This window comes from Panthera pardus, unplaced genomic scaffold, assembly GCF_024362965.1.
Source record: "Panthera pardus isolate Hobbes unplaced genomic scaffold, ASM2436296v1 HiC_scaffold_22, whole genome shotgun sequence".
Taxonomy (NCBI): domain Eukaryota; kingdom Metazoa; phylum Chordata; class Mammalia; order Carnivora; family Felidae; genus Panthera; species Panthera pardus.
This window is the reverse complement of record NW_026526788.1, coordinates 7,149,394-7,293,572: the sequence shown is the minus strand read 5'-3', so window position 1 is coordinate 7,293,572 and position 144,179 is coordinate 7,149,394. Positions and strand designations below refer to the sequence as shown.

The 144,179-nt window shown below is 41.6% G+C and overlaps 2 protein-coding genes and 1 long non-coding RNA gene across 14 annotated transcripts; 2 read left to right on the top strand and 1 right to left on the bottom strand.

The window, feature by feature from the left end:
- The first annotated feature begins 52,637 nt into the window (after positions 1-52,637).
- Positions 52,638-102,018, top strand: HEATR1 (HEAT repeat containing 1). The gene is made up of 45 exons (XM_019418905.2): positions 52,638-52,753; positions 53,049-53,222; positions 53,742-53,958; positions 55,747-55,888; positions 57,618-57,719; positions 58,153-58,293; positions 59,327-59,538; positions 59,693-59,826; positions 61,415-61,517; positions 62,433-62,543; positions 62,855-62,972; positions 64,024-64,131; positions 66,753-66,848; positions 67,276-67,364; positions 68,433-68,644; positions 69,291-69,412; positions 70,189-70,380; positions 71,861-72,044; positions 72,170-72,306; positions 73,028-73,220; positions 77,806-77,975; positions 78,369-78,527; positions 80,475-80,717; positions 80,994-81,125; positions 82,108-82,211; positions 82,381-82,524; positions 83,151-83,269; positions 83,367-83,488; positions 85,207-85,335; positions 86,764-86,994; positions 87,750-87,876; positions 89,642-89,802; positions 93,196-93,242; positions 93,359-93,482; positions 94,087-94,227; positions 94,722-95,008; positions 95,729-95,879; positions 96,719-96,877; positions 97,036-97,170; positions 97,314-97,418; positions 97,508-97,676; positions 98,181-98,335; positions 99,269-99,427; positions 100,828-100,936; positions 101,732-102,018. Exons 2-45 carry the CDS (start codon positions 53,081-53,083, stop codon positions 101,818-101,820), a joined length of 6,426 nt encoding a protein of 2,141 aa, XP_019274450.2. The 5' UTR covers positions 52,638-52,753; positions 53,049-53,080; the 3' UTR covers positions 101,821-102,018.
- A 1,894-nt stretch (positions 102,019-103,912) lies between these two features.
- Positions 103,913-139,699, bottom strand: LGALS8 (galectin 8). 12 transcript variants are annotated; one of them, XM_053910221.1, is made up of 13 exons: positions 139,670-139,699; positions 135,213-135,355; positions 134,405-134,664; positions 122,105-122,238; positions 113,738-113,826; positions 112,848-113,058; positions 111,363-111,482; positions 110,667-110,723; positions 109,680-109,706; positions 109,429-109,551; positions 108,919-109,007; positions 108,006-108,171; positions 103,913-105,177 (listed from the first exon to the last, which is right to left on the bottom strand). In XM_053910221.1, the coding sequence occupies exons 4-13, from the start codon at positions 122,147-122,149 to the stop codon at positions 105,028-105,030; spliced, it is 1,077 nt and encodes a 358-aa protein (XP_053766196.1). In that variant the 5' UTR covers positions 122,150-122,238; positions 134,405-134,664; positions 135,213-135,355; positions 139,670-139,699; the 3' UTR covers positions 103,913-105,027. The 12 variants fall into 12 exon arrangements, with proteins under 12 accessions (XP_053766196.1, XP_019274453.1, XP_019274454.1 ...); XM_019418908.2 differs by lacking the exon at positions 139,670-139,699 and adding an exon at positions 124,899-125,169 and having other exon boundaries at positions 135,213-135,459; XM_019418909.2 differs by lacking the exon at positions 139,670-139,699 and adding an exon at positions 124,899-125,169 and having other exon boundaries at positions 122,105-122,233; positions 135,213-135,459.
- Positions 113,058-115,341, top strand: LOC128779101 (uncharacterized). Its single transcript, XR_008425041.1, has 2 exons — positions 113,058-114,225; positions 114,531-115,341. It is a non-coding gene; the product is annotated as an uncharacterized LOC128779101 (long non-coding RNA).
- Positions 139,700-144,179: the final 4,480 nt, after the last annotated feature.

The following is a 144,179-nucleotide window of genomic DNA, read 5'->3' as shown; positions in this document are numbered from 1 at the left end:
GCATTTATCACACTTGGGACCAGTTGCATTAGGCTCTCAAAACTTTATCGTCGTCAGCGAGATGAATTGAGTTTTCCAGTGCATGGTCTTGAAGAGCCCCTATGCACAGAAAGCTGATGGCAGCTAGCACTTCCATTGTGGGCAACATTGTTTAATTTTTATATTGTTTCTTTCACTGTAAAGGTAAATGGTGTTGTTGCCCCTGTGATCACTTTCAAAGGCACTGTATTTGGATGCTAGAAAAGTTGATGTTTGTAAGATTAAAAAAAAAAAAATTCAGGGGCACCTGGGTGGCTCAGTCGGTTGGGCATCCGACTTGGGCTCAGGTCATGATCTCACAGTTTGTGAGTTTGGGCCCCGCGTGGGGCTCTGTGCTGACAGCTAGAAGCCTGGAGCCTGCTTCGGATTCTGTGTCTCCTTCTCTCTCTGCCCCTCTGCCACTTGTGCTCTGTCTCTCTCAAAGGTAAATAAATGTAAAAAAAATTTTTTTAATAAAATAAAATCTCAGACTAGTAGGACTTGAATACACCTTTAGAGATCAACAATCAACAATACAATCCCCAAATTTTTGTGGCCAAAGGGTTTAGGTGACTTTATTTATTTACGTAAATTGTTTTAATTTTTCAATTTCAGTATAATTAATGCACAGTGTTATTCTAGATCCAGGCATACACTATCGTGATTCCACAATTCTACACATTAGCGCTCATCACGATAAGTGTAGTCTTTTATTTTTAAGACCAGAGAGAGAGCATGAGCACGGGAGGGGTGGAGAGAGGGAGAGAGAGAATCCTGCCCAGGCTCCTCGACACCAGCTCAGAGCCTGACGTCGGGCTCGATCCCACCAACCAAGAGATCCTGACATGAGCCGAAACCAAGAGTCGGATGCCTGACCTGAACCGTGTAGTTTTAATTGCCTTCACCAATTTCACCCACCTACCTCCCCTCTGGTAACCAGGTTTTAGGTGACTTTGAAACTAAGATCATGTAGCTGGTCTTCTGATACAAATTAAATGTTCTTTTCAGTACCTCACTCTGTTGCCTAAATTTCAGATCTTTTATGCGAAAGCAGTGATTCTCAACCATATTTTCATTCCCCTCACCTAGAATCTTTTTTAGCCTTTTTTGTCCCCCAATGACATTGAAATACCAGAGATAATCTGTGTATCTGTTTATTATATGTGTGTCTCTGCTTTCTACATAAAAAGAGTACACTTCTTTCCACCTCTTCTCTGAAAATGCATGTGTTAAAGTGATACAGAGTGAGGCAATGGTGTGATTCTGAGAAACACTACCACCAAAAAACAAACAAAGAGCTATTTTATGTCAGGACACTTTCAGCTGCAAATAATAGAAAATTCGACTAGAAGTTGCTTAAACAATAAGGAAAATGTATATTCCACATAACAAGAAACGTGCAGGTAGGAGTTTCAAGCTTAGTTAATCCTTTATTCTACTGTAAGCTTACATACTTTAAAATTTTTTTTAAGTTTATTTATTTTGAGAGAGACAGAGAGAGTGAACGGGGGAGGGGCAGAGAGAGAGAGAGGGAGAGAGAGAATCCCGACCGAGCAGGCTCCACGCTGTCAGCACAGAGCCCGACCCTGAGGTCAGACTCATGAACTGTGAGATCATGACCTGAGCCAAAAGGAAGAGTTGGACGCTTAACCGACAGAGCCACCCAGGCACCCCTATGCACTCTTTAATTAACAGACTTATTTTTGAGCAGTTCTAGGTTTACAGAAACATTGAGATGAAAGCACAGAGAGTTCCCATCAACTCCCTCACCTAAGCCCCTAACAGTTACCCTGGTTATTTGTTTTGATCACTTTATTTTATTTTTTCAGCATGGTAAGTGTACTCTTTAATCCCCATCCCTGTTTCCCCCACCGCCCCACCCTAACCCCTCCAGTAACCATCAGTCTGTTCTCTGTAGTTGAGAGAACTTGTCTCTTTTTCTCTTTTTTTTCCCTTTGCTCCCATGTTTTGTTTCTTAAAATCCACATATAAGTGAAATCATATGGTACTTGTCTTTCTCTGACTTATTTCACTTAGAATTATACGCTCTAGCTCCATCCATGTTGCTGCATGGATTTCATTCTTTTTTATGACTGAGTAATATTCCATTGTATATATATATATCATATCTTCTTTATCCATTCAATCAGTGGACACTTGGGCTGATTCCATAAGTTGGCTTTTATAAATAATTCTGCAATAAACATAGGAGTGCGTGTATCCTTTTGAATTAGTGTCTTTGTATTTTGGGGGTAAATATCCAGTAATGCGATTACTGGATCATAGTGTAGTTCTATTTTTAAGTTTTTGAGGAAACTCCAGACCGTTTTCCACAGTGGCTGCACCAGTTTGCATTCCTACCGACAGTGCGTGAGGGCTCCTTTTTCTCCACATCCTTGCCAATACTTGTTTCTTGTGTTGTTGATTTTAGCCATTCTGACAGATGTGAGGTGATATCTCATTGTGGTTTTGATTTGTATTTCCCTGACGATCGGTGACGTTGAGCATCTTTTCATGTGTCTGTTGGCCATCTGGATGTCTTCTTTGGAGAAATGTCCATCCATGTCCTCTGTAATTTTGTAATTGGATTTTGTAATTGGATTATTTGTGTTCTGGATATTGAGTTGCATCATTCTTTATATATTTTGGGTACTAACCCTTTATCAGATATGTCATTTGCAAATATCTTCTCCCAATCACCCCTTTTATTAACATCTTGCATTGGTGTGGTTCATTTGCTATAATTGGTGCCCCAATGTTAAGACATTATTATTGACTAAAATCCATAATTTACATTAGGGTTCACACTTGGCGGTGTATATTCTATCAGTTTTGACAGATGTATAATGATATGTAGTCATCATTACAGTGTCATACCGAATAGTTTCACTGTCCTAAAAATGCCCTGTGCTCCACCAATTCATCCCTCTCTCTCCACAATCCCCTGTCGAACACTGACCTTTTTATTGTCCTAATAGTTTTGCCTTTTCCAGAATGTCATATAGCCAGAGTCATACGGTATACAGACTTTTCAGATTGGCTCCTTTCACTAAGCAATATGCATTTAAGATTTCTCTCCACATCACAGCACCTGGGTGGCTCAGTTTAAGCGTCTGACTCTTGATCTCCACTTAGGTCTTGATCTCAGGGTCGTGAGTTGAATTTCCATGTTGGGCTCCACACTGGGCGTCGAGCCTACTTAAACAACAAAAAAAAAGGTTTCTCTACGTCTTTTCATAACTTGATAGTGCATTTTTTTATTATTTTTTTAATGTTTATCTATCTTAGAGAGAGAGAGAGAGAGAGGCAGAGCATGAGCCAGGGAGGGGCAGAGAGAGACACACACACACACAGAATCCGAAGCAGGCTCCAGGCTTTGAGCTGTCAGCACAGAGCCTGATGCAGGGCTCGAACTCATGAACCGTGAGATCATGACCTGAGCTGAAGTTGGACGCTTAACCGACTGAGACACCCGGGAGCCCCAGTGCATTTCTTTTTTTGTAATGTTTATTTATTTATTGTGAGAGAGGGAACATGAGTGGGGAAGGGGCAAAGGGAGAGAGAGAGAGAGAAAATCCCAAGCAGGCTCAGAGCAGAGCTCAACACAGGCTCAATCCCATGAACTGCAAAATCATGACCTGAACTGAAATCAAGAGTCAGACGCTTAACTGACTGAGCCACCCAAGCTCCCCAGAGAGCTCCTTTCTTTTTAGCACCAAATAATATTCCTTCCGTTGCCTGGATGTCGGCCATTTGTTTCTCCATTCACCAACCAAAGGACATCTGGTTTACCTCCAAGTTTTGGCAAATACAAATAAAACTGCTGTAGACATTCATACGCAAGTTTTCGTGTATACATAAACTTTCAAATCATTTGAGTAAATACCAAACACTGTTGTGGGATCATATAGTAAGAACGCGTTTAGTTTTGTAAGACATTCCTCAATTGTAAGGAGAGTTCGTGTTGTTCCATATCCTCATTAGCACTTGGTGTTGTCAGTGCTTTGGGTTTTAGCCATGCTAAGGGATACGCTGAAGGATACGCAGTGGTATCTCATTGGTATTTTAATTTGCAATTCCCTAACGTCCTGTGATGTAAAACATCTTTCCGCATGCTTATTTGCTACATGCGTCTCTTCTTTCTTCAAGCATCTGTTCAGATATTTTGCTCATTTTTAATTGGGTTGTTTCTTATCATTGAGTTGTAAGAGTTCTTTGTATATTTTGGATAACAGTCTTTGGTCAGACGTGTCTTTTGTAAATATTTTCTCCCAGTCTGTGGCTTGTCTTTTCATTATCTTTATATAGTATCTTTCACAGGGTAGAAATTCTTTTGATTTGAATGAAGTCCTGTTTATTATTTTTTTTTTCTTTTCACAGATTGTACTTTTTGGTGTCATACCTAAAAACTTATCACTTGGGGCGCCTGGGTGGCTCAGTCGGTTAGGCGGCCGACTTCGGCTCAGGTCATGGTCTCGCGGTTCGTGAGTTCAAGCCCCGCGTCGGGCTCTGTGCTGACGGCTCAGAGCCTGGAGCCTGTTTCGGATTCTGTGTCTCCCTCTCTCTGACCCTCCCCGTTCATGCTCTGTCTCTCTCTGTATCAAAAATAAATAAACGTTAAAAAAATAATAATAAAAAAAATAATAAAAACTTATCACCGAACCCAAGGTCACCTAGACTTTCTCTTGTTATCTTGAAGCAGTTTCACACTTTTGCGTTTTACATGTAGGTCTATGACACAATCTGGGTATTATTATTAGCATTACTCTCCGCAAATGCCTGTTTTAATTACTGCACTGTTGACTGTTCTCTATTTTACATTATAAATGGCACTCTGAGAATTCGATTTTCCTCTTTCTATTCCGCAGGTTCTCCTGATTTCCTTCCATGGGTATTTTTCCTACAGGAATCCTTTTAAAACATCCGTAGTGTTTGGACCCGTGCAGTGACTTCTTTACCATGAGCACATTATGCAATTTGTAAGATTCCACACTTACAACTGCGGAATAAGTCAGGCCCTAAAAGAAACTAACTTAGTATGTGTCCAGCTCAATACGTAGTACCCAACCCCAGTGAAGGTGCACAGCTAAAAAGCTGTGAAGATTCAGCAAGGTCCCTCAGATGGAACATTCAGAGAAAGCATGGTGCTCTAAGGGAGCTTCAGCTGGTACCATGCTATTAATGAAGCTGCCCTTGCCCTTTGCAGCCTAACACACATGGTGACAGGTGGGGAAACTACAAATAGCCTTGGCCTAAGAATGGAAAAAATGATAAGCTGGGGCCAAGGCTTTGAAAGTGACTTAATGACAGGAATGCAAGGGGCAGGCCTGACTATACAGAAGAGTGTGTTATAGGTCTCCCAAAGAACCTTCGATTGCGGAGGACTTTGGCCACAATCCACCCTCAGGCTGGCTGCTTAGACAAGGGTAGTAACCTACGAGCCTCAGTTCTGTGACGGTGCTGAGATCCGTGAGTCCATACGCTGTGTCTCAGGAATACCAGCTTCTTAAAAACATCAGTCTTTGTCGTTATACCAGACTGAACCACTTTGAACTGAACATTTCCTGGGCCGATCACACACTGTGCTGGTTCTTGCTGGGTTTTGATGCTATGAGAGGGTGGAAAGCAGCTTAACTCACCTGTCAGCTGGATCACATTACCTGAAGGCCAAGTAAAAGGCCACGGATGGGGGATTTAAGAGCTCTGGGTTTTAATCCCAGCTCCACTTGTCGACTCATTGAACACTTTTGGCATTTTGATTTCCTCATCGTTAAAATTGGGATATGAGCTGTCTTTACTGGGAAGGTGACTATGAGTAATTAGTGAAATAGACCACTTGGTGCTCTGTAAATTATTCCACGGAGGAACACGTGAACTCTAGGCCTCAGTCTGCTTCACCCTGCCCTTACTGCCCTCAAACTGTGAGATAGTTAGGCCACATGACCCCTAAGACAGGTTCCGTTCCAAAATTGGCCATTTCGGCCACTGCCACCCAAAACGTGGCGGTGGTTTTCAAACTTGTGCGAGAGACAGAATCAGCTGCAGGGTCTGCTCAAACACAGATTGGGGTCCAAGATTGGGCATTTCTAACACGTTCCCAGGTGTTGGTGATGCTGGTCCCCAAGGGACCTCACACAGCTGAGAACCACTAGCTGGTGGTAGCTGAGAAAACCCTGGAGGAAGGAGAGTTGGTGGATAAAGCTTACCGGTAATCTGGCCGTTTCAAGGGCATCTGTGCAGACCCACAGGCCACCCTTCCCTCCGAAGGGTCTCGTGCTTGGTTAGCGCCCTGCTGTCACCAACCACTTGAATTTCTTCGTTTTTGAACAAGAGACCCTGCATTTCCATTTTACATTAGGTCCCCTAAATTATGTAGCCGGTCCTGTTCATAGTTTGGGTTTTACAAATAAACTGTGGATGAAAGAGCAAGGCTCATTTTGGAAAGCCACCTTAAAAACTACTAAGAACTTTAAGCTGGTTCTACACCCAGTGAAACGGGCTTATTTAGAAATTATTCTTTTAGTTACAGGCATTTTGCCGGTCTGCTAATCCACCAGGAGAGTCCAGCAGGTAAGCCGTCAGGCTTGTCCAGAACCGGGCAGGGTGAGAGGTCCTGTGTCATTCACCTTCTGTTAGGACTTCTCCCCATTCTTCTGCTCCCTCTCCTCTGCACACTCAGTGGGCTTTCCTCACTGCCCCAGGCAGGAATACTTTAATAGGCTCAAGCAGGAATGTCTGCATGTCAAAATAATACCTCCAGGGAGAAAGCAATATTACTAAGTATACATATTTTTTGAGAAGAGAGGACTTTGCCCTTTGAATCGTAGCACGCAGAGCGCTGCCTTCCCAGCCTGTCTCTGAGACCGGACGGCCACACGATCGTACCCATAAGAGGAGAGATCCTTTAGGAGCCTAACTTAAAAAAGTTCACCCAAGTGAGACCAACAACACAACTAAGCCAACCGTTAGCAGAGCAGAGTCAGAGCTAGGGAAGCAAAATGAAGACACCCACTTCTTTTTTTAGGATGGGATTTCCTACACTGACATACCTCTTGACTTGTTTTCCTTCGGTCAGAGCTGATAATAGTACACGGGTTTTATGTTGTCTCATCCTTGTGCACGTCGGCAGTGGAGGGCAGTATAAAGCCCAAAATCCATTTATTTTGCTTCCCCAGGACGCCTGGCATTTCCCTAATTAGAAACACACAACCTGGCCAAGTTTGGCCAAGAAGACAAAAAGAATGGGAGGCTGAAAGAGCCATGGCCTGAATTAAGATTGTATCAGACCGTCTGAGGAAGATTCTCGGTTTCAAAGCGGTAGCCAGGGGACTTGTGGACACGCACTGAGAATGGAGTGATACGGCCGGCCAATGTGGAGACACCAGTTTTAGTGAGGGGTTAGTGGAAGCATGAGATGTTGGCAGACTAGAAAGGAAGGAACTAGTTAGCTCTCGTCTAACATGGGCTCAAAAATGGACTCTCATCTAAGGCACTCAAAACAATACTGAGCAATTCAACCTTGTTTTCCTCTGAGGGACGTGTACCCAGGGCCCCACTGTTTGTATACAGGGAGACTTTTGATTTAGAAAAGAGATCTTGTTAGGACACTTTGCAGCCATAGACCAGGAAATGTCCCCCATGAGCACACCAACTCGTGGTGTCCTGAAGTAAATGACCCTCCTCGGTTCTGTGTTTGCACAACTTAGCCAGCCTTTAGATACAGGCCCCCTCTAAGGATCTGGGCTCTCGGAGATTTTGACAGATAAGTCTTTTAGCTACTCTCTCTTTGGGGGTGACATCTACAGATCATTGCCGAGAATTAATATTACCGCATATTGACCTTTGTATGGTTGTGGAATAAGGACTCAAAGGAACATAGAATCATTGTTAATCATTACTTCCTCCCGGGATGATTGTGGGATCCTACCCACTTCCTGTGGAGAACGAACAACCCCACCCAACTGACTTTCCCAAAGAGCAGCACCAAAGATATCACTTCCTCCCTTCAAAACTTTTCTGTGGTTTCCATTGTTTGCCTAATTAACCGCAACCTTTTACCCAGCCCTATAGCACTGGCATGATGCAGGGCTCGAACTCATGAACTGCAATAATGAGCCGAAGTCGGATGCTCAACCAACTGAGCCCCTCAGGTGCCCCACAACACACATTTTTTGGGAACTGCACCGTGTAGGCCTTGGTACCTACTGTTACATTTAATCCCCTTATCAAAACCAAGGCAATTTAACAAAAAGGAAAGATAATTTTATTTAACAGGTGCAATATAAAATTATAACAATATATACACAACAAAGGCAAACAGAAACCTATCTTAGCATATAGTTTCTTATTTTTATTTGATAAATTTTTATTCATTTTCGTTTTGGTCAACCCAAGTTTTTTTAAAATGTTTATTTATTTTCAGAGAGAGCACACGAGTGTGAGCCCATGCACACACAGAGGAGGGGCAGAGAGAGAGGAGGAAGAGAATCCCAAGCAGGCTCCAAGCTATCAGCACAGAGTCCAATGCAGGGCTCGAACTCATGACCTGAGCTGAAATCAAGAGTCAGACGCTTAACTGACTGAGCCACCCAGGCGCCCCTGGTCAACCCAAGTTCTTCAGTCGTTGTTTTTTTTAAGATTTTATTTTTAACCAATCTCCACACCCAGCGTGGGGCTCAAACCCACAACCCCAAGATCAAGAGTTGTATGCTCCACCAACCGAGCCAGTTGGGACCCCCACCAAGTTCTCAAATTTAAAGAAAATTATTTTAAAAAACCTAAAAAGTTAGACAATTCTGTCCATTAAATTATCATTTTCTTAAAGTTAAAAAATAGTCAGTACTCTTTGAGTGTTCCTGCAGAACACCTAAATTCAGCATGGGGAGCAACAGGGCTTTGGCAGGAGCATAGACTGAGAGCCACTTCAGGAGGTGGGCTCTACACGATATTTGTGGAGAATGTAAGACACTTTCCAAAAGAAGGTGACCAAAAATAGAAGCCAGAATCAAAATTCAATCAAACCAAGTCATAAGAGGATTAAAAATTTATATCAGTATGTCTGCACTTGGGTAAGATGTATCATCCAAGCCAACAAGATATTACTTTGGTTCCATCCAAGAGTTGGCTTTTATTCTACAGCACAGGGATAGTTGAATACACCAGTCACCTCTGAAGTTTTGTGCTTTTCAAAAGATGTCTAAGCATACGGGGCATTAACAGCATCACTTGTACCAAAGATATACAGACTCCAGAAAGGGAAATCTGGCCACGAGTTACAATTTTGACTCCTCCTGTCCTGTAACAGTTTTGTCTCCTCTGAGTCAGAACCTAATGCATTTCTTCCATTAAAGGTTCTTATGCTGCAGCAGGGGCACCTGGGTGGCTCAGTCGGTTGAGCGTCCGACTCCGGCGGGCCCAGGTCCTGATCTCATGGTTTGTGGGATCGAGCTCTGTGTCGGGCTCTGTGCTGACAGCTTGGAGCCTGCAGCCTGCATCAGATTCTGTGTCTCCCTCTCTCTCCCCCTCTCTGCTTGTGCTCTGTCTCTCTCTGTCTCTCAAAACGTGAATAAACGTTTAAAAAAAAAAAAAAAGGTTCTTATGCTGCAACAGCCTTGAAACTCAAAGATAAGCCTCTGTATACAGAAGACGGCCCAAAGGGAGACTTCTCACAAATTGTGCCTAATGCCTGTTCCCACAGGTGGACAGTGTATTTGAGAATGAGGACAGGGTGAGAAAAAACAGAGGACCTGGCTTGTGTATAGCTCCTGAGAGAATAAAAGCAAATGCTGTCTTCCGGTTCTCCCCGAGGAAAGGTTGAATATGTTAGGAAAGTTGCAAGCTGAATTTGTGTTGTCATTTGGGAGGCAGAGGAAAGTTAGCTGTGTTCACATCAAATTAAGGCAATGTCTGCTGTTTTCAAAAGAATTGAGACAAGAATAATCTAAACCCTCAAATCACATGAAGGTGGTGGATCCCATCTTCACTGGTTCTTAGGAACTAGAAAAAAGTTTTAACTTCTTACTCTCTTTGATAGCAACGAGAATTCATATCTGAAAACACGCCTTCCTTATGCAACTCATTATAATGATGTTTAAAGTATCAGGTAACCAGATTGCTGTCTCGTGGTGTCACCTGCTGATTTTAACCTGCTCTTACATTCAGACCCAGAGGGTTAGCAGAGGCTGCCGGAAGAATGTTGAGTCTGTTTTCCGTGTCATCCCTGTGCCAACCAGACTCTGCCCTTGTCTCTGTGAGCCGAGCCAAAAGGAGAAAAACAATATTTTGCATACAGCTTTTCAGGAGATGATTATCTCATCCTAACAGACTGCTGGAGTTGAAATGAAAATTGCAATTCTGTGTTTTTGTGTGAAAGAAACCACTAATGAATGGTTTTGTTGTTTTCATAAACAAACGTAAAAAAATCTGGCTGCAACATTGCAAAAGGAAGGGAGAGTGAAAAAAGGAGCCGTATAAAGTGCAGCATGAAGAATGTTCTTTACCATCATCACCATCCACAGTCATTTGTTCATAGGGTGGCCAGATTTTTTTTTATATAAATGGTTCTTTTTTTAAAGTTTATTATATTATTATTATATTTATACTATATATATTATTATATATTATATTATATATATTATATTATTCTTATTATAAGAGACAGCACGAGTGGGGGAGGAGCAAAGAGAGAAACAATCCCAAGCAGGCTCCGTGCTGCTGGCACAGAGCCTGATGTGGGGTTCAAACCCATGAGGCCGTGAGATCATGACCTGGGCCAAAACCAAGAGTCAGATGCTGAACTGACTGAGCCACCCAGGCTCCCCCTCTTAGCTAAAATTCTTAAATACAAACTCCTGGACCAGGTGGACCAAGGAAGTGACACATGTTAAGTCACATCTTAGGATGACTCCCCAAGGAGCTGCAGAGCAGGAAGAAACCAGAACACAGGCAGACTGTAGTACTTGAGCTTGGAGTGTTGTGCTATAGGGAGGAATTTGCATGGCAAACCTTTTTTAAATAACTTTTTAAAAAATTTACTTATTTATTTATTTTTGAGATAGAGAGAGAGGAAGAGAGAGAGAGTGGGGGCGAGGAGGGGCAGAGAGAGAGAGCAACACAGAATCCGAAGCAGGGTCCAGGCTCTGAGCTGTCAGCACAGAGCCCGACGCGGGGCTCGAACCCATGAACCGTGAGATCATGACCTGAGCCGAAGTCGGATGCTCAGCTGACTGAGCCACCCAGGCGCCTCACATGGCAAATCTTAAGGCAGAAAGGGCTGCATGACTCACTGGATAGGAGAAGAGAAGGGGAATGAGCCTGTGTTACTACAAGAATGGAGTAGTATTAACAAAAATAGGGAAGCTTAGGAGGGGAGTTACTTATTACGTTTCAGGGGTCTCTTTACCCCAGAACATGTAGATACACTGCATTTTTTTCATCACTGCCTAATATGTCACTGTATAGTTGTACCAAAAGTTTGTTAGCTTATTTCAATCTTTTTATCATTTTTTAGAACTGTTTGCTTTATTTTATTTCATTTTGTATTTATTCTCAAGTTAGTTCACATACAGCGTAGTCTTGGCTTCAGGAGTACAATCACAAGAAGTGATTCATCTTACATATAACACCCAGTGCTCATCCCAATAAGTGGCCTCCTTAATGCCCATCATCCATTTCCCCCTCTCCCCCGCTCCCCCCACCCCCATCAACCCTCAGTTTGTTCTCTGTATTTAAGAGTCTCTTATGGTTGGCCTCCCTCTCTGTTTTTACCTTATTTTTCCTTCCCTTCCCCTATGATCATGTTACGTTTCTCAATTCTACATATTTATGGAAAGAGCCCCAATGTCCGTCAATTGATGAATGAAAAAGAAGATGTGGTTTATATACATCGTGGAATACCACTCAGCGATGAAAAAGAATAATGTCTTGCCGTTTGCAACAACGTGGATGGAACTGGAGGGTATTAGGCTAAGCAAAATGAGTCAATCAGAGAAAGACAGATATCACATGATTCCACTCATATGTGGAATTTGAGAGGCTCAATTCAATCTTGATCTCACTCACCCTTCTGTCAACCTTTACACGTTCAACTATAAACGAAAATCTCATATTTGTGCATCCTTAACTTACAAATCAATACCAGGAAAACAGGTAATGCGGTAACTATATTCCTCTAGCGTGCTGTACATTTGGCATGAAAACATATCAAAAGGCGTCTACAAAGTTTGACTCGGTATATCAAAATTTTCCATTCAAAGAACAATTTATTGAGTGATTTCTAGGTGCAAATCACAAGTGACAGTGCTGCAGGCTTGACCCCAAGGAATTTAGAGTCCAACAGAGGAAATATACGTGCAACAAAATATAACACAGAAAAGACACAGGGGGCGGGGGGCGGGTGAGCACAACACTAGGACAACACCGAAGATGGAGGGATCAATTCCAAGTACAGAAAGTAGATTGTAAGTAACCTTGTAGATTAGGAACTGGTTTTTTTGTTGGTTTTTTTTTTTTTCCTCCAAACCTGAACTGTTCGTAGTAATTAAGTCCCTGGGGAGATGCGTGTTGGTTGACTCATCCTAAAAAGGGAACATAAACACCTAAAGTTTATGAAGCATGTCCTATGCGTTGACACAATGCAAAGTGTCTACTCCCATCTCCCATTTAATCAAATGATGGAAAGCAAATTGGAAAGAGAAAATACTCAGTTTGCTAAGTCACACGTTCATGTACATTTTATTTTATTTTTTAATGTTTTATTTTATTTTCGAGAAGAGACAGAGCGTGAGCAGGGGAGGGGCAGAGAGAGGGGGAGACACAGAATCCGAAGCAGGCTCCAGGCTCTGAGCTGTCAGCACAGAGCCCGACGCGGGGCTTGAACTCACGGACCGTGAGATCATGACCTGAGCCGAAGTCGGACGCTTAACCGACTGAGCCACCCAGGCGCCCCCTGGTACATTGTAATAGTACACTGAAAGGATATCTCTGTATAATGGCATTTTTACTAGTTCCGTGATATAGGAAAGCTATCATTAATTTTATACATGTAATTATATACATGATAACTAAATATTTTCTAATTAAACATAGATACCAAATCATCTAGCAAATTACATTTCTAATTACACACCGATCGAGACTATGTATTTATAGCATATTACCATATTTACTAATTATATTGAACATATAATTTTTCCACACATGAGATACATCACTTCCACTGCTACTGTTGCTTTCTCTTACCTTCTTATTCTCCTTCCCGTTCTTCTTACTCTTCTCCTCCCTCTCCTCCACCTCGTTTCCCTCCTCCTTCCTCTTCATTACTATTATTAACCATAATAAAAGGAGTATTCAAGTTCCGAGACTCCCTTCCTTATAGTCATCCTTCTAGATAAAATATTCCCTTAGGTTTGGGAATTAGCTTTTAGCCTGTGTCTCTTGTCAACCTAGAAGAAACCCTTTAATCTCCTTTCTTTGTCCAGTGTTTTTTTCTCTCTGTACTATTTCCTTTTTCCAATACCAAATTACATGTAAAAAACAGTTCTAACTCATGTCAAGATAAATCTCGGGTTTGAGTTTGGGAAGGCCTCGAAGGGCACTGAAAGCTGGTACCTGAGTGTTCGGAAATTCAGTGGATCCTTGCCATCCTTCTCTTACCACTCTTTTCTTTGTGTGGCTGGGGCATGGGGAGGAAATAAAGCCAGCATCCTAGGTCAGATTCCCAGGTACACTAGTCAGACCCATTAATTTCCATGCTTTTAATCCAGACCCGCCTTCCCAGGAGAAAGGAAGCAAGAGGGAAGGCTAAATGGATCAGCACCTGGCTGAAGGGAGGGGAAGCACCAGGGGTGGCTCTCTTCTCTCAGGTGTCTCACTGGAATTGGCAAAGATACAGTATTTAAAACAGTCTGCATAGACAGGCTATGCTTACCCTTCTGCTCCTCCTTGGCTTTGCTCATGCGGTGCACAAGAGTTCAACCTTCCCGAAAAGTCACGAGAGAGAGAGAGAGAGAGAGAGAGAATGAATCCTGGCTATTGAGGTAAAAAATCCTGCAACAGAATCAGACACCAACCAGAGTCACATGTCCCAGCAAAAGCAGCCGAGGGTCAGACCAAGAGAGGCTGATGTGAGAGACTGCCTCGAGCTTCTGGTCCCAGAAGTGTTGTTCTATGGGTAGGGTTGCGTGGGAAGGTCGCCATTCCCAGAGGGGCTGGGGTTTGGCTGGGGCGCGAGGAAGAGGGGGTTGGTGCCAGAGCCCTTCCCTCTGCTGTGCCCTACAGCCTGTCTCTGGACCCCAAACGGGGCCACTCTTGCCACAGGGTGGGGAGCCAGCTCCGCCAGCTTCTGCCCACCAGCTGCCCTGTCACCAACTCTCAAACAAAACACACACACTCCTTCCGCAGCACATATTTGCTTTTTGCGTGTTGTCGAATGTGCTGTCGCTGCTGTTGTCTTTAGGCACACATAGCCCTGAGAATATGTAGAGAAAAAAGTGAATAAAACATTTTTCTCCAGCAACCAACATCTGTGGCACGAAACTTCACCTGCAACATACGGGACTTTCTGAGCTGCTAGGGTAACTGTACCCATTAGCAATGCTTCCAGACACTGAGAACAGAAAGTCATGCTAACAAGAGCTTAAACAGATAGCAATTTATTTTCATAATGTGACAAAAATAATGGGGAGTCTGCACAACGATGCTGTCTAAGCCGGTTTCCCCACTCCACCATCCAAAAGGGCCACATGCTTGGCCTCTCACCGTTGCAATACGACTGCCTCAGCTCCAGGCATTCAAGGCAAGAGGGGGAGGAGGGGGTGACACCAGGGTAGTCGTCTCTCCCACCTCTACCTTTTGTCGGGAAGCAAAAGCTTTCTCAGCAGCAACTCCCACCCGCTTCCTTTTATGTCTCATTAGGGAGAACTAAGACACAAGAGCACTTCTGGTGACCAAGTAGGCCAGGAAAGCGAACATCTGCTTGTTTCCTCCAGTTTCCACAGTGGGAAGCAGACAAGGGGATGGGGTTTGGGAACAGCTATTGGGTCCCAGGGCTCCCCCGCAGGGGGGCCAAGGCACAAGTTACTGTGCAGAAATAGTGACCCATCAGGGCAGCTGAACGGAGCCTCAGGCGAGTGGTTTCTGGCCTCAAGCCCAACCTTGTTCACCTCCGTGGGCTCACAGGGTAGCAGGAGTTGCCACACTTTCTGGTCTCAAGACCACCCCCTTGTACTCTCTTAAAAATTGAGGAATCATAAAGAACTTTTCTTTATCTAGCTGGTATCTGTTAATATTTACCATATTAGAGATTGAACCTGAGAAATTATAAGAGTACTTCTTACTTTGTTTTAAAATCACAATAATAAGCCCGCTACACATGAATATCAGTTAAACACAAAGAACATATTTTTGTGAGACATAACTCTATTTCCAAAGAAATTGGTAGGTACAGGGGAGCCTGAGTGGCTCAGTCAGTGAAGCGTCCAATTTTGGCTCAGGTCATGGTCTCGAAGTTCATGAATTCGAGCCCTGTGTCAGGCTCGGTGCTGATAGCCTGGAGCTTGCTTCCGATTCTGTGTCTCCCTCTGTCTCTCCCTCTCCCTCATTCATGCTCTGTCTATCTCTCTCTCAAAAGTAAAGAAACATTTAAAAATATATAAGAAATTAGTGGGGACAGTGGCATTGTTTTGCATTTTTGTACATCTCTTTGTCGTATATCTTAATGGAAGGCAATTGGAATCTCCTATCTGGTCCTGTGATCTGTTTCATTTTCTCACACCACAAGGCTTCCAGAAAACTTCCACATACACTTGCAGAGATGCGTTTGCCAAAGGCAAATACCGACTAATATTATTATAAAACTAGTTTTGACCTCAAAGACCCCAGACAGGGTCTCAGGATCACTTCGAGAACCCTCGCGGTGCAGACTTGATCATTCATTGAGAAGCCCCGATTTCACCAACGAAGAGCATCTGCCACGGTCCCCATTTCCAATTTTGAGTTTTGCCTTTTATTCGTGGAACTAAATGGCCAACTCAGGCGTTAGTCTCAGAATTCAGGAATCGTCTTCTCCCCGGTTATGTGTGATTCTTCTTGTAGTTCTCACCAAACAGAAACCTACCAGCAGTTCTGGAAACACAGGCTAAAATTTTGGTTCCCCTTATGTGCATTTAGATTTCAAAGGTCATGGGGTCTTTTCAGTCAGGGCTCAAACAAATGAGGTCTGTGCTCGTTCTCTTCCGAGGAGTACCTGCAAGAAGGAAGGGTCCCTCCTGGGCTCACAGCACAGGAAAGAGGTGGCAATGAGTGGAAAGGTGGGCGCCGGAAGGATGAATCTACTTCTGCCTTCATCCTTTTGCTCCAGGCTTTCTTGATGTGTGTCTGTGCAGCTATCCCATTCTACGGGGATTATGGAAGGCACGGTTGATGACACCCAAATTCACACTCTAAATCTTCGACAGCTCCAAGAATTAAACCTAAGACTCTCCGTCAACTGTTGTCAACATTTAATTATATGCGGCTCATTCTCATTATAGTGTTCATCCTCGTTAGCCAGTCCCTTGTAACCCTGTGAGAGTTCACGGGGCGACACGTGGGACGCAGGCCCAGGACTTCGGATATCTTCTGTGTGATCTCCCCCAAGGGCTTTAGAGGTTAATGCTGAAATATCAGACCACTGTGGGCAAATAGCAAGGAGAGCTAGAGAGGCCCTCCGTCGGCCTCCCAGCCCTGTGGTGAAGAGGCTTCCTGGGTGTTTGTAGACAGGGATTTGGAACCCCCCCCCCCCCCGGGGAGCTTTCTCGAACTGCACTTGCTGCTTCCTACCCCACCCCCCCGGAGTCAGATCTCTCCCCACCCCCACCGTGGTTGGAAATCACTGATCCAGGCCGTTAGGAAAGAGCTTTATTAAATTTAAATTTAGCAGACGAGGTTGTGGCTAACCCTATCTCTGTTTCTGGAAAACAACTGTTTACTCTTCTAACACCCCAGAAACCTGGCAACCGGCTAGCGGAGGCCTGGCAGGCAGACTTCAGCTCGCAAAGCCTTTGTGCAGCTGCCGCGTAAGGGACCCCCACCCTGCCCACGCCCACCTGCCCAGCCTGGTGTTCGGGTCAGAAGGGGCACACGACCTAGGACTCCTCAGGACCCAAATGGGCAGCCGAGCCTACTTTTGATGATCCTGAGGATTATTAAGAAAGGAAATCCCACAGAGTCCACGTAGTGTTGGAAAAGTATTTTGTTCCACTGCCTTCTTTTTTTGTCCCTCCCATTCTATTTCTGTCGTTCCCTCTTTTACGCTGATGGGTCTGGAACTGAAGGGCAATAACGTGAAAGTGATTGTCCTCAAGAGACGTTCCTGGGTGGAAAATCGGATCACTTACAAGCCCTGCCGCCACTGATGGGACGACAGTCTGGGAGGCTCTGCAGGAAGATTCGCAGGATAGTTGGAGCTCTTGCCATTCAGAGTGGGGATTTTTATTCTATTGCCACTTACACTGGGGAAAATGGGATGTGGGTTATAGCTGCATGGGTACCGTGGCTGAATTGTTGCCAAACACCGAGAAGCCACCTTGCTCACCCCTTCTTTTTGAAACATTTGCTGCACGCAAAGCCCTGTGGGTAGACCCTCTTCTAAATCACACACACGCACAGTACGTGACACTTGGTAATAGAGGGGTACTGGAGTGGACAGGAGGGACAAAACAGTCATGATATCTCTAGTCACGCAGACATGCCATGCCGCGTGATCTCCGCAGCTAAAATGAGCTTCTAGAAGCTGGATGGAATGGAAAGTGATGACGTGGGTGCCTGGGTGATAGGGTAACCTCAGAGGATGTTCACAGCCAGTGCTACACAAGCCAAACGGACTGGGACGAGGTGCTCGTGACGGCATCACGGACAATGTCATGCAGTCACATGTCGTTCCAGCTTGAAGGGCCCAGTCTAGCGAGCCTCCTTGTTACGGAGGAAATAAAATAAAGCTTGCAAACTTCATCAGTATTTGATGTTGGAAAGGTGGCCTGGAGGAGAATAGAGTGTATGGGTTTAAAGGGTGAGTACGTGGGGCACCCGGGTGGCTCAGTCGGTTGAGCGTCCGACGCAGATCATGATCTCAGGGTCATGGGATCGAGCCTTGAGTCAGGCTCCACGCTGAGCGTGAAGCCTGCTTGGAATTCTCTCTCTTTCCCTCCACCCCTCTCCCCTGCTCATGCTCTCTCTCTCACACTCTAAAAAAAAAAAACATAAAATTTTGGGGCGCCTGGGTGGCTCAGTTGGTTGGGCATCCAACTTTGGCTCGGGTCATGATCTCGCGGTCTGTGAGTTCAAGCCCCATATCGGGCTCTGTGCTTGACAGCTCAGAACCTGGAGCCTGCTTCGGATTCTGTGTCTCCCTCTCTCTCTGCCCCTCCCTGGCTCACGCTCTGTCTCTCCCTCTCTCAAAACTAAATAAACATTTAAAAAAATGTTTTTAATATAAAATTTAAAAAGTAAATAAAGGGTGAGTATATTTTAGCAAAATGTGTCCAAACCCATCTCTTTTGTGATTGTCTTTAACATGCTTGTTCCGCAGACCATATACGAGTCAACAAATACCTATGGAGTCTCTACTATGGTCAAGGCATGTGCTAAAGTCAGACAAATATACAAAGATAAAACTGACATGGGACCTGCCCTGGAGAGGATTGCAAGCAAGCAGGAGAGGAAATATACATAAAGAGCTATTCTACATGTCCACGTTTAAATATAGATTTCTATAGCTGAATGTCTCCCCGTAGCAGCCACAGTACCTTCTATTCAGTAAGTTATGTAGAAATGAATAAATCATACATACGCGAGTAGGGTGATTTTTTTAAACTTTTTAAGTTCCTGTTAGTTAACATGCAGTGTAGTATCAGTTTCAGGTGTACCATCCAGAGATTCAACATTTCCAGACAACACCTGGCACCCATCTCAGGTGCGCTCCTTAATCCCCCTCCCATATTTCACCCATCCCCCCACCCACCTCCCCTCTGGTGCCATCAGTTTGTTCTCTGTAGTTAAGAGTCTGTTTCTTGATTTTTTCTGTGTCTCTTTTTTTCCCTTTTGCTTGTTTGTTTTGTTTCTTAAATTCCACATGTGAGTGAAGTCATATGGCATTCATCTTTTTCTGACTGACATATTTAGCTTAGCATAATACACTCTAGCTCCATCCACATCATTGCAAATGGCAAGATTTCATTCTTTTTTATGACTGAGTAATATTCCATTATATACATATATATACATGTATATGTACATATATACATATGTATATATGTATATATATGTACATATGTATATATGTATATATCCATTATATACATATATATACATATATATGTACATATATACATATGTATATATGTATATATATGTACATATGTATATATGTACATATATATGTATATATATGTACATATATACATATGTACATATATATACATTATATACATATATACCTATTATGTACATATACATATATACATATATATGTATATTCTTTATCTATTCATCAGTCAATGGATGCTCAGCCTGTTTCCATAAGGTGGCTATTATAGATAATGCTGCTATAGCATATGGTGATTTTTATGGAGGATGCACAGAAAATCCCAACCCCCTCCCCAGAATTCCAGAAGCCAGGGAAAGAGTCTAGAACCTTCTTTTTAATAGATATTAGTTGCTGGTATCACAAAATAGTGAAGTGTAGTGCTCAAAAAAAAAAAAATCAACAGACCCTATTTATAAGCTTATTTATAGCTCCTTATATAGTTGAGTGAATGATGTCTCAATGGCTGATTCTGTAAGGTAAGTACACATACCCTTGTCATTCTGCAGGAAATTCTACAGGGTTGGCAGAGCAGAAGAAGCTGGAACTCGTGGTTTGCCCATTCATGGTTCTCTGTAGCTAAATGGTTGGTTTTCCACACCATTCCCTGCAACCCAACCCAGGTCTGAGGAGAGCGGATATGCAAATACGGAAAATTCATTGAGTCAGAGATACATGGGGGGTTTTCCTGGCTGTTGATTCTGTCAATAAAGTGAGAACAAGACATGCGAATTTTACTGAGAACATGGTCAAGTATAAGGTTTCTCCAAGGCAGTAAGTACTTCAGTGTTTCAACTCTATGAAAAAATACTGGTGTTGCATAACCAAATCATTTTCATATTTTAAACCTCTTAAAATATCTACAAGCGTTATTTTTTATATTTATTTATTTTTGAGAGAGAGAGAGAGAGAGAGAGAGAGAGTAAGACAGAGCACGAGTGAGGAAGGTGCAGAAAAGAGGAGACAAGAATCTGAAGCAGGCTCCAAGCTCTGAGCTGTCAGCACAGAGCCTGATGTGGGGCTTGAACTCACAAACTGCCAGATCATGACCTGAGCCTAAGTTGGCACTTAACCGACTGAGCCACCCGGGCACCCCTACAAGTGTTATTTTTACATCATGCTCTTCATTTATAAGGTTTTAATAATTAAACTGACTCCATAAATTAAATTCAAGCAGTTACTTCTTTTTTTTAATGTTTATTTTGAGAGAAAGAGAGTGCCAACATGTGCACGTGTGAATGGGGCAGGGGCAGAGAGAGAGGGAGACAGAGAGTCCGGAGCAGTGTCCATCCTGTCGGAGCAGATCTGGATGCCGGGCTTGATTCTGAACCGTAAGATCATGACCTGAGCTGAAATCAAGAGCCAAGCGCTTAACTGACTAAGGAGTTACCTCGAATAATAACAAAATGAGATCGTGGTGGAGAAGGGGAGTGTGCAATCCAAAACCTCTATCGTGCTGTCTTAGGAAAACAATGCGTAGAAACAGAACTTTTCTAGAAGTTTGGTGAGATGTCTTGAAAACAAATTTGAAATATGTCCTCTAAACTTCTTAATACTTAAAAAAAAATGACTAGCAAACTTGTGGCCACTCTTTTGGTCACACCGTGTGGGAGCCGTTCTTCCCACTAACGGCCAATGCCACTCCTATGGGAGCCCATCAGCACTTGGCTCTGCACCTCAGAAGTCACTGTGATAGAAGCACGACATTAGGTTCTCTGCCTTCCTGTCTGCCAGGAGGCTCCCGTCATGCACTGCTGGTCCCTGCCTGCAGTGCATTGACCTATGCTGCTCATTTGTGCCTGCCCCTTCAAACTGAGTAATTCCAGAGATTCCCTTTCCCTTGCTCCATAATACTGGAGAGGTTTACATGCATGTGCGTGCATGCACTCGCACACACACACACACACACACACACACAAACACACACATACTTTGCTCTTTCTTGTTCTGTTCCTTTGCCATTGCAGGCTCATTGTGGCATAGGACTGTGTCTGAGCTCAGCCAGTCCTGTCTACCACATGACACCTCCTCCCCAACCTCCTCTCTTGGTTCTGGTAAGAATATCTGATGGAGGGGTGCCTGGGTGGCTTGGTCGGTTAAGCGTCCGACTTCAGCTCAGGTCATGATCTCACGGTCCGTGAGTTCGAGCCCCGCATCGGGCTCTGTGCTGACAGCTCAGAGCCTGGAGCCTGTTTCGGATTCTGTGTCTCCCTCTCTCTCTGCTCCTCCCCTGTTCATGCTCTGTCTCTCTCTGTCTCAAAAAAATAAATAAACGTTAAAAAAAATAAAAAAAAAAGAATATCTGATGGAAATAAGACCTTCGGTGGAGGATAGGGAGAGACAGAGACAGAAAGAGTTTCCCTCTCCTCCTCCCTGCAGCCCCTCTGCTTCTCCCACACCAATACTAGTCCCTGGTATTGAATATAGAGAGGGGAGAGGAAAAATGGAAAGACCCTCATCTGGTTCCTATGTCCAGCCATGCACCTCCCTCTCCTCCCCACTACCTCACTTCCCTACATATCCATGGTGAGAAGAATAAGGAAGATAGGGCAAGGATTGACCCTAAGAGAATGGGGCCCAGTCTGTCCCTCACTGCTCCTGACCCCTGGACCACACCACTACCTGCTTCTCCCTGCCCTACTGCTCCCATCCCTGCTCCGTGCCAACACCTCCTCCCATAGTCCTTTGCTCTTTAGGATCCACAGTACTTGTTCTCCACTTCTTCCCAGCCTCTAAGGCTCAGCAAAGTCTGCCCTAAGCCATGGGATTGCTCCGGGTGGTATAGACTCAAGAGGTTCTTAATCCAATTCTAGGATTGCAGCAGTGTAGACATAAAGTCTTGATGTCCAGAGTTAGAACCTTCTCACAGTGGGGTTTGCTCTATTTCCACAATGTCTGTAAGATCAAGTACAAATTCCATTATGACCTTGTGCCTTTTATAACCTAGCTCCCTTCTTCCCTAGCTGTATCTGGCCTCCCTCCTTCCTGCACCCATCTTTCATTCAAGGTACCACACCACTTCTGTCTTCACTCATGTTCTTTCTCTTGCACGGAATGGTTGCCCTTTGCCTCTTGCCTATTTGCTGCTCATTCTTCAAGGAGCAACTAAAATGTTCTCTGTTGGTCCCCACAACCTGCTTCTCCCTCTCCCTCCAGGCAGAATTATTGCTCCCTAACGGAATTTCCATTCTTCTGCACATTTCTACGCGAGCCTCTGTCACATTATATTAAAGTTTTTGTTTATGTTTTGTCCTCCTCCATGCGACATATGCATTCAAGGGGAAGTTTTTGGAAAACCAAAGAACATATATATTTTTTAATTTCTTCTTTTTTAAAAAAATTTTAATGCCTATTTATTTTTTGAGAGAGAGAGAGACAGAGCACAAATTGGGGAGGGGCAGAGAGAGATGGAGACACAGAATCCGAAGCAGGCTCCAGGCTCCGAGCTGTTGCACAGAGCCTGATGTGGGGCTCGAACCCATGAGCTGCAAGCTTAACTTCGGTTAAGCAGCCGAAGTCGGATGCTTAACTGACTGAGCCACCCAGGCGTCCCCCAAAGAACATACCTGAACCATCTTTAATGCCTACCTAACTACTGAATGGAAAACTGCTGTATTTGATGAGCAGAGTCAAATATATGACATATCATTTATCAGTTCTACAATGTAGGTGAATTATAGGTTACTCATTAAACAAAAACAATTTTACACCTACCACATGCTGGAAACTATTCTTGACGCCAGAGTTGCAGCCATAAAATTAACAGATGAGGTTCCTACAGTCATAGACATCACATGGTGGGAGATGGGCAAATAAACAAGTAAAGAGGTAAATAAATATAATAATTTCTGAGAGTCTTCAATTCTGGGAATGAAACACTACAGCGTGATGAGATAGCATAGCCAGGTAGCATACATTACACTGAGTGGTCAGGAAAGCCCGTTCTGAGGAAACATTAGTAACTTTTGCTCTAAGACTGAACGGTAGGAGGGTGATGGTAAACATCTGGGAACATTCCAGGCAGAGAACATTCCAGACAAGGAACAGCAATTACACAGCCCAAGGTAAGAATGAGCGTGTCGTCTTCAAGAAACTAAAAAGTGTTACTGGAGAAAAGTAAGAGATGGAGTGCCATAGACTGAATTATACCCCCCCCCCCAAATTCATATGTTGAGGCTCTGACTCTCATTGTGATGGTATTTAGAGACAGGGCCTTTGGGAGGTGATTAGGTTTATATGAAGTCGTGAAAGAGGGACCCTCATGATGGAGTCAGTGCCCTTATAAGAAGAGACATGCTAGAGCTTGTGTGTTTAATCTCTCTGTCATGTGAGGACACAGCAAGCAGGTGGCCATCTGCAAACAAGGAAGAGAGTCCTCACCAGAAACCGAGCCATGCTGGAACCTTGATCTTGGACCTCCAGCCTCTAATTTTGTGAGAAAGTACATGCCTGTCTTTCAGACCACCCAGCTTATGCTACTGGGTTATGGCAGCCTGAGTAATTACAGGAGTAATAGCAGAAAAAGTAATGAAAGCAGGCAGGGAAACAGATCTTTTGGGACTTCGTGCCTTGGGGTAAGAAATGTGAAAACATCATATCATTGTCTTCTGTGTGCTGGTTAGTGTCAGCATTTCAGTTGTCTCTTGCTGCACAAAGACCATCCCAGAACTTAGTGTCTTGGAACAACCACTACCATTTATTTCCTCATGATTTTGCAATTTGAGCAGGGCTTGGTGGGGACAACTGGACCCTATGAGATCTTGGTGAAGGTCGCACATGCAGCTGTGCTCAGCTGGGGTCTTACCTGGGGCTGGAACAACAAAGATGTCTTCCCTAATGTATGTCAGGGACCATACACCTCAGCCATGGCAGCTGGGATGGCTGGGGACCGGCTGGGCCTTTTGCTCTCCATGCGGTGACCCATGATTTAGTAGTCTCTCCTCAACTACTCTTTGACAACTTGATCCCAAGAGGGTGAAAGCAGAAACTATAATGCCTCTTCATAAGTCCTATGACCAGCAGTCCTAGAATGTCTCTTCCACTCTATCTGCCTATATTAAAAGGAAAGCAATTAGATTCTACTTCTTGATGGGAGGAGTGACATACATCATTGGGAGAAATTGTTGACACAAATCTTCAGGACTCATCTATCACAGTCCTCCTTCTGGCCACAACTATTCACTACCCCCCCGCCCCCCGATACTCTTCAAAGTCTCATCCAATTATGGTACAAGGCTTGAAGCCTACTATCTTGTGGTTTACTTCATATCTGGATGTAAAAGAAGCTCTTCAGGTATGACTCCTCTTGATCTAGATACCTGTGAATCATATAAGTTATCTACCGGGACACCGGGGCTCAGTCAGTTGACTCTCGATTTCAGTTCAGGTCATGATCTCACAGTTCATGAGATCAAGCCCTGTGTCGGGCTCTGTGCTGACAGCACGGAGCCTGCTTGGTATTCTTTCTCTCCCTCCCTCTCTGCTGCGCCCCCACTCTCTCTCTCTCTCTCAAAAATAAATAAATAAACTGATAGAAGTTATCTACCTCCCATACATCTACTATTGAATAGTGAGACAGAGTTAGTTGCTATGTCTGATACACAGCAATCTCTGGTCCATAGCAATTATGAAATCCAGCCAAGCACATATCATGATCTCCCTTGACTCCAGCGCAGGACTGAAAGGGCACAGGAAGATCTTCACTTACGGCCCCTTTCTGCAGTCTGGGATTGACTACCTGATCCAGTATTTCCCATTGCTCTTAGCTCCGCCCTCTGAGCTCTTGACTCTTCTCGGAGTCATCTTCCCTTTTCCATGGTAACAGAGCATGCTCACACTGGTGAGCTCACATTGGTTCCACTTTCAGCCCCTTTCCCACCCAAAGAAGACTGGGCTACAAAGTCTCTTTCCATCTTGAACTGTCTCTGTCACCTTTAGTCTAAACAGGTACAACTCTTTTAAACTCTTTGTGGGCTTTTATTTATCAACTTACAATCCATCACATTAAACAAAAACCACATTCGCAATTCTTTTCAAGACAACCTCTTCTCCATTTTGGGCTACCAGTCAGGGTGCTGTGGAGCAACGTTCTTAAGGTTCTCATAAGCCTCAGAGAAAGGATCTAGGAGGGCATCACCTTACAGTTTTATGAGACCTTAACAAAGTGTCTTACAGAGACTCTTGTCTTTATCTTTTTTTAAAATGTTTATTTATTTATTTTTGAGAGAGAGAGACAGAGCATGAGCAGGGAGAGGAGCAGAGAGAGAGGGAGATACAGAATCTGAAGCAGGCTCCAAGCTCTGAGCTGTCAGCACAGAGCCCGACCCGGGGCTCAAACCCATAAGATGTGAGATCACGACCTGAGACAAAGTCGGATGCTTAACCGACTGAGCCACCCAGGCACCCCGTGTTTATCTTGATCTGAAGGCCATGTGTAATTAGCGGTACACTGGATTTGATCTTTGTCTTAAGACTATTCTTCCTTTAAGAATCTTTTGCTCATCTAGACCTGCCAAAAATAAAAAATAGTTTTCATTTCCTAACTCATCAATTCCTGGATCACAACTCTATCTCCCAACTTTTACTTGAGACGGAACCATTCCTTCTTTAGCTCATCTCTCTCTTCCCTTTCTTTATCACAGACAGTTAAAATAAGTCAACTGGCACTTTCCACATTCAGCTGGAGAATCTCTTTGGCAAGCTTGACAAATACATTAGGTACATGTTTTAGCTGAGTACTTTCTGCTGCTCTGTAGCACGCATTGTCCTTTCTCCAGCTTCCAGGGTAGCTACTTCATTGTTCTTCCAGCCTCCCCCACAGGCTCCTCACCACCCCGGTGGTCTCCATCTGCCTGACCCCACAGCCAACAGCACACGTTAGGTTTTTTGTTACAGTAGCATCCCAAGTTCAGGTACCCATTTCTGTATCTGTTACCTATCAATAAATAACAAACCAGCCCCAAACCTAATGATTTAAAACATTTAGCTATTATTTCTCACAATTCTGTGGGTTGAATGAGCAATTCTTCCGCTTTCCAGGTTGTTGGCCAAATCTCATTCATGTGTCTGCATTCAGCCGGTGGCCTTGCTTTCCTGAAGAGGAGACTTCTTTTTCTTTTGTATGTCTGGGACATTGGGCTGACCATCAGCTGAGGCGCCTTGGTTCTCCTCCACCTGGCCTCCCTCTCTATGTGTCATTTCATCCCCCAGGGCCGCTCCATGTGGCCTCTCTTTCCAGCAGACTGCCTTGGGTATGGCTGCTGGGTTCCAAGAAAGCCAAGTGCAAACTAACAGGCACAACATCACTGCTTTTTTACTCTGTTGGTCAAACCAAGTGCCAGAACCAACACTGATGCAGGAGAAGCAAAACAGAAGGGAGGAGCATGCCCAGATGGAAGAAATTGTTAGTAGTCATGTTTATGGGAAAAATTCCCCTGTCAGTTTCAACCTACCCTCTGTATCCCTTCTATTCACTCCCCTGAGGCCTTGCAGAATCCTGAGCATCTCTGGTCAGGATTCAGGAACTCATCTGAGTCCCTTTAGATGCATGTTTGCATTCATGGGTTTGCATTCACAGGTTTCTGCATTGTTCCTAATACCCAAAGCTTGAACTCTGTCACGGGTACGGTAGTGAAATCTCTTTCTTGCTCCTGTTGAGAACAAAATGACTATTATTATTAACAGCTAATATGTATTAAACCCATTCTTGGTACCAAGCAAACCTTGAGAGCTTTGCATCATTTCTGATTTGCAAAGGAGAAAACTTGAGATTCAGAATGTTAGTTTGGCGGCCCAAAGTGGTAAATGGCAGAACAAGAGCTGGAGCCTAGGTTGTTTGGGTTAAAAGCTGTCGGCATAACTCCAAAGCTCTACTCCTCTCTTCCTGGGCTGTAGCACTGCAGAAGTCTATCAATTCCCCTCACCTGAATCACGTTCTAATTCCTCAACCCTGCGCAAAGTTGGGGCCCTGCTGCGTGCCCAGACCTTTCCTAATGTAGGCCCCGTGCCTTCTTCCTTTAAAAAAAAAATTAAATACAAGGGTGCCTGGGTGGCTCAGTCAGTTAAGCTTTCAACTTTAGCTCAGGTCACGATCTTAACAGTTTGTGAGTTCGAGCCCCACATCAAGTTCACTGCTGTTGGCTCAGAGCCTGCTTCAGATTCTCTGTCCTCCTCTCTCTCTGTGCCCCTCCCCACTCGTTCTCTCTTTCTCTCAAAATAAATAAATAACTTTAAAAAAATTAAATGCATATTCTATTGAACTATACCATACATACATAAAAGTATAATTAATGTATAGCTTGATGACTTTTTTTTTTTTACAAAATGTACTTACTACCCAAATCAAGAAGTAGAACATTACCATTACCCCAGAAACCCTCTCATCACACTTCCCCAAGCCCCAGTTACTATTTATGCTCTACAAAAATAACTATTAGTTTCTATATTACAGGTTAATTTTGACTATTTTTGAACTTTATGTAGCTAGAATTATACGTATTCTTTTTGTCTGGCTTCTTACTGCTTGACATCATGCATGAGAGAATCAGTCGTATAAATCAGTATGTAATGATGGTTTATTTATTTTCATTTCTTAATGGTGTTCCGTTGTGTGACAATTACACAATGTATGTGTTCCTTCATCTGTTGATAAACATCTGGATTGTTCCCAGATTAAGCTATTACAAATGATGTTGCTATGAACATTCTTGGACAAGCCTCTGGGGCATACGTATCTGTTGAGTTTATACCTGAGAGGTCCGCAATTATGAAACAATGAATTTGTAAAGCATCTGTACCAATTTTCACGTCCGCTGGCAGTGTAAGAGAATTTCAATTGTTCCACATCATTACCAACACCTGCTTCTGCTGGTCCTTTTCGTGTTAGCCCTTCTGGTGGTACGTAGAAAAATCTCACTGTGGCCTTAATTTGGCTGCTTATAATTAAGGCTGAGAACATATTCATATGTTTATTAGACATTCAGACGTTGCATTTTTTGAAGTGATTATTAAAGCCTTTTCCCCATTTCTCTATTAGGTTGTCTTTCTTTTCCATTTGAAACAGTTCCTTAAATGTTTAGTTTTTAAAACATTAAGCATTGTCAGACATACACACTGCAAATAGTTTCTCTATTCTTTGGCTTGCTTGTGCTCTGTCTTCGCTGTGTTTTTCAATAAAGTTGTTTTTTAAGTATCACTGCTCCTAGGTGACCAGTTGCTAAAGTCTACTTCCCAGTGGGGGTCACACAGTTTCCTCTGGTCCCTCTCTAATGCTACCTGCTGCCTGTGCCCTTGCCTTCAGGACAATGTCTCCTGTTGGCTGCATTGAACACCCTCAGAGTCCAGTGCACCTGTTCCTGTCTTTCCAGAGCCTGCGCCATCCCAGTGGACAGATCTGGTTCCAAGTTCTGGCACTTTCCAGTCTTCTCAGACTCCCTGAAGTTAACTAGCTGTGCCCAATCGTGTTCTGAAAAAAAAAGTTCAGGATGTCCACACAATTGGCTTATAAGTTAACTTTAGAACCCATGACGCTGTACATTGGGGAAGTCCTAGATATTCTATCTCCTACTGTCTTAGTCACCAAGGATCCAGTACCTCTTCCAGCCAAAGGGAACTAAAACATTAGTTTTAAACCATGCTTTGAGATCACCCAAGATACCTCTGCAATTTAGTGCCAGGCCACTAATCTATGAGAGAAATTATACTATGAGAAAATGAAACTCTTTTTTTTTTAAATTTTTTTTAACATTTATTATTAAGAGACAGAGAGAGATAGAGCACGAGCATGGGAGGGGCAGAGAGAGGGGGAGACACAGAATCTGAAGCAGTCTCTAGGCTCCGAGCTGTTAGCACAGAGCCCGACCAGGGGCTCGAACTCACAAACCGCGAGATCATGACCTGCGCTGAAGACAGACACTTAACTGGCTGAGCCACCCAGACGCCCCGAGAAAATGAAACTCTTAAGCCAAACTGAGAAATTCAACAAATAACTCTTGAGTGACTGATATGTGTCAATCACTGTTCCAAACATTACAAAAACAACAAATGAAAAATAAAAAAGACACCTATCCATGTATACATGGATTATGTTTTAGATGGAGAAACAGATAGCAAACAAGTCAAGTAAGACATTCAGTAGATTAGATAAATACTAAGGGAAGGGAGGGGGGAGTGTCATGACAGTGGTCAGTGGGTTGATAGTTTTAGACAGGACTTCTAGGTAGGGGCTCACCAAAAAGGCGACATTTGAGCCAAGACTGGAAAAAGAAAGAGAGCTGTGGTGATACCTGGAGGGGGAAGACTATTTATGACAAAGAAAATAGCAAATGCAAATCCCCTGAGGTGGAAGTGTGTCTTTTGTGTTGGAAAAACAATGAGTAGCAAAGAGGCAAGAATGGCTGGAGATGAGCAAGAAATAGGAGAAGAGGTCAAATAGGTACAAAGGGGGTAGGCTTTATAGGTCATTGACCTACAATATGACACAGGGCTATACTAATTTGGGATAGTGAAGCTTAGATGCCAAGTTCACTGTGTGTTTAGATAATGAACATGGTTGTAACTTGAGAGTTGTTAAGAACAGCATACTTCAGCCCTTAGGGAGAGGAAGGAACAGCCATGGGAAGGGCTAGGGGCCACACCACAGGACCAGGGGTTTTGCTGCTTGGGGGTGGGGAGCAATGAGATCCCGAGTCCATAGAGACAAGAAGATTCAGGGAAAGGCCAGGACACGGAGGGACATTAACAAACCCAAGACGCAGAGGTTCAGCCGAGCCTCTCTGGCTTCTAGCTGGGACCTAATAAATGAGGGAAAAAAAGGCTGAGATCGCACTGACAGATCTTACCAATAGAGAGTTCCTTGTTTAAGAGTTGACTTTACCCAATGTCTGCCTGCCTTGGGGTCCTTCTCTAGTACTTTAAGTGATTGTTTTTTTTATATTTTGTGAAGATTTTATAAGGTTAATCTCTAATAAAATTAGTCCAACCTAGCTATTAAGTACTAGAAATGAGACTTCCTTTATTATTATTTTAAAAATTCATGATGTCGTCTGTCATTCTTCAGTAAGTCCGTCTTACCAGACATGTTTTGTTAGTTCTGACTTAGGCTCCTCTTTTTGGCTGGTAGTTCTTCTTAAATAAGATGCATTTTTCTTTGTTGCCTCATTGGAACTCTGATTCGATGTTGAATTGCCCAAGTTGGGAGCAACCCTTCGTGGAATGAGAGCTGAGCTGTCGTAAGGGTTGTAGGATGTAGAAGCAGGCAGGCGAAGCATTGCAGATCACGTGGTGTTTCTGTTCTGTAAGTTTCCTAGGCTCAGGATCAGGGAAGACTCAGGACATCATTGAGCTTTGTATCAGTAATCATTGTTATGTGCCAATATTGCTGCAAACTCAGTGGTTCAAAACAACACACATTTATCAGCTCATACCTTCTGTGGGTCAGGAGTCCGGGCACAGCTAACCTGGATCATCTGCTTCAGCATCTTATAAACCTGCAATTAAGGTGTCAGCTGGCAGCCGGGTGGACACCCATCTAAGGCTCGACGGGGGAAGGATCCACACCCAAGTTCATGGGGTTGCAGACAATATTCAGTTCTTCGTGGGCTGTTGGACTGAGGGTCTTGGTCTATTTCTGGCTGTCAGCTGGAGGTTGCCCTCAGTTCCTTGCCATCCGGGTCTTCCCAAAAGTCACTTGCAACCTGACAGCCAGCCGGAAAGAGAGCCTTCTGTCAAGACCGATGTCACGATGATATGCAATGTGATCACACACAGTGTTTCACCTTTGCCAGGTTCCATTGGTTAGAAGCAAGTCCTAGGCTTTACCCATGCTCAAAAGGAGGGGATTTGGATAAGGGCACGAATGCTAGTACAGGGGCTGTGGGGCCACTTTCGAATCCATCTGCCGTTAAATTTCTTCATGATATTTTGGGGCCTGGAGGACTAAACACACTCACGCACTCAAAGCCAACCTATCACAGGAGGGTGCACAGATTTTGGCAGTATCTGTTCTACCCAGGAGCCTCTCCTTCATGGTCTTCACACATGAGTTTCCTGGTGTTATTAGCCTCCGTGCTCTTCCCCGGCACCCAGTGACAGCTAAATATCACACAGAGCAAAGGCTCTACTTCTCCTCCTGTTAATGCCACTGTCTGGTCCAAGCAAGGCATAGATAGGAAAATTACAAATGAGCCTCCCTCTTAGGTGGCACGTGCCCAGAATCCCTCTCTGTATTTGTTTTTTCCAACACGGAACATCTCCCACAGCTTAAATGTTTGGAAAGTACTTAAACACACTATGATACCCCTAAATTATAGTACCCCCCAGTTGCGTAGCTGTTAACAGAGATTTGAGCATGGAAAAATGTTCTGGGGGTGGGGTGGGGAGAACGGCTTAAAAAACAGGAGATATTCGGGGCGCCTGGGTGGCTCAGTCGGTTGGGCGGCCGACTTCGGCTCAGGTCACCATCTCGCGGTCAGTGAGTTCGAGCCCCGCGTCGGGCTCTGGGCTGATGGCTCAGAGCCTGGAGCCTGCTTCCGATTCTGTGTCTCCCTCTCTCTCTGCCCCTCCCCCGTTCATGCTCGGTCTCTCTCTGTCTCAAAAATAAATAAACGTTAAAAAAAAAACAAAAAAAACAGGAGATATTCCAAAAATGATTCTTTTTATTTTTTATTTTATTTTTTTAAGTTTATTTATTTATTTTGAGAGAGACAGAGACATCACAAGTGGGGAAGGAGCAGGGAGAGAGGGAGAAAGAATCCCAACCAGGCTCTGCACTGCCAGCACAGAGCCTGACTTGGGCTCAAACCCACGAAGCTGTGAGATCTTGACCCGAGCCAAAACCAAGAGTCAGACGCTTAACCGACTGAGCCACCCAGGCACCCCGATTTCTTTTAAATATATGCATGTATGTGTGTATAAGTGTGAGAAATGATTATCTCATTATCTCATAAGGATAATGGCGATTTTATATGCCTTCCTTTAACTTAGCCATATAAAAAAATATAATGAAATGTATTGCTTTTGTAATAAAGGGCCAAACTTTAGAAGTTTTCTGCTTTTTATATCTTGAGTATAATATGTCTGAGATGAAGGACCTGTCTTCTTTATCTCCGTATTTCTAGCCCCTAGCATAACTCCCTTGGACATATTAGGATCTTAAAGTTTTTAAACAAACACATGGATTTCAGAAGGTTTAAAACTAATATCAAGATACTCTATGGGGACATGCAAACAATACTAATTTATAAGCGTTATTACAAACAAAACAAAATCTCCCAAACTTTTGCTCTATTTCTTTTTTTTTTTAAGTTCATTTACTCATTTTGAAAGAAAGTGCACACACACAGGAGGGGAAGAGAGAGAGAGAGAGGGAGAGGGAGAGGGAGAGGGAGAGGGAGAGGGAGAGGGAGAGGGAGAGAGACAGAGAGAATCCCAAGCAGGTTCCTCACTGTCAGTGCAGAGCCCAATGCAGGGCTAGAACTCATGAACCATGAGATCATGACCTGAGCCGAAACCAAGGCACTGACTGAGCCACCCAGGCACTCCTTGCTCTATTTCTTGTAAGAAACCAACTCCATTCTGCCTTCCCCAATGCAGTCGATTATTCTAGGAGGTAAGGGTGGCAGGTGGCATAGTTACTGGTAAAGGATGGTTTAGACAAGTGATGGCATGGTTATTGGTAAAATTCTCAGATAATCAAGTATTTCCTGTTTCAATCTATAGTTTGAACTGTCTTCCCTGATATGACTTTGGAAAAGAGTACTAACAAGTAGCAAAATTGATGGAGTTGCTATTATACTTCCTGCTTGGGGCCAACACTATAGGAGCTGGAGATGAGCACTCAACTGATTTTGAACTTCAGGATGGGGGAGAAGGAAAAATAACGGACCAAATACATAACATTTGAGATAGTGAGAATTTACCGTAACTAACCCCTTGTTATTTTTTAACTTCACCCAAAATAAACTGTTGATAATTAAGAGTGAACAGGTAAGAGATTTTTCCTAAGGATACTAAATATGTTCAATATGTTCATTGTTATTTCAGTATTGCCCTTTAATGGTTACATTATGTTGAAGGCTAATGAGGAAAATATAATTTGAATCCTATCTTACAGAAGAGAATATTGGAGCACTGAAGGAGTCTAAAGAAATTATACAAGATGATTGGGAAAGTCAGTGGCCCACCCAACAAGAGAAATGAATAGTTTTGATCAACCTGTCTGTGTAAGTGTGGCTGAGCTATTTTTACCTCCCCTTCACCAGCTTCCTGGTCCCTCCCCCAAAATAAAACAACAGATAACTCGGTAGTTTGGTCTTTTCATTTTCCTTCCGTAGTTCCAACATTTTATGATGGGTAGCTCAGTTTCCCGTTTTTAGCCTACTCTTTGCCCAGCAGACGCATTCAGGTACACTCAGCTGGGCAACAAAGTCACCCACCAATATCAGGTTGGTAGCAAGAGTTTGCTGGTGTATTTCATCTCACTGGTTTTCCTTCATACTTGTAGCGTCAGCCTCAGTACTGGCTGGGTTCAGACAGCTGCTGCATTTTCCTCCATGTGTCATTCTAACAAAAACAAAAACAAAAGACCCCCAAAACCAGAGAGCCTGCGTGGGCTGGACACAGTGCTGATCCTCGCTGAAAGATGGAGTGACAGAAGGAAAAGTAAGCAGACAGCCCAGTTTCCGCCTCTCCTTTCCTGGGCTGGGGTGAGTGTTTTCCGTTCTGTCTTATTCTGTAGCATGCTTTCTTTCTCTACCTTCTCCCATCAAGTCCCTGCTTGGAGGTTCCCTGGAGTCGTACCTGTACCTTCGGTATCCAAAATCTGAGATCCTCCCAGGCAAATCGCTGCCAGCCGAATTCCCACCTTTCTCTCTTTTCTTGCTCGTTGGTTTCCTTTCTCTCTTTATTCTTCAAAATTTTTTTCTTCAAAAGGTCATTTTTTCTTCAAAAAGGTCAAACTTCGATTGAGCTTCTCCACCAGCAAGTATATTCACAAATTAATCTGAGGTTATGTTGTCCTCTTTGAGGAGTGCCTAAAACTGACTATTATGCCCAGGAGAAGACATTTTGTTACTTACTGTTTCAGGTTATAGTGGCTTCCAAATCTTCTTAAAAAAATTTTTTTTTTCTTTCTGGGACACCTGAGTGGCTCAGTCAGTTAAGCCTCCTATTCTGATTTTGGCTCAAGTCACCATCTCACGGTGGTGAGATCGAGCCCCACGACAAGCTCCACACTGAGTAGAGCCTGCTTGGAATTCTCTCCCCCTCACTCTCTCCCCCTACCCCTGCTCACATTCTCTCTCTCTCAAAATAAATAAATAAACATTAAAAAATTTTTTCCTGTTCAGGCGCCTGGATGGCTCGGTCGGTTAAGCGTCTGACTTTGGCTCAGGTCATGATCTCATGGTTCGTGGGTTTGAGTAGGTTCGGGCAGAGTTCGAGTTCCTCTGCTCGTGCTCTCTCTCTCTGTCTCTCAAAAACTGAATAAATGTTAAAAATTAAAAAAAAATTTTTTTCCGTTGTTAAAAGTAAACACTGTTTAGACAAAATAAGAAAACACAAGGAGATATAGAGAAGAAAATGGAAATCAGAGGCTCATAATCCAGAGCTAATGTTAATATTTATGTACATTTTTTTCAAGATCTTATTCTATGCATATGTGATTGCCTATCAAATATATATGTTTACCGAATAGCGACAATTTGAGAATATACATTTGTTGTACTTTTTACTTAGCAAAGTCACATTTTCTGACATAATTATTCTTTTTTAATTTTTAAAATTTTAAATTATTATTATTATAACATTTATTCATTTTTGAGAGAGTGTGAGTTGGGGAGGGGCAGAGAGAGAGACACACACACATAGAATCAGAAGCAGGCTCCAGGCTCTGACCTGTCAGCACAGAGCCTGACACGGGGCTGGAACTCACGAACCCTGAGATCATGACCTGAGCCGTGGTCTGTCACTCAAAGGACTGAGCTGTGCAGGCCCCCATCTTTTTTTTTTATTTTTTATTTACTTTTATTTTTTAGAGATAGAGAGAGAGAAGATGGGGGAGGGGCAGAGGGAGACAGAGAGAGAATCCCAAGCAGGATCCATGCTCAGCATGGAGCCCTAATTGAGGCTGGATGCCATGACCCTGGGATCATGACCCGGGGAGAGTCAAGAGTCAGTTGCTCAACCAAATGACCCAGGAGCCCCAATTAAATAGTCTTTTAAAAATATTATTGTTAAAGTCTACCCTGAATTACCTTCCATTGTTTCCCTTCATTTATGAATTGGGAAAAAGATCAACCCAATAATTATGGGCATTCCTAAAGTTTGGGAATAGTTTAGAAGGCTACCCTAAAGAAACCTAACACATACACATGGGGATATATGTACCAATGTGTTCGTTGCAAGATTTTTAGATGGTTAAAAATTGGGGTCAGTCTAATTACCCAACACAATAGGAATTGTTAAATAAATTAAGGTATCTCTGTATTATGAAATATAAGGTGATACTTGGAAAAAATGTCCATGATGTACTGTTTAGTGGAAAAATCAAGTTATAGGACAGTCTATAGAGTCGATCCCATTTTAATTTAAATATATATATATATATATATATATTTAAATGCTTATAGAGAAATTTGTAGAGTGAAATACACCACCTATATTTTAAATTTTTGAATTTCTAAAATTAAACATATGGGAAAAGTTAATATTGCTGTCAATTTAAAGTAAACAAGGGGCACCTGGGTGGCTCAGTCGGTTAAGCATCCAACTTCAGCTCAGGTCATGATCTCATGGTTCGTGGGCCTGAGCCCCACGTCGGGCTCTGTGCTGACAGCTTAGAGCCTGGAGACTGCTTCGGATTCTGTGCCTCCCTCTTTCTGTCCCTCCCCTGCTTCCACTCTGTCTCTCTCTCTGAAAAATAAATATTAAAAAAGAAATTTTTTAAAAATATTCTTTCCAATGGTAAATTTCCCTAATACTATTATAATTAGGAGATTTAGGAATTTCTTAAATTCCTTAATATTATTTTAAAAATGAATTTACCAGGGGCACCTGGGTGGCTCAGTTGGTTGAGCGTCCGACTTCGGCTCAGGTCGTGATCTCACGGTTTGTGAGTTCTAGCCCCACGTCGGGCTCTGTGCTGACAGCTCAGAGCCTGGAGCCTGCTTTGGATTCTGTGTCTCCTTCTCTCTCTGCCTCTCCCCTGTTCAGCTCATATTCTCTCTGTGTCTCTCTGTCTCTCAAAAATGAATAAATGTTAAAAAGATTTTTTAAAGAATGTTTTTTAGTACTACCAAAGTTGATATTTATGAATTACAGAAATATACTATCAATACATTTTGTTACAAATTTTTATTCTCCATTTTAAAAGGTAAAAGCCGAGGGGGTGCCTGGGTGCCTAAGTCGGTTAAACGTCCGAGTTCGGCTCAGGTCATGATCTCCCTGTTTGCGGGTTTGAACCCCGCATCGTGCTCTGTATGGACACCATAAAGCTTGCTTTGGATTCTGTGTCTCCCCCTCTCTCTGCCCCTCCATCCTCATGCTCACTTTCTGTCTCTCAATAATGAATACATGTTTAAATATATATATATATATATATATAAAATAAAATATGAAGTAGACAAAAATGTCAAATATTTTATTTAATGGAAGGAAGAACAGTGATGCTGCATCATGAAGAACAAATGAAGCTAAAAATACCAACTAGTTGAGAAAAACTGCAGAAGATATTCTCAGAACTGATGAGGAAACATGGTAGCAAATTCCTCTGTACTTTGCAGAAAGACTCGTGTGCTCTGTGGGAAAGGCTGGGTCTTCTGTTCAACCATGGAATAAAATCCCATAAATATATTATATACAATATATATTAGTGCTTATGGAGAAATGTGTGGTTATATATACCAAATTTCTAACAGCGTTTACACCGTGGAGTACACTTGAAAAGTGAGACAAAGTACATTTTTACTTTATATACTTAAATATTGCTTAGAAGTTTTACAATGACCATGCATTATTTTTACTTTCTTTTTTTTCCTTTCTTTCTTCTTCTTCTTCTTCTTCTTCTTCTTCTTCTTCTTCTTCTTCTTCTTCTTTTAGTGGAGGAAGAAAATCTGAGCCTCAGAGAAGTGAAGTAACTTTTTTCAAATCACTCAAATGGCTAGTAAAAAAGGACCAGAATCCAGGGATTTCTGATCCTGGTCGGGTGCTTTTTCTAACTAAAGAACGCTTTAGACACACTGTTACCAGAACATCTGGCTTCCTACGAATCCAGTCCCACCTCTCATTTCTTAGGGAAGTAAATAAAACATGATTTTCTGCTTCTCCCAGGAAGACAAGTTTCTGAGCCTCTTGGTCAACAACATATCCTCAAGATTTTTTTTTTCTATATTTACTATTGTAATCATCATAGAAATATTCATTTATAGTTATGATGCTTCCCTTATGTGACTAATTCTGGCCACTTCCCTAGCCACTAATCCGCTAAGACGGGATTGAAACTAACTGGGACTTTATTCCATGGTTGAACAGAAGACCCAGTCTTTCCCACAGAGCACACGAGTCTCTCTGCAAAGTACAGAGGAATTTGCTATCATGTTTCCTCATCAGTTCTTAGAATATCTTCTGCAGTTATGCTATACTATACTGTACTATATATACATACACTATATATAATATATTTTATAATACATTTTATATATAATATGTATTATAATACATATATATTTTTTATAGAAAAATGGGATCAAACTCTATATATTTCCTATGACTTGCTTTTTCCACTAAACAGTATATCATGGACACTCTTTCCAACTGAAGCGTTATATCGCATGGTACAGAGATATCCTAATTTATTTAACAATTCCCATTATGATGGACTTTTAGTCCAAGGCTTTTAGGATAGCTTTCTAAAAATGGAATTACTGAGGTATAAATATTTCAAATTTGTGTAGGTAGTACCAAACTGCCCTCCAAAAGCACAGCTCTTGCTGTTTCCCCCAATGGACTATAACAAGGCTCCGCCTACACACCTTTATCAACATGGACTGTCATTATCTCTTTATGTTCTGCCAATCCGGTCAGTGAACACGGAATCTTATTGAAACTTCTTCAATCTACAACATAAAGAGTTGGAATCCATGACCTCTAAGGACACTTGGGTTTTAAAATGCTACATGTGGAAAACACAATTGCTTTGCCTCAAGACGTGCATGTGAGGCATCGTAATGGATTTTTCTGGGCCCATCTGCAAAACTATAATACACAATCCTGAGAGTTTCTGCTGAGAATTCCAGAGGAGGTGGAATTCCAGTTAAAGTTAGGGGACCCATCATCAATTTCACCTGAAGGGAAGGAAGACCAATGTTGCTATTTTCAGCAATTTTAACTGAAAGGAAAAAACCATAGTAACACACACGCGCGCGCACACACACACACACACACACACACACACAGAACAAAAGGCTAAAAATATATAAAACTTTCTTCAGTATTGCATGTAACAAAGGAAGGACAAAAGCTCCGTATTTAAAATATAGCATTTGGCAGGGACTCTAACTATTGATAATAACTCTACTGATGAAACGATCTTGGTTAATTTCTTCTTTCTGACTAAATCTATCTAAATATGTAGACACTATAGTAATTCTAACACAACTTTCAGTTAGCCCAAGGCGGGGCGGGGGCGGCAGGGGTGGGGGTGCAGATTATGACAGAACAGTGGAAAATCTACCAGGGGAAGGTTAGTTTGATTGAGGTGACCTTTTGGCTTTAGCAATCCAGTTGTTCCATTAAGAGTTATAGTGTCTTTTCTGTAGCAATTTGGAAACCATGTCTTAGATTTAAGACCCTAGTGAGTTGCCCCCAAGCTCCAAATGTAGGGAAAGGGTAATGTCTTAATTACCATTAGTTTTTGTTTGTTTGTTTGCTGATTTCCTTTCTGGTAGTTCTTTTTGTTTTATAAAATCCTTGTACAGTTTGAAATCTTTCAGCTTTTAAAAGTCCGATCAGTTGTACTCCAAGAACGGAGGAAATAATTTCTGAATGGTACTTGTAGGGACATTTATTAAAATGTTAACATAACCCCAGGACTGAACTATTGCTGTCACCTCCTGCTGGGCTCCGTAGCCAGCCTTCACCCCTTTGACCTGACCTCCTTTGGAGGCCAGAGTCGCCAAATGACCTCAGTCTCTGGATCCCACCTCCTATCTTGCCTTTTCCTTCTAGCATGCCCCACGTTTCACTTAGACTGGCAGTTCCCCAAACACGCCGCTTCACTTCGTACCTGTGTTTTTTTCACGGGCGGCCCCTGCCCGGAATGACTGGTCCCCCAGCTGTCATCCCCTTGTTTGTTTCTATTTGACCTTTCAAGCCACAGCTCAATTGTCACCTTCTCTGAGAAAAGGAACGCCCCAGGGAAAGCTGACCCCTTGTGCCCTCAGTCCCTGGTCTCGTGCCTGTTAAGCAGAATGGCAGAGGTTATTTTAAAAGGCTGCCTTCTGTACAAGACTCTGCTAATGCTTCCTTCTGGCTAAATACAGGCCCTGTGAATCGGTCATCTTCCCGGCATTTATCAAAGTATGGGACATACTGTAGAGATGTATTGATGTTAATTGAATTGACTTGACTCGAATGACATAGTGACGAATCTGATCTTACTTGGGAACTCATTTTATTGGTGATCTTGGCATAAGTTCCAACAAAGCATTGTCAAATAAGCTATGCTTGCAAATTAGGCGAACTACTAATGATTCACGTCTCTGGCGCAGTGATCTCAAGGTCTTTATTATTGGAAGGAGGTACGAGAAAGAGTTATTTCTGTTATTTTCACAGTCTTCTTTGTGCTTCCTGTACAATAGCCATGGCTCCCTAAAGATTCTGAGATCTTCTGAAATGTTTGAAAGCACATTCAGTGAAAAACAGACTAACAACATGTGCGAAGTACAATAGGACTCACTTTGCTAGAGTTCATTCAATTAATTTTTTAAAGGTACACGGTCATCTTTCTGACCTTCATAATGGAGCTTTTCGTTTGGAGCTTTTCGTGGAATACATTTCCCCTTTCCCTTTTGGACAATGCAAAATAGTAACTGCCTTATATATAAATATGTCACCCTTTAATCTAAGACCTTAAAATTCTTCAATGTCTACAGTCACACTTGTAGCTTAAAATTGTTATAATCACATTGACTTTTACAGAAGATCCTCTGAGATGCATACTGAAAAATTTCCCAATGTCTTTATAAGTATATTAAACAGAGCGAATTCATTTCATTACTCCTTCTGTTATAGAAACCTGACTCCTCGAACTGAATGTCTTCTTCAAAGTATGTTCTTTGTTCTTAGGCTAAAGAAGAGCCTTACGTGACCCCGAACGTGCATTGGTGTTTAAATAGTTATTAATATATTATCTCTAATAAGCTATGCAGAGTTATTTATGGAGAAAAAATGGTGACTATATTTGTTAAAGTTTAAATATCAGAGGGTGATTTAAAATGGAAAATATCATGTAAAAATGATTGGTATGCATAGATAAATTAGAAAAAGATCTTTGATTATTTTTGTTTAAAACTATCAAAGGTTAGTTTTTAAAAGTTTATGTTAGGGGCACCTGGGTGGCTCGGTCGGTTAAGCGTCCGACTTTGGCTCAGGTCATGATCTCACGGTCCGTGGGTTCGAGCCCCGCGTCGGGCTCTGTGCTGACAGCTCAGAGCCTGGAGCCTGTTTCAGATTCTGTGTCTCCGTCTCTCTGTGACCCTCCCCCGTTCATGCTCTGTCTCTCTCTGTCTCAAAAATAAATAAACGTTAAAAAAAAATTTAAAAAAAAGTTTATGTTAAAAAATCTATACTTGTATTATCTGAATTTACATTTAATTATATAAAACTGCACTTTCAAAAATCCACCATCCCACACAATAAAGTGATTACAGTCTGTTTACAGCTGTGGAATGTTGGGTTGTTAACAGGCATCCAGAAACGGAATTAGTAAGTCAATGGATATGAACATATTTTGAGCTCCTGATGCATATTTCCTATTACTTCTGAAAGGGTGACACCACTTTATAGTATCATTGGGTAATGCATGAAAATATGAATTAAAATCTGCCTTTTCCAGGAATAAACAACGTTACTTGTTAAAAATTTTGCTAATTTAGTAGGTATGAGGTGCATTATTCTAATCCATTTTTTTGCTTTCTAACAAAGTTGAGTATTTTCCCATAAATTTAACAGTTGGATTTTATATGTGTGAATCAGTTGGTTATATTTTTTGGCTGTTTATCTATTAAAACTTTAGTGTTTTATTCATTATTATGAGATATGTGTTGTGTACATATATTATCCTTTTATCTTCTATATTTGTTATTTTTCACTCTGTTGCTTGTCTTTTAAGTTTGTTTATGCATTATTTAAAAAAGCATCAGGGGCACCTGGGTGGCTCTGTTGGTTATGTGCCTGACTCTTGATTTCAGCTCAGGTCATGATCTCACAGTCCATGAGCTTGAGCCCCACGTTGGGCTCCACACTGACAGTGTGGAGCCTGCTTGGGATTCTCTCTCTCTCTCTGTCCCTCTATTGATCTCTCTCTCTCCCAAAATAAATACACTTTAAAAATAAATAAATAAATAAATAAGCATCAGATACTTGAATGTGTAGTATAGATGTCATTATATCTGATGACCTTTTTCTCAAGAATTGTTTTCTGAAGCATCTGGACATTCTCTCTCACATCATTCCCCAAGTTAGTAAGTATGCAATTTCATTTTTTTGGTTTCTTCCACTATTTATGTTTTTACGTAGTTTTTTTTTCAGCATTCTGATTATGATAAGACTTGGTGTCATTTTCTCCGTTTCTTGTGTATTATTAAGCTTCCCGAGTCTATGGATTTATCATTTTTTCATCAAATTTGGAAAATGTCCAGCCATGATCTCTTCAAATACCTTTTTTCCGTCTGCCCCTGCCTTTGAGGTTTCCAGTTACAAATGCATTCATCCGCTTAAAGTTGTCTCATAGTTTACTAATGTTTTGTTCATTTAAAAAAAAAAAAAAATCTCTTCCCTATGGGTGCTTCATTTTTGATTATTTCTATTGCTATGCTTTCAAGTTCATTAATCTTCTCTTCTGTGACATCTCTTTTACCATTACTCCCATGCAGTGTATTTTTTATCTTACACATCACAGTTTTCTTCTCTAGTAGCTCAGTATGGGTCTTCTTAAAAACACCCTATGTCTCTATTAACTTTTCGGACATGTGGAATATAGTTAACAACAATTATTTACTGTCTTTTGCCCGCTAATTCCAATGTCTGTGTTAGTTCTGGGTCTGTTTCAATTGATATTTCTTCATTATGTGCTGTATTTTCTTCTTTTTTGTGTGTGCCTCATGATTTTTTTTTTTTTTTTTGTATTGAATAAGAGATATTGCGAAATTTACCTTGCTGGGTGCTGGATATTTTTGTGTTCCTTTAGACGTTCTTGAGTTTTGCTCTGGAATGTAGCTTGATCACTTGGAAACAGTTCTATCTTCCACGACTTGATGTCGAGGTATGTTAGGTGGCACTGAAACAGGGCTTACGTATAGTCAATTGCTTCAATTACCCCACTTCTGAGGCAAGACCCTTCTATGAACCTACCCAGTCATGAGGCCTTCATGTCACTGGTAGGGCTCTATTCCTGGCCCTGTGTGAACGTGGGCACTGTTCCCTCTATTCCCTGCAGATGGTTCTTTCTTCAGCTTCAGCAAGCCCTGACCAGCGCTCGAGGGGGACCCTCTCCAGATCTCCACCACTCGCTGTCTTCGAGGGTTTCTCGTCTTCAGTATTCTGCCCTACAAACTTTAGCTACCTTGTTCTCTCTGGACTCTTAGCTCCGTATCTTCAACTCAGAGAAGCCACTCTTCCCTGCCTGGGTTTCCTCTCCTTGGGCTGTGGCCAGGAGACTCTCCCAAGGCAACCATGGGGCTCCCTTCTTTTATTTCATTTCTCTCTGGGATCGCTGATAACTTAGTTGTCAGATGTACAGTGTCTTAAAGACTGTTACTTCATATATTTTGTCCATATTTTGGTTGTTTCCAGTGAGAGTGTTAATATGGTCCTTGATTATTCCATTCTGTTACAAACTATAATTTCTTTCAGTATTTTGGAATCTATTCTTGTGTATGGATTGAGAGGAATTTCTATTTCAATATTTTTTTTACTCCACCCAAATTACTCACCTCAACATCAGTTATTGAATATTTTCTTCCCTGATTTTCTTTTATTTTAAATAATCTCGACACCCGACATGGGGCTCAAACTCATGACCCTAAGTTCAAGAGTCACATGCTCTACTGACTAAGCCAGCCAACCTCCCCATTCCCTGATTGTTTTTGAAATTTACTTTGTACTATATTAAATACTCACATATATTTGGGGTCTATTTCTGGATTAGCTCTTTGGTACTGGAGATCTATTAATCTTTGTCCCAAGCTATACTCTTTTACCTGAAGTTGCTTTCTCATATATTTTTATTTAGTTTATTTTTTAAATTTCTTTTAGTTTATTTATTTTGAGAGAGAGAGTGAGCATGAGAAGGGAACAGGCAGAGAGAGTGAGAATCCCAAGCAGGCTTTGCACTGTTAGCACAGAGCCCAACGTGGGTCTGGATCTCATGGACTGTGAGATTGTGACCTGAGCCAAAATCAAGAGTCGAGTTGCTTAACCGACTGGGCCACCCAGGTGCCCTGTTTCTCATATATTTTTAATACCTAATAATGTTAATCTACCCTATTACATTTTTCCATGAAATTTCCCTCTGAAGATTTTAAAAATGTATTCTGTTATACTTATCCTTTTCTATCCATTTAGGAAACATTTTGTCAAATTTTAAAAACCATTCTGGGATTTTTCTCAAGACTGAATTAAATATGTAAGTTAACTTGAAGGTGACACATAGACATTTTATATAATATTTGTCTTCCTTTCCAGGAGCATAATATACTATCAATCTTCACTCATTCAAATCTTTTGTTTTAATTTTCCGTAAGTTTGTACTGTTTCTTCACAAAGCTCTTGTGTATTTTTCTCTCAAGCACTTTGTGTGTGTGTTTTGCTTTTGGAAATTGGCCCCTATTTGTAGGGTTGGTTTCCTATAATTACAGATAAAATGCTACGGACATCACGTGTGTGTGCGTGTGTGTGTGTGTATGTGTGTGTGTGTGTTTATGCTTGCACCTATACAGTTTCTTACATTCCATACAATATCCAGCTGTTTCGAGAACTAAATGCTTGGCTTGCCCAGGTGCATATATAATCATGTTACTGGGAAATAATGGCATTTTCATCTCTTTATTTGCAATACTTAAATAACCCACATTAAACTAAACTGGTTTAATGGATCTCGAAACTAGTTACAGCATGGAGTTATCCTACTAAAAATATTATTCTGGCTCCTAGTTAGTACTAAAAATAAACTAAAATCCTCAGAGAAGTCTTTTTTAAGATTACCAAAGGGAGGCTCTCTGCTCCTCCCCACTGGACAGACAGTCTCCTCTTCTGGTGCTTTGCCAGCCACATCCCTGAGACACAACGGGGAAGCTCAGAGTAAACGGATTTGGCCATATCAGGCACCCGGTCATCAGGGCTGCTTTTAACTCTGGCAAGGTGAATACTGTTGCCATCAATGACCCCTTCATTGACTTCAAGTATGTGGTCTGCATGTTCCAGTATTATTCCACCCAGGGCAAATTCAACGGCGCAGTCAAGGCTGAAAACAAAACACCGGTCATCCATGGAAAACCCGTTTTCACCTTCCAGGAGCTAGATCCTGCCAACATCAAATGGGGTAATGCTGGTGCTGAGTATGTTGTCGAGTCCACTGGGGTCTTCACTATCATGTAGAAGGTTGGGCCTCACTTGAAGGTTATCATCCCTGCCCCTTCTACTGATGCCCCCAACATTTGTGAGGGGTGTGAGCCATGAGAAGTATGGCAACTCCCTCAAGATTGTCAGCAATGTCTCCTGTACCACCAACTGCTTGGCCCCTCTGGCCAAAGTCAACCATGATGACTGTGGCATCATGGGGGTCTCGTGGCCACGGTCCATGCCATCACTGCCACACAGAAGAAGACTGTGGACGACCACTCTGGGAAACTGTGGCATGATGGCCGTGGGCTCGCCCAGAACATCGTCCTTGTTTCTACTGGCACCAAGGCTGTTTCTCCTGGCACTCAGGCTCAACCCTGAGCTGAAAGGGAAGCTCACTGTCATGGCCTTCTGTGTCCCCACCCCTCCCACATGTCACTGGTGCATCTGACCTGCTGCCTGGAGAAAGCCGCCATATACAATGATATCAAGAAGGTGGTGAAGAGGGCACCAGAGGATACCTTCAAGGGCATCCTGAGCTACACTGAGGACCAGGTTGCCTTCTGCAAATTCAACAGTAACACTCATTCTTCCACCTTTGACGCTTGGGCTGGTATTGCTCTCAGTGACCACTTTGTCAAGCTCATTTCCTGGTACGACAATGAATTTGGCTATAGCAACCAGGTGGTGGACCATATGGTCCACATGGCCTCCAAGGAGTAAGAGCCCCCTGGACCATCAGCCTCAGTGAGAGCAAGAGGAAGAGAGAAGTCCTCAGCTGCTGGAGATTCCTTGCCCCAACTTATCCCCCAACATACTGAGAATCTCCTGGCCTCTACACAGTTTCCATCCCAGACCCCCCTGAAGAAAGGGAGGGCCTTGGGGAGCCCTCAATGAAGTGTACTGTACCATGTAACCATCCATAAAGTGTACTGTTCCAAGCCCCCCCAAAAGAATACCAAAGAGAGAATACAAATGTAACAATAATAAAACATAAAAAGATTGTTTTTCTCTGTTCACTTCCTATCTAATATCATCTTACACAAGGAGCTGCTCTTCATCTCCAAACTCCTCTCTCTACCCCAAGTTCTTCAAATCCAGCCCACAGAGCTGCATCCTTCCCTTCCTCACCAACCACCTAAACTTTCCTGGGTTTTCTAATAACTCTTGTCATTACGTTTCTATTAATTTCCCCTTGCTGGCTTTCCCAGTCGTCTACCTCACCATGACCCTACTCAACACAAAAATCTCCCCAGCAGCAAATATTCAATTGAAATGAACTTAGAATGAGGTTAGGTTGGGGAGAAAGGGATTCAGGACATCTGCACCTGCAATTAAGTGTATTTATTGAACGAATGACTGAATAATGCTCATTAGCTAAGAAAATCTAAATATTTTCAAACCCTGTGGTTCTCTAAATGCTTAAAAACATTATTTTTATTGAATTTTATAATACATGGAAAATTCTAGAAACCAATTTCTGTAAAATTGTACACAATTTTTAAACTTAAAAAGTTTGAAAGCGGCTATTCCACGCATTGCTTGGGGATACTGACTAATGGCCTCCCGGGATCAGGAAAATGCTTTAGCGCCATCTGCTGGCCCCTGGAGATATACCAGGCACTTACTCCAATGGATTGACTATTTTTTTCCCAACTCTTAGCGCCCTACCACTGCATTTCAAAATAACCAGAAAAATAATTGTAACTTCTGGGGACAGCACCACAAGAGCTCAAGTTCATAATAATTTAAATGGCTTTGACTGGGACGTAATGGGAAGAACCAATACTTAACTTCTCAGTCCATTTACCAAGTCATGTGTTTGTTGCCTAAAGTGTAGATTTCCCACGCCGAATTTACATTGCTCATTTTATACATCTTGTTTCATCTCTCATCAATAGATATATTGTCAAGTATCCCATCAATCGTGACATATGATGCAAATAATGTGCAAATGAAAAAATTTTGGAAGTTTCTGAATAGTTTACTTTTGTTATAGTTAGAATATCTCTCAGTCATTCCTGTCACCATACTACTTTCATTCACTTACATTCTGATATACGTTTCTTGAATAAGAAAGAGATACAGACAGAAACAGCTTATACGCATTTACATTCATTCACTCATTTGTTCAGCCAAGAAATATTTATTGTCAACCATGCCCCAGGCACGTTACTTCCCAGCACAGATCCGTTAGTAAGCAGAAGAAAGCCCTGTCTTCAATACCACCCTTGGGCCAGAGTAAGGCCTGAATTCATATCATGAATACATTTAAAAATTTGTTTAAAAATGTGGGAGCCTGTCCCTCAAAGTCTGCCTTTTAGCACTGCTGTAGCATAACTTGAACATCCAGTCTCTGATTTGTGTGTTCAAGCATCAGGGAAACAGGTCTCTTGTCCTGTGTCCTCAAATAAAAGCAAACCCTGTTTGAATGCTCTGAAGGCTTATGAGTCGTACTGGCCTTGGACACTGTGTCAGAGCACAAGATTTGTACGTAAAAGGGCTTTAGGTGAAAGACAAATTGGTTAACTTGTCACGTTCTTGCTTTCAGACTGCATGAACACAATAGATTTCTGCATGATGTATTGTTATTCCCAAGTAGTTCCAAACACGTACTTTCTCGTTTGCTTTTGTTTTCCAATTTATGGGTTTGGATGTACTCATGAATTAGCAAAGTATTCCCAACAATTGGACATGGTAGCTGAAGATTGTTTCCAATATTAAATAATTCATGTGACTCTTAATTTGAAAATAGATATAGAGGTAACATGAATGAAAGGTGATACTGATTCCTTACACTGGCAACTCGATGGACGTTGAATGACAAACTTGTGAATAATTTATTTTTTGTGAAAATATTTAATAGGGTAATAACATTTACCAAAAAATAAAAAAGTTCCACTTTAATTTTATTTGAAAGTTTGTCATCAATTATAATCTATTTTGCCTTCCTAAAGGAAAGACAACTGTTGAAAACCAGTGAAACATAAAACGTATTGACTTTTTAGTTAATTTCCATTTTTATGAAAATATATTCAAGTTTTGTATACTTTGAATATAATTAAATTTTTTTAAATCTTTTTTATCATTTTTGTCAGTGGAATGCCATTGATGAAAATCTGGCTTAAATAACATAACCGGTAATTTTGCTGAAATGAAAGCAGAATTTTTATGGGATAAATATATAGGAAATGTATTAGCTTTATATGTCTTTATTTCTCATCCAAAATCATCAGCCAATCAACATTATACCCAGACAGGTGCAATAATTAAGTACTGTCATCTTTTATATTTTGCTGTCTTTCATTCATATAAAAACGTTTTTATTTTATCATAAATGTTTACTTGTCAAAGTTGGAGGTTATCCCTCCAACTTAACGGTAGAGAAAGAGGAGTTAACGGTGTGTTAGGTTGACTCATAACTATTTAGACTGATAGTAGGTCAGTGTCTATTTGTACACTTGCCCAGCCCCCCTGATCTTAGGGGCAGGCTTCATGCCAGCCTATATGAAGACAGTATTCAGGTGAGAAGACACAAGAAATAAGTAAGCGAACAGATGAGATCGATCAGGTAGTCGTAAGCGCTGTGCAGAAAATAGAAGCTTGGTGTATTTGATGGACAGAAAGAAGCTCTTTCTGTGACTGGAATGGAGTAAATGTCAAGACCAGTCCTGTCTGGGATGATCTCCGTATTGTCAAGAATTTGCAGTCAGGTCTCAGCTTAAATGTTCCCTCCTCAGAGATTTCTTCTCCAACCACTCAAACTAACGATGTCTTTTCTCTGTCACCCCTATCGTATGGCTTTGTAGCGGGATCATTAGAGTCCTTCTCACATTCCTTGATGCTTTTCTGGTTTATCTTTTTGCTTACAGTTTGTCTGTCTCTTCCTGGTGGTATGTGGGGTCCATAAGAGTAGAAAGGCCAGCTGTCTTATTTACCACTATACGCCTAGCCTGGCTTAAAGGACACATGGAATGAATCAAAGTATCATTACTATGTATTAAAAGGGGTGGGGTGAAGGAGGGAGACTATCTTTAAAAAAAAACAACTCATGGAGCACCTGGGGGGCATTTAATCCAGTTGAGCACTGAAGTCCCCTTTGACAGTTCAGTTTGCAGTGGTCAAAAGCTCTAGGGGCGCCTGGGTGGCTCAGTGGGTTAAGTGTCTAACTTCAGCTCAGGTCATGATCTCATGGTTCGTGGGTTCGAGCCCTGCGTCGGGCTCTGTGCTGACAGCTCGGAGCCTGGATCCTGCTTCGGATTCTGTCTGTCTGTCTGTCTCTCCCTCTCTCTCCCCTTCCCTGCTCACACCCTCTCTCTCAAAAAGAAATAAACATTAAAAATTTTTAAGAAAAAAAGAAAAAAAAACCAACTCATTTATTCAGATCACTCTTAGAAACTGTGGGGGTGGAAATAGAGTCCTTGCCCTGAATAGTGATTGAAATGAGGAACAAAATTCATTGCTCTGTCATAATGACATCCCTCATCAGATGAAAGAACATATGGTTAAAATTCCATCTCTGAAAGCCATGTTTATCCTTGCATCAAGAAATACGTATCAGTCATAGCTAAAATTATGGATTTAATGAATGTAAAATAGCAAAAGCCATGAAAAGAATTTTTAGGTAGAAGCAATGGAGAACAACACACGCCGTACAACTGATATTTTAAATTCAAATAACAACTGCAAAAGTAAGTTTGCTCTGTTCCTCAAATGAATCATCAAACTGGGAGATGGGCATATAGTCACAAAATCCAAGGAAGAGATCATCAGAAAACAATCAGGAATATATCCAAAGAATTCTTCTAAAATGGAGAAAAATATCTAATTCAAAATCACAGTATATTTTAAAGTAAATGCTTTTTAAAAAATATATATGTAGGGGCACCTGGGTGGCTTGGTCGGTTAAGCGTCTGACTTCGGCTCAGGTCATGATCTCATGGTCCGTGAGTTCGAACCCCACGTCGGGCTCTGTGCTGACAGCTCAGAGCCTGGAGCCTGTTTCAGATTCTGTGTCTCCCTCTCTCTGACCCTCCCCCATTTATGCTCTGTCTCTCTCTGTCTCAAAAATAAATAAACGTTAAAAAAAATTAAAAATATATATATATATGTATATATACATGTTGTGTATATATATCATACATATACATATTTCATATATATATGAAACTTTGACTTGTTTTCTTACTTTCCTAGTTTACGTCCAAAGTAAAATTCAACATGGCACCGTATAGCGTTGGAACTGACATAAAAAGGTATAAAAGATTTCAACATGGAGCAAGCCAGCCGAGCTAAGCCTAGCTCTTTTAGGCAGGGTCGAGAGGCCATAAAGGAGGAAGACTTTAGGCACGTCCTCACAGGAGGAACCATGAACTTTTTGCCAGCTACAAGCCTTCAGCCTGGACTTCACTCCCTCATCACCATGACACCTGGATCTTTCCAATTAAGGAGGCAATTCAATTTGACAAGTTTCAATCCCTCATTTATCTATTAATCCAACCAATCCCAGTTCACCTACTTTTAATTCCTATTTTGCATAGAGGACCTAAATGAAAACTGTACTCGTGACCTTTCACCTTTATGTCTCTGCCCCCTCTGTCTTCTTCAGAGTGCAATTCAGGTTTCTATCTGACTCTGTCTTCCAAATTGCAATTCTCATTGCCCAAATAAATGCCAATTTGCTTAAATTCTCAGTGAATTCTTTCTTGGTAGATGAAGAGTTGAACCAAATACCTGTAGCACTTTTTCTTTTTAACATTTTCATTTTGATAAAGCTTTAAAAAAATACTCAGAATTTTTTTTTAAAGTGGAAAAGCAAATATGCTTTGTGGATAAACTGGTACTGGTTTTCATTTTTTTGCTACTTTAACTTCTCCCCAAGTTGATTGCTCTTGTTAAGCAAAATTCTCTTGACACATTAGAACAAAAAAATTCCTTTGAGAGGTCTGCTTGGTTGGGTGAAATAGACATCACCCGAAGTTAAAAAGATCATGTTATTTTCCTAAGGCAATTAACACCACATGGTTATTATTGTAAAAGATTATTAACTACCTACAGATATTTTGGAGGTTGTTTTGAATGCTGTTAAAGCAAAACAGCAAAAGACGGTGCTAATGGGGCACCTGGGTGGCTCAGCTGGTTAAGAGTTGGCCTTTGGCTGAGATCATGACCTCACAGGTTAGTGAGTTTGAGCCCTGCATCTGGCTTGCTGCTGTCAGCAAAGCCAGTTTGGGATCCTCTGTCTCTCTTTCTCTCTCTCCTTTCCTAGCTTGCGCGCCTCTTTCTCAAAACAAAACAAAAACAAACAAACAAAACAAAAACAAAAAACCATTTAAAAAAAAAGACTGTGTTAATAAAAGGCAGAGAATACTTGTTAAGTATATAAGCAGGGAGCCCCCAAATTTGTAACTGTGTTTCCAACAATCTTGGTGGGGGGGGGGGGGGAAGGGTGACTGAAAGAGTAACATCCTGGTAGGGAAGAAAGTTCCACCTCTTGAGAGAAATGAATGCATCCAGAAAAAGATGTAGGATATCCAATTACTCCAGAGACCTGGATAGCTTCTTGGAGAGACCACTCCGCTCCCTTCTGTAGTACCTACCACCTGCTTCGGAAACAGATGGTGGTATAGTCATGTTATTCAGCACCATTAACCTATATATTAAGAATATTATTCAGCAACATTAACCTATAATGATGCCGAGACCAGTGGTTGCCTGCGGCCAGGAGTAGGAGTGGGCATCACAGCAAAGGGGCAAGAGGAAACTTTTGGAGGCAATGGAAACTTCCTATGTCCTGAATGGGGAGAGAGTTACATCTGCATTTGTTAAAACTCATAGAACTGTTGAACTGAGTTGGGTAATTTGGTTTGTATATTGTATCTCAACAGGGTTAACTTTAAAATAAAATTTAAAAAATTAAGTATGCAAAGTGGTCGGTGACAAGATGGTCCCCAAGATCCAAGGCGGTGGCAACCACCATTCATAGAGCGGCTCGCGTCGTTCGATCAGCAGCTCACCTCATGAAATTCTCAGCCTTTCCCCACTTTATAGAGAAGGTTAACAAACTCAGCTGAAATAATTCGGTGGAGCTCAGGGGCGCTAGCGCCGGGATTTGAGCCCACTCAACGTGACTTCATAGCTCACATTCTTAACCGCTGGCTAATCTGCTGGTACACAGTGAAAGCTGGATAAATGTATGTTGAATGAATGGTTCCAGCTACAGATCCCTAACGCTCACAAAAGGCTAGCCCTGAGAATGAAACCCTAAGGCACAAAGCCGGGCGCGGACCGCCACCCCCAGCACAGGAGCCGGACTCAACCCAGACCCAGAGCCTGAAATCTGGCACGGCGAAGGGGCGGGGCTTCGACGCAGGGAGGCGGAGCCATCGTATCGTACTTCTGGCGAGCTTGTACCTCTTCTCTTGCCGTAGTGCCTGAAACCGGAAGCTCCTGTGAAGCATGCTTCGAATTTCCGGGCGAGAGCCGGCCGCTTTGGTAGCATGTGGGAACTGCTGTGAAGGCTGGTTGGTCACTCCGGACTTGCGTCCCGAATTCGAGCTCTCGGTGAGCAGGAGCTGCAGGGGAGTAGCCGGTGTACCAAGGGAGGGCGAGGTGTCCGCGGGTTTTCGAGTCTCGCGTGGTCGGGGCTGAAGAAAGCCACGGCGCGGCCCCAGGAACCTGCGTTAACGCTGTTGCTGTGGCGTCTGTACCCTGGGGTCCGTGAGTCCCGGGGCAGCCGGCTGTGTGTCCGTGACGGCGCTGAATGCGAAGAAAGTTACTTGTATGCGAGGCATTAGAGGCTCGTGGTTCAGCCCCCTGTGGTTTTCTAGAGACTTCTCACAGTGTCTTTGTTTTTTAGCCTGTGTTTTTAGAAATCCGCCTGCGTGGGAGATGACGTCCTTAGCCCAGCAACTCCAACGCCTCGCCCTCCCTCAGAGTGACCGCAGTCTGTTATCGAGAGATGAAGTTGCTTCTTTGTTGTTTGACCCCAAGGAAGCGGCCACCATCGACAGGGACACCGCTTTTGCCATTGGTGAGCTACCCGTTAATTAAGAAAAGGTCTTCGAAGCACCCGTTTTGGGGATGTTGCTGTATTGTTTTCTCTTCTGACCCTCCCTCTTCCGTTAAGAGTTTCCAATTTGTTGACTTATGTTGTTCAGAGAAAGAGGATAACGAATAACTATGTGCTTGATGCTTGAAACGTGGCAGTATCTGAATTTCACAGATGAAGAGGCAAAGGTTGGGAGGTTGACTAATGTGTGGACAGTCAGAAAGAGGCTGGAGGCGTGGCTGGGGTCGAGGAGGAGTCTTCCCAATTCCTATGGGAACTGGCCTGATTATTGCAAGGGATTTTTTTTTTTTTTTTTTTGTTAAAGAATGGTACCTGCCAGGCAGAACTTTCTGTTCTGGTTGGGGAGATGATTTGTTTTTTATGTTGAAAACTAGAAATCTATGTTTGGGACTGTATTACAGGTTATACAAGATTTTTAGGGACAAGTAAAACTGAGTTTGCTTGCAAAGAATTATTAAAAATAAACCGTCCTTTTCCTAGGATGCACTGGCCTGGAAGAGCTGCTTGGGATCGATCCTTCCTTTGAGCAGTTTGAAGCACCGTTGTTCAGCCAGCTGGCAAAAACGTTGGAGCGCAGCGTTCAGACCAAAGCAGTGAACAAAGAGCTGGATGAAAACATTTCATTATTCCTTATTCACTTGTCCCCTTACTTCCTGCTGAAGCCAGCTCAGAAGTGTCTGGAGTGGTTGATTCACAGGTAACAAATTAATTTACAGAAATAACTATGGGCTAAGAACTGTGATCTTTTTTTAAAAAATTAGGTAACGAGAACACTTAAGCCAATTTAAAGCTGAGAAATTAGGTCTATGAAGAGGTTAACACGACGTCTGTAAGATGAGATAAGCATGCCATTCTGTTAAACTCCTTTTTGTTGACAGAAATACAACTACTGGAGATCTTGAGTTAATAGACCAACTATATTAGTTCCAAGGAGCTCACATCGCTTTGCCACTACAAACTGTTACCGCATATTTGGGCCAAAGGGTATCATTAAACTTCTTTCTTGCCAAAATAACAAAACCAGTGCTTTGGGAAGAAGCAAACAGTATCCTCTAAAATACCGTAGCTTAAGAAAAACAACAATAGCTAATGTACATTGAGCATTTACATACCAGGTTCTGTGGTAAGCACTTTGCACGCACCGTCTCAATGCTCACAGCATTCCTACGGGAAGGTACGTGTGTTATCCCCATTGTACACTTTACAAAATTGAGGCATAGAGGGGTTAACTTACCTAGTCACACAACTAGTGATCTGAGATACAAGACTGTTTCCAAGGTTTGACTCTTTGGAAATTGTCTCAGTAAGGATATTCAAGTTTATTTCCTCACTGAATTGGCATCACATCACAGCTTACACACTTTTGTTTATTCTGCCGTGTGTTGTATGTTTTAAAAGTAGAAAGAGCTTTATTTCATTAATTGGAGACATGGGGGTAAAGTGATTTCCCTTCTGGATGCAAGTGGGTCATTAAGAAAACATAAGTTTAACTTGGGTCTTCTGATGATCAGAACACTAGAGTCATCAGACAAAGAACAGTAATTCTGTAATATTTCCCTTTTTCTTCTAGCACTTAATTCCTTCCCCCCAGCATTAGCTGGGATCATTAGCGTAAGGAGTACTTTTTTTAATTTATTCATGTAACTTATTTATTAAGTAAACATTAGATTCAACACAAGGTTAAATAGGCTGCCCTTGGTTATTGTTTTGAAGTAAAGGTGTATGCAAAGTTTGGGGCTGTTGTGTTGCCTGAAGTAGTTAAGGAAAGCTTCACGAAGAAAGTAGCATCTTGGCGAATAAGTTTAGCGTGTAATAGAAATAAGAGGAATCACTTCGCTGGGAGAATCAGGAAAAGCATCCTGAACATGGAAGCACTTGAGCTAGGTCTTCAAGGCTAGAAAGGATTTAATGTATCTGATGTGGCTAATGAGCCTGTCTCACTATGGTAGAGGGACCAATACAGAGTTGTGTGAAGTTTAGGGACAAATTATATATAGTTGTAATCTGACAATTTATTCTAATTCAGAGAAAGTAGTGTGATTTTAGTCTTCTGGTTTTAGAATTCTGATAAGCTGAGGAAGCTGAACTTTAGAGCATGGAGAGGAGCCGCGTTGCTGCCTAGTTGACCAGTTGGTTTTCTGTTGATTTGACCACAGTGGTCCCACAGTTATGTTAATTTATTAATAGTGTTTTATTTTGTTTTGTTGTTTTAAGTTGAGAGAAAGTGAATGGGATGTAAATTTTTATATTGAATAGTAAAAACTATTACTGCATAAGAGTGGACCGAACTCTGTTGAGAAGTACTTTAATGCAAAGTAGACGCTTGTCACTTAGTGCTCTTTATCTTGCGTATCGTCATGTATTTGTTTTTACTGATACTTAATTCTGAGTAGTTCTAGCTCGTTGATAGAGAATCTGGACATGGAAGGAAATATGTGCTTGCAGGTTTTGTGTCATTTCAAATCGCTTGCTTTTCTCCCCCCAGGTTCCATATCCATCTTTATAATCAAGATAGCCTCATTGCTTGTGTTCTACCATACCACGAGACCAGAATATTTGTACGGGTTATACAGCTTCTGAAAATTAATAATCCAAAGCACAAATGGTTTTGGTTGTCACCAGTGAAGGTATGATTGTTGAATGACAGGTGTCTATAATCATTACAGATCTTGATTAAGGGATACAATTTGGAAAAAATGAAGTCCTTAGTGCTCCTACATGTAGTCCAAGTATTACCTCCATCACTTTTCTTTCCTAACTTCTAGTTGAAATTGGCATTTACTTGGCACCTGACATTAGGCTAGGCAATTCTCATTATATTATCTTGGTTTTTCACAAAACTATTTTTACAGATGAGCACAGGCTAAGAGAATTACTTGCCCGAGTTCAAATAACTATAAAGTGGCAGTTAGGATTTGAATTTAGATCTGATTTTAAAGTTTATTATCTTTTCACTACACTACTGTCTGACATTTTAGATCTTGGAACTGAATTGCTTTAAAAAAAAAATTGGAGGTAAAGAACAGAAAAATACTTCAAAAAATTAAAAGGATAAGGATGATGGACTTAAGGAAATTATTAAAATTGATTAAAAAAAGATGCTATCATTTAGTCTATAGATGATTAAAAGGATGGTTGCCTTACAGGAAGGGTCTGGTAAGGATCAGTTAGCATGGTTTCGTGATAAAATGACTGATTTGGCCATTTTCACTTTGTTTGCAACATACAGTAGAAGAAAGTACATTTATGTTGACAAGAATTTTACTGAATATTAAGTATGGCAATTCAGGCTAGGAGGAGCACAGATGGGGCAAAAGTAGACTAACAGACTGTGGGACCTTGAAAAGAGTTAATTTGATGTGTGATGATAGTGAGGTCAGTGATCAGAATTAGTAAAAAGAAAGGAATGGGATTTTTTTTTTTTTTTTTTTTTTTTTTTTTTTTTTTTTTTTTTTTTTTTATTTTTGGGACAGAGAGAGACAGAGCATGAACGGGGGAGGGGCAGAGAGAGAGGGAGACACAGAATCGGAAACAGGCTCCAGGCTCCGAGCCATCAGCCCAGAGCCTGACGCGGGGCTCGAACTCACAGACCGCGAGATCGTGACCTGGCTGAAGTCGGACGCTTAACCGACTGCGCCACCCAGGCGCCCCAGGAATGGGAATTTTTAATTGGAAGTACAGTTTAAGAGTTTGGATGTAAAGCACTTGAACCAATGAGTGTTCAAAAAGAGAAAGACAACCCATAATAAAGCTTACCAAACTACTCCCTCTGCTAATATAACATCAAGGTCATTTTTTTTCCCCTACTCTACACACAGACGCTGATGCTCTCTAGACACATTTGTTTCAGGTATGCAACTCCACTCACCTATTAAAGTTCACTTCAGATTCTCCTTTCTTTTAGTTATTCAGTGTTTATTGAGCACCCCGTACATGCCATGCGTGGTGTAAGCGGTGGGAATAGCAGTATAAGGTTTCTGGGTTCCCAGTCTATTTCTATTACTAGTGTTCTTGTAAAGCAAAGACAACCACAGCACATTGGCTCAAAAACCCAATCTAACTAGTAGAGTTCCTAAGAATCTAGAGAATCCAGATTTAGATAAATACATATGAAAATGCAACACATGGTAAGTAGGGAGTATTCACTGAGTACCTCTACCCCCATTGCTGACCTCTATTGGATTTCTAAAGTTTGCACAATTTTATATGTTCATTTCCTCTCTACCACCAGCTATATGGAGAGACTGTATTTTGTATTAACTGCACCAGTACAAAGTTGTACTGTGGTAGGTACTTTAAAAAACGATCAGTTGATCAATATCCTTAATGATTATTGGTTCTTTCTGTCTATAACAGCAACACGGAGTGCCCTTAGCTAGGGGAACTTTGATTACCCACTGCTACAAAGATCTTGGATTCATGGATTTCATTTGTAGTCTGGTGACAAAATCTGTGAAGGTGAGTAGTATCTGGTTCCCTGACTCTCTGATTCCATTAAAAGATTGCTTGCTTTGAGTGAAGAAAGGCATTCCCTGATAACTGTGCTTAGAAGAAGTTCCTTTTGTTAAGCGAGCTACTGTTCTGGAACATGAGCAGCTTGAATCAGTCTTTCGTCACAAAAGGTGTTTTCCTACAAAAATAAATTACTCTGTTTCTTGTCAAATTCTATTTACAGTGACTGTTTGAGAGGGGATCAGAAGTCAGGATTGTTCATTCTTGTCATATTTAATTGAACCATTGCATTTGTGTATTTAATGTTGTATATGGTAAACATAAAAATGTCAGTCTGAAGCAGTTGAGGGGAGCTGTAAACATTCTTATATGTTTATCTAATTGGCCTTGCTTTTTTTTTTTTTTTTTTTAACCTGTGCTCTGTGTTTTTTTGTTGTAGGTTTTTGTTGAGTATCCTGGGAGTTCAGCTCAGTTGAGAGTGCTCTTAACTTTCTATGCTTCTACCATCGTGTCTGCTCTAGTGACTGCTGAGGGCGTATTGGATAATATAGTCGCCAAGCTATTTCCATATATCCAAAAGGTTGGTCCTGCTCGTGTGTAAAGTAGATTATTTTGTACTTGAAGGAGTTTCCTGGCTTTATGAAAATTTCACTTAGACATAACTATTTTTAAGTTGACAGCATAGTTCAGATGGTTGGCAAGATTTAATTTTTAGGTAAAAAATCTGACTTTTTTGTCTTAAAAACTTGCAAAAGTGGGATCTTATTTAGGGCTCATTAAGAATAAATGTTGGCTATTTGGCCCTGCCATTACCTTTCAGATTTGTTTTCTTAGCAGTCATCTTGACTCACTGGAAGCAGAATGGATTAGAAAGTCTCCATCAAGGCATATGCTCTTACTCTTTTTACAGTGACTTCCACTTCTCAGTGTTTCTTCTTCCCAGGTGCCTTGTTGCCTACCTACCACCCTCCCAGATTCCCTGTGGAGGTACTGCTTAGGTACTGCTTTCACTTCCTGCTGGTGTCCCAAAATTACTGTCTTTGTTTTTTTCTTTTTTTAGTGTTTATTTATTTTTGACAGAGAGAGAGAGAGAGAGAGAGAGAGAGAGAGAGAGACAGAGCATGAGTGGGGGAGGGGCAGAAAGAGAGGAGGAGACACAGAATCTGAAGCAGGCTCTAGGCTCTGAGCTGTCAGCACAGAGCCCGATGCGGGGCTCGAATTCATAGACCGTGAGATCATGACCTGAGTCAGTCGGACGCTTAACCGACTGAGCCTTCCAGGCGCCCCTATTGTCTTTGTCTCTGAAGTCTCCTTTACACTGGTGGGTGTTTGTCCATAAAAGAAGAGCCTGTTGGCCCTTGTTAGCATATGTAGTGGATTTTCAAGTTTGGAGACCTGCTGAGATCCCTCCTCTCATCCAAGAGACTTAACCTCATCTCTGTGTGCTCAGGAAAAGAGGCTAAATTCTGAAGAGTTTTTGACTCATCAGTGTACATTAGGTAGTATTAATCTCTCATTTATGGCATTTTTAATTTGTCAAGGTAAAGTAACATTTTAAGTAAAGTTAAAAGATATAGCTTATCATTTTTCCTTGTATCTTAAAAAATATTTAGGGGTTGAAATCATCTTTACCAGATTACAGAGCTGCAACATACATGATAATATGTCAGATTTCTGTGAAAGTGACAATGGAGGACACCTTCGTCAATTCGTTGGCTTCACAGATCATCAAAACGTTGACCAAAATTCCTTCTTTGATCAAGGATGGATTAGGTTGCTTGATAGTGCTCATGCAGAGACAGAAGCCAGAGAGCCTTGGGAAAAAGTACGTACGATTGAATTGGGAAATGATGATAAATACAGGAGAATGAAAGTATTTTGAATAATTCTTTTCAAAGATAAATTGTATACTTTTTTTAAAATTGCTATATATTATCTGACTTTTGAAGTTAGCATTTTATGTACTTGTTTCTTCAAAGGCCATTTCCTCATTTGTGTAACGTTCCTGATCTTATTACAATACTTCATGGGATTTCTGAAGTCTATGATATCAGTCCTCTTCTGCGTTACATGCTTCCCCATCTGGTCGTCTCCATCGTTAATCATATTACAGGTTCGTGGTTGTATATTATGTGTCCAGAAGCGTAACGTCTAAGATTTGATTCTCTTAAAATTGTTAATATCTGTAAGATATTTCAAGTTTCTGCTAATTGCTTTTGTGTAATTTTTTTTTTTTAATGTGAAAAACATTTGAGGTGGAAGTACATTGGTTGAAGGAGATATTTGTTAATTGATATGCTCAGAATTCTGGTGTGTCTTTTTAATGTGTGTTCTACTTTAATGTTTGTTTATTTTGAGAGAGAGAGTTTGTGCACAAGTAGGGGAGGGACAGAGAGGGAGAGAGAGAATCCCAAGCAGGCTCCACACTGTCAGCGCAGAGCCTGACACAGAGCTCAATCCCATAAACCATGAGCTGTGACCTAAGCCTATACCAAGAGTCAGATGCTTAATCGGCTGAGCCACCCAGGAACCTCTAATGTGTGTTTTTAAACAATCTCTTCGTTAAAAAGGCTATGGAATTAGTTTAAAATGATTAACATATGTTACCCAGTAAAACTTTCCCTTCTCATTTAGATATTTAATGAACTTCAGTAACTCATGTACGACAAATATTCAGTTGCCAAAAAAGTTTTTCTCCTTGGAGTCAATGAACATGAGAGACCAAGAAAATCGCATACATAAAAAACCCAAATTTTGGGGCGCCTGGGTGGCTCAGTCTGACTTAGGCTCAGGTATGATCTCACGGTCCATGAGTTCAAGCCCCATGTCGGGTTCTGTGCTGGCAGCTCGGAGCCTGGGGCCTGCTTAGGATTCTGTGTGTCTCTTTCACTCTCTCTACCCCTCCCCCACTCATGCTCTGTCTCGATCTCTCAAAAATGAATAAATGTTAAAAAAAAAAAAAACAACACACACTTTTAAGAAGCCGTAAAAACGGTTATTAAAAATGATTATTTCCATTATATGCTTTTTATCTTTCAATAAATAGAGAAGTACAAGAAGAAATGTTTGGTCCTGTTGCCACTTAGACTAAGAAAAACATACTAGGGAAGACATCTCTAAAGTGTGTCAGTTTATTGGAAAATGAGCTTTGCCTAACCGGATCTTGGTTTAGGTATGTGTCAGAGATATGAGTAGCACGTATAAAAGTATATTTTTCCTTTTCTGGTGGTGATGTGGTCCCAATCTTTGAAGGCAGGGCTACCAGCTGATTGGTAATATATGTGCAGTAAATGTGGAATAGAAGATGGTGGCTCAGTTCAGTAAGGCGCATCAAGATGCAAGCTGCTTTCAGAGCTAGTTTACTGGGCTCTAGGCTTGGGTCCCAACTTCAGCCACTTGTAATATGACCTGGCACAACTATGTTTTGGACCTCTGTTTTATAAATAAGGCATGGAAAACTTGTTTTTAAAAATGTAGAGAGTTTCAGGTAAAGCATAAGTGAGGGTAATGTATACAAAAATGTAAAAAATATACATAGCTGAATAGGTGAGATACACTTTTATAAACAGGTGAAAAGCTGGATACCAATATATATGGTTTAAAATGATTCCCGTAGAAGACTTTTGTGCTGTAAGTAAATTTAATAACGTAGGTGCAAAAGAATTTTTCCCCATCAATTTTAATTTATGTTGTATGCTAAGGAGAAGAAACTGAAGGGACAGATGGTCAAATCTACAGGAGACATTTAGAAGCTATACTTACAAATATATCGCTGAAGAACAACTTAGACCATTTGCTGGCTAGGTAAGCTGTTATTTCTGACATGCTTTTGATTTGTATCTTTGGGGCTTAGTATACTTTTTAGAGTTGGGTAGCAGTCTTCCAGTTTCTCTTTATGACGCATTTCTTGATTTGTCCATATCATTTCATTAATTACTTAGTGCAATAATTATGGCAGTAGAAGGAAAAAGTAATTTGTTTTTAATGCCTAAATGGGATTATGGAAAGTTAATAGTTAAGCTAAATTTGGGTTATAGCTACATGGAACTAGTGGTTGATTTGAGATTCCTATTAATAACTGCGTCAAAATGCCTGAAACAATGCATCACAGTTAGTATTTAGTAAATATCAATTAGAAACTTAATAATGAGGGTGTGAAGTGAAAATTCTTTCTTTTCTGTAAAGATAGTTCAGTCTCCCATTTTCTTTTTTCACTTAAAGGGCAACTTGATACAGTGAAAAGAATGTAGGCATTACAGTCAGACATGGGCTTGAATCCTTCCTCTCTCATTTCCAGGAGAGTAGAGTAGTAAGTTCTGAAGGTCAGACTGCCTGGATCTGGTTTTGCTGTTGTGTAACATTGGCCTGTCTGCTGCTGTGTGTCATTCCTGCCCCTCGCTCACGGAATTGGCTTGTGGATTAAATGAGAGTAGACGTGGGAAGTACTGTTGAGAGTGTGGGCCCCGGAGCCCAGCAGGGTTTGAGAACCCGCTCTACTGTTGATGGCACAGGAGGGCTCGCTGTGCATTGGCTGCGATGGCTGTCCTCTGATCGCAGGCAGATTACAAGAGTTCTCAGCCCTGGTTTTTGCATATGTAAAGTAAGAATGACTGGTACCTTGTGGAAATATGGCAGAAGTATTTCTGAAGCATCTAAAATATAATGGGTGGTCAATAAATAGTAGCTCTCATGTCTGCTGATACTTGTTTTGTTTTGCAGCCTTCTTTTTGAAGAGTATATTTCATATAGTTCACAGGAAGAAATCGGTCCTGATAAAGTATCTTTGCTTAACGAACAGTTTCTTCCACTTATCAGACTTTTAGAAAGCAAGTAAGTTGTGTGTTTCTGCCCTTGTTGAATGTGTGTGTCTTGTTTTATTAAAAGAAGATTCACAGGTCACATCATAACATAGGGAATGAATTGTAAAGAGGCTGGTTTTCCCCCCCACCTTTAGGAAGACCCGTATGGGATTTAAGTGTATTTGACCTATACTTTGATATAGGAAATAGGGGCCATTTTTGTATAGAGAGATGTTACTGTTGGAATACTTTTAAGGTTTTATTTGTATCTTTTTTATACACGTATCATGTGTGTGGTTAGTGACTTCGTTAAGAATAATTAGCTCTTTATTTTCTTCCCAGATATCCCCGAACATTAGATGTTGTATTAGAGGAACGCCTAAAAGAAATTACAGATCTAAAAAAACAGGAGCTTTTTCATCAGTTTATCTCTCTTTCTACAAGTGGAGGAAAGTATCAGGTAAGTTTTTCTTTGGAGGAATTACTACAATTATGGGTATATTTGTGTGGTTATTTAAGGAATTCTGGAGATAAATTGGCTAGTTCACTCCTTTCTTTGCAACTTTCGTGGACAGGTGAGATTTAGTACAGTTTCCCTCGTTCCCTGAAGGGAGGCTGTGAGGCCTCAACTCAGTTATGCATTGAATTGTTGGAAAAAGGCATGACAATGTAAATAACTGCATGTGATACTTCTTTTAGGAAAAGTATTTTTTGGAAATGTTATTAGCAGTCATCAAAAGGGGGCTTCACTTAGGTTTCCAGTGTGTCCTTATTTTCTTGTTATGTGTGCACTAGCCACATGAAGCTGTTCAAGTCACTGGTGAGAATAAGGGAGGCAGATTTTAATTTCATGATCATGTTAGAACTTCAGAAATTTCCTGTCAGTTCACCCTAGATCGATCTATTTCTACTAGAAGTTAGACATTTGAGCAGTTTTTACAGTTAGCCTTGAAAATAAACGTTATGAGGAGAAATGTGATTGTTTAGGTTTCTCTCTTTTGTAATTAGACCTTCATCTTTAATTAGTTTCATTTCCAATATTAGGATAATAGATTTCCTTTTTAGTCTTTTTACATAAGTGAGGCAAGTTGTCATTAGACTGTCATTGTTTTATTATTTAGGTGAATTGCTTTCTGTGTTCAGTGACCAATTTTTTTAATTCATATTTTCATTTAGGTGCTAATACACTGATTTATTTCAGGTGTTTCTCAGTCTGAAGTTAGATCCATATAATGAATACAAAGTTACTTCACAGAATTGCTTCACTAATAAACCTACACATAGACACAAGTGTGCTCTCAAAATCACAACATTTACAATGCTCATTTTTTTCATCTGTTGTAACTCATATTACGTTCTAGAGGCAAAGATTTTACTTCTTGGTTTCTGGATTTAGATGGTTGTTACCAAATGAGTTGGGCATTTTAGGGCAGTTTTCTCTGGTTTTTATTCTTGATCAGATGCTCAGATTTAATGGTGAAATCATTTGGTGATTGTGATGAATTCTGTAGTTTTTAGCAGATTCTGATACGTCTTTGATGCTCAGTCTGAACCATCCACTTGCTCCTGTGAGACTTCTGGCTGTTAATCATCTGAAAAATATCATGAAGACATCAGAGGTTTGTTTCAGATAGCTTCATTTGTGATATTTTTATCCTTAAAATGAACAGTAATTCTAGAAGAGGAAATTGGAACTTACCAACTACAATTGATACTATGTAATTACAGACATAGGGTAAATATCACAGAGAGTACATTGGACCATACATGCCAGTAGCCACCATTTATTAGAGCAGCCATGCTCTAATAACCTCTATATTCATGTTTCCACATTGCAGATTATTACTTCAGTGTTTTTCAGACTACGATTTCTAGATCATTTACAGAGGTTCACCAATTATCTGAGAATGTTGTAGTTTTGAAATTTGACTTTGGTACTCTTAAGTTCAACATGAGTGTATTTGGGGACATCGGAATGACAGCTTTTGGAACACTGTTCCGTGATTTCAGTACCTCTGGTTATATTTGTTTCAGATTTTGGTGGCTGTGAATAGTAAGTACGAAGGCTAACTTAATTTGTAAATAATGTCTTTATGCCAAAATGGTATTTTACCAAGACTTTGCAGTAACTGAAATGGAGCAGTATTTTCTGAGCTTCAGCCATTCAGACAATTCTGTCACAATTTTTGCTGTTTGAGCTTATCACTAATACTATGTTTTTAAAATTTTTCTCTGGCTTTCAAATGGACTAATTTTTTTTTACATTGTTGTCAAGTCATGAGTTTGAAGGGTTAACTGGTGTAGATATTTAGTGTAGTTACTATAAAGTAAGAGTGTTCATCTGTGTGATAATCTAAATCTTCTCATGTAGTACTATTGCATATTTGGAACATTTCTGGAAGAGAAAAGTGGTCCTAGAGTTGAGTGTCCTCATGGCACACCGTAGTATGAACATGCTGAACTTGAACTTGTTTCATGATAGCTAGAGCCAGATTCATATCACAAATAGAATTTAATTTCAGAGTGCAATCATAATTACCATAGTAAATTCATTTCAATTTGAGTTTTTTGGTTTTGCAGGGCTTTGTGATAGTGGACTTAAAATTTTTTGGTTCATATTTATATTATTTTTGGTTTACTTTATATTTTTGTGTTACTTCATTTTAAAATGATATGTAAATAATAATAGCAACATTAGGATCTGGGAGGATTTTTTTTTTAACATTTATCTTATGTATTTTTTGAGAGAGAGAAAGAGAGAGAGCATGAACGGGGGAGAGACAGAGAGAGGGAGACACAGAATCCGAAGCAGGCTCCAGGCTCTGAGCTGTCAGCACAGAGCCCGATGCAGGGCATGAACTCGTGAGCTATGAGATGTGACCTGAGCTGAAGTTGATTGCTTAACTAACTGAGCCACTCAGGCACCCCAAGAATGTTTCTTTAAAAATGGTTGATGTAATACTCAAATTTATAATCTGTAGCTTTGATTCATTTCTGATCTGGCATAAATTACGTCTCACAAGGTGTTGATAGTTAGTGATTTGCTGGATAATTAAACCATAGCATACTGGTCTTCATTGTGATAGGAAGATCCCAGTGTCTAGAATGAAAAAAAGGATTCCTAGAAGCTCCTAATATTATATCTGAAGGTGTTCTTGTCCTTCTTTTAATCCCTTTCTTTTCTGTCCACTTCTGGATTTGGTTAGTGTTTCAATAAAGGCCGTTGTACACATTCACCTTTTAGATTTAAGCATGGTTAACTGTCTTCAGATTGGGATATTTGACTACTTGCTAGCTATTTAGAAAATTTTGGTGATATTTGCTATGTGAAAGTTGGACTTCAGTTTGTGAATTCTAGGGATTTTAGTTTTATCTCCCAACAGAGTGCCTTATTATTTTTTTGTAGCATTATTTAGTTATATTTTTTTCACCACCCATAGATAAGGATATACTTAGGTTGATTTGCGATCTTACTTTTTTGTTACTGTGAATGATTACGTGCTTTATTTTCTTTTGTAAATGAAAAAAAGTAATCTTTTTGGGAGACTGGCTTCGCAGTGCTTGTCCTTACTCTTGTAAAAATCTTGATAATAATAGTGTTTACTACGTAAAAGTCCTCGTTCTAAGCACTGATGTGTATTGTTTAATCTTGTAGCAGTTCTTTGGAGTTGGTACTGTTACTAGCTCTGTTCTCTGGAGGAGAATAGTGAGGCCTGGAAAGGTTAAATTACCCAGTCGGTCGCACAGCTGGTAGGTGGGTAATGCCAGAATTTAAACCTAGATGTTCTGGTTCTTGAGTCTTTGCACTCTCAATATCCAGGCTCTGATTTAACAAGATGAACTTCTTAATGCAAAAATTATATTTGGATTATATATATTCTATTATATTTTCGGTAGAAACTGGAAAAAGTTTGTACCAAATAATTACTCATCTATAAAGGCCCTTTAGCATTGAGCAGGGCACCTGTTGGGATGAGCACTGGGTGTTGTACGGAAACCAATTTGACAATAAATTTCATATTAAAAAAAAATAATAAAAATAACAAAAAAATAAAAAGGCTTTTCAGAGATTATCTAGTTCAGTGCAGGTATGTTTAGAGTGTTTGAATTTGCATCTAGGCCAGAGCCTGTATTTTTTACTGATAATCTGGAGTGCTTTTCACAAAACCAAGCTTCCTATCTAGGGTAAAATCTTAGGAGGTTTTAGCAGCAACTAAATATATTTTTTTTTCTTATTTAGGAGAATGTCGATGAGTCTTTCATAAAAGAAGCTGTTTTAACCCGATTAGGTGATGATAGTTTAGATGTTGTTTTGTCGGCTATAAATGCTTTTGAGGTGAGTGAATTTGTTGTTTGTTGAAATACACAATTTGTAAATATTTTCTCCTCATGTGATTCTCTGCTCTAGGCAGGAATATATTGGAAATTATTCCTTCATTGGAAATTTGTTCTCTTGAGAGCATAGCCTGGTTAAGGAAAGCTTATGGGAGAAATCAGACTGCACAACTTCATATTACATAGAAGTTCTTCAAAAGGGAAAAGTGTTTTATAAATTGTTATCGATAGTAAATACCTTGGGATCGTGGAAAATTGGCTCACGAATGCCACTTTTGAGCAATAGCTCTCATAAAGCCTTGAAATAGTTCAAGGACTGTTGGGAGACGAATTCTTTACAATTCATTATTTTTTTAAGTGTATTTAACAAGTACCGTATGCATTTGAAGCAGGTGAAAATTTACTTATGGCCGTTTTTTCCCCTTTAGATTTTTAAACAACACTTTAGTTCAGAAGTGACTGTTTCAAATCTTCTAAATCTCTTTCGAAGAGCAGAACTTTCAAAAAATAGGGGATGGTATGTATTCATTTCTCTTCATACTGTTTTGAATTGACAGAATTCTTATACCTGTTTCATTTTTTGTGTTTACATGTTTGCATTTTCTAATTTAGTTATATGGTCATGGTAGTGGAATGAATCATAATGTAATTCTTGCATTATATAAAGAATTAGGATTTGTGTGGCTTCATTATACTATTCTCTGAAATTTTTTCTTCATAAAATGGTGAAAGTCTATAATGTGTGACATAATACTGAAATCTGGGAAGTAGGGTAGTAGGGAGTTTTAGTTTTTATTTGAGTTTATTTATTTTTTTAATTTTTTTAATGTTATTTTTGAGAGAGACAGAGTGCGAGTGAGAAAGGAGCAGAGAGAGCCGGAGACGCAGAATCGGAAGCGGGCGTCAGGCTCTGAGCTGTCAGCACAGAGCCCAATGTGGGGCTCAAACCTACGAACTGTGAGATCATGACATGAGCCGAAGTCGGATGCTTAACTGACTAGCCACCCAGGCTCCCCGGAAGTTTTAGTTTTCTACTTTATATAATTCTATTTGATTATTTTTTCCCGGGATAGTGTATTACTTTATAATGAAACACGAACTTATGAAAGTAAGCTCAGAGGCACATGGTTACCTTCTGTACTATTTGATGAGCTCATTTTTGGCATTTAAGCTTTTTTCATGGAAAAATGACTAAGTTCCTTAGAGGAAGAGAGCATGTCTTGCAGGTTTTTGTTTTGTATCCATCATATTTAGTTCTTACCACATAGTATGTGTTCAGATTTTTTTTAAATTATGAGTGAGTCTGTGATTTCTAGTGGAGTTATATATAGTGTGACGTGTTTTATGTTATTATAGTTAGCCTAATGATTTTTCAAAAAAAAAAAGATTTGACAGAGTTAGTTTAAAATTGCTCTCCCAAATAACTCACCTTTTGGCATGGATTTTAAGTGATTGTGTTGGCTGTGTCTGAATAATGTGTTTGTTGAGACCAGGATAATGTCAGCTGAGCAGGGACAATGCAATGATTCGGGGCTGAATTTAAGTTTCCTAATGGGTTTCTCAGCCAAATCTGTTTGTGTCTTAGGTACAAGGTACTTGAGGTAGCAGCAGACATATTAATTAAGGAAGAGCTACTGAAAGAAAATGATCACTTGTCAAATCAGGTGGTGGTACATCTGCTGCCGTTTATGATTATCATCAATGATGACATGGAATCTGCAGAGATGAAAATCGCTATATATTTATCAAAATCAGGAATTTGCTCTCTGCACCCTATATTAAGGGGCTGGAAGGAAGGTAAGAAATTCAGTTGCCTTGTAGAAAAAACACTTTAAATACTTAAAACAACAACAAATGTTGGCTGTAACTTATTTGAAATCACATTTGCTCTGTTCTGTGTCAGCAAGATTGTTTAAGATCAAAAACCTAAGATCCAAAACCTACAATCCTTGAGCAACAACAGATTTGAACTGCACAGATTCACTTAAATGTGGGTATTTTTCAATAAATACTGTACAGTACTCTGCATTTTCTCTTCCTTAGAATTATTTAAATAGTACTTTTTTCCTTCTAGCTTTATTATGAGACTACAGTATGTAATACATAGAAGATACAAAATCTGTGTTGTTGATGTTATTAGTAAGACTTCAGGTTAACAGTAGGCTGTTAATGGGTTTTTGAGGAATCAAAACTTATATGTATATTTTCAGCTGTGTTGGGAAGTGGGGTTAGTGCCCCTGTTCCCATGGTCCGTGGTCAGCTGGACAATGGAAAGGAAGCTGACCCACACACAGATTCAGAATTGGACAAAAGGGAAAATACAGAGCAAACCTTCATAGGAAAATTATAAAACTTTTGCCTAAATTTCTTACTCTGTAGAATTCTTTAGGTGAGTATTCATGATATAAGGGCCCTGTGTTCATTTTTTTTTTTTTTTAAACAGCTCTTGAAAATGTGATTAAAAGCACAGAGTCAGGAAAGCTAATTGGTGTGGCAAATCAGAAGATGATTGCGTTATTGGCTGACAATATAAGTTCAGGGGATCCTTCTTCAATGTTAAAGATGGTAGGTTTGCTGTCAAAGAACACCCCTGGATTTCTCAGTGTTTGCTTCACTAGATTTTTTTTAAATAATGTTTGCATTTTTGACTAAGTATATTCTGCAGATTGTTTTATATCTTTTACGTTTTATATAAATTTTTTTACTGTGGTTTTATATTGGACTAATAAGAATAATATGTACCTTTTTCCCTCCCTGTTTCCTTTTATTTAAAATATGAAAACCTGGGGGCGCCTGGGTGGCTCAGTTGGTTGAGCATCCGACTTTGGCTCAGGTCATGATCTCGTGGTCTGTGAGTTTGAGCCCTGCGTCAGGCTCTGTGCTGACAGCTCAGAGACTGGATCCTGCTTCGTATTTTGTGCCTCCTTCTCTCTCTGCCCCTCCCTCGCTCATGCTCTCTCTCTCTCTCTCTCTCTGTCAAAAATTAAAAAAATAAATTAAAAAAATAAAATATGAAATCCTGTTTTTGTTAAAATAGCAAAATATCAAAAAGTTATTTTTTTTGTTTTTGTTTTTTTTGCCTTAGTAAATAAAGCTTTGTCAAGGCATTAGGTGTATAATTTTAAAGCATTTATCTGGTTGCCAAGTGCAGTTATTTATGTTCATTATAATTCTGAATTTTTTAATTTTTTTAATTACTTAGAAGTCAGTGCTTACTGCTTTTTAAAGGCTTTGTATTTGTCATCTCACCTTAAATGTAATACCCAGATAGGTCTGGGGTAGAGAAAATTGTTTTCTGTGAACTAAGAGCTACCCGTAATGGAGAATGTTTATTTTTCAAGGTGGAGGATTTAATAAGCCTTGGGGAGAAGGACTGCTTGAGTCTGAAGCAGAAAGTGACTTTTCACCTGGTCACGGCTGTGCTGGTTTCTTGCTGTTCATCTTTAAAGGAAACTCACTTTCCATTTGCAATAAGAGTCTTCAGTTTGTTGCAGAAAAAAATAAAGAAGCTTGAAGGTGTCATTACTGCAGTGGTAAGTAGTGCAAAGTGTCTGGAACATTGAGTAAAGTGGCAGTCTGGCTTGTTAATCACAGCAAAACTGAAAATTGGGGGCTGAAACGCTGAATCTTTGGATTCAGCTGAATGCTGAATTAGAAAAGTTAATTGAATTACAGAATGTCAAGGTCGTGATGTTTTATACCTAATGGTTGACTGTCCCCCTTATTATCTTTATTGGGTAGTTATCTGAGTTATGCATAACTATCCTTCATGATGAAGAATTCACTAGGTATGTCAGTGCTTGAATAAAATATCACTTCATTCTATTGTTTGCTAAGAATTGATCTTTTGTATTTTAATGTTACATCAGATTTGGATCTCACCAGCTTACTCTTTGTCTTTGACAGTATCAGCTAAGAAACATGTTTCAATTGTTTATATTTTTACCTAGTACCGTATCTTGAGGTAATAAGATTATTTCTTTTAATATCTGCCCCCTGTAATAGTATTTAGTTTTTATTTGTCCTCCATCATTCAGAGGGCTCTTCATTTTAGGATTTGCAGAATGAGTCAGCATCTTTTTCACATTTCCATATGCCCTCGGGATTTTACAAGTTCTGGTCATGGTCATTGTTACCTAAAATCATATAAATTTAAAAAGAGTAATAAATTTTTGTATTTTAAAAAAGTAGCCCAGATAAGCCCTTCTTGAATTCTTTCTTTCTTATCTTTTGTGGATTGTGGTAACCTGTAGGGTGTTTGCCCTTGGTGTTAAAAGTGTGAACAATTTGGATATATATATATACATATGTATATATACACACACACACATACACATACACATATGCAGATAAAATGCTTTGTATTTAGTACCCTTTCTGGGAATCATGGGCCTCTTTCTGGCTATAGCAGCATATTGAGTCAGTGAAATCCCTCCAGAGAGACGTTCTCTTAGAAGTCTGGCTCTTTCCTTCCAGGTTACTGCTGTGTGCTCTCCTGTACAGAGTCTCATAATTTTCCTTCATATTTTCTCCTGCTTTTTAGTATCTGCAGTATAATTTCTAAACACCTCACGTTTTGCTGCTTATTTGCAGAATTACCTGCAAGTTTGGAGATTTTACTGTGTACCCTCTTCAGATTACCTGTAACTGGGACATGAGAAAGGTCCCATTAAGGGTCTCTTAGAAATCCAGCTCCTTTCTGTGTAGAAATGTGTCACTTGATAAACACAATATATGTGACTAACGTTTGTTTTTAGATGTGTGTGTTGAGAAAATACAGGTAACGTGAAACTGTGGATAACTTGGATCTTTTTTTTTTTTTTGTAAATAGTGATTGATGGTTGAATCTCTTTACAAACGTGATTGAAGCTTTTAATTCTCTCACGTAAATATGCACATAGAGACACAATTTTGCATGTTACCCAGACATACACATCCATTGCAGTTCTCCTGTGTATAACCCATGTTCAGAACCCCTTGTTTGTGTTGTCTTTGTCTCTTTTACCATTTCAGGAAATCCCCTCAGAATGGCATTTTGAGCTGATGATGGACAGAGAGATACCAGTGGAACTGTGGACACATTACATAGAACAGCTCAACACCGCCCAGAATATTGCTGTGGAGGATTCAGTTTTACTCATATTTTCACTGAAAAATTTTATTCATGCACTAAAGGCCCCTAAATCCTTTCCTAGAGGTAGGACAGAATGTGACTTTCGAATGCGATACTCTAGAAATGGAACTAGTGTCTTGAGTGAAAAGTTCGCACCAGTGTGTCCACGTAAGTTTCTTTACCGTCTCTTTGTCTCCATGTCCGTGTAGAGGACGTGTGGTGGGACCCCGAACAGCTGCGAGAAGACAGCAGGGCCTATGTGCGCTTGCTCATTGGGCTCTTTGAGACGATACTCACCGGTGCTGATGCCGTTCATTTCAGGGTCCTGATGAAACTGTTCATAAAGGTACGAAGCTCCTCTTTTTCAGGCATACTCTTCCCTCTAAGAAGATATCGCAGGCTATTTTAGTTATGACAGTTTTAATGAAAGTGAAAATAATGTGTGCTGATTATGGTGAAGACTGTGCGCTGATAAACATGGCCCTGTGAGGTAGCGCTGTCGTGACACCAGTCGGTAGGTAGGACGCAGGTGCACTTTGTTGCGTGCCTGCTGGTGTGCTAGGCCCGTTAATGTGTTTCATAATCACAACAGCCCAGGCTGTTTGGTTGATGAGTGCCATTACCAGTGAGAAAGTGCCGTCCACAGGGCTGATTTAGCATATTATGCTACTCAGCTAAGAAATTTCAGTGACCTCCAGTGGTCGAGGCCTTTGTTCTTGGCTTCTTGCCCCTCCACAGCATTTGACACAGTTGGTGATGCTGACTCCATCTTTGAAGTACTTTCTTAATGAGGCTTCTCCAGCATCACTCGTCTTGGTTTTCTGCTTAGTGTTCTCATTTTGTTGTTGTTCGGTGTGTTCAAATGTAGAGTTGTAGCAAGTCCTTTGAATTCATTTGCATCCTTCTCATTGGTTAAGTGTAGAAAATTTTAAGTCATGAGACAGAGCAGCAGAACATTGCAATGAAATATTTGTTTTCTGTAATTACACACTAGTGAAAAGAGGATTTGGAACCAACCGAATGTGAGTAAAACTTAAACTTCCCTGTTGTTGATTTGTTCAATTTAGGTGCATCTACAAGATGTTTTTCAGTTCTTCAAGTTCTTTTCTGTTTTATGGACGTATGGGTCTAGCCTTTCAAATCCACTTAACTGCAGCGTGAAAACAGTGCTGCAGACCCAAGCTCTTTATATAGGGTGTGCGATGCTCTCTTCTCAGAAAGCACAGAATAAACATCAGCTGGCATCTGTCTCTTCTCCAGGTATTGTGAGTAGCCTCTTACGTTCCGTCATGACCAATTTTAATGCTTTCTCTATATGTAGTTTGTGTGGATTGTACTTTGGAGAATTTCTTTTTAAGTAGAATGCTCATAGGGGCGCCTGGGTGGCTCTGTTGGTTGAGCAACCGACTTCAGCTCAGGTCATGATCTTGTGGTCCATGAATTCGAGCCCCAGGTTGTGCTCTGTGCTGACACCTCAGAGCCTGGAGCCTGCTTCAGATTCTCTGTCTCCATCTTTCTCTGCCCCTCTCCCGCTCAGTCTCTCAAAAATTAAAAAAAAAAAAAAAAAAAAAGAGTGCTCACTCACATGTGCACACACTCTCACTCACGTGCTGTGTATACATGTAATTTATGTAGATGTGTGTGAACTGCTACTTGTGTATAATTTTTTTATTTAAAAAATTTTTTTAACATTTACTTATTTTTGAGACCGAGAGAGACACAGCATGAGCGGGGGAGGGTCAGAGAGACAGGGAGACACAGAATCCAAAACAGGCTCCAGGCTCTGAGCTGTCAGCACAGAGCCCGATGCGGGGCTCGAACTCACAGACCGCGAGATCATGACCTGAGCCGAATCGGTCGCTTAACCGACTGAGCCACCCAGGCGCCCCTACACGTGTATAATTTATATACATATATGTGAACTATATGTGTGTATGTATAAACTACTTCTAATCACCAAAACATAATAAAAATGGCAGATGATTAGTCATAGGTTGTTAATATCCTGCTCATTTTCTGAGTTTCAGCAGTTACAGGGTTATCTGGGGAAGCCAGATCATTTAGTATAGTTCCAATATTCAGCTACTTATAAAAAGGTCTCCACTCTGACAGCCTTCTTGGATTTGTCTCTTCTATCAGGTATAAGTCATTTTCAGGTTGGACACTCACTAATAAAACACTTATATTAAATTTATATTTTTTGATAAAGTGAAATTTGCAAATTTTGCAAAAGATGCAGAATTTCCTGAAGTTGATGAACATGATACTGAAAAATAGTTATTTACAAGCTATTGACAAATGAGAGAATCTGACAGAATTAGACCCTGTAGTGATTAAAGATGAGGAAATTGATGAGGATGATGGATATGATTGATTCTTCAAACCAGAAGGATTTTAATGTCAAAGGAACAAGAGTGGCTCTTGGGAAATTTGATTATGTTCTTGATTTTTTCTTTTTTTTTTATTCTAAAATCACTCTTTATAAATGTTCTGTGAAAGCAAAATGAACGATATTTGCTTTTCCCAGAACAGTTTCTCAGTGTTTCTCTTTCATTAGCTTTGTGAAAGAGCACATAATTAATCATTATAATCAAGGTTTCATTAAATACAAGGTAAAGTATGTATTTAAATTTGTTTTTACTTGTAGAATAAAATCCCATGAATTATTTCATTACTACTTATAAAATTGCAGTCCCTGATTTTATGTGGACTTAATTTAAGAAGGCTTTTTCAGGTTTTGTTTTGTTTTGTTTTTTTCCTTTGGACGAGAAAGATTTACTGCACATTTTTAAAAACTTTAATCCTTTAATTAATATGTTATAGGTATTGTTCTATATTATTACTTAGTAAACACAGAAATTTATTTACATGCAAATGTCTGCAGATTATTCCATTGCATGGAAATAGCCTGATTTATTTAAATGGTTATTTTCTGTTAAAGGTATGTATATTTTATTTAGAGGTCATAGCTACTTTGATTTTCTAATTAAGTATAAAATGTCCATTATCTTTTGATATCAAAGGCAGAGGTTCCTGAGGGATAGATGTCTCTTCGTCTATAAATAGCAGGACCAAAAGACTTCACTTTTCCCCAGAATTGCTGCAAGATCGACTCCCTGTCTGCCCCTCTGCCTTGTCATCTGTTACCTCCATTCTTCCTAAAGAACTTTTGCATTTATGCTGCTTAGAAATGTCCCAGTAGTCCACTGAAACCAGGACAGGTGCACCTAATTCCCCTTAGAAGCTCAAGGCCTATGCACTGGAGTCCTGGAGGGCCAGTGTGGAAGGTCACTCAGTGCCCCCAGCCTCCGGGCACCCACTCCAGTGCACAGGGAGCTTCTGTCTGCACCTGCTCTGTAAGGACTCTGGGAGGTGCTGGTATTTGTTTTAATCTGTTTATTAAAAATGTGACACTGTTCAAAAGAAAAAGATACTGCAATATTAAAATATTACGGTACAGTATTTATGAATTTTTGTCAGTGGCTTAGGAATCTAACCAACATTTATTACTTTCTGTGGAGATATGCGTTCCAGCTCAGTCTTGCATATAGCGAGTTTTGTTAAATGAATGAACATTTAACATCATTTGTAAGATGTAGACTGCCTTTGGTTTTTTAATACTTGACCAATATAGTAAATGTATTCATAAGTTTAAAACCAAAGCTCAGTATTTTTTTCAATCTTTATGTAAAATATCCTATTTTAAATCTAAATAAAATGACTTGGGAAAACAGAGTCACATAGACTTTTAAACGGAAGAAAATTCCTAAAAGCTGATAGTTTTAATAAGGTAGCTTTTGTTTACCGTGAGTTCTAGCTAGTATTTAACTTGAAGGTGGTAACTGTAGTACTTAGTACTTTGATTTGTTTTTGCATTTGGATTTTTCTGGAAGCTCTGTACCACTATACAGGGGATTTTAGCAAATAGTGACTTGGCCTGAAGCTGCCCTTTGTGTGAATTGAAATTTCCAGCTGTTGCTGACTTTATTTTATAAATTAACCTTACAGAGACTAGGAAAGATTGCCAGCCTTTACATGACCTTCTCAGAAAAGTTTGACAGTTTGTTGAGCTCTTTCGTAGCATTCCAGAAATGGAATATATGGAATGGATCATTAGTAGCAAAATGAAAGTCACCACAGTTTGCCCCAGTAGATAGCATGGAATAAAGCTTAAATAACACTTACCGTGAGAGGAATTTAGGAGTCTTTTTATCCCGGAGACGTAGTTTCAAAAGACTTCAATCCAGTTGATCTTACAGATGCATTCTGCCAGATCTTGAAAGCAGGTTTTTCGGTGCTGTTGGACTGAGCAGGGCATAAAACAAAGGAGAGCTTCCAGATTCTTTGTCTAAAATGAGTATAACATTGAAAATTGACAACACTTAAGAGACAGAAACAAGACAACAGGCCAAGTTGCTTTGAATAATAATGCAAAATTTCTAAATAAAATATTTGTAAATTGAGTCCAGCATATTCTTAAAAAGCAAGTATCTGCCCAAATAAAGTTCATTCCAACAATATAAAATTGGTTCAAAATAAAGAACTCTTAATTGGCCATATCAGTGTTAAAGGATTATCATTTTCCAGGAATTTAAAAGGCATTCGATAAAAATCAGTAATTCTAATTTTGTGGCAGCAAAATAGGAGTAATGAGAAAAATACTCAAATCAAAAGCTAGCATCTTCATAGCAGAGTTGGGAAAACAAAAGCATTCCTGTTGAATCCATCACTATACTGGACACGGCGTTAGAAGTAGTAGTTGGCAGAAATAGCTGTTTGAGACACTGATGGAATGGATGAGTGATGAGGCTGTGGGATTCTTAGGTGCGTTATTAAATAGGACATCTGAGGCTAGCCGTTTGAAAACATGTAAATAAAAGTTTGACTCCAGCCTTATTTCCTTAGACAAAATTTCACATGAATTAAAGATTTCACATTAAAAAAGAACAACATAGCTCTAGTGTTAGAAGAAAACATGGAGTACGTGTGGCCTCTCTAAATATTTAATATAGATTCACACACTTGAACAGCTCAGAGCAGGGACGGCCTCTCTAAGCATCATACAAAATTAGAAGAAAAGTGGGACTGAAACTTCTACGTTATAAAAAATTACAGGGGTGCGTGGGTGGCTCAGTCAGTCAGGTATCTGACTCTCGATTTTGGCTCAGGTCATGATCTCATGGTTTGTGGGATCAGGCCCCACATCAGGCTCTGCGGTGCTTGGGATTCTCTGTCTCCCTGTCTCTCTGCCCCTCCTGTTTGTGTGCGCATTCTCTCAAAAGAAATCAAGTTAAAAAAAATTATAAAATACAATTAAGGACAAAGTATTTGCAAAGTATGGTGCACAATGAGAAGTTTCCTCTGCACACTTACCAAGACGTGTGTATGTATGGAGATGCTCGTTGTAGCAGTTTTAATGCTGAAAGACTGGAAGCAGCTGAACTTACCAGTAAGATAATGGTTTAAATAATACAGAAAATGCAATGGAGAACAGTACAGTTTTAAAAGAATGATTTTAGAAGAATGATATACATACATAAACACCCACACACACCCTTGGGTGGCAAACAGTTCCAAATAAATTTGAAATGTGATAGTTCTTGAAGCAGGGTTGTGTGCATATGTACACCCCTGTGCTCTGCTCTCATTTGTGTGTTTTCAAAAGGGTGAGCTCGCATATATCTAACATTTTTCTAGAACGGTAAACATAATTAAACAGTGAATGGTCTTGAGAGAGAATTTCAGTGGGGAGGAAAACTTCAACATATCCCTTAGGTGCTATTTCAGTTTTGTACTGTTTCAGTTTTTTAAATTGCTACTAAAATTGTTTTCCCTTTGGTTTTAGTGGTGACATCTCTACTCATTAATCTGGGAAGCCCCATAAAAGAAGTACGAAGGGCCTCCATTCTTTGTCTCCAGGCCCTCAGTGGAGTGGTGTCTCATTTCCATCTGGTAATAGATCATTTGGTTCCTAAAACAGAGGAGATCACCTCAGATGCCACCTATGTTACTCAGGTAAATTCCTCCGCAGAGAAGGTTGAATGTGTGCACTCCTGTATGGACACACGAACAGTTTCCTCCTCCTTTGACATTTTGCTTTATAGGGATTTTGATCGACTTAAGTCACTGAATTTAGAAACTGATGGCGATATCCGTACATCTTTCTCCTCCCAGTTTTAAAAGATAGGAGTATAATGTTTCATTCATTTCTGCTCTGCTTTCTTTGGCTAAAAGGCCAGTATTTGGCTTTTAATCATAAGCTAACTGAGAGGTATTGGTACCCTTTCCAGGGGAAATGAAAAATGATAAGTAGCATCACATCATTTGAAAGAATCTTCCATAATTAACACCTTTAGCCTTTGTAGTTCCTTAGCTCTTTTTCATCCAATTTTCTTTTTGGTGCCCTAGGATTTGGCTGCTTTATTTGAAGAACTGCGGAGAGAAAAGAAACTAAAATCTCATCAGAAATTATCAGAAACTTTGAAAAACCTACTTAGTTGTGTATATAGTTCCCCATCTTATATTGCAAAGGATTTGATGAAAGTACTTCAGGAAGTCAGCGGTGAGGTATGTGCAGTTCAGGTGGCTTGTAGTTTCGTGTGTTCTTACTAAGCACTGTTGGAGCTGCTCATCGTATCTAGGAAGATGTGTCCAAGAGTTAAACAGATGCGTGCCGCACACTCAGAAGTGAAAATTCTCTTACTCGTTTGGGAGGGGGAAGCATTATAGTGTAGAAAAAGACACAGGATGCAAAAAGCGAATATTGTGGGGGTTTTTTCCTTTTTAAAATTGTGTGTTATCCCTACCTAATCAGTTACTTGATTTTAAGTGGATTTAAAAAAACATATGGGGGGAAACACTGAAGAGGCACTGCTGAAAAAATTGTTGGTTTGTGTCTTTTCTTCAGGTGAAAATCTTCCACAAGGTAATAGTTTTGGACATAAGCCTGTGAACGTTCCAGAATCGTTTGTTCATTTTTTAAATGTATGTGGTTGACCATTTTTCTGGGGGGAAGGTCCATAGCTTTCATGATGTTGTTAAGGAAGCCTGTGATCCCAGTGAAAGAGGTTGTGAAGCACCTGCTTCTGTGAAGGAGCATGCTGGTCAGCACAGGAGCACCTCTTCATCCTAGGGTTCCAAAAATGCCTAGATGCTTCGCCAGTCTGGGACTGACGACAACTTGGAGAACTGAAATGGGATAAAGTGGTGTGGAAACCACATGATCAGATTTTCCTGGTGGGAGCAAACAGAAGGCATTTATCAGCTCTTTGTCATCCCTGGTGTAGTTTAAACTAGGAATTGATGGGGCACCTGGGTAGCTCAGTCGGTTAAGTGCCTGGCTGCTGGTTTCAGCTCAGGTCATGATCTCACCAGTTCGTGAGTTCGAGCCCCGCATCAAGCTGTGCCCTGAATTGCCTGCTTGTGATTCTCTGTCTCCCTGTGTCCCTGCCCTTCCCCTGCTTGCTCTCTATCTCTGTCTCTCTCTCAAAATAAATAAATATTTTTAAAATATTAAAATAAATAAACTAGGAATTGACAATATTGTTCTATAAAGAACCAAATAGAAATATTTTAGGCACTGTAAGGCTACACAGTCTTTCTTGCAGGTACTTATTAGCTCTGCCATTGTATTGCGAAAGCCATGGTCACTTACGTAAACAAATGAGCATAGCTATGTTTCAGTAAATAAAATTTACAAAAATACATGGTCCTCTGGATTTGGCCCACAAGCCATAATTTGCTAGCATTTTGGTTTAGTTTTTAAAGGCTTCACATATATAACATGAATTAATATTATATCAATTTGGAAGCTCTGGGGGAAACATGCAATGTTTTAGAGAAAGCTAAAACTTCTTTTTGTGGCCTGAGACTTTAGTTTGTATTTCTTGTTTTCAGAAAGTCTTGGGACACTCACAAATGATTCATCTCTGAAGGGTTTAGAGCCTGTTTTTGTAATGTATTATTTATTTATTTATTTAAATTTACTTATTTTGAGAGAGACCGCACAAGCGGGGGAAGGGCAGAGAGAGAAGGGATCCAAAGCAGGCTCCTTACTGACAGCAGAGAGCCCAATATGGGACTCGAACCCACAAACCTCTGAGATCATGACCAGAAGTCAGACGCTTAACCAACTGAGCCACCCAGGTGCCCGCCCCTGTAATGTTTAGTTTTGAAAGAGAGAGAGACAGACAGACAGAGCATGAGTTGGGGAGGGGCAGAGAGGCAGGGCTCAAACTTCTGAACTGTGATCATGGCTTGAGGAGCTGGATGCTTAACCAAGTGAGCCACCCAGGCGCCCCTAGAGCTTTGGCCATTACAGAATGAACTTCAGGGGAGACTTCAGTGCTTAATTGGATTAAATGCCATTTCTCATGTCTAAGAGATCATCTTTATTGGGGCTTTTTTCTCCAGGCTGTGCTCCCAGTCTTGGAACATCATCTCTTTGGATGTCTTTGTAAAGCAAGCAAAATTATATATCAGTAACTGTTTACTATTGAATTGCCCAAACTTTAGATGGTGCTTTCTCAGCTGTTGCCTATGGCTGAACAACTGTTAGAAAAGATCCAAAAGGACCCGACAGCTGTCCTGAAAGATGAGGCCATTATTTTGCAACTCACTCTGGGAAAATATAATGAATATTCAGCATCCCTTTTACATAAGGACCCAAAGAGCCTAGATATATTTATAAAAGCCGTGCATACAACAAGGGAACTTGGCGCAGGAATGCCAACCATTCAGATTACAGCCCTTGAAAAGGTCAGTGATTTTTTTCAGAAACTAAAATATGTTCAAGCTTTTAAATTTTGTACTGTTTTACTTGGAGAGGCTTAAGTGGAAATGTCTTAAAAGGAATATAATATATTTGATCTGTTTTTGCAAAATTGAGTGATGTACATGTGTGTCGAAAAGAACTGCATTTTAACTGACAAAATGAGTAATGATTTTACGTTGTAAGAGAGAGTGGCTTTAAGGTCATTTTTGGAATTCATGTTTCTTCGTTGAGCTCACTTGCCTTTTTTCTATACCCTCTAGATTACAAAGCCATTTTTTGCAGCTATAGCAGATGAAAAAGTTCAGCAGAAGCTTTTGCACATGTTGTTTGATTTATTGGTGAACTGTAAAAATTCACATTGTGCTCAGACCGTTAACAGTGTTTTTAAAGGGGTAAGTTGCAAACTTTCTGTAACTTGTTTATTAACGTTTGTTCTCTCAGGGACACCATGTTTAACTGTCCCTGATTTCCAGTGCATTTAGGAAGTCAGATGTTAGTGTCAACAAGAATCCTGGACAAGAAGCTCATAGAAAAGTGCAAAATCAAAATATAAGTTTTCATCATGATTTTTATTGTGTGAAATACTTACAGTGTTAAGCAGGTAGGGTATGTATGTTAGGTTGGATCTTACTCATATTAAATGGGATCTACCTGGTTTATGCAGGGATGTTCAACTGGGTATAGGCTATACTTAATTTAAATAGGTGTGTAATGACATACGTATAATGAGACTGAGAATCTGCTTGTTGATTTATGTGTATATTAAAACATAGCTGTACATCAGAATAACCACCTGGTTATTCTGTGTTTGTTTTGCTGTTAAAAAAATAACTTAGAAAACAAGTTCACAAAAACAGGTAATAATATGGGCAAGTTCTATCCAGTTTTAGCAGTTCTCAGAATTTTGACATATTTTCTTAGATTTCTAAGATGCATTAAATGAAACAAATTAAGATACAGAGTAGTGTGTATAATACAGTCCTGTTTGTGTGTGTGTGTGTGTGTGTGTGTGTGTGTGTTTTAATATTTATGCAGGTGTTGGTATGTGGGAAGTACATAAGGTGTTTGCCTTTGGGGATTGATTTGAGCTGTAGAGTCATAGGAAAATGTAAAAGTGACATGGATGTTTTCACTGTATCTTTTTTTTTTTTTATGTTTATTTTGAGAGAAAGAGTGTGAGTGGGGGAGGGCAGCGAGAGGAGGGGAGAGAATCCCAAGCAGGCTCCATACTGTCAGCTCAAAACCTAATGCAGGGTGCATTCTCATGAACTGTAAGATCATGACCTGAGCTGAAATCCAGAGTAAGTCAGCGTTTATTTCTCTGATGTTATCCCGTGCAAGTGTATCATCGACCATTCTTCCTTCATATTTCAGATTTCTGTTAATGCTGAACAAGTCAGAATAGAACTGGAGCCACCAGATAAAACGAAGTCCTTGGGCACAATTCAGCAAACAAGAAGGCAAAAAATGCAGCAGAAGTAAGAGCTATGTGTTCAGTGAGAAAGTGCCCTTTGTTCCCCAGGCCTTAATGTTATGAAACCATTACGATTTTTTTGATACCTGTCAGTTTGGCGTATGTGGGTATGATAATTTTTACTTAGCATTCATAATGTTTGCTTTTCTAATATTTTCTTACCTGTTTCACAGAAAATCACAAGATCTAGAATCCGTTCAGGAAGTTGGAGGTTCTTACTGGCAAAGAGTAACCCTCATCCTAGAATTACTGCAGCACAAAAAGAAACTCAAAAGTCCTCAGATACTGATACCGACTCTTTTTAACCTGCTAGCAAGGTAATGACACTTGCCTTTGCCTTTGATCTGTGAGAGAATAGGATTCTAATTCTTGCATGTCTTCTTTAACAGTCTGTTTTCAACAGTCTTTTCTTGTTTAACTAGTCTGTAAAATAAAGCAAGTACTGTAGTTGAAAGATGAAAAGAAAGGTTTTAGGTACCCTTTGCCAGTTCCCCAAATTGTGTAGTAAGTGACCACTCCTACTATAGCCTACTTTTTAACTTTCAACACCACATCTCTTGGGCATCTTGTATTGAAAGACACAGTGTGAAACTTGCTATGTTTTTAGGTGTAAATTACTAGATTGATAGCTCTGGTATATGCCACTGTAGTGTGGATATTCTCTTTTACTGTCTGAAAAGCAGAGTAATTTGCAAGGTTGTCCTCTGAGGTTTCAAGTAAGTTCATGGAAAGTACAACAGAGAGGGTTTGACATTAAGCACCTACCTGCATGAGAAAAAAATTAGCATTAGAATCTTACATCTTGTTTACAGTCTATGTTTGATGTTAATATTTTAGTTATTCCTAATGAAGTATGTGTTGTGGACAATAGTCTTTAATGTATCACTGAAATTGTGTAACTCTTTGATTTCCCATTATGTTTTTTTTCTGGGGGGTCCTGAAGGAGTTTAGAACCTTTGCCACCAGAGCAGGGAAATATGGAATACACCAAACAATTAATACTTAGTTGTTTGCTTAACATCTGCCAGAAGCTCTCTCCAGAAGGTGGCAAAATACCAAAGGGTATGTACTTTGTTGGAAGGAAAGGGTGGAAGAACTCACTGCTCTGCGTGTGAACGTACCTACCACTTAGAGAGTTTTTTCTTTTTCATCACTGTAGATGTTCTAGATGAGGAGAAGTTCAATGTGGAATTGATTGTCCAGTGCATCCGTGTTTCAGAGATGCCTCAGACCCATCACCATGCCCTTTTACTTTTGGGTACTGTGGCTGGAATATTTCCTGTAAGTATTAAGTTTGAGACTTCAGCAGATATTTTAGGTATTTTCTTTCTTCAGTGGAAATAACCTAAGTGCTCACTGGTTTGAAATCAGTGGACTTTGGGTCTCATTGGCGGGACTCTCAGCCCTGTCTCTTAATAGCTGAGACAGTGTGAGCTGTTTGATCTTGCTAAGCTTCGGGTCCTCTTTTTGTAAAGTGGCAGTAATAGTAACCTTCTCGTAGGATTATCGTGAAGATGTGACTAGGTAGTTTATGGTTCCCACAGAGCCTAGCACAGTGTAACTGTGTTAGTGTTATTTGAAAAAAGTTAACTGTCCTGTTCTCCTCAGACAGCTTTCAACCAGTGACTTGAGAAAAGTAATTGGATTATAAACTGCCTTAGTTAGAGAAATCATGTCCGTTATAGAAATACATCTTTTGAAGAGATTGAAGTTTTTTCCTATCGGGGATTTAGGTCACGGGTTCTTAACTGGGGTTCTCCATGAGCTTTAGCGGTCTTTCTATACTAACATCATGTGCTAAATTTTATGAGTCTAGGATTTTTTTTTCTTTGAAGAGAGTCAATAGCCCTCAGAGGAGTTGATAATCCAGCAACAATTAAAAATCATTGATATTTTTTCTTTGTTTTTATTGAAATATAGTTCATACACCATTAAATTCAACCATTTAAATAATTGTACTATTCACTGGTTTCACTATGTTCACAAAGTTGTATACCCACCACTATAATCTCCTTCCAGAACATTTTCATCATGCCAAAAGAAACGCCATGCTCATTAACTGTCACTTCTCATTCCATCTGTCAGTACAGTTTCTGCCCTGGCAACCATTAATCTACTTTCTCTCTATAGGTTTGCCTCTTCTGGACATTACCTATAAAAAGAATCCTGTAATATGTGCCCTTTTTAATGTCTGAAACATTAAAGTGAAAACACTTAAGCATCATACTTTCAAGGCTTACCCATGTTGAAGCTTGAATCAGTATTCCTTTTTATGGCTGAGTAATACTCCACTGTATGCAGATACCATGTTTTGCTTATTTGTTTATCAGTTGATGGATATTTAAGTTGTTTCTACTTTCTGGTGTATACCTAGTAGTGGAATTGCTGGGTCATAAGTTAACTTTAATATTCTAAGAAACTGCCAGACTGTTTCCATAGCATCTATAATATCATTTTGTAACCACCAGCAGAATATGAGAATCCTAATTTCTCCATATCTTCACTGCTAGTTGGTACTGTCGTTTTTTTGTTTTGTTTTGTTTTGTTTTTTAAGTTTATTTTTGAGAGAGAAAGAGTGTGTGTGAGCAGGGGAGGGGTAGAGAGGGAGTGAGACACAGATTCCGAAGCAGTCTGCAGGCTCTGAGCTGTCAGTACAGAGCCCGACAGGGGCTCAAACCCACAAACTGAGATCATGACCTGAGCTGAAGTCAGATGCTTAGCTGACTGAGCCACCCAAGCATCCCTTACTTTTTTTTTTTTGTCATCCTACTCTGTGTGAAGTATCTTACGATTTGGAGTTTGCATTTCCCTGAACTGATAATGTTGAGCATCTTTTCATGTGCTCAGTGACCATTTGTTTAATCTTTGGAGAAATGCCTTTGGAAATCCTTTGCCTGTTTTTCAGTGGGGTATTTCTTCTTTTATTACTGAGTTATAATGAATCATTGATATTTGATATGCTTAAAACAGAAAATGCTGAAAGGTGTGTTTCCTTTCAGGATAAAGTTCTACACAATATCATGTCTATTTTCACATTTATGGGAGCCAGTGTCATGCGTCTAGATGATACTTACAGTTTTCAAGTTATTAACAAGACAGTGAAAATGGTTATCCCAGCACTTATTCAGGTGAGCTGTTTTAATACCATTGTTTGTATTTCTTTTAATTTTATAATTGTATATAGTATGAAACTTAAGTGACATTACAAGCCTTTCTGAAATGCTCAAGTGTTTGTGCTTCTGAAATTTTAGAATGATGGAGCTAAGAATGAGTCTTAGTAACAATGTCCTTTCCAAAAGCATGAACATGCATCGCTGGTTCTGCTTTGCTGGGAGGGCATAACTGTACACATGTCTTAGCATTAATCTGACAGAGTGAATTTACATTTGCTGTATATTTCAGGACATTGCAGTTGGATAATACCCTTACTCATGTCAGTGAAGATAGGACATTTTAGAGCTCCAGTGGCAAATTTGTGAATACGCAATTTCAACAAACATTTTCCAAATGTTCTCTAAGAGCCAGGTACTCAAAGAGATGATTGGGTCTCTCTGCCAATTTGAAAAGCAGCCTTGAAGGTGAAAGAGCTTGGTCATCTGCTTGAGTTTTCTGTTTACCCCTACTTGTTGTTAATGCCTTTCTCACATTGTTGACCATTCCAACGATGACAGCACCGTCTCCTTTTAATCTTGGTATTTGGTTGATATTGTCTGTCCAACAGGTCCCAACAAGTAGGGGACACAGATCTAAAAAAAAAATAGCTGTATGCACAGTAGCATGTATGCCGGTAGAATAGATGAGTGGTGAAGGGTTCAGAATAGAGGATGGCACATGTCGGCCCCGAAGACCACAGTTTCAGAAGGAATAGAATTTGAACTGGCATAAATGAAGGGCAGGATTTGCTCGGTAAAAAGGCGAGGTCTGGGAGCATGCACCGTGTGTGTGAAGAAAGTGACGTCACTCAGTTCGTGGAGTGCAGCGTTGAGACAGGGAGAAGTGGAGGGCATTGGTTCATTGGTTCATTCATGCAAGAGGTTGTTATTCATTCTTTAATTCAACAGCCGCATTTGAAGGATCAGTACCAGAGTTAAATGGTTTGAACTTTATTCTGAAAGCAGCAGGGAGTTGTTGGCCTTTCTGTACTCTGCTTATGTAGACTGTACCCGTTCTTCTTGGGGCAGAGCACAAGTCCTGCTTGATTTGTGCAGCCTCCCGGTTGGCCTGAGAGCAGACCTGTTGTAAGTGCCCCATACTTGGCATCTGCCATTCATTGCCTGCTAGTGTTCTCTTTCCACGTGTGAGTCTTGTTTCATACAGATGATGAATCTTCGGGGCTGGGCTCACATCCTACACCTTGTATTCTCCTGGGAGCCAACAGTGCCTGGGACACCGTCTGTGCTCTTTGAATATTTATTGATAGGTCTTTGATTATTCAGATTCTTTTGATAACTTTTTTTGGCGCATCTGAAGGCCGTGGACATTCCGGGTCCACTTAAAAGCTTCTTTTGTGGAGGGTTGTTTGCTCCTACTCACTGTCCCTGCTTGCTGTTCTGCAGTCTGATGGTGGAGACTCGGTGGAAGTCACAAGAAACGTGGAAGAGGTCGTGGTGAAAATCGTGAACGTATTTGTGGATGCGCTGCCCCACGTCCCAGAGCACAGGCGCCTGCCCATCCTCGTTCAGCTTGTCGACACGCTGGGTGCAGAAAGATTCCTCTGGGTCCTCCTCGTCCTGCTTTTTGAACAGTATGTCACGAAAACAGTGCTGCTGGCTGCCTGTGGAGAAAAGGTCAGAGTATAGAGTGGGGTGATTAGAAGGAAAATGTTCGTGTTTATGAAGCATGGGGCTGCTGGTGCTCATGTCGATTTAACAGTCCTTGCTCGCAACTGTTTGTAAAGAGGTTTTTGACGTTCTTTACAGCTGCTTTCCGAGCCTGTGGCACTCGGAATATCCTCCATAGCAACTGATATCTGCTGTAGGTGATTCGACCTAAGAACTGGTCTAGTACGATGCTGGGTGGTTCTGTTTTCAGCCTAACAGCACAGCTGAAAAGTGATTAAACTGTGTCTCTTGAAAGTGGTTTTTAAGGCGTTTCTTGGGGGAAAGGGAGGAATGTCTACGTCATCAAAATGGTTACAACATGGTGGTGGTTTTGAAGAGCCCTGTTTGGATGGATGAGGGCAGAACTTAGAGGCCGAGGACTGCTTTTAAATGACTTTCTAGACACAGGATCTGGGAATAGAGGTAGACACATTCTGAGTAAAAGGGTATGTTCAGTTCTGCTAAAAATCATAATGCAGATTATCCTGGAATAATGCCAACATTCTTCTCATAAATTGGCATTTTTAGGTAAGAAGCTCAGTAATTCATTCATCTGGTGATACACGTGACTATAAGGAACAGTATGTAATGCCTTTGCATGCCAAGAAATACTTTTCAACTACTTCCATCGTTTGTACTTAGTTACATAAATTTGATAGGGATAATTACATAAATTCGATATCGAACAGGGATAAATTCAATAATTTCTTTTCTCTATACAGGATGCTATTTTAGAGGCAGACACTGAATTTTGGATTTCAGTCTGTTGTGAATTTAGTGTCCAACATCAGATACAAAGCTTGATGAATATTCTTCAGTACTTAATGAAGCTGCCAGAGGAAAAAGAAGGTCAGTCATAACCAGGTGTTCATTGTTGAATCTGAAAGCTCCAGAGGTGCAGAAGACCAGACCGGTCATCCTCAGAGCACATGGTACATCTTAGAAGGGATTTTATGAGTAACTTAATAATTTTTATGTGATGGTGTGCTTTCTCAAATCCTTACAGAAAATGGTAAGTAGGATTTCTCCTTGCCTCTCCTCACACATTGGCATTGACTTTTTTGTTTAAATTTATTTATTTAAATTCAAGTTAGTTAACATACAGTGTAGTATTGGTTTCAGAAGTAGAACCCAGTGATTCATCGCATATATAACACCCAGTGCTTATCCCAACAAGTGCCCTCCTTAGTGCCCATCACCGATTTAACACGTGCCCCCTACCCACCTCCCCTCCAGCAACCCTCAGTTTGTTCTCTCTTTAAGAGTCTCTCATGGTTGGTCTCCCTCTCTCTTTTTATCTTATTTTCCCTTCTCATCCCTTTTGTTCACCTGTTTTGTTTCTTAAATTCCACATGTGAGTGAAATCATATGACATCTGTCTTTTCTCTGCTTGACTTCCTTCTCTTAGCCTGATACACTCTAGTTCCATCCATGTTGTTGTAAATGGCAAGATTTCATTCTTTTTGATCACCCAGTAGCATTCCATTATGTGTATATATACATTTTCCTTATCCGTTTGTCAGTTGGACATTTGGGCTCTTTCCATATTTTGGCTACTGTTGATAGTGCTGCTATGAACATTGGGGTACATGTGCCCCTTCGAATCAGCACATTGGCTTTTATACCTCTGTCCTTTTGTGTGGATGTTTTGGCTGTGGAGTATTACAGGTATATCCAGGATGAATTGTAGTAAAATGACAGCAGGTTAGCAGCAACGTATTAGCTGTGTCTTAACTTCTCATTAGAATATTTGTGAAGACGTTGACAAGAAAAAAAAAAAAACAGGTGCCACAACTTTGGTAACTAAATATTAAATTTTTACCATATATGTGAGTCTTGAAAAAAATTCCACTAATTGCAGCACCAATTAGACTGGTTTAAGAAAGGGTTTGATGTGTTCTTAGTTCTCTGCCCTTTGAAACAGAGCAGCAAGGAGCATTGGAAAGAAGATACTAAGGACCCCATGGAGACTGTTTTCTGTGTGGCCAGCTGTTTGGCCGGGCTTGTGGTCCCACAGTCTGCTTAGGTTTGGCAGGGACAGACCAGGAGCCTGGAGAGCCGTGTGTGGTGACTGCTTACGGGAGAAACCTTCAGTTTGAGTCACTCTCTAGGACAGTGAGTGGTTTGTAAGTGGCCCACTGTGGACTCCCCAATCACTGCACCCTCAAACCCTTTTATATTAGATAAATTTGGATATAGGATTCTACAGAGTTTTAGAACATACATCTTTAAACTTTGAGAATTAAATGTTGAAGGCTAGAGATGACCCTCCTTCAGACTGTTGTGAGCCAACCTGTAAATACTTCTGAGGCTTCAGAATTGGGAATGGAGGCAACATTTAAAGGTTCCTTTTTAAATGTCTTTGTCTTTCATTTGCTTGTCTCGGTTGTCCTGTTTTTTGTTTTTTTTTTGTCTTACTCTCTTCTCTGGGCCCTTGGATACTTTGTTGGTAAATACGCATCTTTCACTAATTCAGGAGAGGAAAAGCGGGCTGTGACAGATTCACAAATTCCTCTCAAAATCGTATCCCTTTTACTACGCTCATTATGTCTGTGTCTGTAAAGATTCTGCTTGAAGATGAGTGACGTCACTTGTCCTTGTTGCTCTTTTTCAGAAGCTGTTTCCAAAGCAGCATCAACTAAAAGTGAATCACAAGAAGAGGTGCTACAGATTTTTAATATAGACACTCACACGAGCAAGCAGCTGCGGCATTTTAAATTTTTGTCCGTGTCCTTCATGTCTCAGCTCCTGGCTTCTAATAATTTTATCAGAAAGGTGATGTGTTCTTTTAAATGTGTTTATGACAAGATGATTTTGCTTTTTCTAAAGGAACTATCTTTTAAACTAGTAAAAATAGATTGGCAAATATGAAAACATGAGGCATGCCTTTAAAGATAATAGAAAAAAATCCGGGGTGCCTGGGTGATTCAGTTGGTTAAGCGTCCAACTTCGGCTCAGGTTGTGATCTCACGGTTCTAGCCCCACATCGGGCTCTGTGCTGACAGCTCAGAGCCTGGAGCCTGCTTCGGATTCTGTGTGTGTCTCTCTCTCTGCCCCTGCCCTGCTCATGCTCTCTCTCTGCCTCAAAAAGAAATAGAACATTAAAAAAAAAAAAAAGATAATAGGAAAAAAACAGAGCGTACCTGAACCATTTGGCATGATCTGGTGAGGCTGTACATGTATCAACCCTGCGACTCAATAATTCCATCTCAAGTGGTACACAGGCATATTGCACGTTTTACTGGGCTTCGCAGATAGTGTGCGTTTTACAAATCGCAGGCCTGTAGTAACTCTGCATCAGGCAAGTCTCCCAGCACCATTTTTTCAGTAGCAGTTGATCATTTCATGTCTCTCTGTCACCAGATTTTTTCATTATATCTGTTACGGTGATCTGTGGTAACTGATTATGACTTGCTGAAAGCTCGGATGGTGGTTAACATTTTTAGCAATAAGGTATTTTTTAAGGTACGTAACATGGGTACTTTTTTTTTTTTATATATAATGCTATTGCACATGTAATAGGCTATAGTTAGTGTAAATACAACTTTTTTTTAAAGTTTGTTTTGAGAGAGAGAGAGCGCGAGTCGGGGAGGGGCAGAGAGAGAGAGGGAGAGAGAGAATCCCAAGCAGGCTCCATAATGTCAGCTCAGAGCCCAACGCGGGGCTCGAATCCACGAACTGTGAGATCATGACCTGAGTTGAAGTCTTACACTTAACTGACTAAGCTACCCAGGTGCCACTAAATGTAACTTTTGTATGCACTGGGAAACCGAAAAACTTATTTGACTTGCTTTATTGTGATACTCTGTTTATTGTGGTGGTCTTGAACCGAACCTGCAGTGTCTTCAAGGTATGCCTGTATACCCAGCAGAATGTATGAGCATAGGCACTAAAAGACGTCTACAAGAACGTTCATAAAAGCAGTATTTGTGGTAGCCCAGAACTAGCAACAAGCCAAGTGTGTATCAACAGTGGAGTGGATAAAGGGTCTGTCATCAAAAATGGACATGAGTGAATCTCGTAATGTTGAAAGAAGACAGGCAGATGCAAAAGATTATACTCTATGATTCTAGTTGTATAAACTTTAAAAACAGGCAGAACAAATCTAGGGTTGTAGAAGTAAGGACAGTGTTTACCTTTGGAAAGGAGGGAATAAGCAATAATGAGGGTCCAATAGAGGAAGGATTCTGGAATGCTTAGAAGAGGCTTTAATAGGCTCTTTTCCTTACCTGAATATAATGAGCTCTATATGTGTGATTTGTATGCCTTCCTGTTTGTGTGTTAAACTTTAAACAGAGAACAAGGAAATACAGAAAATGAAGACCTAAAGAAACAGACAAGGATCAGGAACATCAGAATGGTTGAACATTAATAAGAAAGTCTGAGTTGTGGTCTCCTGTGTGAGCAGGTCAACGGGAAACCATGTGATCATTGAAGTATTTGTAGAAAAATAACGTAATAAATTCAGTACTTATGATTTAAGGAAAAATCCTCTTAGCAACCAAGATAGATGGGAACTTCCTAATGAAGTTCTGGCCTAATGAAGATACCAGAAACTGCTTTACATCACCTTTCATAATGAGACAGACTTTATAAAGTCTGGAACAAGGATATCCTGTCATTGTTTCTATTCAGCAAAAGAACGATGTGTAAGAATCCGAAAACAATCAGCAAACTCCTAGAACAAATGATTCGTTCAGGTAGCTTGCTTGATAGGGATACCCTGCTCTGTCTCAAGTGAGCTTGCCAAGGACAGTGGTGGTGCCAGATCAGTCAGGGGGGTCACTGTGACCACGTCCGGTCTGTCTAGACACATACCCTGTGCACATGGAAGAAATGCTTTCATGTGGAAGGGGCATTACAGAGGAGTTAGGAAAAGAGAACGGTCCAGTTACTAGAATGGGCTTGATTTGTTTTCCATGTGGGGAAAGACTGGCCTCATACCACATACGAAAGACAATCTTAGGTAGGTTAAAAAATTACTTCAGTGTGATTTTAGGTAGATTAAAAAATTACTCTTTCAGTGTGGAAAGGAACACTTAGAAGGAAATGAGAACATTGTTACCAGAGGAACACAGAGGAATTTCTGTAAAAGTGCATTTCAACAAAAAGCCACCATAAACAAAATGAAAAGAAAGCCACAGACATAAAAAGTATCAGTTCCTATGAGAACATCTGGCAAAGAACATGAATTCACAACAAATGGCTAATGTTGACATACAACAAGGTGACCTCTCTAGTAAGGAAGGGAATTGCAGATTAAATGCAATGCCACTATGATGTCCTATCAAACTGGCAAAAGTTTAAAAGCCCTTAATAGCAGGAAGTGGCAAGGCTGCGGGGACACAGTGATTTGTGTACCCCACTGTGGGTTAGGTCTCCGGATAGCCGCTTCAGAAAGCGAGCAGTCAGCGGTCTCCAGTCAGGTTGGAGATGCACATCTCTTGTGATCTAGCCGTTCCCTTTCTGGGGTATATGCTCTACAGAAAAGTGCCTGCTTGTTCAAGGAGACATATAAAAATGTTCTTTTCTAATGTCTTCACTGACAGAAAAATGGACGTAAACTAAACATCCATAGTAAACAGATGGATGAGCAGATATGCCATGGTGTGTACCGTGATGTATGCAAGGAGTGTTAAATGAACACTAAAACGACATACATCTCTGTAGATAGATCTCAGAACTCTGATACTCCCAGAAAAGCATGTTGCTGACTGTGGCGTAGACTCTGACATTTAACGGCAGGTTCAAGTTTGTGGGGCTGGGGGCACTTAACCAAGGGAAGGGATGAGAGAGGTAGGGATTACGCTGGCATCTGTAACGTTCATAATGTCATGCAGTTAGCTAGGAGCTAATGGAAGCATTTCATAAAATTAGTGGGTAAACGAGTGTAGATGGCTGTATTTTTCTGAATCTTCCTAGTACTTATAGAAATCACAGGTATCTATAGAGTATAATCACTCTGTGAGTAGAATAACAAAAGGGACTAGAGTTACTACAGTTTGATGGGGAAGGTCTCAACCTGATTAAATTGTACGGTCAGAAAACGGTCCCTGGGAGGTTTGAATTGAATAGTCTTACGGATGAGTTTCACTGTATATACTTCAAATGATTTTTTTTTATTTCTAGCTTGCATACTGCTCTGATGATGTTTTCTTTAAAAATTAGGTGGTTGAAAGTGGTGGTCCTCAGGTTTTAAAAGGCCTTGAACAGAGGTATGTTACTTTTTAAATTTTTTAAAAAATTTTTATTTGGAAATAATTTCCAACTTTTTAACAAAATGCTGGAAGAATAGTGGACAAAACTCTCATATAAGCCTCCTTTGTTTTAGGTTGCTAGAAACAGTTCTTGGCTATATTAATGCTGTAGCACAGTCCATGGAGAAAAATGCAGACAAGCTAACTGTGAAGTTTTGGCGGGCACTGCTTAGTAAAGCTTACGACATGTTAGATAAGGTAGGCTTCCATTTCTCCCCATCCACTGTGTTTTGCTGGTTTTATGTCATCGTGAAACTATTTGACAGAAAGTTTTACTTTAGGAATAAACTTAGTGATAGTTTTTCTTACCGTAATGCAGCTCACATTTTTCTCGGAAAAGAGTCTCTTGATGGCTGGAGATAAATTCATCTGAAAATGATTATTTACCTACAAATTATGAGAGCATGTGCTTCACTAAAAAGATACTTTAAGATTGAGTCATCTAATACTGTATAATATTCTACTTTATGTAGTGGAATAGAAGAAAAATAGCTCTTTAGGTAGAGTATGTGGGATATTAGAAATATCACTGGCCTTGACATTAGGATCACTGTTCAAAATCTAGCTATAAGACTTTGAGCAGTTCACTTAGTCTTAGCATCGGCGTTTCTTGTTTGTTTGCTTCTTTTGTTTCCCTTTTAAATGTGGTTAGTAATGTCTACCTGAAAGGTTAGTGTAAGAAGTTAAAAGGGCATAAACTGCCTGGAACCTAGAAGGTATGCAGCAAATAGAAATCAGTCTTAATCTGAATGGATCTTCCCTTTTTAAAATTTTTTTTGTTCAATGTAAAACTACTGTCTAGGTCAATGCCTTGCTGCCCACGGAAACCTTCATAGCTGTGATCAGAGGGCTGCTGGGTAACCCGCTGCCATCTGTCCGCCGGAAAGCACTGGATCTTTTGAACAACAAGCTACAGCAGCATACATCCTGGAAAAAGACCATTGTAAGTGAAGACTGTCCGTCATACCCACTCACCACTCTGGTTTATCAAAGAGCTGTATTTTAACTCCCTTGAGTTTGTCACTTCCCTGAGTGCTACGATTTAAATAAGTATAGTAGTATTTGAATATGATGCCAGTAGACGTGTTTCTAAAATGTGATGTTAATTCTAATAGGAATTGGGATAAGAGTTCTTAGAATGGACTCACAGCCTAATAGAGTTGTTGCTAATTTGGACCCTACGTTGTCTTAGCTTTAGCATGATCCAATCCTCTTTTACTCCACACCAGTGGATGCATTACGTAAATACGTCCCAAATGGGTCACAAGCACATACGCTGGCTCAGTGGTGAAGAAGGCAGATAGGGAAACAGTTGCTTGTGTATAATTGTGTGGCACAGGGCCTCAGGCAGTCGCAAGCAGTAAAAAATGGAAAAGACGGACTAGTATGTTTTTTCTGCAGCTCTAATGATTTAAAATTTTTGGCTGACCTCTTCAGGTTTATCGTTTCCTAAAACTGGTTCCAGTCCTTTTGGCCATTGTGCAGCATAAAAAAAAGACGGAAGAACAAGCAATAAACAGACAGACAGCTTTATATACTCTAAAGCTTTTATGTAAGAATTTTGGTGCAGAAAATCCAGAGCCTTTTGTCCCCGTGCTGAGCACTGCTGTGAAACTGATTGCACCAGAAACAAAAGAAGAGAAGAATGTCTTGGGAAGTGCCCTGCTGTGCGTGGCAGAGGTGACCTCCACCCTGGAGGCGCTGGCCATCCCTCAGCTTCCCAGGTATGCTGATTAGGACCTGGAACAGGAGCCATCATGTGGGGTTTCTGGTACAAATTGAAAGATAATACCTTAGCAATTTTTGGGGTTTGTTTTTTTTTTTTTTTTTTGCCTCTCAGTAGAGGTTACATAAGATTAGATTTGTTAAAGATTTAATTTTTTCTTCAAACTAAAAACCACTAATTAAAAACTTTCTAATTTCCTTTATGATGTTTGTTGCCTTCCACTTTTCACTCCCCCTTGGCCAGCTGTAACTAGGAAGCAAGGGGTGAAGCCCCGCGATGGGTGTTCCCATCTGTTTGGGCAAAAGCTGCCTCGTGCAGCCCAGGTTCAGAGTTGAATGCTCCTGACTTTCCCCCTTGGCTTTGGTATTTTCTAGCTGTGCAGCCCTGGGCAGGTTACTTGGTCTGTTAGAGCTTTGCCATCTCTAAAACTGAGACCAGACCGACTTCATGGGATTCCGGTGGGGGGTGCACGTAAGGCTTTTTGCACAGCGCCTAACACGTAGCAAGCATTAAATTGAAAGTCCCTGTTGTTTTTTAAAATGACTGACTATTGCTACTGGGAGGTTTCTTGCTCTGAGTCTCATAAAATGTGTAGACACGTTTTGTCGGCTGTGACATAGCATGATGTAGCGGGCACAGTTATTAGGAGTTTTGCATAGTGACTTCTCCATTCTCTGTTCTTAAAGTTACTCTAAAACTCTTGCTTTTTTATATCTAGCCTGATGCCATCATTGCTGACAACAATGAAAAACACCAGTGAGCTGGTTTCCGGTGAGGTCTATCTGCTTAGTGCTTTGGCGGCCCTGCAGAAGGTTGTGGAGACCCTCCCACATTTCATCAGCCCTTACCTAGAAGGTGTCCTGTCCCAGGTGAGCCACAGTACCTCAACATGCTATGCCCGTTTTCTCTCCCGTCATCCCTCCTGCTTGGTCATGACGTTGAAATGGTCATCGCTTTCTTCTTATAAGGCTCATCTCTTTTTTGATTTTGCAGAATGTGTTTTATTGCCTTTCTCTCCCCTCCATGAGATCGTTCGTGTTGGGCTGGAGCTGCCTTTTATTACTTGTAGAAACTTGTGTGTCCTATTTGCTTCTAATGTAAAGGGTTTTTTCATCCTAAGGTGTCTTTCAAAATCAGAATCCCTCTATTGCTGTTCAGTGGTTACTTGGCACATGGGCAGTGGGCAAGGGGCATTTCTAACTGACAGTGCCCCAGAACGATCCTCACTCTGTTCTGTTGTACTGGTCATTTGCCATTATGAGGTTAGGAGCTTCAACTGCCATGATGAAAATAATTTAGCTGATTCACACACTCTTGTAGCCAGGGCTTGAAGGTAGACTTTTTATAGAAAGGGACCCCTACATCTGAGGAGGTTTGTAGATAGATTTTTTAGCAAGAACAAACACACTTGACTCTTCTCATGGTCTCTGGATTCCTGTCCTCTTTAAAAACAAAAAACCCATCAGTCTGAGTGCTCTGTGTTCTTCTGCCTTCCACCATTTACCTGCATCCCTGACTCCACTTGGGGAAGAGGCATCTGTTCATTTGTATCTACAGATGTTCAAGACTGCTTTGAAAGGAATTCTGTCAAGCGATAGTGCTCCGAGCTTTCCCCAGCCGCTAGCCTCTGGGTTGACTTCTGTAAGTGTGCAGACATTGTCAGTGAGTTCTCATACTGGCTTTGGTCATGGTTTCTGTATTCCTATAGGTGGTTCATTTGGAGAAAATCACTGGTGGAATGGGTTCTGCCTCACAAGCTACTGTCCGCATCACGTCCCTTAAAAAGACACTGGCTACCACACTGTCACCCCGAGTCTTACTGCCAGCGATCAACAAAACATACAAACAAATTGAGAAGAACTGGAAGGTTAGATCATACTGGGTTTTAGACTTTGGAGAGGGGAGATGTGGTACTGAAATTTCTAAGTTTTCACTTAAAGAAGAGGATGGTTATTTAATTGATAAACGCACTAATGAAGTCGGAATATTTAAAATTGGCATGTGTCTTTACTGTGTTACTGGTAGAAGCACATGCGTCCATTTATGAGCATCTTGCAAGAGCACATTGGGGTCATGAAGAAGGAAGAGCTCACCTCCCATCAGGCTCCACTAACCGTGTTTTTTCTGGAAGCCCTGGACTTCCGAGCACAGCACTCTGAAGTAAGCTTATTTCCGCTTCCCCAGATCCTAAAGTTATCTACTGGTTTAAGAGCCAGAGAAAAATCTAGCTGTGTAATCTGTTTTACTTGCCAAAGTTATTTAGAGCTACATGTTAGTAATCTGGCTAATCTTCTGTTTTTCAGGATGATCTGGAGGAAATTGGAAAGACCGAAAATTGTATCATTGACTGTCTAGTAGCCATGGTGGTGAAACTTTCTGAAGTCACGTTCAGGCCCTTGTTCTTTAAAGTAAGCTTGCTCCTTCCACGTCTCCTTTGTACGCATACATAAATGTTACAAGATATGTAGAATAAACTGATATTACTTTATGTTTTTAGCTGTTTGATTGGGCTAAAACAGAGGATGCCCCGAAGGACAGACTTTTGACATTTTACAACTTGGCAGATAACATTGCTGAAAAACTTAAAGGGCTTTTTACTCTGTTCGCTGGCCACTTGGTGAAGCCTTTTGCTGACACCTTGAACCAGGTGAACATCTCCAAAACAGGTTGGTAGCTGACTCCAGTCGATACCTTTGCTCTGTGTACCTTACACAAGGCACAGTAGGTACAGTAAGCATAAGGAGGGTGAAGGTTTTACTTCATAATCAGTCAGTAGGCATTGAAGTCTTGAGCAGAATGAAAACATGTTAATAACAATTGACTCACTTAGAAGTAAAAGTAAGGTAAATGGTATGTGCTACTCTAAGTTATTGGAAGTAACTTTAAAATGTTAAGATTTAAGATTGGTGTTTTCTTTACTGCTAATAAGCTACCCACTTGATAAGTGGTAATTTAACTTGCCAAACTAAGTGATCTAAACTGAGAATCTTGACTCCTACAGAAGGAGCCACTTACCCGAGAGCTGCCCATTTTATGTCTTCATCCTGATTTTCTGTATTGTTTTAGAAATATTCTTCTGACTGTAGTGTTAATAGTGATTTGAATTTAAACATTGGAGGTTAAATTGTGAAAATCAACTGTTTTTTCACTTTTACTCTTCCCATCTACAGATGAAGCGTTTTTTGACTCTGACAATGACCCTGAAAAGTGCTGCTTGCTATTGCAGTTTATTTTGAACTGTTTATATAAAATCTTCCTTTTTGATACTCAGCATTTTCTCAGTAAAGAGAGAGCAGAAGCCTTGATGATGCCCCTGGTGGACCAGGTAACCACATGGAACCCATCTTTTTGACAAACGATGAGGAAATTGCCATCACTGTTAAATTTTTTGTTAATTTTATTTAAATCCAAGTTCGTTAACATATAGTGTAATAAGGTTTCAGTAGAATTTAGCGATTCATCACTTATATACAACACCCAGTGCTCATCCCAACAAGTGCCCTCCTCAGTGCCCATCACCCATGTAGCCCATCCCTAACCCTCTTTCCCTCCAGCAACCTTCAGTTTGTTCTCTGTATTTAAAAGTCTCTTATGGTTTGCATCCCTGTTTTTATCTTGTTCTTCCTTCTCTTCCCGTGTTCATCTGTTGTGTTTCTTAAATTACACATGGAGGTGAAATCATATGATACTTATCTTTCTCTGACTTCTTCCGCTTAGCATGATACTCTCTAGTTCTATCCACGTTATTGCAAATGGCAAGATTTCATTCTTTTTGATTCACTGTTAAAGTTTTACTAGGTTTATATCTACTAAAATTAGAGCTTGCTGGGCTTTCTTCTCCAGGCTTTTTTTTTAATGAAATTTTTATTTCAAAATTTTTTTACTTTTAATGTACAGAACTTATCCTCATAGTGGCATACACCAGGTTTTACTTTTGAAGGTTTCAAATGGAAGGCAGGATATAAGGACTCATGGTTAGATTTTTAATTTTCTAAAATTGGATTTATTGAGAATGTTTTAGGACTGGGCCGCCATCTGGAAGAACGCCTCTCAGCTGTTCTCCTGGAGGGAGGGGTGACGCTAAGGGCCATGACAGTCTGCCTCAGCTCCAAAAGGTGGTAAATTTGCTCTAGAGAGTGTTAGAATTACACACCTGGTCATCGAGCCTGCTGATATGAAAGAGTAAACAAGTTTATTTATACATTGGGAATTTTTCAGACAGAAAACTTGTTGCTCAGAGTCCCTGTCTCCCTCATAGCTAGAAAACAGGCTGGGAGGAGAAGAACGGTTCCAGGAGCGAGTGACAAAGCACCTCATCCCGTGCATAGCGCAGTTTTCCGTGGCCGTGGCAGACGACTCTCTTTGGAAACCACTGAACTACCAGATTCTGCTAAAGACGAGAGACTCCTCACCCAAGGTGGGCGCTGTGGTCGACAGGCACTGAAGCTGCGTGCGTTCCCCATATAAACCAAACAGTCCCAAAGCGGTCGTGGCTGTAGGCCCATGGTAAACTAGCTGCTTGTCTTCTAGGACCGGAGGTTGCTCTTTTGGGCAGAAGTTTGAGCCTGAGAAATGTTTGGTTTTTACTTAAAGCCTATTTATAAATAATAGAAGTCCTCTCCCTCACCCCCACGGTGTGTTAGACACAAGTAGTGACATATTTAAATGTCTTTGTGCTCCCAGAGACTGTCTTTCAGTCTGTTCACAGAACATTCCTTTGAGCTAGGGCAATGGATTATCTCCGTCATGTGTATCAGGCTTAGGATTTTGTGAAATAATGGAAAATAAGGAGTGGTGGACACTCACTCACGTGGGCGAGGATGAACGAAGTTACAGTCCCCTGCCTGTGTCTCCATTTCCAGTCACCAGTTCTCAGTCTAATTAGCATACGAGAACCTCAGTGAATAAAGCAGACCGAAGCAGAATTTTGTCAAAAGATTTATTACTTGAAACATATAACATTTATTACAGGAGAGAACAATGAGGCTATTTTCATGAACCCCCAGATTTTACATTGTAGGTTCTTACAAGCTTATAGCATTAAATTTGTCTTAATGTTTTGTTTTGAATGTACAATATCAAAAAAAGTCTGGCTTGAACATAGGTAGTTCATAGGCTTTTTAAAGAAATCATTTTGCTTTATCCAAATATTTTTAATTGTCCAAAACCAGAAAGAGGATTAGTACAGCTTTTGTTTCAAAGTGAACCACTAACAGAGCCAGACCGCTGCTTGCATTCCATAGACCAGAAATATGAAATAGAGAATATATGAATTAGGTATATGAAATAGGAATAGAGAAACACCCAGACTTTTTTTAAGTTCCCAGATCAGGAAGTCACGATACATTATTTTTAATTCCGTGCTGAATGCCCGGCCCCTCCCACCACTGTAGTCGGGAGGGAGAGGTCCTGCCTGAGGGGGCCAGGCGGCCTCATCGCCCAGCCCAGCAAGCCCATGAGCTTCAGTGCACGTAAACTTGATGACATACTTGAGTCTGTGTGTGCCTTTTTGATTGTTGTTTTTAAAGGAAAACGTTAGAAAAAGGTACTCACATTAAGCCCTGCAGTACTGTAAGACACTTTAAAAAACACTGGTTCGTATAAGGTTGCCCGTATTATAAACAGACCCCAAGTTGTTAAATAAATTGGTGTTCTGAGATGGAAGTGGAGTGGACAGAGGGGGAACCAATTCGTTTAAAAAGTCGGAGCCTGTCTCAAGTTAGACAGTTGTGAGATGTAAATGTAGCAATGCTAGTCCTGGGCAGGGGAGGGGGGGAGGGGTTAAATCCTCTTTCTTTACCTTTTTATCTCTTTCAGGTTCGATTTGCTGCTCTGATTACAGTATTAGCACTGGCTGAAAAACTAAAGGAGAATTACCTTGTCTTGCTGCCAGAGTCCATTCCTTTCTTAGCTGAATTGATGGAAGGTAATTCCTAAACTAGTAAGAAATAATGGCAGTAAAATTCTGTGAAAATGTGCCCAGTGATCATGGAAATTTGGATAGAACCCCATCCTCTGCCTCCTCCACATCTCACACTGCAGACAGGAGGCGGGGTGCTCGTTTCGAGTATTAGGTGGCCACCCCACGATCATCTGAAACTTGTCTACAAGGAAATCTCCGCCACCTTTACTTTTGCATTTATTGATGTTTCTCATTATCCTCATACATTTATGTGATTATTCTAGTCCCCGTAGATTTACTTTGTCAGAAGTGCCAACAAGATCACAGTAGATTAGCTGCCTGTTAATACCAGCCAACGTTTCCTCCGTGCTCTGCCTGGAGGATCTCATTCAGTCCTCACGATGTGTGTGCCATTATCCCTGTTTTATAAAGGAAGAAACAAGAGGCTTTAAAAGGATTTTGATAAACTAACAAAGTGAGTGTGACGGGTAGAACAGGCGTTCAGGCCAGGTTTGCAGAGTTCTGGGCGTGGCGAACGCCCTGCCACCAGGCCGCACGAATCAGCAGGGGTGAGGAGGCAAGCAGACAAGCGCTCGTCTACAAGTACATGCCCCAGTGTGTCTTGCGGCCTAGAGCAGGGGCGTCACTAGAAGTTGGGATTCCCACTGTGTACCGCTCTTTCGGGGGCTGCAAGGAGGGTGCCGTGCTTTCTGCTTCGTGGGCAGGTTTCATTTCCGTCCTTTGAACGGTGGCCAGATGATGCAAGAGCTAAAGAATTAGACTAACGATAACTGAGGCAGTTTTCATTCTTGTGTTTAGATGAATGTGAAGAAGTGGAGCGTCAGTGCCAGAGGACCGTCCAGCAGCTGGAGGCCGTACTGGGGGAGCCACTCCAGAGCTACTTCTAAGACTCCGGGTTTCGGGGCTTTCTTACTCCGTTCAGAGGTTGGATTTATTCATGTTTTTATTTGTGGGTGTTTGGTACCATATTACTTTTGGTGCCCTCACCCCTGCGCGGACTTCTGTATGAAACCAGCTGGCGTGCCGCCCTCCCGCCCCTTGTACGGAACTGCAGTAAGAGTAAACGATGCCTATTTTTATACAGACTGCTGTTTGTCTCAGCATTTGTCACAGTCATTTCTGATTGATGTTATTGATATCACAGACCTGGTGAATTTTAGCACTCAAAGGTAAAAGCACCTCATCTTTAGACAGTTAAAGCCTTGACTTTTCCCATAAAGGGATTATCTTACGTACGTGGTATCCATGTTGGATTTCATTCAAGGTAGCTCTTCGAGAAAGTGACAGTTACTCAGCACCAATGCTTTGGACTATAAAGCTATTTGGAATACTTTTCACATTTTGGGTAGATGATACTTCAGCCATAATTTTTGTGCGTGGCCACAGTGGGAATTAGTTCTGGAATGCATTTTCTACTTAGGACTAGGATTGTCTTCTGTACCCTTCAGTCTTTGGTGGGGGCAGAGGCAATAGGCTCTCAGATCCCACAGATAGAAAAGGCCCAGAAACACTAGGTGGCATGGCTCCTCCAGAATTAGAAATGGCCACACTTCCCCTGATGGTAATTCAAGAATTACTTGTATGAGAAAGTATCAAATTTTTTTTTTCAAACTTTATAATATAGTTTTGTCTTTTTTTTTAATGTTTACTTTTTTTTTTTTTAATGTTTATTTATTTTTGAGACAGAGACAGAGCATGAACGGGGGAGGGTCACAGAGAGAAGGAGACCCAGAATCTGAAACAGGCTCCAGGCTCTGAGCTGTCAGCACAGAGCCCGACGCGGGGCTCGAACCCACGAACCGTGAGATCATGACCTGAGCCGAAGTCGGACGCTTAACCGACTGAGCCACCCAGGCGCCCCTTTAATGTTTACTTTTGAGAGAGACAGACGCAGAGTGTGAGTGGAAGAGGGTCAGAGAGAGAGGGAGACCCAGAATCTGAAGCAGGCTCCGGGCTCCAAGCTGTCAGCACAGAGCCCAGTGCAGGATCGAACTCACGAATGAGATCATGACCTGAGCCAAAGTCGGACGCTTAACCGACTGAGCCACCCAGGCGCGTTGGAACTTTCAAGTTTTCTAATCCCTGATGTCATGGTGAAAGTGAAGGCTCAAATAAACTACCTTCAATAAAGACAGATTTGTCTAATTTGTGCCTTAAAAATAAGTTTAAAATATCTAAGAACTATCCCCTGGTTTTAGTTTGAAAGCCTTTGTTCTAATTTATTACAGAAATTTCATGCCAAATTGTGACAAAGAAGCAAAAGGCTGAATTGTAGTTGTAGAGATATAGCTTGCTAGGAATGCGTACTCCCTTTTAAAAAATGTTTTGATAAGATTAATCAGTAAAATGCTAATAGCTTCTTTTCAAATCACATCTTATTGTTTTGTATTGTTTCTGTCAAAGAATCAATCTTAGGTCTTAGTAACAGCTCCACGTAAAACAAAAAGTGAAGTATGTTTAAGAATTAGAGGAAACAATGTATGTGGGGCTTTTTTCCTGAGGGGCCTATAGTCTCCATCTGAGTCACGCCCTCTGATGTTTTACATGAAGGAAAAAAAATAACCAAAACCCTGGGGGATTCTTTCTTCAATTCTCCCAATGAAAGCTGGGACCCCACTCCACCCTGCCGTGAGCTTGGCAAGATGTAACATGATAAATTAACATGAATAGAAAAGAATCACGTGCCAGAATCTTCTACACTGAGTACTTTTAAAAAATCAGGTTGGTAGTGGTATTCTTTTCAGTATATGGGTACAAATAATATCTAACCAAAATCTGTAATGAAAATAGTCCTAAACCCTGGCAGCATATTCGGCGTAGCAATTTAACATGATAAAATGATCAAACTAATTTAACTTTTTTACCTCCCCACTCCCAAGCCTTTGAAATTTCCTGTGACAAGATCTGACCTGTAAGAATTCTATAAAGAACTTCTGCCAACTCACTTCAAAGAATGAAAAAATTACAGAAATGCAACAATTTAACTTGCTGATACAGGTTTGATTTTAATCACTTAAAGTAGAACAATGTTTTGATCTGGCTTGTTGATGAGGGACTAATCTTTAGAAGAGCAGAGAAGTGGGGTTTGTTTGCATGCAGACAAGCAACAGATTTTTACACTGCTGCTCTCTACCTCATTGGTCTCGGTGTATTTTATTTTCTGATAGTGTGTGCCTATTTCATGAACAATCATTAAATCTAATCTTGACAATTGCTTTGTTACACCCATAAACGTTTTACAGATTGAAATCATCTACCTTAAACTTTCTAGTGGAGTGCGTGTAGACCTCTAACTCCAAGTGCAAGTCCTGTAAGCATTTACTGGTATAGACATCCATGGCCTTCAGATTGACATCAACTTAACTTTCATGCCATTTGTTTTTGTTTTGCTGCGTTTTTTTGACTTTGCGCTGTGTCCGGATATCATAGTGTTATTTCTTTGGCAATGCTTATAGCTAGCAGAGCTAGATATTTATCATGTTAAAGAAAACTGCCAAATGTAAGGGCAACGTCGATCCTTTCAGTTACGGGATATGATCGAACTCTGGTTACGAAAGCAATAGCTAGAGAAGGAATAGTGTCTCGTAAATTCGTGCCTAGGTGACTTAACAGTTGAGTAATTCTTTTAAGTCTCTGGTTACTTTATACAATTAATGCCTATAGAAAAATTGGTGACACGAGGGCAGAGCCCAAAAGATTCTGAGCTCAAGCGGGAGCAGAGTGGTATTATGTTCCACCGTATACACATATCCCCAGCTTCTAGCGCAGTGCTGGCAGGAAATAAGTACTCAGTGTGTTAGCTACTGTATTACTAGATACTTATTGAATCTGAATCGCATTTAAAAAAGGAAGTCAAGGTGGGAGAGAGAACAGAAAGGCCTGAATAATGGCTGTCAGTTGTTGTTGCCTTGAATTTCCTTACCCTGTGGCTAGACAAAGCCACGCTGTGTGGCAAGACTGAGAACACCTAGGAGGACTTTGTTATGCAAGCTCATTTTAACAATATAGATAAACAATAATAGTGAGATGCACTTTAACAAGGCCAGTGTCACATAAGCCATTTTGTATTTCAGTTTTTGTAGCAAGCGTGTCGGCTACCAGCTTCTGACTTCCAGTAAGTGAATATCTCCATCAATTTCCAGCGTGTCAATATTGCTGAGCTCTTTAAATCTGTGTTTGTACTCCAGGCTGTGTACACCATTTACGGCAACCTTGAATTCTCTAACATCACAATAAATTATCATCTGGAAGGAAAGGACACACAACATTAGTGGCTTCCCTCGGTTTAGGCAGTTCTCCCAGCCCGCTGGTGTTAACGGCCCTTCTTACTAAGATTCTAACTACAGTGTATCCAGTAGTGGCACCTTCTGCCTCATCCCACTTGGGGAAGGGACTCTGAGCGCGCTTGCAGCTTCACGCTGTCCCCGGGGCCCGAGGCCTGCCTTCCCTCAGCACCCTCCATCCACCGCACCTTCTCCCCGCGAAATGGGAAGTCGTTCCCTCCCCACACCCCCCTCCCCTCCCCGTGTCTGGGAACCGTAATGACGTAGGAAAACAGCCATCTTGACCCTTACAGAGGAGCTGACTGCGAGTAACAGGCTAGAAACCAAGGGACCTGGATCACGACTCTTCGGCCTTAAACCACAGGGTCTTAGACAAATGCCACAGTAGAGAATTTCAGAGCTTTTAGGGCACTCGCCGGGACTGCACAGCCGCGTGGCAACCTTGACTCCATTTCCACCCCAGCTCCGCACATCGTGGTCTCCCATCTGTGTCTCAAGCTCGGGATTCTGTGGCTCTCTGGAGCAACTGGCCTTCTGGCAGAGTGAGTTCATGTCCGTGGCCAGTGGCAGCCTTCTGTGCTAGACTTTCAGAGCGGTCTCTGCCTAACACAAACCCGTGAACATCAAAAGAAACTACAGTCCTTTTAAATCACTTTGACACGTCAGCCTCACACTGCCCGCTGCGGCCTGGCCACCACGCTACCGTGTATTCTCCAGCCACACCGCAAAGCCCAGTCTGGTGAACCTGCACCACGGAGCTTCTGAAGAGCAGCTCGGCCTGCCTCGCACCTGGCTCCACCCCCGGGGGCCAGCCGGAGGCAGAATCTGAATCTGCAGAGAAACAGGTTATTTTATTCTGCTCTGACTGGTGATAAATGGCTGCCGGGGGCGATTCCTCGGCTAAAACAGTGAACGGACAGAAACAGGCTCTAGGTCTATGTAGAGAACCGAGGAAAATACCAGTAACTGGAATCACATTATCCTCACAGCAGTGCTGGAAATCCCAGTTTCAACCAGGCGGAAGGGACCTTTGGTAATGTACATTTAACAGAAATCTCGAGAGAACACAAAACAACGGCCTCACGCCCAGAAGGGAAAACAAGCTGGCATCAGAGGCACGTAGTGGGAAGGTCCGTCAGTCACCAACACCGTACGACACAGCAGGTGCGGCGCCCTGCATTACCGATGGAAAAGAAGGGCACGCGGCCTGGAAGATGCACTCCTGCAGAACAGATACCATAACCATGTGCAAAAGACAGTCCCAAAACCCCCCACAACTATCTGATGTTACAGAACAGCTCGTAAGAACATGATTTGATTAAAACAAACAAAACTCACAGATGAAGTTACAAGACAAAGGTATTTTTTAAACGAGTAGCTGGAACTGATAAATGAATTTGAAACAACAGGGAACAGAAGGTAACTGGTTAAAATCAAAGTAATGGCATAATGGGGAAAATCCAAGGATCTCAATAAAAGCATATTAAAAAGGCAGGAGTCTGAAGCAGAGAAAAATCGATCACTACAGAAACTTAAAAGTAATCCAACACGAGGTAATGACTGTTCCTGAGGTAGAAAACTAAGGAAAAGATTTTAAAGGAATTTTTGTCCTTTTCCATTTTAATCCAGTAGCAAACATGGATGGGGCCCAGATCAAAAAGCAGGTTAGTCACTGGTTTCCTGTCACCAACCACAAGGATCCACTTCCTTCTGGAGCAGTCACTTCTGTCTCCCTCCGGTGAGCCCCAAGTGGCCTCTTATACCTGGATTCTTGCCAAGCCGACAAACCCCTGTGCTGCCCTCCCCACCTCCAGTGACTTGTTCAAATCATCCCCTCCATCTGGAAAACCCACCTTTAACTTCACCCTCCTGCATGCCTCTGACTTCCAAACCAGTATCCGCAATTTCCAGGGACCCTCCTATGATGAGGTCACAACTGTTACCCCACATACCGGAACTCAGGAATACACATTCATGTCCAGCTGCTGTCTTTTATTCAGTCTTGGTGTTCCTGCTTTTTAACAACTGGTTTTGATGAGTGCTCAAAAACTCAACCTACTGGTCCAGAGCAAGTGACAGTTTTAAAATGTAGAAGCAGGACCCTAAATCAGTGACCCTAAATGACCATGGGAGGCAGTACGTCACCTCAACGAGTGACTGAACCTAGCCAGCCACCCAGCGTCAGCGTCAAAGAAACTACTGTCTGCTCAGCATCCAGAAACGTTTTCGGAAAGGTGGTGTCACCATAATATTCACACGTTTGGGGGACCCGGGACAGTATGTCCTCAAGTCACACGACATGAGGGGCCCTAAAAAAGTTACCTGACCTTCGAGTTCCAGGGTCTAAACATCTCTTTCCTTGAATATATACAAACAGGACAAACTCCCCGTAAGAAAGGACTGCCACCTAAAGCTACCTATAACCAAGACGGCACGTGACGGAGAGTGCAGGCAGTCTTCTAGTTCCCGTGTGCTCATGTACACAGGAGATTATCCTAAACGTGTTTTTCCAGTCCTGAGGCAAGGCTCCTGTTAAAATTCCTATTCCTCAAATTCCTATGAACTAATATGGGCCACACAGTAAGAATCCCAGGGCAAATAATGCAGTATTCTGCTGGCTGTGCCATTTAGACTGATTGTATTTTGAATGCCCCTTTTATAATGCAGTCTCCACGTAAACAAAAACTACGTGCTGTCTCCACATATTAAGCTAGGACTTGACGTAAGTAGACCATTTATCCCACCCCTCCTCCCAAGATTCTTTTTCCTGTCCCGTAAGATCATCTTACCTCAAAGTACATCCCGGGACTAAATGGGAAAGAGGTAATATTTCTCTCTTCTTCTCCCCAGGACTCGTGAAGAAAAGAATTTCTTACAAATGCTTTAATATTCAGGCGTGGGTTCAAGTGGAGAGCAATATCCTTGGATTTTCCTGATATTAGGTCAACATTAAAGCTTTTGAGAGAATAAAAAAAAAAAACCCTAATTAACCAAGTAGAAGGAAGTGCAGTTTCTGCCATTTTAACAATCAGAATTGAACTCTGATCACGACACAAAACACATGTATGCACACAGACAGGAATGCAGATGAGGTAAAATTTTAAATTCAGTTATCGCTCCACTGGTGTAAATACATTCTTTGCAAGATAAAAATATAAAAAAATTTATAGTTTTTTAGCCTCAGTGTTGAGGCCACAGGTCTGGTTGGGAAGCAGCTGAAGAGCAAGTAAACCACACGCCTGTTACTTTAGGCTGCAGGGGGATGGGGTCCTCGCAAGTGTTCTGTTCTCGGAAATGTCCTATTTTCTAGGAAATAGCTAATTTCAAGCTTTCAGAAGTCTGAACATCTCTAGGAAAGGTCGTTAAGTCACATGCGGTGAGGGGCCCTAACCAACGTTATCTGACCTCGCAGCTGCCCTGGAGTTCTACAAGGCAGGCGGGGGTGGGGACAAAAATGCCACCCTCTTGTCTGGCCGCAAAAAGCCTAGCTCAGAACACTGGGCCTGAGTCCTGGTTCTGCCCCAACCAGCCGTAGACAGTCTGGTTAGCGGCGTGACCTCGAAGCTCTTGCTCTGATGGTCTCGGCTTCCAGGTGAGGACTGGGACACGGCTCCCGCCTGTCCCACAAGACTGGCTGGGGTCTAAGGCAACGAGAGAGACACGTGCAAACTCCGCACCATTATTGGTAACAACGGTACTGACCCTTTGGCATTTGTATTCACTTCTCCTTTAATGACGACAGTTCGTCCAGGGCCCATCGAGGAGTTCAACCTCGCAACGAATGGCAGAGTCTGTAAAGAGACCACAGTCGGCACCAGGAAGCCTGCAGAAAGGGGTCTCGTGGGACAACTGTCCGAAGACACGTTTTAACGTTTAAAGGCCATGACCCTGTAAAACCCCAGTGGTCGGCGCCGCCTGGCTCACGGCAGAGACTCGCCGAAAACGGTTCACGCGATGAAATGGGTTAACGGGACACGGGACCTGCCTGCGCTGGGGACTGCAGCTGGGCCACACGTCCTGCCTGAGGGGAGGCGTTAAGGAAGCACACTCCTGGCTCAGAGACTACGCCCGGCCAACTCTTATCTGTCCAGGATCAGCACAGAAGTGCAAAGTGGCGCCTGTGGGTTTCTACTGAGGGTGGAAATTACATATACCAGCTAATTAAAACTTAATTTGTTAAACAGAATTAAGAAAATTTTTGGCTCTTCAAACCTTTGACAAACAGTTGGTAGGTAGTATTTTGGCGCAAGTCAAACTGTGATTGGCAGTCGAACCTTTGCTCTTGGTGCAGACAGTTCTGGGTACGATTTTAGAAATGTCTCCTCTATTACTAGGCTGTTGGGGAAACAGTTCTGCAATAAGGTGTGGAAAAAATGAAGCTGGCTTCCAAGGTTTAAACTATTCATTTCCTGGGCGATTCTAGAAAACACTCCATATATTATAATCTAGGCAAAAATACTTACAAACTGTGATGTGCCAGACTTTTGTACCTATTGGAAGAGAAAGTCAAAATGAAGACATTTGAAAGGGAAAAATTTTAACACGAGCAGTCAGATCTTACTGGTTGAAATGGCCAGAACCCGGGGTAGTAGTACCCGCTTGGCCTTGGATGTGACACACAGCGAGCGGCCTATGCTGACAGGTGTGGTATCGGGCTGTGAAGGGTGCTCAGGCTGGGAACACGGTCTGATAGTCCTATAGTCCTAGGACCACACATGAACTTTACACATGTTTTACTTGTTCTTTCCAAGGGGCTCCCAAAATGCTGAGATTATATTCTCTGAGGTCACATGCTCTGAGATCAGTAAGATGTAACTTTTTCTATTAATGACAAAGACTCAGTGTTTAGACTGTACTTGTTCCTACAGGGGAGAAGATACATGTGGAAGTTTGCTTCCCAATGTGCTGACTGTGTTCAACATTTATAAATACTGTGAGACAGTTTACTCAACAGTTGAGAGAGGTTTTTTTACAGAAGAACGGTAGGTGGTGGTCACAGACACTGATGGCTCAACCATCTGCAAAACTTCCAGTGCCTGGTCCCACAGAAGTAGATGCCTTAGTCTGCAAATGATTACTCCCACCTTCTTGATATTAAAAACAATTTTTCACAAGTTAAAAACATAACTTTGGGGGGCGCCTGGATGGCTCAGTCGGTTAAGCGTCCGACTTCGGCTCTGGTCATGATCTCACGGTTCGTGAGTTCAAGCTGCATGTCAGGATCTGTGCTGACAGCTCAGAGCCTGGAGCCTGCTTCAGATTCTGTGTTTCCCTCTCTCTCTGCCCCTCCCCAGCTTGGCGTCTCTCTGTCTCTCTCAAAAATGAACACTAAAAAAAAAAAATTTTTTTTAACATAACTTTTAAAAATTCAGCCTGCCTGCCACCTGATTTACTTGACAACTAAAAGAACATTTTTAAACTGGTGGTTATTTAAAAGATTGAATATTTACATTTTCTTTACTTATCTCTGTCAGTTCCAGAGTAGACGTCTGGGTACTTCTTAAATCCTAAAGATAAGATTAATTTTTGACATCCGTCAGAATTCTAAATATAACCTCCCTGACATCTCAAAAAGAATTACAAATAGTGTTAAACGTGAAAATAGGCTTGAGAATCATGATCCAAAAATGCACTTAACATTAGGGTCCTTTGCCCCCTTATCAGATGGGCAGACCTCAAAGAGCCTAAGAACGAGTGTCAAGAGAAATGTGACAAATGGGCACAGCTGCTGAGACTGCACACTGCTAGAATCTTCTTGAAGGGCAAGCTAGCGGTATCTGTCATAACTTAAAATGCAAATACCCTCTCAGTACATTCCGCTTCTAGGAAGTGATCTCAGGAGAAATCCTCCACTGTTCTCCTGTGTCAGGGAATTAGCCCCTGTTCCAAAGGGTTTTGTTTTGTAATTACTGTTTGGGGATTTTTATTGTTGTTGTCAGAACCATACTAGATTTAAGATCCTACAGACATTAGAGCGCTAAATGGCGCACTACTAGTCTGAAAGCTTTGTTTCTAGGAAATCAACATACTCATGATGGAGACATTTATAGTATTTTTATCTTAAAGGAAGATGTTAATTAAAGATACGTGCTACCATTTCATCAGAAAACATCATCAAAGACCCCAAGCTATGGAAGGGTACTCACCGAGCTGAAGCTAAAACCAACTGAGTGAATATTCACTTTGCCATAAATGCCCAGAGTGTCTATCTTCCCCGGGCTAATCCTGTGGGCATAGAGCAGGATATGTTTCCCATTTACCGCCACCTAGATGGACACAGAACACCCCGCCACCCCCAGAAAAAAGTTAATACGTTAACGTGTCCAAATTTAAATCCCGTTTCCTTGGGTTTCATTTTATACCTCTTCCCCCAGGTCTGCACATCACACGTCTGATCAAACTGTGACTGAAAGCATCCATAACACTAGCAGTGGTTCTTAACTTCCTTTGAGCTCTGATTAGTCACCATGGACCCTCTCCCTCCACACCAATTAGGCATTCATGAATATATTGCATGCATGTGTGCACCTACGCGTGTACACGAGGCATCCGGGGTTCAGAGGTTCCCCGGATGCCCTAGGCCTGTGAGCTCAGGTTAGCAATCCGCCCGGCAAGCTTGCCCACCTGCTCTCCTTGAGGACCACACTCCAAGGAAGAGGACGCTGCACGTGGCAGGCTTTCAGTAAATATTTGTTGAATCCTGAATGAACGGACATGGGCAAGCTACTCAATTTATCTGCGATTCCTGCTTAGAGCAGGACAAAGCCCTTCCTGAAGAAAGGGCTGCTGTTGTGATCAAGTCACTCCCGTGAGTGCCCGCAGCACATTGCCTGACGGCAACCCACTCCCTGTCCCTCCCTCCCAAATAGGGAATGTCGGGAAAACAAGCAGGATACGAAACGGTCTCGGACCTCAAGGAGCTTAAAATCCCCTTGGCACATAAAATAAACACAGGAAAACGCGCAACAGGACAGGAACAAGAGTTTTCGAGAAGGATACAGGTACAAGCGCCCAAGAAGCCGGGGAAGGGAGGGGAGAATGGAGTCCGCGCCCGAGATGGGGAGGTTTTCACGCTAAATTGTGCGAATCTCTCTCTAGTCTGGGGGGCTCGAGGTTCTACGGGGCTTGCGGGCAGGTGCATCCAAAGCTCTAGGGCCACCCTCTCCATCACACGTACGCACTATGAGCACTGTGTCTAGACCACTCGATGAAGCCAGCGGTGGCACTTCTAAGAACTCTGGATCTAGAATCTCACGATCCTGAAGGACTTGCGGCAGGATTCCCCGTCGATGTTAGTTCCAGATTCCCAACCCCCTCCCCGGGTGACGGTGACCACAGTTTACCCTCCCACAATTGATACAGCTCTGCGCCAATTCAGAAGTAAGCTCGGCTGTGCAGCAGAAATGCCACACAAAGAGGTCTGGAGGCCCCGGCCCCACAATTCCGGATGCCACGAGGCGCAGGCAGAAGCTGCGTCCCAGCCCACACTTAGGTACCCGCCGCGCCCCTACTTCAGGGCAAAACGATAAAGCCACTCTTTCTCTTGACTTAAGTAACGTAAGGGCGGGTTCGCCAACGCGCAAGCCTGCCTTGGGTGCCGCTTCTCATTACCTTCATTCTCCCAAACCCACCTGGAATTTGTCTTTCAACACCATAATCACAATTTCAAAAGATTTTTCTTTTTTGAAAGGCGTGTCGTAGGTGATCTCCTCCCATCCCCATTTTTCATTTTTCAGAGTATTGCAGACGATGCAGTCGGACCACTTGAAGCGTGGATTGAAATGAAAGGCCACGTCGGCGCGGGGCTTCACGCTGCTGCCGCACTGCAGATCCACCTGGAACCTGCGGGAGTGAGGAGGAGTGAGGAGGGAGGGTCGCGGGCAGCCAGGGGGCGGGCTGCAGGTGGAGGCCTGGCGAGCTGAGTGACCCGCGACTCACCCCCGCGCACCCACCCAGCTACCCAGAACATGGAAGCGAGGGCCGGGTTTCTAGCTGCCGCGAGCCAGGAGAAACAGGAAGGACCTCGCCCTGGGGACAGGAGAACGGTGACCCCGAAGCCTGCTTCTCTAGATGACGGAGTCACCTGGAAATGTCTGGGCTTTCTCCTTCAGACTTCACTTTCACTTATTTAAACCACTGTTACCCGGGCATCAGCCACAGAGAGCCGGCCCGGCCCCGATGCCGCCTAGTCCGCAGTTTGTGCCCAAAGCGAGCATCAGACAAAACAGCCCGAAATCGATCTTCAGAGATGCCGTGGGGGTGTCAGACGGCAACCAGACCTCGTCCCTGGCGTCTGACCACAGTCCCTGTCATTAACCGTGTATCCGATCATATTCCAACCACACTTCGAACAATAAAATGAAAAACTCAAGTTTTTTGATCTCGGTCTTCATTCCAGTCTCCTCGGCACCTTGGCCTCAAGAGTATCAAAATGATCTCCCCCGCATCAGTTTCTGTGGTTGTTCCACAGTCACGAGAAGACAGCTTAGTCACCTCCTCCATCTCACACCATGGTTTTTACCTGTCCGAATCACAAGGAACATGCCCACGTATCACAATCAAAGTTCCAGGCTCCAACTGCTCAGGAATCGTCCCGACATAGGGGATTACCTAGAAAAATGATTGTAACAAATGTACGTTTACATAAACAAAACGGGAAGACTACATTTTGAAAGTCTGCATACAAATCTGCTCAGAATCTAGCATTTTCCAGATCACTGCTGAAACAGCCGAGATAGTGACAATATCTATACACCTGAGTTCTGTGGGAAAAGACACAGCTGAAAGTTCACAGAACATTTTATTTGGCCGGGGGCTTTGTGAAAGAAGATACTTAATAGGACAATTATGATCTAGAAAAAACAACGTGCTGGAAGTCAGGTCCCCTCCCCCTCCCGTTTTCCTAACATTCCATGGATGATCCCGACGGCAGGACGAGACCACACCAGGTCCCGTGCCCACACTGATGGAGACCGGGACACTCACCGGCCGCTTGTAGAGGGGCACCAGGTGAGCCCCTCCCCCACACCTGGGATGGGGGTGTCTAATCCCTGCCAGGCCTCCCGCCCACAGCTCACCGGCCCTGCTGGAAACCAGAACCACGAGACCTCAGGGATGACCCTGGGGGCCTGTGGCCTCTCCAGATGCAGCAGCAACCCCCCCCCCCCCGCCCCCGCCCCCCCCGCGGCCTGACCCGGTCCGGCCTTGGGTTCGACACGGTATCCGTGTCTCCTCTTGCCCCCTCATCACCCGGAGCCCCACCTCTTTGTCTGGGGCCGGACACACCATCAGATCTTGTTGCTCCCCTTCCGCAGGGGTGGCCCCACCATGCTCCCTGTCCACTGGCTGTGTCCGTGGCATCACAACCCCCACCCTCTTCCGCTCGGGAACGTCGGAGCAAGCCAAGCCGGCCAGACCCCATCATACCTCCCGCCAAGTTCCCCCGAGTTGTGACACGCATGCTAAAACCTCTCCAAGGTAGCCGGTCGCCAAGAGCTGAGGCCTAAAACAAGAGAGGGCACATCCAAGTGGTTGCGGATTGGTGGCTCCTAAGCTGAAATTCTCGCCTCAAGCGCGGTCTCCTCCGTGGAGCCCTTTCCCGACCCTGGGCCGTGGCACCGAACACCCCGCCCGGCCCGTGAGCTGCACGGGGCGGGCCGGCTCCTTTACACCCCCAGGACCGAGGTCAGACGAACGCGCTCCCACCGGCCCGGTGCCGGGGTTCTGGCAGCCCCACATGCAGGACGAGCGGCGCGGGTCGTGGCCTTAACCGACGAGCAGAGATGAACGAAAACCGGAAGTAACCGAGGCCAGCGAGCATCTGGCATCACGGCAGACGCAGCGGGCAGGGCGGCTGAGACGAGCGGCGCCCGTCACGCCCAAGAACACCCCCAGATGTGCACGGTGTGGCCGCAGCCGCCCGTCCAAGCCGTGGGTTTTGTGCAGAGAACGTGGAAGGCACTCCGCTCGCACACTGATTTCCGGGCCGCGGCGGATTCCCTCCCACGGCGTAAGTCTCTTAATAAACGGAGACCTGCTTTTGTCGCTTCAAGTCTTACGCCTGTTCAAATTCTATTGATGCAGAATGTTTAATAATGCAAAAATGTTAGGGATAATATTAGTGAGTGAGAGGCCTGAGAAAATTAAAACTTAAAAGCTTAAGTTACAGGAAACTGAAACCTAACCAAGCTTAACCAGCTTGTTCCACTTCTGTACAATTGCTTGGCGCGCCCATGTATTCCTGATCAATCATAGTTGCCTGGCACTGGTCAACCATTGTAACTTGGCACATCCATGTATTCCTGATCAATCATTATTGCTTGGCACATCCGTGTATTCCTGATTTCCCCATGACTTGTTTGTACCTGTCTATAAAAGGGGCGTGAAAACCTCTCTCAGGACCTCTCGGCGTCACCGGCAACGAGGGCGCAGAGGTCCAGGTTCGAACCTGTAATAAATGACCCTTGCTGCTTAGCTTTGACTCTGGACTCTGGTGGTTCGTTTTTGGGGGTCTCTTAGACTCTGGGCATTTCATGAGAAAAGAGCCTACAAAACTACACACGGTTTGATCCCAACTAAGTTAATAATAAACATTAAAAAAAGAAATAAGCCAAAATGTTAATAGTTTTCTTGAGGGACGGGATTGTGTTTTTCATCCTGTATTTTTATATTTTCCCGAAAATAAGCGTTTATATTTTTATAACCGCAAGTTTTTGTTGCATAATTTTAGGGTTGGAAAGGGCTTTCTGAGACCAATAATCTATTCCCATCACTGCTAGTAAGTTCTTCGCAATCGTTACTCAGTTGTTCCAGTCTAGGAAACAACAGCGCTGAACATTTTAGTCCCTTGCTGTGTTCGGCATCTGGACGAACGCTTTCTGCTCGGGAGAGCACCCTAAATGATGTAACTCTCGAGGGACTTGGGCCACGTAACACAAAATGCCCTGCAGCCCACAGCCTCAACTCAAAACTGCTCCTCTGAAAAGCGAGAAGGGCATGACTTTGTAGGCAACTTCAAGCTCTGATGCTTCGCAAATAATTTATGTGGAAAAAAAATTAAAACACGGTTACGATGGCTCCGGAGACGATACCAGAAGCTTAAGCCCCACTCGTTGAGTTTAGTGTTTTCTCCCAGAACTTCCTGACTCATCCCGCTTCGCCTGTTTCAGGGTTACTTATTCAGTGTCGCTCCACACGACGGTCGTGGGTGGACTCCAGCTAGAAAGACGCACGACGGCCCATCCGTGAGGCGCTCCTAGTACAGCCGGGAAGAAGTCAGACACCCGCGGAAGGAGAAGCAGAGGAGAAACATGGCCCTCTGGCCGTTCAGAACCACAGTCTCCTTCCACGACTGGAAGAGCCTCTCCACCTGCGAACATTCGGCCCCACCCAGACTGCAGCGAGCGGCCAGGGTGTACGACGAAACCCGGTCACTCAGTAGCCCCGCCTCAGACTCCAAGTTGGAGCCAGGGCCCAGAAGCCGCCATCGGGCGGCGTTCGCTCCGCCAGCGGGCAGCGGCCACGCGCAGGCGCAGCCGAGGCGCTGGCGGTGTTGCCGGTACCACCCGTGTCCAGGGGTGGCGCCAGAGGTCTCGGCGGAAACACTTCAGGCGGGACTTTGGACGCGGTCCGTGACCGGGCCTCGCCAAGTCCGGTTCTTCAAACCCACCAGCGATCCGGAGAACCACGCGGTCTCATTTGATACATCTTAGTTTAGCAATTCATAAATTAATCATCTCTGCTTAGAGGCTGGCTTTTATGCTCGCAACTACAAACCACGACTGACTCAACGGCTTAAAATATGGGGTGGTAAGCCAGTGCCAAATCAGCGCTTCAGAAAAGTGTATAAAGAGTTCCGAGCTGCCCAGAGACACTTTATGGTGGAGGTGTGATTTGAGCTGGGAGCTTGGGAGGAGAAAGCCAGTTAGGGTAGAAATGTCCATTTACGAAAGCAGAGAGGCAGGAAAAGATAAAACATGTCTGCTAGAGAGTAAGCAGCAAGGGAGCAGTGCCAGACAGGCAGGGTCAGATTTTAGAGAGATACAACGAGGGAGGGGTACCTGTGTGGCTCAACTGGTTAAGGGTGGGACTCTTAATTTCCACTCAGGTCATGATCTCCCGGTTTGTGGGCTCGAGCCCCGCCCCAGGCTCTGCGCTGACAGTGGTGGAGCCTGCTTGGGATCCTCTCTCTCTCTCTCTCTCTCTCTCTCTCTCTCTCAATCTCTCTCTGCCCCTCCCCCACTCACACTCTCTCTCTAAACAAACATGAAAACAATTTTTTTAAACATGTTAAAAACAAAAAGGATGATATAATGAAAACGGGGTTTAGGAACAACAGTCCAGGGGGGTAAAGATGTGCCGGAGGGCAGGGGTTATCTGGGAGACTGGCTACTTGCAGGAAGCCTGGCATAAGGAGAAAATATAATCCAGGCTGATGGCAGCAGACACTGCGGGCGGGGAGAGGAAGAGCGAGGTACGAGAAATATTTCAAAGGAAACCATCTATATCGGGCCACCAACTAAAATGGTGAAACTGGGGAGGAAACAGATTCAGAAGGATGATGAGGAGTTTAGTTCTGAACGCTTCCCGTGCGACGGCTCAGCAGGACATCTAAGAGCGAGCCTGTATGACTGAACAGAGTGGGAGATTCAGCACAAGTTAAGTGAAGGGCCAGAACTCATGCTCTAAAGTCAGAGCAGAGGTGATTATGAAAGATATCCAGGTAGATAAACTGAGAGGAAGGAAAAGTCAGGGGCAAAGCCTCGATGGGTTTGTAAAGCGAGGGAGTGTGCAGAAAAGGGAACAAAGCAGAACTGACTGCTGTCCTTGAAAGGTGGCCTCCTTACGAGGTTGGCCCTTGGCTGGTGTCTAGGAACTTGGATTTGGGGACAGCACCCACCACCCACACGGAACAGGGTGGTCTCCTGTTCACAAACTGTGTGCAAACAATCCAGTTTATGCTAAAAACCTGCTCTCCTTCCAGGAGTCTGGAATTTCGGTACGTGCTAGGCAGAAGCAGTCCGCGAGACCGGCCCCAGATACGATCTCCCGGCAGTGACTCTCTGATGAGCTTCCCCGGTAGGCGACGTTTCACATGCACCATGACAGCTTGCTGCTGGGGGATTTAAGTCCATCTTGGGTAACTCCACTGAGAGAGGGCCCATGGGACCTTGCGCCTGGTCCCCCTTAGACTTTGCCCCAGGAGCCTCTCCCTTTATGACTTTGCTATCACTTCACTATAGTAAATCACAGCCGTGAGCAGGACTGTGCCAGTGAATCATCACAATGGGGTGTGTGTCGGAGACCTTGATGCAGCCAATGAGAGAGAAAGGAGAGAACGATCGATCGGTCAGGCTGGACACTCATATCAGGGAAGTCCTTTCGATACGGGAAGACTGTCAACATCTCGGACACGGCAAAATAAGGAAGATTAAAAAAAGATAATGAAATGGCAATCATATCTTTTGGCCCAGTGATTCCGCTTTTACAGATTTATCCTACAAAATACTGGCACGTATGTTTAAAGACGCATATACTGGGATGTACATCACAGCACTAGATACAATCACAAAAGGAAACAGTCCCTTAATGGAAACTGGTTAAAGGAGTTATAGTATATCCATACAGTGGCCCAATTATGCAGCCATGAAAATAAGTGAGAAGCTGTAAGTGTGCCAGTCTCTCCAAAATGTATCAAATGGAAAAAAGCCGCATACACAACAGTTTATATACAGGCATACCTCGGAGATATTGTGGGTTCAGTTTCTAAACCGCTTCAATAAAGTGAACACTGCAATAAAGCTATTCAGATAAATTTTTTGGTTTCCCAGTGCATAAAAAAGTTGTTTCGGGGTATCTAGGTGGCTCAGTCAGTTAAGCGTCTTTTGATTTCAGCTTGTGTCATGTTCTTGCAGTTCGTGGGTTCGAGCCCCACATCGGGCTCTGAGCTGACTGCACAGAGTCTGCTTGGGATTCTCTCTCTCATCTCCCTGCCCCTCCCCTGCTTGTGCATGCTCGCTCTCTCTCAAAATAAACTTAAAAAAAAAAGTTACGGTTACATTATACTGCAGTCTATTAAGTGTGCAATAGCATTGTATCTTTAAAAAAGTGCATTCCTTAACTTAAAAATATTGCTAAAAAAAGCAAACCATCATCTGAGCTTTCAGGAAGCTGTAATCACTGATCGCCATAACAAATATGATAATAATGAAAAAGTCTGAAATATTGCCAGAATCTCCAAACTGTGACACAGAGACATGAAGAGAGCAAAAGAGAGCAAATGCTGTTGGAAAAGCAAGCTGCCACGAGCCCTCGCTCTGTGCGAAGCACTCGGTAAAACGGGGGATCCTACTGTACGACCCAGATGCGGAAGCAAACAGGATCTATGAAGTGATACACACAACACGCACGCTCGGACACTCACGTGTGTTCTCAGGAAGGATCTACAAAACCTGCTGAATGTGACTGCCCTCAGGGAGGGGAACGGAGCACAGGGTACATGGCAATTTTATGTGTTCGTGAAACCCTCAAATACTCTTTGAATTCTTACAAATGATTTACACATACTCTCTTCAGATTTTCAAAACGATGATAAAGGAAAAGCCACTGAGGTTTGACACAAATGAAATGAAATTCTGAACGCAGCTTCTGTTCAAACTATGCGGGGCTTGGCGGCACGGGAACAGCAGAAGTGAAACAGCAGAAAGACACGGACAGAAACGGAAACAAACCCGAGAGAGGGGAGCTGATCCAGGGAGGAAGACACGACTTTGGTTCTGAACTAAGTCTAAGAAGCGAGAGCCTCAGGTAAAAGGCCGGAACAATTTATACACTGTGTACACGCTCAAAAGGTCTGACGATGATCAGGAAAGACACAAAGAGAAAGCAAAAGACACGACTAGTGAAGACAAGAAAGAAATTAAGAAAGAGTTGAAAAAAATTTAAGAAAGAGTGAAAAAACAACAAAAACGAAAACCAGAGGGCAGAGCTGTGGTGAGGACATCAAGTCCGCAGAGACAGACGCTGACGCTCTCAGGACCGGGACCAGCAAGGGAAGAACAAGGGAACAGAGGCTGGATGGGACCTCGGAGGTTAAAAGATTTTACGGTTTTGTTTTAAGGTCAAGTGGTAAGGGACAAAGGATGTCAGGTCAAATGGTAAGGGACAAAGGAGAAAAAGATAATGTGGAAGCGAGCTTCCGAAGGAGAGCGGACTGGTGAGCTTTTGAGCGCCAGGTGGAATGAATGGTTACAAGTGGCCTATTAACTCACAACAGCCAATCTGAGCCGCTGCTAAAATTCCTGAGGTTTTAAGGTAATCAGCTGGGATACTGCACAAGCTAGCCTTCGAAAACACTACCTTCTTGCGTTACGGTTATTTTGTTAGTGATCAGTCAAAACCCTGAGGGAGAGCTGGAGCCGAGTGTGCGTGCTCGGCGCTGCGAGTATTTTAAGAAGTGAAATTTAAAGACAGGGCTCAATGTCAGTTTTGCTATTAAGTTCAATCTTTCTACCTCCATCCTTTTCTGCTTTGAGAAGAGACCATACATATACATATATACACGTACATAGGCCATCTGCCAAAATTATCTGCTCTGGGACACTGTCACCACGAACCATGCTCAGAACGGCAGCAAGGCCTTCTGGGAGCCCTGGCTGCATTTCCTGCCCTGGGGCAGCACCACTTCCCCAGGCCCTTCCTCAGGAAATGAACCTTCCTCAGGAAGATGAGCGCGCACGTTAACCTGCAAAACTGCTTTCGGAGTAATGTTCACAGAAGTCATCTTACTGAAGCGCAGAACTGAGGAGTGTGACCTGACCATCCCTCCCCCTCCAGGCCGGAGCCAACACGGTACTTCAGTCACCCTTGACAGGCAGCATTTTTTTTTTTTTAATCTTTGCAGAAAGTCAGTCTACAACCTTGAGATGTTTTGAACTCTGGGATCCAGAAAAGCATTTTAAATGTCTCACTGACTTCAAATTCAGTCAGTCTTCCTTTCGAAGCCAGTACTATTTAAGGCTATTTCTTCTAAAACGGAGTTTTGCTTGATGTGGCGATGGTACCTCATTCTGCACAATGACGTCAAAGCTTAGGTTAAGAAAAAGAGTTACAACTACAAAGTAAATAACAAGAAAATGAGACCGGGTCAGGGTCATGCTTCGGGGACCCTCCCCGTCCCTCTCTTGCCCGCGAGTCTCTGGGGACGGGGGGTTATTTAAAAAAAAAAAAAAAGTAACTCTATCTTAGACCTAAATTCAGGATCCAGCTTCATATATGTGGAAACTAGACATTTCTAAAGACTCTTAATCACCACGTAAAACTAAAACCCGTTCATTATTTCCAAGGACGTACACTGAAAGTTCCAGCAACTGCAGTCCCTGGGGCCCTTGAACCACAAGACTCTCATTCTTCTCTTTCTCCATCTTGCCACTAGCTTTTGGCCTTTTCCCTGCTCAAGTACGAAGCAGTATTTGAAAGGCAAGGGAAAAGCTGAGACATTTACTTCTCATGACCAGGGTCTAATTAAGAAAGAAAATTAAAAACTTTTAGAGCAATGAATCCATTTTCCTTTAAAATATTGTCTTGTGATGATCCTCCCAGCACCAAAGTCAGCTTCCCTCCACCAGACCCCATGCTCTCCCTTCAGAACACGTTCTCACCACCCTGTACGGTCACTGTGACTTTGTCCTCCACCAGACCGAGCTCCGAGGGCTGTATCTGTTTTTCGGTCAGCAACCGGCACAGTCCCTCTCACACAGTGGGTACTTTCCATACACGTTCACTGAATTTGATGGTCTCCCCCCCCCCCCAGGAATAGATAATTACTATGCAATTGGATTTGCTCTACATCCTGCCACAGATAAAAAGTGATTTCATAGGAATCAGTTACCGGGTTATAGGTGACATTCTGCAGGTTGTTTAGGGACAACATCATTCTTTTCCACCTTATCGTTGATTGAGGTCTCTATTCTACGTATGATCGAAGGTTTTAAGACTTCTCAGATTGAATCGGAGGCACCTGTCCTGTGTAAAATCAAAACAGAGGGAAAGAAAAATTAGCATGCATCATTTTTCTTCATATCGTAACTGACTCCAAGTTTAAGTTATATTAGTTTACTGGTAGTTACCAAATAACAGGTTGCTATTACCATCAACGATCTGACCCCCAGATCAGATCAGGGAAGTACCTTCCCTCGTGTACTTACACGCCAAACAATTTGGGATTATCAGCAGGAAACAGGAAACAGTGACTTAAAATATACATTAGTAGAGGAGAGGGCTCAAAATGGCCACACGGGAAGATCCTGAGCTCACCCCCTCCCACGGACACAGCGACTCTACTGCTACACATGGACTACCTCCTTTTGAAGGGGGCCTGGGATCTGGATGAACAGAGCCTCCGCAAGAAGAGGCAGAGATACAGCCTCACGAATGGAAAAACCACACCCCAGGCAACGGCATTCCACAGTCCAGACAGATCTCAAAGGCACGGAAATTCTCCCAGAGGAGTCCGAGATTCAAGCTCGCATCAGGCACCCCAACCCTTCCATCCTGCACAGATGGCCCGGCCCCCAAAACAGCTGGCTTTCAGAACCAACAGGGAATCACCCATGAAAACTATAGAACTATAGGGGAAGGAAAACCCATTCTTGAAGGGCCTGTGTGAAGACTCCCTTGGCCCAGAAACCAGTACAAAAATACCAGACCAAAAAACACACAGACCAGAGGTGAAGGAGACCCACTTATTAACCTTGGAGCATCTGCGAGAGAAGCTAGGACAGCTGGGCCTCTCCCGGGGAACCGAGACACCGTCGGCAGTCATTTTGCTCTCTCATTCTGCCATGCTGATCCTGGTGGACGCCATTTTGGAATCCGCTTTCTAGACTGCTCATGTCAGGGGGTGCACACTGCTGAGAGCCCCACGTAACCTTATGTCTCAGCATGGCCTTGCTGCCAACAGGACAGTGACCCTGCCCAGCAGAGCAACCTGAAGCGGTTCAGCCAGGCCCAACAGCCAGCGGGGCAGGAGGCCAGCCCTGCCCACCAGAGCACGTACACAGTCGTAGCCCTGCCGCAGGGGAGAACCCTGGAGCAGCTGGCTCTGGTGGCCAAGGGGGAGCGCGTGTCTGTGCCCCATAGGACATCCACATAAAGCCGCTCCTTCAAGAACAAGAAGACCAGGAGACAGAGCTGAACTACCTCATACATACAAACACAGAGTTAGGCAAAACGAGACGGAACAGTATGTTCCAAACACAAGAACAAGACAAAACTTCAGAAAAAGAATGAAACAAAACAAAACAATGTACCCAATAAAGAGTTCCAAGTCATGGTCGAAAAGATGCTTACTGAACCAGGGAGAAGAGCGAATGAACAGTGAGAACATCAGCCAAGGGAAAATGCAAGAAATTACCAAAAAAACCAGAAAGGAATCTAAACATAACATGAAAGAAAGTCATAAAGTCACAGGAGAAGAGAGCAAGAGAACTGTAAAATCAACCAGAAAACCATCAACAAAATGGCAATAAATACATACCCGTCAATAATTACTTTAAAAAAGTAAATGGACTAAATGCTCATCAAAAGGCTTAGGATGGCTGAATGGATTTCAAAACAAAACACAAAAACAAAAACACACAAGGTAGAGGACTGTGGGAAGACGGTGGAGTAGGAGGACCCTAAGTTCACGGTGTTCCCAGATAACATTCATATCAGCATAAAACAGAAAATGGCCCAAAGGCAGAACAAACTCCGCAACTAAATGAAGAAAAAAGACCACACAGAAGAGGGAAGGAAGGGTGGAGACACAGTGGAAAGCTAAACACACAGTCCAGGAGGGAGGAACCCACAGGTGCAGAGAAGGGAAACGGACTATCACACCAAGAAGACCCCACAGGGAAGACAAATCCCCGTAACATCTGGCTTTGAAAACCGGAGGGGCTAGATTTTGTGAGTTCATGCAACCAGTGGGATTTAAACCCGGAATTTTAAAAATCAGTGGGCTCAGCTATGGGAAAGCCGGGAGGGAGAGAAGCTGAATCCTTGACCTTAAAGAAACGGCTCAACAAACAGCCCAGAGATACTGCCTAGATAAGCAGCAATTTGAAAAATGCCTGAGGCACACGGGAGATGTATTCACTCATCTCCGAGCACATCCAGCAGGAACAGAGATCAACAGGGTACTGCTCCAGGAGCAAAGACCCTGGTGAGCACTATTTCCCTCTCCCCACCCTGCATAAACACACAGCCACCTGTGGGAGCCAAAGCTGTGCTGACATTCACCACCTGAGTTGCTTCCACTGCTTCAGGAATCTGCCCCTCCTAGCCAGGCCTGCCTCATTCTGCTTCAGGACCTCTCCTGCGAGAAAACCAGCAGCAGGCAAACCTTGCTAACACCACTGCCCCACCGCACCCCTCTAGCCCCCATGTTGGGGGTCCACGCCCTCCGATACGCTCTGGGCTGGAGCCCATTCAAACCAGGGCCACAAGCCTGGCCATGTGCAAGCAGCCCCAACCGGGGCCAGCACCACTCCAAAGTGACTCCCGCCCTGGGGAGAGGGGACGATAACCACACACACCAGTCTGACTGTGGACCCAGCAGTGGGCTGGGGGCAGACACCTGCTCTGACTGCACACCCCACCCACCAACTAAAGCTTCTCAGGGAACAACGCAGACGGCTCACCCTGAAGTTCGGAGCTACTGCATCTCTGGCAAATGCCTGCTCTGACTCAACTCAAGCCCAAGGCAGCCCGAGACTGGTCCACTAACACCACAGGGACCAAACGCTGTCCGCAGCCGGCAAAGACAGCCACTGCAAATGAATGGGCTGAAGTCAAAAGTGGCTCAGCCACAACAGCAGGGTGCGTGCAACACACACACGATACCCCTCAGTGAACAGGAGCTCCTCTTCATAAAGCCATGATTTTCAAGAGCAGGAAATGTAGGAGACTTTCCTAACACAAAGAAACAGACTCAGAGAGTTAGACAAAATGAGGAGACAGATGAATACGTTCCAAACAGAAGAGTAGGACAAAACCACAGAGGAGACCTAAGCAAAAGGGAGACAAGTAATATGCCAGATAGACAATGCAAAGTAATGGCCATAAAATACACACCTGACTTGAGGAGGAAAGTGGAGGATGTCAGTGAGACACTGAACAGAGATTTAAAAAAAAAAAAAAAACAAAAACAAAAAAAACAATCGAAGATGAGGAACACAATAGATGAAATTAAAATACACTAATGGAATAAATAGTAGAGTACCAAAGCAGAAGAATGAATCAATGACCTAGAGGAGAGAGTAATGGAAAGTAATCAAGCTGAGCAGCTGAAAGAAACAAATTATGCAAAATGAGAACAGGGAACTCAGTGACTCCATCAAGCTCAACATTCATACTATAGGAATCCTAGAAGGAAAGCGAGAAAACAGGGGACAGAAGTGTTATTTGAAGACATAATAGCTGAAATCTTCCCAAATCCAGGAAGAAAACAGACATCCAGATCCAGGAGACACAGAGAGCCCCCAAGAAAATCAACCCAAAGTGGTCCACACCAAGACACATAGTAATTAAAATGGCACAAAAGTAGTGACAACAAGAGAATTTTAAAAGCAGCAAGAGAAAAGAAAACAGTTACATACAAGGGGAACCCCATGAGGCTATCAGCTGATCCTTCAACAGAAACCATGCAGGCCAGAAGGGAATAGAATGATATATTCAAAGTGCTGAGAGGAAATAAATCTGCAGCCAATAATACTCTATCAAGCAAGACTATCATTCGGAATAGAAGGGGACACATGCAAGCTAAAAGTAAAGGGATGGAGAAACATCAGGCAAACAGATTTAAAAAGAAAGCCAGAGTAGCAATACTTATATTGGTCAAAACAGACTTTAAAACAAAGACTACAAGAGGCAAATAAGGATACTATATAATCATAAAGGGGACAACCCAACAAGAAGATATAACAATTATAAATACTTATGCACCTGATATGGAAGCACCCAGATACATAAAACCATTCATAACAAACATAAAGGAACTAATCAATAGTAATACAATAGTAGTAGGGGACTTGAACACCCCACTCATATCAATGGACAGATAATCCGAACAGAACATCAACAAGAGAACAGTAGCTTTGAATGACACATTGGACCAGATGGATTTAACAGACATCAGAGCATTCCATCCTAAACCAGCAGAAAACACATTCTTTTCAAGTATACATTCTCAACAACAGATCATATGTCAGGCCACAAAACAAGCATCAATGAATTAAAAAAGATCAAAATCATACCATGCAGCTTTTCTTCTAGTTTCGGTGAAACTAGAAGTTGACCACAAGAAAAAATGTGGAAAGAGCCAAATATATGGAAGTTAAAACATGCTACTAAACACTGGATGGGTCAATAAAAAAAATCAAAGAGGAAATAAAAAAATATATACATGGACACAAACGAAAATGAAAACACAACAGTCCAAAATCTTTGGGATGCAGCAAAAGCAGTTATAAAAGAGAAGTTTAGAGCAATACAGGCCTACCTCAGGAAGAAAAATCAAAAATTAAACAATCTAGGGGCACCCGGTGCCTCAGTCAGTTAAATGTCCGACTTTGGCTCAGGTCACGATATTGTGGTCCATGAGTTTGAGCCCTATGTCAGGCTCTGTGTTGATAGCTCAGAGCCTGGAGCCTGCTTTGAATTCTGTGTCTGCCTCTCTCTCTCTGCCCCTCTCCCACTTGCACTTGCTCTCTCTCTCTGTCTCTATCAAAATAATAAATAAACATTAAAAAGAAAAAAACAAACTAAGCAATCTAACCTTAAACCTCAAGGAACTATGAAGAAAAAAAAAACAAAACCAGCAGAAGGAAGGAAACAATAAAGATTACGACAGATACAAAGGATACAGAAACTTAAAAAACCAATAGAACAGATTAGTGAAAACAGGAGCTGATCTTTTCTTTGAAAAAATCAACAAAATTGATATGCCTTTACCCAGACTCATTAAGTAAGACCAAAAAAATCAGAAATGAAAGAGGAGAAAAAACAACAACACAGAAATACAAAGGATTGTAAGACAATATTATGAAAAACTATATGCCAACAAATTAGGCAAGCTAGAAGAAATGGATAAATTCCTAGAAACACATAACCTACCTAAACTGAAGAAGAAATAGAAAATTTGAATAGACCGATTACTAGCAATGAAACTGAATCTGAAAATTAAAAATGCCCAATAAACAGAAGTCCAGGACCAAATGGCTTCGCAGGTGAATTCTACCAAACATTTAAAGAGGAGTTACTACCTATTCTCAAACTATTCCAAAAAAGATAAAAGGAAGAAAAACTTCCAAATTCATTCTATGAGGTCAGCATTATCCTGATACCAAAACCAAATAAAGATATCACAAGAAAAGAGAACTACAAGTCAATATCTCTGATGAACACAGATGCAAAAATCTTCAACAAAATATTAGCATATCAAATCCAACAATACATTGAAAAAATCATTCACTACGATCAAATGGAACTTACTTTTGGATACAAGGGTGGTTCAATATTCCCAAGTCAATAAACATGATACACCACATCAATAAGAGAAGGATTAAAACCATACGGTAGTTTCAATGGATGCAGAAAAAATATGTGACAAAGTACAACATCCATTCATGAGAAAAACCCTCAACAAAGTAGGTTTAAATGGAACATATCTCAATATAGTAAGAGCCATATATGAAACCCCACAGTTAATACCATCCTAAATGGGGAAAAACTGAAGAGGTTTTCCCCTAACGTCAGGAGTAAGACAAGAATGTTCACTCTCTCACCACTTCTATTCGACACAGTACTGGAAGTACTAGCCACAGCAGTCAGACAAGAAAAAAGAATAGCAGGGACCCAAATTAGTTAATAAGACCTGTCACTATTTGCAGATGACATAATACTATGCATAGAAAACCCTAAAGACCACACCAAAAAACTACTAGAACTGCTGAAGCAATTCAGTAAGGCCACAGGATACCAAATCAATGTACAAAAATCTACTGCATTTTTATACACTAATAATGAAACAGTAGAAAGAGAAATTAAGAAAACTGCCATTTCCAATTGCACCAAAAATAGTAAAATCTCTAAGGAATAAAGTTAACCAAGGAGGTAAAAGACTTGTACTCTGAAAACTGGTGAAAGAAACTGAAGATGGCACAAATGGAAAGACATTCCAGGCTCATGGAATTTGGAAGAACAACATTTGGAAGAACAAACGTTGTTAAAATGCTGATGCTACCGAAAAACCACGTGTTTGCTACCCGAAGCAATCTACATATTCAACACAATCCCTACCAAAATAGCAACAGCATTTTTCACAGAACTATAACAAATAATCCTAAAATTTGTATGAAACCATAAAATATCCTGAATTGCTGAAGCAATCTTGAAAAGGAGAAACAAAGCCAGAGGTATCACAATTCCAGATTTCAAGTTATATTACAAAACTGCAGTATTCAAAACAATATGGTACAAAAATAGACACACAGATCAAGTGGACAGAATAGAAACAGAAAATAAACCTGTGATGTTATGGTTAATTAATCTTCAGCAAATGAGGGAATAAGGAATTGGAAAAAACAAAACAAAACATGCAATAAGAAAAAAAACATTCTCTTCAACATCTATATGCTGCCTACAGGAGACTCACTTAAGATCTAAAAACACACACCAACTCAAAGTGAAAGGATGGAAAACACATTCTACACAAATAGGAAAAAAAAGCAAGCTGGTACAGCAATACTTGTACCAGACAAAAGTTTTTAAAACAAAGACTGAAACAAGAAACAAAGGAGCATTACATAATTATAAATCAACCCAACAAGAAGATGTAGCAGTTATAAATATTTATTCACCCAACACAGAAGCACCTAAATATATAAAGCAAATACTAACAAACACAAGAGGATAAATTAACAGCAATACAGTAACAGTAGGGAACTTTAACACCCCACTTACATCATTGTATAGATCATCCAGGCAGAAAATTAGTAAGTAAACACTGGCCTTGAAAGGCACATTAGACCAGGTGGACAGAACAGATACATTCAGAACGTCCCCTCCAAAAAGAGCAGATTACAAATTCTTCTCAAGTACGCATGCAAATTCTCTAGGAAAGATCACATGTTAGGCCACAAAATAAGTCTCAATAAATTTAAGAAGACTGAAATCATATCAAGCAACTTTTCCAACCACAGTGGAATTAGAAATCTAGAAATCAATTACAAAAAGAAAGCAAAAAAAAACCCACAAACATCTGGAGACCAAAGAACACGCTACTAAACAACCAAAGGGCCAATGAAAAAAAGTCAAAGGAGAAATAAAAAATACCTTTAAACAAATGAAAACACACCATTCTAAAATCTATGGGATGCAGCAAAACTAGTTCCAAGAGGGAAGTTCATAGCCTATCTCAAGAAAAAAGAAAAAAAAAGAAAGAAAAAGAAAAAAAGAAAAAAATCTAATCTTAAACTTCAAGGAAATAGAAAAAAGAACACAGTACAAAATTAGTAAAAGGAAGGAAATAATAAAAATCAGAACAGAAATAAATGAATAGAGACCAAAAAAAGTAAAGATCAATGAAAGGATTCTTTGAGAAGATAAACAATACAGATAAACCTTTAACCAGACTCATCAAGAAAAAGACAGGGGCGCCTGGGTGGCTCAGTCAGTTGAGTGTCTGACTCCTGATGTAGGCTCAGATCATGATCCCAGGGTTGTGGGATTGAGCCCCACACTGGGCTCCACACTAAGCATAGAGCCTGCTTGGAATTCTCTCTCTCTCCCTCTGCCCCTCTCCCCTGCTAGGAAAGAAGGCAGGAAGGCAGGAAAGGAAGGGAAGGAAGGAGGGAGGGGTGGGGAGGGAGAAAGGAAGAAAGAAGACAGGGACGAAAAAATAAAATCATAAATGAAAGAGAAGTTACAACTGATATCCAGAAATACAAAGGATCATAAGACACTACTAGGAATGATTATATGCCAAAAAATTGGACAACCTACAAGAAATGGATACAATCTTTCAAGACTGAATCAGGAAGAAACTGAAAACCTGAAGAAACTAATTACTAGTAAGGAAATTGAATCAGTAACCAAAAAACTCCTAATAAACAAAAACTCAATACTAGAAAGCTTCACAGGTGAATTCTACCAAACATTTCAAGAATTGGGGTTATTTTATTTATTTATTTTGAGAGAGAGAGAGAGAGAGAGAGAGAGAGGGAAAGAGCATGTGCAGGGGAGGGGCAGAGAGAGAGGGAGAGAGAGAATTCCAAGCAGGCTCCACACTGTCAGCACAGAGCCTAACGTGGGGCTCGATCCCACGAACCATGAGATCATAACCCGAGCCGAAATCAAGAGTCAGACACTTAACCAACCAAGCCACCCAGGCACCCCAACATTTCAAGAATTGCTAAGACCTGTTCTTCTCAAACTCTTCCAAAAAACTGAAGAGGAAGGAACACTTCCAAACTTATTCTACAAGGCTAACATTACCCTGATACCAAAACCATAGAAAGACACTACACAAAAAGAGAAAATTATAGGCCAATAACCCTGATGAACATAGATGCAAAAATCCACCACAAAACATTTACAAACTGAATTCAGCAGTATATTAAAAGGATCATACACCGGGCGCCTGGGTGGCTCAGTCGGTTAAGCGTCCGACTTCAGCCCAGGTCACGATCTCGCGGTCCGTGAGTTCGAGCCCCACGTCTGGCTCTGTGCTGACAGCTCAGAGCCTGGAGCCTGCTTCGGATTCTGTGTCTCCCTCTCTCTCTGCCCCTCCCCCGTTCATGCTCTGTCTCTCTCTGTCTCAAAAATAAATAAAAAAACGTTAAAAAAAAAATTTAAAAGGATCATACACATGATCAAATGGGATTTATTCTGGGGATTCAAGGTTGTTTCAATATCCACAAATCAACGTCATACACCATATTAATGAAACGAAGAATGAAAATCATATGAACATCTCGATACAGAAAAAGCTTACATTCAACATCCACTTAGGATAAAAATCTCTATAAAGTGAGCACAGAGGGAACATACCTAAATGTAATAGAGGCCATATACAGGCCTACAGCTAATATCATACTTAACAGCAAAAAGCTCAAAGCTCTTCCTGCCGTATCAGGAACAAGTGTGCCCACCAACACCACTTTTATTCATCACAGTTTTGGAAGCCCTAGTCACAGCAATTAGGCAAGAAAAAATAAATAAAAGGCATCCAAATCGGACAGGAAGAAGTAAAACCGTCACTATTTCCAGATGACCTACTACATATAAAAGACCCTAAAGCCTCTGCCAAAAAACTATCAGAATAAAAGAATTCAGTAATGTTGCAGGATTGAAAATCAATATGCAGAAATCTGCTGCATTTCTGTACACTAATAATGAACTGAAACAGAAATTAACAATCCCATTTACAATCGCATCAAGAAGAATAAAGTACCTAGGAATAAATTTAATCATTTGAGGTGAAAAACCTGTACTCTCAAAACTACAAGGCACTGATGAAAGAAACTGAAGACAACACAAATAAGTTAAAAGATATGTCGGGGCGCCTGGGCGGCTCAGTCGGTTAAGCGTCAGACTTCGGCTCAGGTCATGATCTCACGGTCCGTGAGTTCGAGCCCCGCGTCGGGCTCTGTGCTGACAGCTCAGAGCCTGGAGCCTGCTTCAGATTCTGTGTCTCCCTCTCTCTGACCCTCACCCGTTCATGCTCTGTCTCTCTCTGTCTCAAAAATAAATAAACATAAAAAAAAAATTAAAAAAAAAAAGATATGTCATGTTCACAGACTGGAAGAATTAATGTTATCAAAATGCCCATACTACCCAAAGCAATCTACAGATTCAACGCAATCCCTTTCAAAATACCAATGGCATTCTTCATGTAACTAGAACAAACAATCCTAAAATCTGTATGGAACCACAAACAAAACCAAAAACAAATAGCCAAAGCAATCTTGACAAACAACAAAGCTGGAGGTACCATGCTCCCAGATTTCACTACAAAGTACATAATCAAAAACAGACACATAGGGGGAAAAAAACCAGACACAATAGAATAGCTCAATAGAACAGAACAGAGAGCGGAGAAATAAACCCACGCTTACATGGTCAATTAATTTATGACAAAGGAGGCAAGAATGGAGAAAAGATAGTCTCTTCAATAAATGGTGGTGAGAAAACTGGACAAGCTACATGCCAAAGAATGAAACTGGGCCACTTTCTTATGCCATACACAAAACAAACTTAAAACGGATTAAAAACTTAAATATAAAACCTGAAACCATAAAACTCTTAAAAGAAAAAACATAGGCAGTAAGCTCTTTGACGCCAATCTTAGCAGTATTTTTTTGGATCTGTCTCCTCAGGCAAGGACAACAAAAACACATTTTGTTAATAACAAATTAACGAGTGGGTCTACATCAAAATAAAAAGCTTTTGCATAGTGAAGGAAACCATTAACAAAAAGGAAACTTACTGGATGGGAGAATACATTTGCAAATAATACATCTGATAAGGGGTTAACATCCAAAATACATAAAAAATAAAAAACTCCTACAACTCAACATCAAACAATCAGATTAGAAAATGAGCAGAAGACCCGAATAGACATTTTTCCAAACATAAACCTCATACAACTATTGAACCACTATGTTACAACTGAAACTAACACAATGTTCTATGTCAACTACTATTCAATAAAAAAAGAAACAAGTTTATCAGATCATGCAGGCACCTTAACGCAGAAGAGGTTAATTGTGATAAGTAAAATCAGCACTAACTGTCCTTTATTTTTACCACCAAAATCCTGAGGTTGCTCCAACAGAAATAAACCAAATAATAAACTTAAAACAATACACTCCTAGAAATTCTCTAACTTGGAATTTACTACTAAAAATAAAATAATAGCAAATCGTCCTGTACAACTACCAAAGATACTCATTTATCTCATCGGTAAAATGAAAATGATAGCATTCACCTGACACGTTTGTCCTGAGGGTTAAATGAATTAATAAAGCAATGGAAAGAAAGTGCTTTCTAAATTTGAGCTCTTATTTTAATAGAAGGCATTCCTCTTCCTCCTCCAAAGGAAACTAGTCAAAAAGAAAAAAGTCTAATCCCTTGAATAACAAGGATACAGTTTTCCTTGTGGCTTAAAACTATGGGGGGCGGGGGGCAGGGGGCGGTTGCTACGCATTAGCCACAGTTTGAAAGATGAAAGCACCCCACTGACAGAAGTACCCATTTAATAGCTCCGGCGAAGATTAAAGACATCAAGCACAACTAAAAGAGAAACGAAAGTAAAACTTCCTACATTTTACTTCCGCCAATTCTCTCATCGCACCAAAGAACAATACGCAGTAACCACAACTATGAGTTTCTATTAAGAAAAACAAGAAACTACATCCTTCTTGGTTTACCACCTGAATGCCCTAAACTGTCATTAATTTAGACGTTAGTCAAAACCTCGAAACTCTTCCTTCTGCTCCGTAAAATTCAGGAAGCGCGAATACGAGCAGAGGGAAAGGATACAGAGATGCCATAGCCACATTCATAATTTACATCGCGACCAGAGAGTGACCCGATTTAAGCCACAGGCTTGCAGGAAACCGGTTGTTCCCAAAGGAGCCACACGGACGGGTCCTGCAGTTTATTCGCTTCACAAAGAGCCATCATTATGTTTTGCGGACAAAGCAATTCAAGTGACCTCCGTTTCCGAACTTTAACACTGCAGTCAAATGACTCGGCATCTTGCACCAACGTGTTCAGGGTCCGGGAGAGCAAAGCAGGTCTGTCACTAAACGCACAGAACTTGTCCTTTAAAAGGTGGCGCAGGAGAACCCCGGGCAATCTGGCGGGGGGCCAGCAGGTGCGAAGGCAGACCTGGTGGGGAGGGTCTGCAGCGGGGCAGCGGGAAGGGCCGCGGCTCCCGATACCCGCTCCCTCCCGGGAGCTTTCCCGCCACCCCGCCCCACGCTGCCGCGGAGAGGACCGGTGGGACGGGGTGCACCCAAGAGGTCCCACCCACCAAACTCCGAAGTGGAGACAGCGATGTCCGCATCCCCTCCTCGGCCGGCGCGCCCACCGCAGCACCCAGCGGCTCCCCGCCCCGGAGGATGGCCGCCGTCCGACTCACCGCGGGATCGGCGTGGCCGGCGCTCCACGCACCCGGCTGTTTCTCCGCCGCCGCGCGTCGTCCGGGATCCCGGGATGCGTGGGCGGCTACGGGAAGCGAGAGGAGTCAGTCCGCTTCCATTTCCCGGTTCGCGCGCCGCGGGGGCGTCGCCGTCGGCCCCGCCTCCGTCTGCTGGGCGTGCTCGGGGCTCTGCTGGCGTGCGGCCACCCCCCAGCCGGGCCTCCTGCACAGCCTCCGGGGATCGGAACGCGACCGGCTTGCTGCGGGACGAACGGAGGGGAAGGACGGCAGAGAGTGTTTTACAAATTCCCGAGCGCACCCACCTGCCCCTGCCCCTGCCCCGTAGTCGGGGTGGGAGTGGACGGAAGTGGGTTGGAAAGGAGAAAGCTGATGCTCCCTCGGCCCGGGGCTTTCCGCCGGCTCCGGTGTCCCGGCCTCTGCAGTGGGTCAGAGTCCAGATGGTGCTATGAAAGATAACCCGACGTGGACGCGCCCCTTTTTGCCAGTGCACACCCTGGGGTGTCAGTGAAATGGTGGGGGGATGGGGTCAGTTCGGCTGGACCGCGCCCGGCCCGGGGCGCCCGGTCTGGTTAGTCTAATGGACTTGCCTCCGCTGTGGATCACCCGCCAATTACTTCGTGTGTTGGTGTTTCCTAAATTACACACCTCCCTAGGGAAAAATGTCAGCAGTATGGGGCACAGTAACGAGCAGAGGAGATGTTCAGTAAAGGACCGATTTCTCACCCAAGGACCCACACTGACCACTAGTTTGCTGTAAAAACAGAGAGATACAAATAAAGTCATGTACCTTGGACAGCTGGCTGCTTTCAGTTTCTTTTCTGTTAGGGACCGCAAAGTTCTCACGTTCCTACTTGTCTCTGCTGGATTTGTATCCACGTTTGTTTTGAAAGACCGTTTTGGTGTCCCGGCTCTGGGCTTTCTTCTCGGTGGCTTTGGTTTTTATTATTTTGTATTTAAATTGAGAAATTCATCACAAATCCCATACCTGTGAACTCACGTTCCGATTTACTATTCCTTTTTGCTCTCTCTCCTACTCATTTTCCAAGTTTGATTCACTTTCCAGGATCCAATTTCAATAGCTGCATTTAACCCTTGACATACTCTACCTTGGATTTGTACTTCTGCTTCTGTGGGTTGTGTTTTATCTATCAAATTCGATTTTAACGTTTATTTATTTTTGAGACAGAGAGAGACAGAGCATGAACAGGGGAGGGGCAGAGAGAGAGGGAGACACAGAATCCGAAACAGGCTCCAGGCTCTGAGCTGTCAGCACAGAGCCCGATGTGGGGCTCGAACTCATGGACTGTGAGATCATGGCCTGAGCCGAAGTCGGCCGCTTAACCGACTGAGCCACCCAGGCGCCCCTATCAAATTCGATTTTAAATTGAAAAGAGAAACTTGTATGTTCCCCCAATGCCCAGTGTAATGCTTTATGTGAAGTAGACACTGAATATTGAGTTGAAATAATAGGTTATTGACAAGGTGGGGAGCAATTAGATATCTACACAATTTTGCCTGGGTTTAGTACCTCTCCTTTGCAAAAGAAGTTGAACTCAGTACGCATCAGTGCTCTTTTTCTTTGTTAAGGGCAAATGTGACTAAGTAAATGAGCCAGAAATCCAGTGTTGAAGTAATTCTATATTAAAATATGCACAAAACCAGAGAACCTATTCTTAGAAATAACCCACTCATTAGTCCTGTTTTGTTTAATGAGCTCAGTATGTTTTTACATCATTTAAAATCTTACCAATATATGCTAAATGCCCACCATGACAAGGCACAGTGATAAGGGATACAGGTATACTAAAAGGTTTTTGTAGTGTTTGCCTCGTGGGACACTTCTAGATGCAAAGAAGAGACATAGGGGCGCCTGGGTGGCTCAGTGGGTTAAGTGTCTGACTTTGGCTCAGGTCATGATCTCGCAATTCGTGAGTTGGAGCCCTGAATCGGGGTCTGTGCTGACAGCCTGGAGCCTGCTTCGGATTCTTTGTCTCCCTCTCTCTCTGCCCCTCCCCCGCTTGTGCTCTGTCTCTCTGTCTCTCAAAAATGAATAAATGTAAAAAAAAAAAAATGTTTTTTTAAAAGAAGAGACATAAATAAATGGAAGTCCCATATCTCTTCCTTGGATTATTGCAGAAGCCTCATAATTGGTCTCCCTGCATTTGCCCTTGTTCCCCTGCAATCTGATGTCAACTCAGCAACCAGAGGGATCATGACAAAACATAATTCAAACAATGTTACTCCTCTGCTAAAACTTGCCACTGACTGATGTTCCTTCTTTGAGTGGATATCCCTGTCCTTACATGATCTGCCCACCATCTCCACACACACTCATTTCGTTTCCTACTTCATGTTCATGCCTCCTCTCTCATTCTGCAGCAAGCACTGGCCTTCTTGGTATTTTTATGGCACGCTTGTCACACCTCCCAAAACCTTTGCATCTAACATTTCCTTTTCCCCCTAAAGTCCCCCTAAACTCAAATATCAATTTTCAGCGAAGCCTCTCCTGACCACCATATTTAAAATTGCAAACCCCCTCCCAACACACACACACACACACACACACACACACAATTCCTATCACTTTTCCTTCCTTTATTTTTCTCTAGAACTTAACCATATGCCAATGTGCTGTATAATTTACCTTTTTATTTTATATGACTTCACCCACCAAATGATGAGCTCCATGAGGACAGAGGGTTTTCACTATTCTTGTTTCAATGGGGTTGACATTCCCATGGGGGACACAGATAGTGATGAGTTTCAGAGAAGACTTAAAAAGGATGGGGTCATTGGGAGCACTTGGGTGGCTACTTCAGTTGGGTGCCAGGGAAAGAGGTGATATTTGAACTGCTGGTGAGTGAAAGAGGAAGCCATGGCAGATCTTGGGAAAGAGCATTCTAGGCAGAGGGAACAGCTCACGCAAGGTCCCTAAGGCTGAGAAATGCATTCAGTGTGTTCAGGAACAGAGAGGCCACAAGCATAGCAGAAGCAAAGCAAAGGAGACAATGATGTGAGATGAAGTCATGGGATTTGATGAGGTCACCTAAGAGCGTAGATAGATGGAGAATTTGATCGAGGACAGAGCCCTGGGGAGAGAAGTCAGGAAAAGAAAAGTCCATGAAAGAGACTGAGAAGAGGCAGCCATGCAGCCTTGCCAGGAGTGGTAGTCTAGAAGCCAAAGAAAGGAAGTGCTTTAAGGAAGAGCAGCCAGTTGTGTCACATGCTGCCGAGAGGTCAAGGAACAAAGACATTTGCAATGGATTTTGCAACATGGAGGTCATCAGTGACTGACTTGGAAGTGGGTTGAGAAATACGAGGTGAAGAAGTGGCAGAAATCACGACTAATCAATATTTCAAGTGTCGCTGTGAAACACAGAGAAACTGGCGTAGCTCAGAAAGCAGTGGGGTAAAAAGAAGACTTTGATTTCGTTTTGTTTCTATCTCTGTGTTTAAAAAGAGAAGCTACTACTGCGGTGCTTGGCAGACTTGGGACAAGCCAGCCACAATCAGAACCACGTTTCCATCGCGACTTGTTACGTACGGACTTAAAATCATGAAAACAAAAATTTGCAAAACAATACCCGTGTTATACAACGCGTCCCAATTCTCCATTTAAAAATGCTGCTTATTACCCACTAAAATGTTTGCAAGCCCCACTAATGGACTGGAAACTGAGGTTGAAGAACACTTTCGGGGAGTGTCGGAGCTGGCTCACACTGGCTTGCAGGAGCCAATTTTGCACACCTCTTCCATGTTGATAGCTTGAAAATGGCCAGGAACGGAAGTACTTACACCAGGGACATAGACAACCATGACAACTTAGGGCCACCCCCCACTGCCCCCAGCCCAAAGCCAGGTGTTAAACATTTACCACCACACTACTGACTGTACTCATATGAACGATCCAGTAGAGCGGAAAACACTAACCATGTAGAAGAAAGGGATGGTCACGAGAGTGCTTCTGGACATGATGTTGCCCAAAACACACAGCAATAAAATTTTGGAATATCAGTTCAAAACAACAACATAGAGATTACCAATTATTTGCAGACAATTGTCTTAGAGTTCCAAAGCTGAAGGGATCCTTTCTAGTGGGATCAATTTCATCTCTTAATGGCCTCTTTCCTTACTCAAGAAGACACATTCATATAGTGTCGTGTGGCTGCAGATTTGGAAATAGTATGATATAGAGATATTGTCTTACAAGCAAAATGTGAAATAATGTATATTTAATGATGTGCATCATGTTGTTTAAAGGTGGGAAGCACTTCTGGTGGTGATTTTGCTTATTGTTGTGTTGCTGGGTTTTTGTTATTATAAGTAAATTTTTTTCTTTGCCTCCAAGCATTGATTAAATGGTGGTGCCAGTGCTGGGAAAATACGCCTCAAATTAATAACTGTGGCATACAGGGGCGCCTGAGTGGCTCAGTTAGTTAAGCCTCCGACTCTTGATTTCAACTCAGGTCATGATCTCATCGTTGTGAGACGGGGCTCTGAGCTGCGCATAGAGCCTGCTTAAGATTCTCTCTCTCCCTCTCCCTCTGCCCCACCCTGCTCTCTCTCTCTCTTTCTCTCTCTCGTGCTCAAAAAAAAAAAAAAAAAAAAAAGTAATAATTTTGGAATACAAGTTAGATGTGCTAAAACACTGTAAAGTACTTTAAATGACTGCTTCGATAATTATTCATGCTGTGAATTTAGAAGTCAAAACTCTAGAACCTTTAGCAAAAATAATCTATAAAAAAATTCAAAACCCTGCACAATAATTATAGATTTATGAGCTCTGAGACTGTATACCCTGCTTTCCCTTTACTTCTATGAGAAAATTTGCCTTGAATTATGCAGATTTTAAATTATTCAGTCTTTAAGACTGCATTCTTTTATTTATTTATTTTTTAAGTAATCTCTACATCCAGTGAGGGGCTGGAACTCAACCCCGAGATCAAGACTTGCATGCTCTATGGACTGAGCCAGCCAGGCGCCCCAGAAGTGCATTCTTTACAATACCACAGCACTTACATTCCTTAAACCTATGTCTACTTCCCAGGGAAATTTCATGGTTGGTGCCATTGACCTCTTCTGATTGATTATCCTCCCCCACTGTAAATGGACTCATTTCTTCTTTGAATCCTCTTGCTTTGAACAAAGTCTCTCATACCTCAATACTAACTAGCACTACCCAAGAGCACTCAACCTTTTTTTCCAAACTTCAGCCCCCCCTGTGTTTTGATCCATCCAGCTTACCTCTTATGTTCTACACGATCATGTCCCTGATCCAGTCTTTTCAAGTGTGAGAACCAAGCTTCTAGAACTATGGTTTTGTCATAAAATAAAAGAATCTTGAAGATGTAGAAGATCTTCAGAGGAGTATAAATTAAATTAATTCATCCCAATGGCTCAAAGAATGAGATACTGTCCTATTTTTAAAATGCTTTCCCTGGGGCGCCTGGGTGGCTCAGTCAGTTAAACATTCAACTATTGATTTGGCTCAGGTCATGATCCCAGGGTCAAGGGATCAAGCCCCGAGTTGGGCTCCACAGTGGGCGTGGAACCTGCTTGGAATTCCCTCTCTCCCTCTGCCCCTCCCCTTCTCTCTCTCTCTCTCAAAATAAATAAATATTTTTTAAAAATTAAAAATAAAATACTTTTCTTGAAAGTCTTAGCAAACTAAGGTATGTTAACTAGAGAATAATGTATTGTTATTTTATATGAGAATATATCTGAAATTATGTAATTTTAAAAGTAGAAACACAATAAAATACTTAAAGTCACATATATATTATACTAGGTAATATTTTAGGCGCTAGAGATACAATGGGTAAAAAATATAGCTCCCATTGGAGCTTACATCTAGTGGGAGTTAGATAATAAGTAATTATACACATGTATTTTAAAATTCAAAAGGATGATGTAAGTAACTGTTAATGCTCATTGTGATCTTTGTTCTTGCAAAGTAGCTGAGATTCTTAATACTATTAAAAGGCTTCCCTCAGAATGCAATATGAATATTTAACCAATCCTTCTTGTGTATAACTAATTGTCTTCTAGCTTGTATTTACACAGCTCATTAGAATTTCTGTGACAGGTTATTTCCTGCCAAACCTGGAGTTAGCAATTTTTTTAAGCAATTTTTCCAAGAAAATTTTTAGTGGGAAATGGTATATAGAGACCACAATTTTGACTAGGGATGCTTATGGCCACTGGGTTTGTTTCTAGACTTCCTCAGTAGATGAAGCCAAAAGGAATGTTAAAAAATATATATATATATATATATATATATGTATATATATATATATATGTATACACACATATATAATATAAATAAATTTAAAATAATATAATATATATTAAGTATATAAAATCTATTTCAAAATATGTATCTTATACATTTAAATATATATTTAATTTAAAATATATAAAATATAAATATATATCTAAGTTTACACTGATTTCATTCAATTTAGGATTACAATGTTTTCATTTAGCTTTTTTATTTTATATGTATTCCTCATTTTTGAAAATAAAAATCTTGGTTTCTAATAACACTAACATAATTACTTATTTGCTTTATTCTACATATATAATAGTTTGGGGATAAAAAGTTAAATATTGTTTTAACAATATGGTTACATAACAAAATGAAGGTTTATTTGCATTTATTTTCTGTCTTTAAGCCATATCGCACAGGAGATATACAATAACGCTTCTGTGTTTTAAAGTAATTTGATAATACTATCCAAAGCAATCTATAGATTCACTGCAATCCTTATCAAAATTCCAACAGCATTTTTTGCAGAAATAGAAAAAAAATCTTAAAACTAATTTGGAATCCCAAGGGACCCTCAATAACTAAAACAATCTTGAAAAAAAAAGAAAAAGTTGGAGGTCTTACATTTCCTGATTTCAAAACATATTACAAAACTAGTAAGCAAATAGTCTGGTGCTGGCAAAAAGGACAGACCTATAGACCAATAGAACAGGAATAGAGAATAGAGAGCCCTGAAATAAATCCTTATGTACATGGTCATATGATCTTCAATAGGGTGCTAAGACCACTCTGTGGGGGAAAAGATAGTCTCTTCAACAAACGATGTTGGAAAAATTAGATATTCACATGCAAAATTGAACCTTTAGCTTACACCTTATACAAAAATTAACTCAAAATGGATTAAAAACTTAAACAAAAAACATAAAACTACACAATTCCTAGAAGAAAACAAAGGGCAAAAACTGCATGACATTGGAATTTGGCAATGAGTTTTTGGATATGACACTAAAAGCACAGATAGTAAATTAAGAAATAGACAAACAGAGGGGCACCTGGGTGTCTCAGTTGGTTAAGCGTCCGACTTCAGCTCAAGTCATGATCTCATGATTGGTGGGTTAGAGCCCCGTGTCAGGCTCTGTGCTGACAGCTCAGAGCCTGGAGCCTATTTCAGATTCTGTGTCTCCCATTCTCTTTGCCCCTCCCCTGCTCGCACTCTGTCTCTCTGTCTCTGTCTCTCTCTTTCTCAAAAAAAGAAATAAACATTAAAAAATTTTTTTCTTTTAAGAAATAGACAAATAGGACTGTATCAAACTTAAAAATTCTGTGCACAAAGGTCACAATCAACAGAGTGAAAAGGCAACCCAAGGGAGGGGAAAATATTTGCAAATCATGTATCTGGTAAGGGGTTAATATTCAGAATATTCTGGATACTAACCAGATATAGATTCTAGATATCCAGCAGTATATGTATATGCATGTGTGTATATATATATATATATATATATATATATATATACACACACACACACACACACTATATACGATATCTATATCTATATCTATATCTATATCTATATCTATATCTATATCTATATAACTCCTATAACTCCACAACAAAAAACAAATAACCCAAATCAAAAATGTTGAAAGAATTTGAACAGACAGTTCTCCAAAGATGATACACAAATGACCAACAAGTTCAACATCACCAGTCATTAGAGAAATGCAAACCAAAACACAGTGAGGGGGCACCTGGGTGGCTCATTTGGTTAAGCTTCTGACTCTTGATCTCAGCTCAGGTCTTGATCTCAGGGTGGTGAGTTCAAGCCCTGTGTGGGGCTCTGCACTGAACATGAAGCCTGCTTAAAAAAAAAACAAAAGCAAAAACAAAAATATACAAAACCACAATGAGACACTACCTCATACCCATTAAGATGGCTTTACTAAAGAAAGGTGGAGGGAAGAGGGAAAGAAAGAAAGAAAAACTAACAAGTATTGGCAAGGATGTGGAGAAATTGGAATCCTTATGCACTATTAATGCACCAAAATGATGTAGCCTCTATGGAAAATAGTATGACAACTCCTTAAAAAAATTAAAAATAGAATTGCAACATATCCAGCCATGCTGCTTCTGGCTATATATCCAGGAAAACTGAACACATGATCTCAAAGAGATATTTGCACACCTGTGTTCACAACAGCATTATTCACAATCCAAGAAATGGAAACAACTCAAATGTCCTTTGACCAAGGAATGAATAAACAAAATATTATATACTGTATATATACATATACATATACATATGTAATACATATAGTAGAATATTATTCAGCCTTTAATATTTTTTTAACGTTTATTTTTGAGACAGAGAGAGACAGAGCATGAACAGGGGAGGGTCAGAGAGAGAGGGAGACACAGAATCCGAAACAGGCTCCAGGCTCTGAGCTGTCAGCACAGAGCTCGATGAGGGACTCGAACTCACGAATTGCGAGATCATGACCTGAGCGGGAGTCTGACGCTTAACCGACTGAGCCACCCAGGCGCCCCTATTCAGCCTTTAAAAGGAAGGAAATCCTGTTGCATGTGACAACATGGATGAATCTTGAGGACATTATGCTAAATGAAATAAACCAGTCACAAAAAGACAGTTACTTACATGAGATATCTAACAAAGTCAAGCTCATAGAAACAGAAAGTATAATGTTAGCCTCCAGGGGCTGGGACAAGGACAAAATGGGGAGGTGTTTGACGGGGATAGAATTTCAGTTTTGTAAGATGAAATAGTTCTGGAGATTTGTTGTACAACAATGTGAACATACTTAACACTACTGAACTGTGCACTTAAAATGGTTAAATGGTAACTTCTCTGTTGTGTTAACCACAGTTTAAAAAGCAATAATAACTTGAAATAATTTATCTCTGTGTCAATAAGCCACCAACTCAGTACACCATTAGATTCATTGGTTTCATTTTTGTTTTCAATTCTTGAGGCTTGCTTTTAGTTTATTTCACTTTGATTTAATTCTGGATTACAATCTTATGAAATAGTTACACGGTCCCAATGCCAAATTTACAAACAAATTTACAAATAAGACACATTTGGGGTATCTGGGTGGCTCAGTCGGTTAAGTGTCCGACTTCAGCTCAGGTCATGGTCTCACCGTTCGTTGAGTTCAAGCCCCACATTGGGCTTGCTGCTATTAACCTGTCAGCACGGAGTGGCTTTGGATCCTCTGGCCCCCTCTCTCTGCTCCTCTCCTGCTTGCACTCTCCCCAAAAATAAATATAAATGCTAAACAAAACAAAACAAAACAAATAGAACACATTTGTGGAATCCTAGTTTCCATCCCTGTCCTCTCCATCCTATTCCCTCCCTGACTCCACACATAATACATGTAGATGGTTTTTATATTCACATTCACACTGTAGAGAAAAGATAGCACACTTTGCATAGTTTTGCCCTTTGCCCTTTTTACTTCCCGTAT

Excerpts from the sequence above, each read along its gene's own strand:
- HEATR1 (XM_019418905.2), top strand. The coding sequence starts at position 53,081 with ATGACGTCCTTAGCCCAGCAACTCCAACGCCTCGCCCTCCCTCAGAGT. Across the intron at positions 68,645-69,290 it reads ATTAAGGGGCTGGAAGGAAG|CTCTTGAAAATGTGATTAAA; the intron begins GTAAGAAATTCA and ends TTTTTTAAACAG. Across the intron at positions 73,221-77,805 it reads GGCATCTGTCTCTTCTCCAG|TGGTGACATCTCTACTCATT; the intron begins GTATTGTGAGTA and ends CTTTGGTTTTAG.
- LGALS8 (XM_053910221.1), bottom strand. The coding sequence starts at position 122,149 with ATGATGTTGTCCCTAAACAACCTGCAGAATGTCACCTATAACCCG. Across the intron at positions 109,008-109,428 it reads CTACCAACTGTTTGTCAAAG|ACTCTGCCATTCGTTGCGAG; the intron begins GTTTGAAGAGCC and ends GTCTCTTTACAG. Across the intron at positions 105,178-108,005 it reads GTCCCGGGATGTACTTTGAG|ATGATAATTTATTGTGATGT; the intron begins GTAAGATGATCT and ends CTTTCCTTCCAG.